Genomic DNA, 144,179 nt, shown 5'->3' on the forward strand with positions numbered 1-144,179 from the left:
ATCCTCAGGCACGACAAATTTGTCATTGTCGAGGCTTGCCTCGTCTTCGGAGGGAGGCATGTAATTATCGTCCTCTACCTCTCTTCCTGCCGCTCTCTCATGAGGGCTGGCTTCTCCATCCTCCTGCACTGAATCTTGCTGGAGGGGGTTGTCTTTGGCACTGTCCGAGGTGTTATTATCTCCCATGCCGGAATCATCGTTTTTGCTATGGCGGGATTTAGAGCGGCGCCGCTGACGCCGACGCTTAGGGTGTTTCTTGGAGGGTCATCCTCAGTTGTTCCATCGCCATTCCCATCTTTTGGGATGTCCACCATGTAAATGTCGTATGACGAGGTGGCCTTCTAGCGCCCTGTAGGCGCTGGTTCTTGGTCGTCTCCTGCATCGTGGTCCATGCCGTCGATGTCTTCGGAGTCGAAGTCGAGCATGTCGGTTAAATCATCGACTGTGGCTACGAAGTGGGTGGTGGGTGGGCTTTGAATTTCTTCGTCGTCCGCATCCCAACCTTCCTGACCATAGTCCGGCCCTGGCTCTCCTGATAAAGAGAGAGATTTTAGTGAATTCAGGATGTCGCCAAAGGGCGAGTGCCGAAAGATGTCCACGGCGGTGAACTCCATGCTCGGCGCCCAATCGGCGATTGGCAGGGGCGCGGAAGGTTTGGAGTCCGGAGAGGAGTCCGGCGCCTTGGAGTCACGAGCTTCGCAAAGGACAGGGTTGGTGTTCGGCTCAATCTCCATAGAGATAGCAGCCCCCGAGGCGGTGTCCAGCCACCCGTCCTCGATCGGCGCAGTCGGCTCTGAGCTAAGGGTCGGAGCGGACACTTGTGCGGCCTCCAGGGCACTGTCCGACGACAGAGCTAGATCATGCCCATCGTGGCAGTGCGGCGCGCTTGGCTGCGGCTCTGACCCGTCAAAAATCAAGTCTCCGCGGACGTCTGCCATATAGTTCAAACTTCCAAATCTGACCTAATGGCCAGGGGCGTAGCTTTCAATCTGCTCCAGATGGCCAAGCGAATTGGCCCACAATGCAAAGCCGCCGAATACGAAGATCTGTCCGGGGAGAAAAGTCTCACCCTAGACCGCATCGTTATTGATGATCGGAGGAGCCATCGGGCCTAAAGATGACGACACAGAGGAACTCTCAATGAAAGCACCAATGTCGGTGTCAAAACCGGTGGATCTCGGGTAGGGGGTCCCGAACTGTGCATCTAAGGCTAATGGTAATAGGAGGCGGGGGACACAATGCTTACCCAGGTTCGGGCCCTCTCGATGGAGGTAAAACCCTACTCCTGCTTGATTGATATTGATGATATGGGTAGTACAAGAGTAGATCTACCACGAGATCAGAGAGGCGAAACCCTAGAAGCTAGCCTATGGTATGATTGTTGTTCTGTCCTACGGACTAAAACCCTTCGGTTTATATAGGCACCCAAGAGGGTTAGGGTTACACAGAGTCGGTTACAATGGTAAGAGATCTACATATCCGTATTGCCAAGCTTGCCTTCCATGCCAAGGAAAGTCCCATCCAGACATGGGACAAAGTCTTCAATCTTGTATCTTCATAGTCCAGGAGTCCCTCAGTGGGGTTTAACTACAGCAAGCCAGCTTTGACTCGGTGGCTATCCTGAACACGACTGCAAGTAACTCTTTTGAGGTAGCGCACACGAGTCCCCATATTCACCATATCAATACACCACTATGGATCCGCTCCCGTCTCCCTATGAGAACGCCATCCATAGCACTCACGCATATCTTGTGTATTTTAGAGTATCCACTTTCACTTGTCTATGAACTGTATAGGGAACCCAGAGGTCCTTTACCATGGACGCGGCTATTCAAATAGATCATATTGACCCTGCAGGGGTGTACTTCTTCACACACGCTCTTGCCACTTACCGCCATGTACACGTCATGTATCTCGGCAACCTTCAAGCGGAAGCCTGGCAAGGGTGTCGGCCACGGCCTGACTAACCACACAAGTCTCTAGTCCAGGTTTATCGCCTATTCGGGTTCCATCCGCAAGGAGATCCAGCCGGGGAGTCGCTCACGGCCCCAAACAATGTGTACAGGGTTACAAGCCCACCAAATGGGCGGCCCTTGCCATACCCGACCACGGTGCCTAGTCTGACCCAAGCCCACCTGTACCGGGTGCCACTTGGTAGACTACTAACACAACCTACAAACACCAGAAACTAGTTGCAACTCCTAGACAAAGATCAGGCTGATTAATAAGTCGAGAGGGGTCGAGTTACCGGAACCGAATGTGTGGTAGTAACTATTCATGGATCACAAACACAGAGCTCAGTTCCTGAGGACGGCTTCAGTGAGACAGCCCACCATGTACTCCTACATGGCCTCTTACCGCTACCTTTACCAAATCGTGTTCACACACTTAGCTCTCAACAGTAGGACATGTTCACAACACTCCAATTCATCCCCGATGAATCAGACCTGACTCAACTCTAAGCAGTAGCAGGCATGACAACAAGCATGAATGAGTAGGCACATCAGGGCTCAAACAACTCCTACTCATGCTCGTGGATTTCATCTATTTACTGTGGAAATGACAGGTCATGCAGAGGAAAGTGGTTCAGCTACTGCAGCATGTAACAGTTGAAACATTGTTGTCCTAATGCGGTAAAAGAGAGCAGGAGCGAGAGAGTGGGATTGTACCGGAATGAACAAGGGGTTTTGCTTGCCTGGCACTTCTGAAGATAGTAATAGCTCTTCATTGGTGTCATCGAACTCATCGTCGGAACAAGTCTACTGAGAGGGGACAAACACCGACAAACAAAGAAGAAAGACAATCAATGCAATGCAATAATATGATGCATGATCATGACATGGCAATATGCTACGATTTGGGCTAATGCAACAGCAAGTCATTTTGATTGAAGTGGAATTCGAAACTACATCAAATTCCAACTCCAGAACTATTATCAAAGTTGTCCTATTCATGTTTCATCCTAAACTGCGAAGTTAACCTACTCAAACATTCATGAAAACAATACAGATGGATAGATTGGATTTTTCTGATCATTTCTCATATATAAATTATTTCATTCTGAGTTATGGTTGAATTTAAATGAATTTTAGAAGTTTATACTATTTTCTGGAATTTCTGAATTATTTTAAATCCAGAAATCAAATACTGTGTCAGCATTGCGTCAGGGTGACGTCAGCAGGTCAACTGACCCGGTCCAGGTCAAACCTGACCAGTGGGGTCCACAGGTCAGTTACACAGTGTTGTTTGGGTCACAGACATGTGGACCCAGTCAACAACCACGTCAGCTTGGTCAAAGCTGACGCGTGGGCCCACCAGGGTTAGGTTAAAACTAAACAGGGGTTACCCCGTGGTTAATTAGAGTGATGGGGCTGGTCTATCTGTGACACTGGGCAAGGTTCATGCGGTCATTAGCCTCAGGCTAATGATGCCACGTCACCTCACCAGAGTTGGACGCCGGCGAGCACATCCGACGAAGAATGTTCATCGGAATCGAACTACGGGCAACCATTGGCCTTGCGTTTGTTTCTACGGGTTCCTTGAGTTCGCGCGCATCCAGAGGTGCAGGTGAGAAGAGCTGGGGTGAGCTGGGGCATTGGCGGTGGCGAGCGAGGCGGAGGCCGGAGTTTGGACACGCGCGGGGATGCGGCTGCGTGCGCCCGGGGAGGAGCTGATGGGCTAGGTGGCATCCTCGGGCCACTAGAAGCACGCTGGTGCCACGGGTTCGAGCAGAGGGGCTTGGGTCGAGGGGGCTAGGCATCCTTGGCGGACGGCGGTGCTCGGGCATGTGGGCGAGGGTGCTACTGCACGGGAATGAGCAAAATAAGGGAGGGGGAACAGAGTGGAGCTCCCAGTGAGGTCGTTGACTGTCTCATTGGGCTCGGGGAGGCACAGACGGCATCGTGGCGTTGCCGGCGATCTCAGCGGCCGAAGGGAGAAGAAGGCGATGCAGACAGTGATGCAGGGCGGCCGAGCTCACATGACTCATCGAGGTGGAAGAGCTGGTCGTGGGGGATGTTCTGGAGGCAGAGAGAGGTTCGGGGGGAGGCGGTGGCTATGGTGAACGAAGTCGGTGGTGACCAGCGCATTCCGGTCTGCTCAGGAGAGGGGGCTAGAGGCCAGGGGGAGAGCGCAGAGAGCAAGGGGAGTGGGCGAGGGGGTGCTGGCCATCTCCCAGGCACGAGAGAGCCATGTAGGGAGTCCAGGCAGGCAGGAAGGAGGTGGAGGCCTTGGGCACGCTGGCGTCGACATGCCTCTGCCTACTGGTAGTGGTTGAAGACGACCGCTTCGCCCTGGTGGGCTGGGCCTCAACTACAGTGTTGGGCCAGCTGGGCTGCGAGGTATGCTCCAGGTAAGGTTGCTCTGTTTTATTTTTTTGTTATGTTTTCTTTTGTTTAATATTTTGCCACTGTTCAAAATTCAAAACAATTTCAAAATAGTGACAAAACCCTTTGAATAATTTTATGTTGCAGAATGGACATTTCCAAATGCACATAAAATGTTTCAAGATATTTGAAACTATATTCTAGTTTTATAAATATAACTCAAATTCAAATAGCTATTGATTTCAATTCAAAGTCCCAAAAATAATTCCTTAAAAATGTTCCTAAATTTTGGTTTGATATATAGCTCTAGCCAAAATTCTCAAACATTGCAAAAGGACATCCTGGAAATAGAGAATGAGATTTCAAGGGTTCTTTGCCCTTCTTTTATTTCAGTTTTTGAGGCTTCCACTTTCCTCAATTCCAAGTTTTCAGAAATTTAGACATGATGCATGAGTGCTCTATGATGCAAATAATACAAGCAATAATCTAGGGCTGTGACAACTCACCCCCACTAAACAAGAATCTCGTCCCGAGATTCAAGACGTGAGGTAAGAAGAGAGAAGGGACACAAAGCTAGCACAATCTTCAAGAACCAAAAGCTCTTCTTAGAGATGTTGATTCACTGCATCATCTTGATCTTGACATCTTGCATTGAGAACTTCGTCCAACATGGCAACAAGAAGAAAGGAAAAACTATATAAGGATCGATTTCCTCGAAGATCGAACAACTTAGGACCAACTCACGGGATGAGTCATTGGAACATCTCTTGAGCTGAGACACGAAGCATACATCTAGAGGGAGGGAGTGAAACATATGACGGAGGGTGCACAAGGTGGTCAACAATTCCACACTTAAGAGGGTGGTGAACGGTTGTCAACGTAGCGAGGATTTGAGTTGCCGAGATACCATAATGAGACACCTCAAGGAAGGTGACTCGTAGAATTATTACCTTAAGTGGCAAAAAGAATTACTTTTGATTCAGAGATCATTGAACTCTTTACACCAGCCTAAGGAAAAACACAATCGATCATTTGAAGGAGTCCGAAAGAATGACATACTCGGACCAGAATGGATGATGTGGATCACCTTGTTGAAGACAACACAAGGGGTGATTTTGCTTATCACCGGAAATGAATGAGACCCATGGTAGGCTAGCACAACGGCGGTTCTAGCTGGGAACAAAATGCAAATACTGGGAATGAAACTAGTAACTGGGTGAAACCCAACAGTAGATAGTGAGTCCACTATTGAAAAGTTATAGCATAACCAAGGAAACTGGGAGCAATCCCGGTTAGTGCTGGTGAAAACACCTAGCGCTTGTGCGTGCTCTCAAGAACTTGAGCATTTCCATGTTCATCAAGGCTTTACCAATATGTGTGTCAAGGATCCTAGCAACACAATATTCTACCATGATGAGTAGTGATGGACGATGCAGATGCAAAGGAAGACAACACTTTCTCAAATTTCACCTTAGCGAGGCCAAGGCCACAAAATCTGGAGAATCGACCAAGAGACATTTATCACTCTGCTTCTAATGTTCTCCTTGATGTAGTAGCATAACCCATTTATAGATATGGTTTGATATCTAGAACATCAAGTAAAAGGTCGGACTTCAGAAGCACAAGAATCCGTAAGGAATAACTACTAGAGTAAAACTTATGAAATCCTTATGGGGAGGTGGCCAACTTCCTCAATCAAAGTACTACAATAACAGGTCTTCCGGCTGGGTGTGTTGGCCACAACATCCACTTTACCGGTTACGGTGAGACTAGTATTATAGTTCTTGGGAAAGGTTCCAACCATCACATCTGCCTGAGATTCATATCTGGTTGGTGTCAGAATAATCCGGACTCATCGAGTCTAGAAAGAAAGGTTAAAGTTTGCAACACAAATCGATGAGATGGCGTTGCGAGATTCTCGAGGAAGGAACTACGGTAGTAAGCTCCAAAACATGAGTTGGTTCTGCTACAAGCATGTGAACACGCTGTCTCAGACAAGCATCACCACGTAGTAGTCTTATAATAAAACACTACCGAGTTCAGGTGGGGAATCCATCATCGAGGATATCGAAGTCCTTACATAAGGTATAATCTTAAGAAGGAACTTCTTCTCCATGAACAAGTCAATCAGTGGCTTGGTGTGCTAGTAACACATATATAATGGAGGTAGCGAGCCTATCAAACCGTAGCATACTTCGCACATGCATTACTGACTTGAGATGGTTCCAGAGGAGGCAACATTGACTTTCTCGAATTCACGGCGGCCACTTGCATCAAATGCACATGAATTATAGGAGGTCACTTCTTTCATCCAAACATATGCTTCATGAACGGGACATGAAGACATTGCTTATAAAGTTTCCAACACTAGCTTAATGTTCAACAAAATCATGGAGGAGATAAGGATGTTGTCGATGGGCTCAACAACAATTCATCCTGGTTTTCCATGAAGATGGAATTCCATAATTATGAGAACAAGTGATAGCACTGGTCAGACCAATGGATATAATGGTGTATGCTCGAGGGATCAACCATGAGTAAGACAACATTAAGAACACCGTTGGTTCTGATTTGATTTGACGATAGCCCATACTCAAATCAAAGATCGGGTAAGATGATAGGTCCATAAACTAATCACGGGGGTCAATAGATGAACAGACCATCTTTCTTCAATACACATACAAGATATCCCTTAAAACGAACTAAGCTAGGAAAGCTTTTATCATCCAACTCTCCAAGTTGCTGTTTGGCTTGACCAACTAGCTCAGGGGTATCCAACATGGATTCTTGGAGAAGGAGTGGTTACAAGAAACCAACTTGATCACGAGCTCAACATAACAGTAAGGGGACAACCTGGTGATACTTTCGAGAAGATATTCGGAAAATCATGAACCACCGATATGTTATTAAGCTCGAGAACAAACTTTCTTTCTAGGGCAAGACTATATGATTGGAAGAGCAAGCGATTGGCACAAGACTAACTCATTGATCGAAGAGTGCACCGGAAATAAGGACTAGGTAGCACGATCAATCTTAGACTGATAATTCAATAATCAACACACTTAGAATGAGATTATTGTCAATTTAAATACCAAGCAACTGAGTTGCTAGAAATATTGATTTTACACATCATAGTTCACCTATCGGCATTCTAGTTGCAACAACACGGGAACCGAGAAATTAATAATGACGGTGAGAAGTATCACTGTATCGAGAGTTCATAGGATGGTGTGCAATTCGCATGACATTCTTGATATAAATATGGTAATACTCCAAGGTAGTACAGAAGAAAAGCTGGATTGGCATTTTGATCTGCGAAGAACAACTACTTTGACCCAAGCCTAGAAATGTATAAGGTACTAGGGTTCGTTTCTCCTAGTCATTCCAAAATAGAATGGCTTGACAGATCACAAGAATAGTAGGCATCGATGAACACGAGTGCATAACTACTCCTGACTATCAATTAATAGACGGGGCCAAAATACAACTAAAGAGGGACAACTCAAGAAACATATAACTGTCTGAGCTGTGGATGCATAGATTAGTCTGTCGATCCAAGTTCAACGTATTTCTTCCGGATAACCCATGCAGAGAGGTAGAACTGGCAGATTACAACATAGAATCGAGAACCTGTCAAGAGCACTCTGGTTGTGATCTTTTGGTTCAAAGAACTTCTGCCATAAGCAGTTCATGGTATTGGAAGAAGGAAATACCACATACCTCGAGGACTATCACAAAGGTTGCTAATAACCTAAAGAAACTAGCAAACACTATCAACATGAAGTAGGTAGGGTGATTCTTGGGTTCAAAACCCATGAGTAGAATACCTACTAACTAAATTGCATCACGGGATGCTTTTGAGGATGACGGCCAGAATCATCACACTGGGTACACAAATCATGGCTAGCTTACTACGTGGTACTCTAGGGTCATAATACTAGCTCCAACCTATATACCGAGACAATGAAGTACCTCAACACACTAGTTAGTGTGGTTAATCTGGCCAAAGGAACATCGGAATGGTAAGAAGGGATTTGCAAATGCATCAGACTGTTTAGAAACCTGGGATGACTCGGATGGCATAACGGCTATAAATGCTCAAAATGATTTGAGACATCCTACAAAATGGTGGCATAACCACTCGATCATCACAATATCAAGATTCTGAGGCTAGCTATGAATACACGGGAGTAGTAGGAACCGAACTGAAGCTTAGAACCATCAATCCTATAAGTCTACAGATTAGAAACACGTGATCCTGATAAAAAGAAGAGGAAGCCTAGTTCCTTAACCCCGTAGGAAGGATAAGATGACTCGGATCAAAAGGGAATAAGGTAAAGGAGTAAAAAGATCCTTACGTTCCATCCCACAATCAATTCCCTTATATAACTAAAGCATTTCTAGACTCAACTTCGACCATTTTGGCTTGGTAGTCCTACAGGCAGTCAGGCTCTGATACCAAAGCTGTCAGGACCCCAATCCTAAGTCACACCAATCTAGCATGTAACACATCATATCACTTTGCGGCCTCACGCACGGTATTCTCATGGGTGCCACCTTACCTAGCCCGGGACCATTTGCGCCTTTTCGCTCACGTATATGATAGTGTCGCTAGCATCCATATGATAGAGAACCCGGGCTGACATGGCTAGTCGTGAACCCAAAGTGGCAATAACTTACAGGAACATGCATACATGACCCAACAACGAACGTGTCGGTCATCAGCGAGTGAATCCGGGCTGTAGCAGCTAGGCTAGCAGGACTCCGGAGAATCCGGGCTGTAGCAGGCCAACAGGACTCCGGTAGACACCGCGTGACATTTCCCCAAAGGGACAGACACATGAACGAAGAAGGACACATGTCAGCCAGAATAAGTGTTCCGGAGCAGTAGCATGCTACCATGGATCAGTGGAAGCACTAGGAGACATTTCCCGGTAAGAGAGGCTACTAAGGATAAACAACTAGATAGTCAGACCCCACACATACCAAGCATTTCAATAACATACACACAATATGCTCGATATGTGCAAATACAACATGGCATCACAACATGACTCTACAACTCAAGTTTTATTCAATAGGCTCCGAGGAGCGAGATATTACAAACATGGGTCTCACGACCCAACATTCAGAGCATACAAGTCAAGCACATGCGGAAGCTTGACATATCTGAGTATAGACATCTACAAATGAAAAAGGCTGAGAAGCCTGACTATCTACCAGGTCCTGCCAGGGCACAAGACCGTAGCAGAGGTAACAAGCTAAACGTCGAGGTACACACGGAACTACTAGCGAGACTGAAGTCTCTCTGCAAAAGCATAAATTAAGCAAATGTGAGTACAAATGTACCCACAAAACTTACATCAAAACTAATTACATATGCATCATTATCAACAAAGGGGATGGTGGGGTTTAACTGCAGCAAGCCAGCTTTGACTCGGTGGCTATCCTGAACTACGACTGCAGGTAACTCTTTTGAGGTGGGGCACACGAGTCCACATATTCACCATATCAATACACCACTATGGATCCGCTCCCGTCTCCCTACGAGAATGCCATCCATAGCACTGACGCTTATCTTGCGTATTTTAGAGTATCCACTTTCACTAGTCTATGAACTGTATAGGGAACCCAGAGGTCCTTTACCATGGATGCGGCTATTCGAATAGATCATATTGACCCTGCAGGGGTGTACTTCTTCACACACTCTCTCGCCACTTATCACCGTGTACACGTCGTGTATCTCGGCAACCTTCAAGTGGAAGCCTGGCAAGGGTGTCGGCCATGACCTGACTAACCACACAAGTCTCTAGTCCAGGTTTATCGCCTATTCGGGTTCTATCCGCGAGATCCGGCAGGGGTGTCGCTCACGGCCACAAACGATGTGTACAGGGTTCCAAACCCACCAAACTTGCAGCGCTTGGCATACCCGGCCACGGTGCCTAGTCTGACCCAAGCCCACCTGTACCGGGTGCCACTTGGTAGACTACTAACACAACCTATAAACACCAGAAACTAGTTGCAACTCCTGGATAGAGATCAGGCTGATTAATAAGTCGAGAGGGGTCGAGTTACCGGAACCCAATGTGTGGTAATAACTGTTCATGGATCATAAACACAGAGCTCAGTTCCTAAGGACGGCTTCAATGAGACAACCCACCATCCTACATGGCCTCTCACTGCTACCTTTACCAAATCATGTTCTCACTTAGCTCTCAACAGTAGTACATGTTCACAACACTCCAATTCATCCCCAATGAATCAGACCTGACTCAACTTTAAGCAGTAGCAGGCATGACAAAAAGCATGAATGAGTAGGCACATCAGGGCTCAAACAACTCCTACTCATGCTAGTGGTTTTCATCTATTTACCGTGGAAATGACAGGTCATGCAGAGGAAAGGGGTTCAGCTACCGCAGCATGTAACAGTTGAAACATTGTTGTCCTATTGCAGTAAAAGAGAGCAGGGGCGAGAGAGTGTGATTGTATCAGAATGAACAAGGGGTTTTGCTTGCCTGGCACTTCTGAAGATAGCAATAGCTCTTCACCGGCGTCATCAAACTCATCATCGGAACACGTCTACTGAGAGGGGACAAACACCGACAAACAAAGAAGAAGCACAACCAATGCAATGCAACAATATGATGCATGATCATGACATGGCAATATGCTGTGATTTGGGCTAATGCAACAGTAAGTCATTTTGATTGAAGTGGAATTGAAAAATACATCAAATTCCAACTCCAGAACTATTATCAAAGTTGCCCTATTCATGTTTCATCCTAAACAGTGAGATTAACTTGTTCAAACTTGCGTGAAAATGTTACATATGGATAGATTGGATTTTTCTAATAATTTTTCATATATAAATTATTTCATTCTGAGTTACGGTTGAATTTATATGAATTTTAGAAGTTTATACTATTTTCTGGAATTTCTGAATTATTTTAAATCCAGAAATCAAATACTGCGTCAGCATTGTGTCAGGGTGACGTCAGCAGGTCAACTGAACCGGTCTAGGTCAAACCTGACCAGTGGGGTACACTAGTTAGTGACACAGTGCTGTGTGGGTCACAGACATGTGGACCCAGTCAACATCCACGTCAGCTTGGTCAAAGCTGACGCGTGGGCCCATCGGGGTTAGGTTAAAAATAAACAGGTGTTACCCCGTGGTTAACTAGAGTGGTGGGGGTGGTTTGTCTGTGACACATGACGAGGTTAACGTGGTAATTAGCCTCAGGCTAATGATGCCACGTCACCTCACCAGAGTTGGACGCCGGTGAGCACATCCAACGACGGATGTTCATCGAAATTGAACTACGGGCAACCATTTGCCACGCCGTTTATTTCTACGAGTTCCTTGAGTTCGCGCGCATCTAGAGGAGCAGGTGAGAGGAGCTGGGGTGAGCTGGAGCGTCAGCGATGGCGAGCGAGATGGTGGCCGGAGTTCGGACACGCGCGGGGATGCGGCTGCGTGCGCCAGGGGAGGAGCTGATGGGCTAGGTGGCATCCTTGGGCCACCAGAAGTATGCTGGTGCCACGGGTTCGAGCGGAGGGGCTCAAGTCGAGGGGGCTAGGTAGCCATGGCGGACGGCGGTGCTCGGGCATGTGGGCGAGGGTGCTACGGCACGGGAACGCGCAAAACAAGGGACGGGGAACGGAGTGGAGCTCACAACAAGGTCGTCGGCGGTCTCATTGGGCTCGGGGAGGCACGGACGATGTCATGGCATTGCCAGCAATCTCGGCAGCCGGAGGGAGAAGAAGGCGATGCAGACGGTGATGCACGGCGGCCGAGCTCACATGACTCATCAAGGAGGAAGAGGTGGTCGTGGGGGATCTTCTGGAGGCGGAGAGAGGTTCAGGGGAAGGCAGTGGCTACGGTGAACGACATCGGTGGCGACGAGCGCGTTTGAGTCTGCTTAGGAGAGGGGGCTAGAGGCCGGGGGTGAGAGCAAAGAGCGAGGGGAGTGGGCGAGGGGGTGCTGGCCATCTCCCAGGCGCGAGAGAGCGGTGTAGGGAGGCTAGGCAGGCAGGGAGGAGGTGGAGGCCTCGGGCGCGCTGGCTTCGACACGCCTCTGCCTAGTAGCAGAGGTTGAAGACGACCGCTTCTCCCTGGTGGGCTGGGCCTCAGCTATAGTGTTGGGCCAGCTCGGCTGCCAGGTATGCTCCAGGTAAGGTTGCTCTGTTTTATTTTTCTGTTATGTTTCCTTTTGTTTAATATTCTGCCACTGTTCAAAATTCAAAACAATTTCAAAACAGTGACAAAACCCTTTGTATAATTTTATGTTGCAGAATGGACATTTCCAAATGCACATAAAGTGTTTCAAGATATTTGAAACTATATTCTAGTTTTATAAATATAACTCAAATTCAAATAGCTATTGATTTAAATTCAAAGTCCCAAAAATAATTCCTTAAAAATGTTCCTAAATTTTGGTTTGATATATAGCTCTAGCCAAAATTATCAAACATTGCAAAAGGACATCTTGGAAACAAAGAATGAGATTTCAAGGGTTCTTTGCCCTTCTTTTATTTAAGTTTTTCAGGCTTCCACTTTCCTTAATTCCAAGTTTTCAGGAATTTAGACATGATGCATGAGTGCTCTATGATGCAACTAATACAAGCAATAATCTAGGGCTGTGACAATGATGAAGCATGTCCTAATAAACGGAACGGTGGAATGTTGCATGGCAATATATCTCCGAATGGCTATGGAAATGCCATAATAGGTATGTATGGTCGCTGTTTTCAGGAAGATATATGGTGGGTGTATGGTACCGACGAGAGTTGCGCGGTACAAGAGAGGCTAGCAATGGTGGAAGGGTGTGAGAGTGTGTATAATCCATGGACTCAACATTAGTCATAAAGAACTCACATACTTATTGCAAAAATCTATTAGTCATCGAAACCAAGCACTACAGGCATGCTCCTAGGGGAAGGGTTGGTAGGAGTTAACCATCGCGCAATCCCGACCTCCACACAAAGGATGACAATCAAAAAATACTTCATGCTTCGACTTCATCACATAACGGTTCGCCATACGTGCATGCTACGGGAATCACAAACCTCAACACAAGTATTTCTCAAATTCACAATTACTCTCTAACATTTAAGAATTTCAAATCTTGGGATATTATTCAAACAGCAAGCAAGGCAAAATAAAATAAAATGACGCTCCAAGCAAAACACATATCATGTGGTGAATAAAAATATAGCTCCAAGTAAAGTTACCGATGAACGAACTCGAAAGAGGGGATGTGTCACAGCCCTAGAATAATGCTTTCAGTTAGTGGTATTGCATCCATGCATCATGTCTAATTTCTGAAAGTTGAACTGAGGAAATTTGAAAGCCTCAAAACATTTAAATAAAAGAAGGGCAAATAATCCTGGAAAATGCATCCAAAGTTTCCAAAATGGTCTTCAATGGTGTTTGATAATTTTGGGAAGGGTTTTGATCCAAACCAAAAATATGGAACATTTTTGAGGAATTATTTTGGCCATCTGGATTTAAATTAATAAATATTTGAATTGGATTTAATTCTTCTATAAAAGAATTACAGGTCCAATAATTCTGGACACCTATGGGTGGCTCTAAATATATCCTAACAGACCACATAGGGATTTCCAGAAGGATATAAAATAGTTTGGTTTTGAAAACCAAATTCAAACAAATTGCAAACAGAACAGAAAACAGAAATAAATAGAAAGACAAAAACTTACCTGAGCCCACTTACCTGGCCTTCTACTGTAGCAGCCCAGCCCACCATTGCAGTCATCCCTGTCGTCTTCCTCCTCGGACAGTAGGATGTAGGCGCGTGGCCGGAGCACGCGGGCACACGCCCAGGCCACCTCCTACCTCTCTGCCTGTCTCCCCGTCGCCCTGAGGATGCCACGCGCCCCCCCTGGACCGCTCTCACTCTCTTCCGTGCTTCTCCCCTTCTGTGCTCTCTCTCCCTCTCACTCCTGAGCGGCCCCGTCGCCTCCGTCCACCGCTCGCATAGCCACCGGCCTCCCCTATGCCCCTAGACATGCCCCTGTGATCCGCGAAGACTCCCTCATCCTCTCTACCGAGTCACGCAACGCCGGGTGCCCGGGAACGCCGCCACCAACGTCGTCTTCAACTCCGGTCTCCGAGATCGCCGGCAATGCCCCGACGTCGTACGACCTTCCCCGAGCCCACTGAGACGCGTGCTGCAACCGCTGTGAGCTCACGGACCGATCCCCCGTCCTCCCTTGCTCGCGCTCATACTCTAGCTCCGTTCCCCACCTCCGCCGAAACTTGTCGCCGCCGCGAATGTCGCCATCGTCGTTATGGTGGGCCAACGCCACGTATGAGCACCTGGTCGAGTTCCTGCTGCCCCGTAGCCTCTGCCCGTGCTCTTCGTTCGCTCTAAATCGAGCTGCAGCCCCGCGCCCGTGCTGGCCCGAACTCCGGCCACCACCATGAGCTTGCCTCCGGTGATCTTGGGACACCTCAGCCCCTGCCGCTTGCACAGATGGATGCGAGCGAGTCCCAGCTCCGCGTAGATGCCCTCATCCGCCCCTTTGGTCACCAGAGATGCAAACCCGAACATCTCCGCCGTCTCTGGCTTCGCCGGTAATGAGCCGCGGGTCAACTCTGGTGGGTTGACCCCGGTTGACCTGGGTTTGACTGGCCTGAGCCTTTGACAGGTGGGCCCATGCCCCTGTTTGTTTAGCATTAGCATTTAATTAGTGTTAACTAATTTAGTTAGTTAGATGTGACACTGACATGCAGGCCCCACGTGTCAGGTTTGACCTGGATCCGCCCCAGTTGACTTGTGACGTCACACCGACGTCATGCTGATGCAGTAAAGTTTTCTGGAATTAAAATAAATCAGAAATGATTTATAAATTTCAGAAAATACCCCAAACTTCTAAAAATCATAGAAATTAAACCGTAACTCCAAATGAATTAATTTATATACGAAAAATTATCAGAAAAATCCAATCTATCTATCTGTACATTTTTCATGCATGTTTGAACAACTTATAGCTGCTGATTAGCACAAATCATATAAATGGCATTTTAATATCCACATATGGAGTTTGAATTTGAATCTGGTTTCTATATGCATTAGCTCAAACTACAGCATATTGCCATGTCACACTCATGCATAATATTGTTGCATTGCATTGATTGTGTTCTTTCTCTATTGCCGGTGGTTGTCCCCTCCCGGTAGACGTTGCTTCGACGATGTGATCGATAACACCGATGAAGAGCTATACTATCTTCGGAAGTGTCACGCAAGCAAAACCCCCTTGTTCATTCCGATACAAACCCACTCTCTCGCTCCGCTCTCTTTTACTGCATTAGGACAACAGCGATTCAACTGTTACATGCTGCGGTAGTTGAACCTCTTATCCTCTGCATGACCTGTCATTGCCACAGTAAATAGATGAAACCCACTAGCATGAGTAGGAGTTGTTTGAGCCCTGATGTGCCTACTCATTCATGCTTGTTTGTCATGACTGCTACTGCTTAGAGTTGAGTCAGGTCTGATTCATCGGGGATAAATCGGAGGTGTGTGAACATGTCCTACTGTTGAGAGCTAAGTGTGTGAACACGATTTGGTAAAGGTAGCGGTGAGAGGCCATGTAGGAGTACATGGTGGGTTGTCTCATTGCAGTCATCCTCGGAAACTGAGTTCTGTGTTTGTGATCCATGAACAGTTACTACCACGCATTGGAATACTTAAGTGCCCCCTCTCGACTTATTAACCAACCCGATCTCTGTCCAGGAGTTGCAACTAGTTTCTGGTGTTTGTAGGTAGTGTTAGTAGTCTACCAAGTGGCACCAGGTATAGGTGGGCTTGGGACAGACTAGGCACAGTGGCCCGGTGTACCAAGTGGCACCCGGATGGTGGGCTTGGGAACCCTACACACATTGTTTGGGTCCGTGAGCGACACCCCGGCCGGATCTCCTTGCGGATGGAACCCGAATAGGCGATAAACCTGGACGAGAGACTTGTGTGGTTAGTCAGGTCGTGGCCGACTCCCTCACCAGGCTTCCGCTTGAAGGTTGCTGAGATACACGTGGTGTACATGGTGGTAAGTGGCGAGAGCGTGTGTGAAGAAGTACACCCCTGCAGGGTTAACATTATCTATTTGAATAGCCGTGTCCACGGAAAAGGACTTCTGGGTTGCCTGTACAGTTCATAGACAAGTGAAAGTGGATACTCTAAAATACGCAAGATAAGCGTGAGTGCTATGGATGGTGTTCTCGTAGGGAGATGGGAGCGGATCCATAGTGGTGTACTGATATGGTTAATATGTGGACTCGCGTGCGCCACCTTAAAGAGTTACATTGCAGTCGTAGTTCAGGATAGCCACTGAGTCAAAGCTGGCTTGCAGTAGTTAAACCCCACCATCCCCTTTGTTGATAATGATGCATATGTAGTTAGTTCTGATGTAAGTCTTGCTGGGTACATTTGTACTCACGTTTGCCTATTTTACGTTTTTGTAGAGACTTCCGCCTCACTAGTAGTTCCACGTGGACTTCGACGTTTAGCTTGATACCTCAGCTACGATCTTGTGCCCTCGGTAGGATCTAGTAGACAGTCAGGATCCTCAGCCTTTTTCATTTGTAGATGTCTGTACTCAGACATGTTAAGCTTCCGCATGTGCTTTGACTTGTATTCTCTAAATGTTGGGTCATTAGACCCATGTTTGTAATATTTCGCTCCTCGGAGCCTATTGAATAAAATACTTGAGTTGTAGAGTCATGTTGTGATGCCATGTTGTATTTGCACATATCGAGCATATTGTGTGTATGTTTTGAAATGCTTGGTATGTGTGGGATCTGACTATCTAGTTGTTTATCCTTGGTAGCCTCTCTTACCGGGAAATGTGTCCTAGTGCTTCCACCGAGCCCTCGTAGCTTGCTACTGCTCCGAAACTCTTAGGCTGGCCGGCATGTGTCCTTCTTCGTTCCTGTGTCTGTCCCTTCAGGGAAATGTCACGCGGTGTCTACCGGAGTCCTGTTAGCCTGCTACAGCCCAGATTCTCTGGAGTCCTGCTAGCCCAGTTGCTACAGCCCAGATTCTCTCGCTGATGACCGACACTTTCGTTGCTGGGTCATGTATGCCTGTCCCTGTAAGTTAGTGCCACTTTGGGTTCACGACTAGCCATATCAGCCCGGGCTCCTTGTCATATGGATGCTAGCGACACTGCCATATACGTGTGCCAAAAGGCGCAAACGGTCCCGGGCCTGGTAAGGTGACACCCGTGGGAATACCGTGCGTGAGGCCGCAAAGCGATATGAGGTGTTACATGCTAGATCTGTGTGCCATTGAGTCGGGTTCCTGACAGTTTTGGTATCTGAGGTTGACTGCCTGTAGGATTACCAAGCCAAACTGGTCGAAGTTGAGTCTAGAAATTCTTTAGTTATATAAGGGAATTGATTGTGGGATGGAACGTAAGGCTCTTTTTATTCCTTTACCTCATGCCCTTCTGATCTGAGTCATCATATCTTTCCTACGGGGTTAAGGAACTAGGCTTTCTCTTCCTTCCATCAGGATCACGTGTTACTAATCAGTAGATTCATAAGATTGTTGGATTCAAGCATCAGTCCAGTTCCTACTATCTCCGTGTATTCATAGTTGATCTCAGAACCTTGTTATTATGATGATTGAGTGGTTATGCCACCATTTTTGTAGCTTGTCTCAAATATTTTCGAGCCTTTACAACCGTTATGCTATCCGAGTCATCCTAGGTTTCTAGACAATCTGATGCATTTGCAAATCCCTTCTTACCGTTCTGAAGTTCCTTTGTGCCAGATCAACCACACTAACTAGTGTATTGAGGTACTTCGTTGCCTCGGCATTTATGTTGGAGCTGTTATTATGACCCTAGGTGTCTGGAGTATCACCTAGTAACCTAGCCATGCTTTGTGTTCCCAGTGTGATGATTCTGGCCATCATTCTTGAAAGCATCCTGTGCTGCTACCTAGTAGTAGGTATTCTACTCCTGGTTTCTTGAACCCGAGATTCACCCTACTTACTTCATGTTGATAGCGTTTGCTAGTTCCTTTAGGATATTAGTAACCTTTGCGATAGTCCTCGAGGTCCGTGGTATTTCCTTCTTCCAATACCATGAACTATTTATGGCAAAAGTTCCTCGTTGAACCAAAAGATCACAACCAAAGTTCTCTTGATGAGTTCTCGATTCTATGTTGATACTCTGCTAGCTCTACCTTTCTGCATGGGTTATACGGAAGAAACCTATTGAACTTCATTCGACATGCTAATCCATGCATCCACAACTCAGAAAATCATATGTTCTTTGGAGTTGTCCCATTTTAGTTGTCTTCCGACCCTCGTCTATCAATTGATAGTCAAGAGTATGCGTGCATTCGTTCATCGATGTCTATTACTCTTGTGGTCCGTCAAGCCATTCTATTCCGGAATGACTAGGAGAAACAAACTCCAGTACCTCATCCACATCCAGGATTGGGTCAAAGTAGTTGTACCTCGCAGATCAAAATGCCAACCCAGCTTTTGTTTTGTTCTACCTTGTAGTATTACCATCTTTATATCGAGAATGCCATGGGAATTGCACACCATCCTATGAACTCTTGATACAGTGATACTCTCTCCATCATTAATCATTTCTCTGTCCCCATGTTGTTGCAACAGGAACACCGACAAGTGAATCGTGATGTATGAAATCTATACTCGTAGCAACTCCGTTGCTAGGTAGTTAAAGGACAGTAATTTCCTCCTTAGCATGTTGGTTATTGAATCAACATCCTAAGGTTGATGGTGCTACCTAGTCCCTATTTCCGGTGCACACTTCGACCAATGAGTTAGGATTGTGTCAATCCCTCACTCTTTTAATCATATCATCTTGCCCTGAAAAGCAAGATTGTTCTCGATCTTAGTAACTTATCGGTGGTTCGTGATTTTCCGAATATCTTCTCGGAAGTATTACTAGGTTGTCCCCTGACCCATATGTTGAGCTCGTGATCAAGTTGGTTTTCTTATAGACCACCCCTTCTCCAAGAATTTGTGTTGGATGAACATCTCGAAAGCAGAGATGTCAATATCAAGATGATGCAGTGAATCAACATCTTCGAGAAGAGCTTTAGGATCTTGAAGATCATGTTAGCTTGTGTTCCCATGTCCTTTTACCTCACATTTGAATCTCAGGACGAGATTCCTATTTAGTGGGGGTGAGTTGTCACAGCCCTAGAATAATGCTTGCAATTGGTGGCATTGCATCCATGCATCATGTCTAATTTCTGAAAGTTCAACTGAGTAAATTTGAAAGCCTCAAAACATTTAAATAAAAGAAGGGCAAATAACCCTGGAAAATGCATCCAAAGTTTCCAAAATGGTCTTCAATGGTGTTTGATAATTTTGGGAAGGGTTTTGATCCGAACCAAAAATATGGAACATTTTTGAGGAATTATTTTGGCCATTTGGATTTAAATTAATAAATATTTGAATTGGATTTAATTCTTCTATAAAAGAATTACAAGTCCAATAATTCTGGAAACCTATGGGTGGCTCTAAATATATCCTAACAGAACACATAGGGATTTCCAGAAGGATATAAAATAGTTTGGTTTTGAAAACCAAATTCAAACAAATTGCAAACAGAACAGAAAACTGAAATAAATAGAAAGACAGAAACTTACCTGAGCCCACTTACCTGGCCTTCTACTGTAGCAGCCCGGCCCACCATCGCAGCCATCCCTGTCGTCTTCCTCCTCGGACAGTAGGATGCAGGCGCGTGGCCGGAGCGCACGGGCACACGTCCAGGCCACCTCCTGCCTCTCTGCCTGTCTCCCCGTTGCCCTGAGGATGCCACGCACCCCCCCTGGACCGCTCTCACTCTCCCCGTGCTTCTCCCCTTCTCTGCTCTCTCTCCCTCTCGCTCCCGAGCGGCCCCGTCGCCGCCGTCCACCTCTCGCATAGCCACCGGCCTCCCCTATGCCCCTAGACACGCCCTGTGATCCACGAAGACTCCCTCGTCCTCTCCACCGAGTCACGCAACGCCGGGTACCCGGGAACGCCGCCACCACTGTCGTCTTCAACACCGGTCTCCGAGATCGCCGGCAATGCCCCGACGTCGTACGACCTTCCCGAGCCCACTGAGACGTGTGCTGCAACCGCTGTGAGCTCACGGACCAATCCCCACTCCTCCCCAGCTCGAACTCATACTCTAGCTCCGTTCCCCACCTCCGCCGAAACTTGCCGCCGCCGCGAATGTCGCCGTTGTCGTTACGGTGGGCCAACGCCGCGTATGAGCACCTGGTCGAGTTCCTGCTGCCCCATAGCCTATGGCCGTGCTCTTCGTTCGCTCTAAATCAAGATGCAGCCCCGCGCCCGTGCTGGCCCGAACTCCAGCCACCACCGTGAGCTTGCCTCCGACAATCTCGGGCCACCTCCGCCCCTGCCGCTTGCACAGATGGATGCGGGCGAGTCCCAGCTCCGCGTAGATGCCCTCATCCGCCCCTTTGGTCGCCGGAGATGCAAACCCGAACAGCTCCGCCATCTTTGGCTTCACCGGCGACGAGCCGCGGGTCAACTCCGGTGGGTTGACCCCGGTTGACCTGGGTTTGACTGGCCTGAGCCTTTGACAGGTGGCCCCATGCCCCTGTTTGTTTAGCATTAGCATTTAATTAGTGTTAACTAATTTAGTTAGTTAGATGTGACACTGACATGCAGGCCCCACGTGTCAGGTTTGACCTGGATCCGCCCCAGTTGACTTGTGATGTCACACCGACATCATGTTGATGCAGTAAAGTTTTCTGGAATTAAAATAAATCTGAAATGATTTCTAAATTTCAGAAAACACCCCAAACTTCTAAAAATCATAGAAATTAAACCGTAACTATGAAAAATTTAAATACGAAAAATTATTAGAAAAATCTAATCTATGCATCTGTACCTTTTTCATGCATGTTAGAACAACTTATAGCTGCTGATTAGCACAAATCATATAAATGGCATTTTAATATCCACATATGGAGTTTGAATTTGAATCTTGGATTCAAACCAACTTCATTTAATCTGGTTGCTAGTTGCGTTAGCTCAAACTAAAGCATATTCCCATGTCACACTCATGCATCATATTGTTGCATTGCATTGATTGTGTTCTTTCTCTGTTGCCGGTGGTTGTCCCCTCCCGGTAGACGTTGCTTCGACGATGTGATCGATAATACTGATGAAGAGTTATACTATCTTCGGAAGTGTCAGGCAAGCAAAACCCCCTTGTTCATTCCGATACAAACCCACTCTCTCGCTCCGCTCTCTTTTACTGCATTAGGACAACAATGATTCAACTGTTACATGTTGCGGTAGTTGAACCCCTTATCCTCTGCATGACCTATCATTGCCATAGTAAATAGATGAAACCCACTAGCATGAGTAGGAGTTGTTTGAGCCCTGATGTGCCGACTCATTCATGCTTGTTTGTCATGCCTGCTACTGCTTAGAGTTGAGTCAGGTCTGATTCATCAAGGATGAATCGGAGGTGTGTGAACATGTCCTACTGTTGAGAGCTAAGTGTGTGAACATGATTTGGTAAAGGTAGCGGTGAGAGGGCATGTAGGAGTACATGGTGGGTTGTCTCATTGCAGCCGTCCTCAGGAACTGAGTTCTGTGTTTGTGATCCATGAACAGTTACTACCACGCATTGGAATGCTTAAGTGCCGCTCTCGACTTATTAACCAACCCGATCTCTGTCCAGGATTTGCAACTAGTTTTTGGTGTTTGTAGGTAGTGTTAGTAGTCTACCAAGTGGCATCCGGTACAGGTGGGCTTGGGACAGACTAGGCACAGTGTCCCGGTGTACCAAGTGGCACCCGGATGGTGGGCTTGGGAATCCTGCACACATTGTTTGGGGCCGTGAGCGACACCCCAGCCGGATCTCCTTGCGGATGGAACCTGAATAGGCGATAAACCTGGATGAGAGACTTGTGTGGTTAGTCAGGTCATGGATGACTCCCTCACCAGGCTTCCGCTTGAAGGTTGCCGAGATACACGTGGTGTACATGGTGGTAAGTGGCGAGAGCGCGTGTGAAGAAGTACACCCCTGCAGGGTTAACATTATCTATTCGAATAGCCGTGTCCGCGGAAAAGGACTTCTGGGTTGCCTATACAGTTCATAGACAAGTGAAAGTGGATACTCTAAAATACGCAAGATAGGTGTGAGTGCTATGGATGGCGTTCTCGTAGGGAGACGGGAGCGGATCCATAGTGGTGTATTGATACGGTGAATATGTGGACTCGTCGCCACCTTAAAGAGTTACATTGCAGTCGTAGTTCAGGATAGCCACTGAGTCGAAGCTGGCTTGCTCCAGTTAAACCCCACCATCCCCTTTGTCGATAATGATGCATATGTAGTTAGTTCTGATGTAAGTCTTGCTGGGTACATTCGTAGTCACGTTTGCCTATTTTACGTTTTTGCAGAGACTTCCGCCTCACTAGTAGTTCCGCGTGGACTTTGACGTTTAGCTTGATACCTCAGCTACGATCTTGTGCACTCGGTAGGATCTAGTAGACAGTCAGGCTTCTCAGCCTTTTTCATTTGTAGATATCTGTACTCAGACATGTTAAGCTTCCGCATGTGCTTTGACTTGTATGCTCTGAATGTTGGGTCATGAGACCCATGTTTGTAATATCTCGCTCCTCGGAGCCTATTGAATAAAATACTTGAGTTGTAGAGTCATGTTGTGATGCCATGTTGTATTTGCACATATCGAGCATATTGTGTGTATGTTTTGAAATGCTTGGTATGTGTGGGATCTGACTATCTAGTTGTTTATCCTTGGTAGCCTCTCTTACCGGGAAATGTCTCCTAGTGCTTCCACCGAGCCTTGGTAGCTTGCTACTGCTCCGAAACACTTAGGCTGGCCGGCATGTGTCCTTCTTCGTTCTTGTGTTTGTCCCTTCGGGGAAATGTCATGCGGTGTCTACCAGAGTCCTGTTAGCCTGCTACAGCCCAGATTCTCTGGAGTCCTACTAGCCTAGTTTCTACAGCCCGGATTCTCTCGCTGATGACCGAGACGTTCGTTGCTGGGTCATGTATGCATATCCCTGTAAGTTAGTGCCACTTTGGGTTCACGACTAGCCATGTCAGCCCGGGTTCCTTGTCATATGGATGCTAGCGACACTGTCTTATACGTGTGCCAAAAGGCGCAAACGGTCCCGGGCCTGGTAAGGTGACACCCGTGGGAATACCGTGCGTGAGGCCGCAAAGCGATATGAGGTGTTACATGCTAGATCGGTGTACCATTGAGTCGGGGTCCTGACAGGATCCCATCCAGGGCATCCCCAAGCTTAGGCTCTTCCACTCCTTATTCCATAATCCATCGAATCTTTACCCAAAACTTGAAAACTTCACAACACAAAACTCAACAGAAAACTCGTAAGCTCTGTTAGTATAAGAAAATAAATTTCCACTTTTGGTACTGTTGTGAACACATTATAAATTCATATTGGTGTAATATCTACTGTATTCCAACTTCTCTATGGTTCATACCCTCCGATACTACTCATAGATTAATCAAAATAAGCAAACAACACAAAGAAAACAAAATCTCTCAAAAACAGAACAGTCTGTAGTAATCTGTAATTCTCAAATACTTCTGTAACTCCAAAAATTCTGAAACAATTATTTCCACCTTAGAAATTTCTGCACTAATCCATATCAAAAAGAATCAGGTCAAAATCACGTTTCAATAATATTCTGGAAATTATTTACTGAGCACAAAGTTTCTGATTGTCAGCAGGATCAACACGACTATCACCACAAGCTATCCTAAAGGCTTTACTTTGCATTTTATTGAAACAAAATCTATAAAACATGATTACTACAGTATCATAACCATGTGAACATAAAAAAAAGAGTAAGAGTAAATAGTGGGTTGTCTCCCAACAAGCGCTTTTCTTTAATGCCTTTTTAGCTAGGCATGATGATTTCAATGACGCTCACATAAAAGATAAGAATGAAACATAATGGGAGCATCATGAAGAATATGACTAGCACATTTAAGTCTAACCCACTTCCTATGCCTAGGGATTTTACGAGCAAAACACTTATGGGAACAAGAATCAACTAGTATAGGAAGGCAAAAGAAGCATAACTTCAAGATTTTTCAACACATAGAGAGGAAACTTGATATTATTGAAATTCCTACAAGCATATACTCCTCCCTCATAATAATTTTCAGTAGCATCATAAATTAATTCAACAATATAGCTATCACATAACTAATTCTTTTCATGATCTACAAGCATATAAATTTTACTACTCTCCACATAAGCAAAATTCTTCTCATTCGGAATAGTGGGAGCAAACTCAACAAAATAACTATCATGTGAGGCATAATCCAATTGAAAATTAAAATCATGATGACAAGTGTCACGGTTATCATTATTCTTTATAGCATACATGTCATCACAATAGTCAACTGGAACCTCTTCCGAAATAGTGGATTCATCACTAAATAAAGTCATGACCTCTCCAAATCCACTTTCATAATTATCACAATATGATTCAACACCCTCCAAAATAGTGGGATCATTACTTCCTAAAGTTGAAACTCTTCCAAACCCACTTCCATCAATATAATCATCATAAATAGGAGGCATTCTATCATCAAAATAATTTTGCTCATAAAAACTTGGGGGACTAAAAATATCTTCTTCATTAATCATAGCATCCACAAGCTTGGGACAAATATTAATTGCAGCAAATAAATTCTCAAACATGTCATTCTCACCAAACACAGCATCCCAAGATTGGGCCTTTGCATATCATTAATATTATCGATAGCACCAATAGTGTAACAATTATTATCATCACAATGAGTAATAGGCATAACAATAATAGGAGCAACATCATTTGGGAGGGATACCTTTTTACCTTTGCTTCTCCGTCTTTTCTTTTTCTTCTCCACATTATGTGTGGGTTTAATCCTCTTTTTGGAGCTCCTTATTAATGAGATTGATTGAATAGAAAGCTCCTCCTCATTACCTGATTCATCATAAGAAAGAATAGGAGGATATTGGAAAGTCTCTTCCCTTTAATTTGTATTCTCTTCATCTTCTATTTGTTTTATTGTCTTTATGTAATTGGCAATATAAGGATTTTCAATGCAATTCACCTCACAATACATATAAATTTCCTCTAGATCAATATCAAGAAATTTCCCAAGGTTATATTTCGGAATATCCTTCGTGATACATTTCATTTCTTCATAACCCAAAAGCACACAAGTTCATTATGATGTGCAAGGGAAATCAAGTCATCACAATTTTTGGACATGATTTGATCATTAAACAATTTGCATTGGAGATTTAAATGACCACGTTGATTGCAAAGTTCACAAGTATGGAGAAGAAATATTAAATTTTCAGCACAAACATCTAGCCTCTCTTGCAACCATTTAGTTTCTAAATACTGACGCCTCTTGCACAATCTATCTTCCCTATTTGGTGTGTACTTGAGAACTCTATGCACTCCACAAAAGTTGACATGCTTATAAGATACATTTTTATCATGACTAGTGCAATCATCATTAGTACTATGGATATTCAAAGAGTTCATACTAACAACATTGCAATCATGCTCATCATTCAAAGATCTAGTGCGAAACATTTTAATGCATTCTTATTGTAATACTTGGGCACTATTTTCCTTTCCATCATTTTCATGAAAGACATTAAAAAGATGAAACATATGAGGCAACTTCAATTCCATTTTTTGTTTTCTCTTATAAACAAAACTAGTGATAAAACAAGAAACAAAAAGATTCAGTTGCAAGATCTAAAGATATACCTTCAAGCACTAACGTCCTCGGCAACGGCGCTAGAAAAGATCTTGATGTCTACTGCGCAACCTTCTTCTTGTAGACATTGTTGGGCCTCCAAGTGCAGAGGTTTGTAGGACAGTAGCAAATTTCCCTCAAGTGGATGACCAAAGGTTTATCAATCTGTGAGAGGTGTAGGATGAAGATGGTCTCTCTCAAACAACCCTGCAACCAAATAACAAAGAGTCTCTTGTGTTCCCAACACACCCAATACAATGGTAAATTGTATAGGTGCACTAGTTTGGCGAAGAGATGGTGATACAAGTGCAATATGGATGGTAGATATAGGATTTTGTAATATGAAATTATAAAAACAGCAAGGTAGCAAGTAACAAAAGTGAGTGTAACTAGTATTGCAATGCTTCGAAACATGGCCTAGGGTTCATACTTTCACTAGTGCAAGTTCTCTCAACAATAATAACATAATTGGATCATATAACTAACCCTCAACATGCAATAATGAGTCACTCCACAGTCACTAATAGCGAGAACAAATGAAGAGATTATTGTAGGGTACGAAACCACCTCAAAGTTATTCTTTTCGATCAATCCATTGGGCTATTCCTATAAGTGTCACAAACAACCCTAGAGTTTGTAGTAAAATAGCACCTTAAGACACACATCAACCAAAACCCTAATGTCACCTAGATACTCCTATATCACCTCAAGTATCTGCGGGTTTGATTATATGATATGCATCACACAATCTCAGATTCATCTATTCAAACCAACACAAAGAACTTCATAGAGTGCCCCAAAGTTTCTAACGAAGAGTCAAGACAAAAACGTGTGCCACTATGCATAAGTTCACAAGGTCATTGAACCCGCAAGTTGATCACCAAAACATACATCAAGTAGATCATGAGAATATCCCATTGTCACCATAGATAAGCACATGCAAGACATACATCAAGTGTTCTCAAATCCTCAAAGACTCAATCCGATAAGATAACTTCAAAGGGAAAACTCAATCCATTACAAGAAGATAGAGGGGGAGAAACATCATAAAATCCAACTATAATAGCAAAGCTGGCGGTACATCAAGATCGTGCCATATCAAGAACACGAGAGAGAGAGAGAGAGAGAGAGAGAGAGAAAGAAAGAGATCAAACACATAGCTACTGGTACATACCCTCAGCCCCGAGGGTGAACTACTCCCTCCTCGTCATGGAGAGCGCCGGGATGATGAAAATGGCCACCGGTGATGAATTCCCCCTCCGGCAGGGTGCCAAAACAGGGCCCCGATTGGTTTTTGATGGCTATAGAGGCTTGCGGCGGCGGAACACATGATCTAGGTTTCTTTTCAGGGGTTTCTGTATTTATAGGAATTTTTGGCGTCGGGAGCAAGTTAGGGGGGTCTCCGAGTCAGCCACGAGGTAGGGGGCGCGCCCAGGGGGGTAGGGCGCACCCTCCACCCTCGTGGATGACTCGGGACTCTTCTGGCCCAACTCTTTTGCTTCAGGGGCTTCTTCTGGTCCATAAAAATCCACAAAAATTGGCATGTCAATTGGACACCGTTTGGTATTCCTTTTCTATAAAACTCAAAAACAAGGAAAAAACTGAAGCTGGCACTGGGCTCTAGGTTAATAGGTTAGTCCCAAAAATCATAAATAGCATATAAATACATATAAAACATCCAAGATGGATAATATAATAGCATGGAACAATCAAAATTTATAGATACGTTGGAGACGTATCACCCACCTCCCCATCAAATATTGTGTGCGGACCACTGTCCTATTGCAGCGGTGGCACCCCCTCATCGACCATGAGTTCTGCAGCAGGGAGCAGCAATGCCTGGACGCATTGTCCCACGTCCTCGACACGCACCCTCGGCCGGTCAGATGCCTTGCCATTGGCAAGCTCAATCCCCACAACAAGACAGAACCCAGGTTGCACTACTGGTTCCTATCCCCAGCCCTGGATCGGCTCGATGAGCTCAGCCTTCATGCTAGACGTCCTTGCTCGCTGCCGCTATCCGTGTTCCCCCTCGCGCCCATGCTACGCCGCACTACATTCAGGCAGTGCATTTTCCCCTGGATCGATGCCACACATGCTCTTCATCTCCCTAAATTTAAGCACCTCGAGCTCATTGTCGTCCACATCTTGAAGGAGGATTTGGAGTGCCTGCTCATCGGCTGTACAGCGCTTGAGTACCTTCGTCTTCATGTGATGGATGTGTTCAGTAGCCTCCACATCACCTCGACGAATGTCCGTGCAATTTATGTGCATTGCTCGCGCCGCCCAAGGCTCTCAGTTGAGGTGTTTCACGATATTGTCATTAAGAATGTGGCCTTCCTCGAGAGATTGTATGTACATGATAAAGTAGGTCCAGCAAGAATCAGGGTCATTCAGGCATCGAAATTGATAGTGTTGGGCTATTCGTGTGCTGAATTCAACGAACTTGTTAATGGATCATTATCTGTTCAGGTACAACAGTCTTCTTCTTCTCCTTCTTATATATTATCGGACAACACATTTTATCTAATTGTTGTTGATCTATATATTCGCCTGTCATCCAGAAAATGATTCCCACAAGCTTGACTCGGACTCTGCACAGAGTGAAGATCTTAGCACTACAATCTGTCGGCCCCGATCCGAATGAAGTTGTTAGATTCCTTAGATGCTTTCCTTGCACGGAGAAGCTATACATTGAGGTCATGCTCCTTTCATGTTAATTGTGTGACGCCCCTGATTAAATCATACATTAATCATACACACAAATGTGTATGATCAAGACCAGGGACTCACGGGAAGATATCAAACACAAGTCTAGACAGAAATTAAAATAATACCAGCTTTATATTACAAGCCAGAGGCCTCGAGGGCTCATATACACAAGAGTCAGTGGACACAATAATGACAAAGTGCAAACATAAGTTAAACTAGATTGCCTTAAGAAGGCTAGCACAAAAGTAGCAATAGTCGAAAAGGCAAGGCCTCCTGCCTCAGACCTCCTAACTACTCCTCGAAGCCGAACTCCACATAAAAACATCCTCGGGATCCTCTGGCTCCTGGACTCCAACATCTGGTTCGACGTCCAAAAAGGAAAAGGAAAGGGGGGAAGAGGGAGCAAAGCAACCGTGATTACTCTCCAAAGTACTCGCAAGCAAGGATCTACACTACATATGTATTGGTATCCGTATAAAGGGGTAATATCTATGGACTGAACTGCAGAATGCCAGAATAAGAGGGGGATAGGTAGTCCTATCAAAGACTATGCTTCTGGCAGCCTCCATCTTGAAGCATGTAGAAGAGAGTTGCAAGTGAAACATCAAGTAACATAGCATGGCATAATCCTACCCGGCAATCCTCCCCCCGTCGCCCTGTGGGAAAGAGAACACCAGGTTGTATTTGGAACTTGTAAGAGGTGTGTTTTATTAAGTATTCGGTTCCTGTTTTCATAAGGTTGAAGTACAACTCCGGGTCATCCTTTTACTGAGGGACACGGCTATTCGAATAGATAAACTTCCCTACAGGGGTGCACCACATTTCCCAACACGCTCGATCCCTCAGGTCGGGCACACTTTCCTGGGTCATACCCAGCCTAGGAAGATCAACACGTCGCAACCCTACCTAGGCTCAACAGAGAGGTCAGCACGGCGGTCTAGACCCTAAGCACGTAGGGTCTGGGCCCAGTGCCCATTGCACTCCTGCACGTTGCGAGGGCGGTCGGTGAGCAGACCTAGCAATCTCCATTACAAAGGAAGTTGCGTTACGCGGTCCAACCCGGCGCACGCCGCTTAGTCGCTGACGTCAAGAAGGCTTCGGCTGATATCATGACATGGAGTGCCCATAACTGATCCAGCGTAGTTGGTTACTGTCTATAGGCTCGTAGCCAGATGATAACCCACAAGTATAGGGGATCGCAACAGTTTTCGAGGGTAGAGTATTCAACCCAAATTTATTGATTCGACACAAGGGGAGCCAAAAAATATTCTCAAGTATTAGCAGTTGAGTTGTCAATTCAACCACACCTGGTTAACTTAGTATCTGCAGCAAAGTATTAAGTAGCAAAGTAGTATGATAGTAATGGTAATAGTGGTAATAGTAACGGTAGCAGTTTTGTAGTAATTGTAACAGTAGCAACAGTAAAGTAAATAAGCAAAGCACAATATGTGAAAAGCTCATAGGTATTGGATCAGTGATGGATAATTATGTCGGATGCGATTCCTCGTGTAATAGTATAACATAGGGTGACACAGATCTAGCTCCAGTTCATCAATGTAATGTAGGCATGTATTCCGAATATAGTCATACGTGCTTATGTAAAAGAACTTGCATGACATCTTTTGTCCTACCCTCCCGTGGCAGCGGCGTCCTAATGGAAACTAAGGGATATTAAGGCCTCCTTTTAATAGAGTACCAGACCAAAGCATTAGCACTTAGTGAATACATGAACTCCTCAAACTACGGTCATCGCCAAGAAGTATCCCGATTATTGTCACTTTGGGGTTGTCAGATCATAACACATATTAGGTGACTATAGACTTGCAAGATAGGATCAAGAACTCACATATATTCATGAAAACATAATAGGTTCAGATCTGAAATCATGGCACTAGGGCCCTAGTGATAAGCATCAAGCATAGCAAAGTCATAGCAACATCAATCTCTGAACATAGTGGATACTAAGGATCAAACCCAAACAAAACTAACTTGATTACATGGTAAATCTCATCCAACCCATCACCGTCCAGCAAGCCTACAATGGAATTACTCACGCACGGCGGTGAGCATCATGAAATTGGTTATGGAGGATGGTTGATGATGACGACGTCGATGAATCCCCCTCTTCGGAGCCCCGAATGGACTCCAAATCAGCTCTCCCGAGAGAGATTAGGGCTTGGCGGTGGCTCTGTATCGTAAAATGCGATGAAACTTTCTCTCTGATTTTTTCTCCGAAAGCTAATATATAGAGTTGGAGTTGAGGTCGGTGGACATCCAGGGGGCCCACGAGGATGGGGGGCGCGCACAGGGGGAGGGGGCGCGCCCCCCACCCTTGTGGACAGGGTGTGGGCCCCCTGGCCTTGATTCTTTTGCCAATATTTTTTTTATTTTCTAAAAGTAATCTCCGTGGATTTTCAGGTCATGCCAAGAACTTTTTATTTCCGCAGAAAAATAACATCATGGCAGTTCTGCTGAAAACAACGTCAGTCCAGGTTAGTTTCATTCCAATCATGCAAGTTAGAGTCCAAATCAAATACCAAGATCTCGTTAAGCGTGTTATTTTGAAGTAACCGCGGACGCCGACCAGGACCAGGTCCTCCTAGGTGGTAACAGCCTGCCCTGTCGCTCCGCCACAAAGATCCACACAGAAGTCCATCGAGAAACATGTCCATTCAGCCCCCAGTTCGTGAATAACTCGCGGGTACTCTACGAGCCAACCCGACTTTAGTCACATCATGTAACCTGTATAGTATGTATGTATGTATGTATGTATATATATACCCGTTGAGGGAGTCTGGGATTAAGGGGTCCTCGGACAGCCGGACTATATACTTTGGCCGGACTGTTGGACTATGAAGATACAAGATTGAAGACTTCATCCCGTGTCCGGATGGGATTCTCCTTTGCGTGGAAGGCAAGCTTGGCAATTCGGATATGTAGATCTCATTCTCTGTAACCGACTCTGTGTAACCCTAGCCCCCTCCGGTGTCTATATAAATCGGAGGGTTTAGTCCGTAGGACAACAACAATCATAATCATAGGCTAGCTTCTAGGGTTTAGCCTCTATGATCTCATGGTAGATCAACTCTTGTAATACTCATATCATCAAGATCAATCAAGCAGGAAGTAGGGTATTACCTCCATCGAAAAGGCCCAAACCTGGGTAAACATCGTGTCCCCCGCCTCCTGTTACCATTAGCCTTAGACGCACAGTTCGGGACCCCCTACCTGAGATCCGCCAGTTTTGACACCGACATTGGTGCTTTCATTGAGAGTTCCACTTTTCGTCGTGATAAGGCTTGATGGCTCCTTCAATCGTCTTCAACGACACGGTCCAGGGGGAGGTTTTCCTTCCCGGACAGACCTTCGTATTCATCGTCTTCGTACTACAGGCCAACTTGCTTGGTCACGTGGAGCAGATCGATAGCTACGCCCCTGGCCATCAGGTCGGGTTTGGAAGCTTGAACTATACTGCCGACATCCGCGGAGACTTGATCTTTGACATATTCGAGCCCGACTCGGGTGCGCCAAATAGTCACAATGAGCATGACTTAGATCTGTCATCAGATAGTATTCGAGAGATCGCGCCTACGACGGCCCCGGGAATCAATCTGGAGCAGATTGTGCCATCCGAGGACGGGTGGATGGACCCCTCCACGGAGGCCACATACTCATCGGCCTTGGAGCCGAACACTGACCCCACCTCCTACGAGGTCGGTATCGTCGAACTCCCGGACTTGTCTCCGGCTACAGGATCCGAACCGCGTACATCCGTGCCTATCGAATCCGATTGGGCACCGGTCATGGAGTTCACCTCCGCGGATATTTTTCAGCACTCGCCCTTGGGTGATGTGCTAAATTCATTAAGGTCTCTTTCCTTGTCGGGAGATTCTGGGCCGAACTATGTCCGGCTCGAGTGGGAAGCGGACGACGAAGAAATTCGTTCCCCACCCACCACCCACTTAATAGCCACTATCGATGACTTAACCGACGTGCTTGACTTCAACTCCGAAGACATCAACGGTATGGACGACGATGCAGGAGAAGAACAGGAACCACTGCCTATAGGGCGCCGGACAGCCACCTCATCATATGATATATATATATATATATATATATATATATATACATATATAAGGTGGACACCCCCAAAGAAAGCAATGGTTGTCGGTGTCAAAACCGGCGGATCTCAGGTAGGGGGTCCCGGTCTGTGCATCAAGGCTGATGGTAACAAGAAGTAAGGGACACAGGTGTTTACCCAGGTTCGGGCCCTCTCGATGGAGGTAAAACCCTACTTCCAGCTTGATTAATATTGATGATATGGGTAGTACAAGAGTAGATCTACCATGAGATCGTAGAGGCTAAACCCTAGGAGCTAGCCTATGATGGTATGAATGTAATTGTGATCGGCCTTCTAAGGACTAACCTCTCCAGTTTATATAGACACCGGAGAGGGCTAGGGTTTACATGGAGTCGGTTACAAGGAAGGAAATATAATATCCGAATCGCCAAGCTTGCCTTCGACGCCAAGGAAAGTCCCATCCGGACACGGGCCGAAGTCTTGAGTCTTGTATCTTCACGCTTCAATAGTCCGGACGTTGTACACAGTCCGGCTGTCCGGATACCCCCTAATCCAGGACTGCCTCAGTAGCCCATGAACCAGGCTTCAATGACGATGAGTCCGGCACGCAGTATTGTCTTCGGCATTGCAAGGCGGGTTCCTCCTCCGAATACTCTAAAGTATCTGTTACGATGAATAGTGTCCGGTCTCCAATCGATGTTGTGCTCCTCGGCTTTAGTGCCTTAATAATGACCATCTCCACGTGTCGAGCAAATGCGAGGAGTCGAGGTATTTTTTCATTTGCCACCCTCGATCCTTCGATCCAACCGTCTATTTGAAGGGACAGGGGTTCTCAGATCCAGACCTCACTCTCCTTCCTTGAGCTAGCATCCTAGAGGGCTTCTCCAAAAGCCATTCCAGCATGGCCGGCCATCGCAGCTCTTCATCTTGCCATCCTCGCTCTAAGTCGGGGGATTGGGGAGAGTGCTCAGTTCCCCATAGCCGTTTGGTGAAGTTACAAACTCAAGGGTTTCTTCCACCGGCATTCATGGTCTCCGTCCGAGCTGGAATAGCTACTTACGACAGAGGGGAACACGCGGAGGGATTTCCTAACCCATCTCCAGAGGAACGAATATGCCTCATCTCGCATCTGCTGAGGGGCGTCGGGTTCCCTATCCACCCGTTTCTCCGCGGGCTCCTGGAGTTCTATGGCCTCCAGCTACACCATCTTACCACAGCCTCCATTCCGCACATAGCGGGGTATGTCGCCCTTTGCGAGCTATTTTTAGGCTGCGAACCACACTTCGGATTGTGGAGGAAGCTGTTTTGCCTTGTCCCCCGCGCCTAGGGGGAGTCCCTATATCAAGTGGGCGGGGCCGAAGTATGGCGCATTGCCGAGACCGGATACCTATCCGGTACTCATGAGAATGCACCAGAAAACTGGCCTTCAGAGTGGTTCTACATAAATGACGTTGCCCTTCCGGATCCAGTCCGGAGGGGTCTTCCCAAGTTCAGCAATGCCCCACCAAGGGCATGCCTAAGCTGGCGTCCCCGGGGCCCTCAAGAAGAGGACACAAGGGAGATATTCCTCCTGATGAACAGGATAAAGCTGCTGGCCAAGTCCGGACTGACGATTGTTGAGGTCATGGCAATATGCATAAAGCAAGGAGTGCAGCCGCCACCCACTGCGGTTGCAAGGGTCCGAACTCCGCTGCCGCTTTGGCAAGGATACTGTCCGATTTGTACAAAGGGGAAGAAGAGGAATTCCTTCGCATAAAAACGTAGGACGGATTATCCATGCACATCCCCCCCCCCGGCGTGGGTAAGTTGCTATTCTTCTCCCAGCTTCACTTACTCCAGCATGCTCCTGCTAAGATTACTTGCATCGATGCTTCTGAGCAGGAACTGAGGAGGGCCGTAGAAGGAATCTTCTGCCCCTCCCCGCAACCAGAGGACCCTGGAAGGGCCCTAGATCCGGGACTCAAAGTAGATCCGAATATTACTGTGGAGTTTGTCAACGGAGTATTTTATCAGGCGAGCTGGGACGACGCCCTGGTGGCCATTACGGCCGACTCGGACTGCTTCCCACGTTGCATGTAAGCTGAGCTAAAAAAATCCTATCCTCCGAAGAGGACTTTCCCCAGGTATTGTAATTTACCTTTGAGGCATCGCTCTATTTGCAGAAACGATGGCCGGAGCAAGGGGCCGAGCCCCTAGGGACTCGTCAACCACGGGCGTTCGGATCGGGCAGGCTCAAGAGGAAGCCAGTGAGGGCTAACACACTGCTGCAGAGGTAAAGTCATAACCCGTCATGTTGTCATAGAATTCGAAACCTGACAGCGCCCTTTGTGTCTGGAAGGAAGAGGAATAACCGGGCTATATCCGGAAACCCCACCAACCACGCCTCCACCAGCCGGGTTCCAGAACCGGCTTCAATGGCGGAGGCGGACATGGGGCCAGCACCGCATAGCTCCCCGACGGAGGATGGGGGTATGTTTTCGGCCACGAACCCCGGGGTGGAGAGCGCCATGAACCACCGGCGCCGGAGGGCCATGCTCTGGCACAACATCTTTTCCGAAGAGGCTTTTAATGCCTTCAATTCGGCCCACACATATGTCCGAGTCGCTCGAGGTGGGCTTGCCCAAGCGACAAGCCAGTATACCAAAGACATACGGGTAAGAGATTTCGATAAGTATGCCTAGCAGTATCCCCTGAGACTTAAAATAGTTGGGGCAACTATTTGAAGGAACCGTATATCCGCAGGTCCTTGTGGACAAGAATGAACAATTGGCGCGGGAGCTGGAGGCCTGCAAGGCCCAATTATCTGATGCGGTAGCCAAGTTAGAGGGATCCCAAAAGGCCCCTACTGGTAATATTTGTCTTTATTATTCACAAATGTGCTAGTTAATAGATGGCTGGTGCGGTTGGTCTAACAGTAAGTTCTGCAGACAATCCTGGAGTGAATCCGGATGGCGCAGTGGGTGACGACTCGCATCTCCAACGGCAACTAAAGGCCGGCGAGCGCATCCTTACGTAGGTGACGCAAGAGAAGAACAAGCTTCATGATGCCAATATTCATTTGGACGTGGAATTAAAGGACGTCCGCGCACAACTAGCGGACTCCGTGAAGGAGAACAAAAAACTTTGTCGCGGCATTTATGGTAAGAACGCAAGCGAACTATTTGATAGTTTGGCGAGGAAGTTTATTAAAAAGATTTTTCCTTGCAGGAATGTTAACAGGTCGCCCTGAAGAGGAGATGCCCTCGTCTGCAGGTGATTTGCTGCAAGAGCTGTCGCAGATGCACGAGCGTGCCCTGCAGGTGATGCACGGCGTTGCACAGGCCTTGTGGCCATCAAGCCTACTACCAAATGGCATGGGGGAGCTTGCGGACCTGCTCCAAGGAGCCCGACGGTGCTTCCATCTGTGGAAGATATCAGCCTGCCGGCAAGGAGCGAGAGAAGCCTAGGTGATGGTGAAGACGCGCTACACCAAGCTGGACCCTAACCATATGGCCGAAGTGGGACCGGCGGGGCCCGATGGGCAAGAAATTCCCATTAGCCTGGTGTATGACCAGGTAGCATTAGCCGCTAAGTATTCTCAGCAGGATTGTAGGCTAGATAACCTGTTAGATGGTATAGAGGAGGAATATAGTCATTCTGAGTGACTCTATAAATTAATTGGTAGAAGTAGCCTCTAGTCGGATTGAAATCATTTGTCATGGCGGACCCTTTCGCTTCAGCCCCCGGACCCTATAGTTCGGGGTGTGTCCGAATACCTGCTCGGTTATGCGAAAACTGGGGCATGCTTGGAGACCAGGCGTAGGTGTCATTGGTGCTTGAACAGCCAAGTACCCAACTAGTTATGTTATATTGCATGGATGGCAAGAAACATCTTCTAGGGAGAATAGTTCCATTAGGGGTTCCTTTCCCTAGGTATCCATGTGTTGATGCACATGCCTGGACTATGCTCGATGGCGCAGGATACAAAGCTTCTGGGGTTCTTTGTTGTAACCAACGAATACATCCTTTGTTCACCGATCGAATATTCTCTTAAAGAAACTAGCTTTCGGCTTCACCCAGTCTGAGGTACACATCCGGCTCAACCGGCAGTAACAATCGCAGAGGTGCTCCCCTTATGCCGTAGCTGAATTAACGGGAACATAGGGCATAAACACAAGAGCCAGGCAACCCAGCTTGGCCACATCTTAAGTCATATCGATGCATATAATGGTGAAGAAAAGGCACATATGGAGAAAGGACGCATATGTGATGGGCAAAAAGCCATTAAAGTAATTATATCTAGCTTCCGAATAGGAAGCCCCCTGATACAGCTTGCACACATGGTATGGCCGGGATAATCCGGGAGTCTGCACTGTATTAAATACTTTGTGTGGATGGAAAGAGGGTCGAGAAAGGAGAGAAATAGTGGCGGGGCATAATTAAAAAGGAGGGGTGAGGAGATGAACACTTCGTTCGACGTTAGGCATAGAATCTCCGGAGTCTAGCCGCGTTCCATGGGTTCGGCTCGAGTCTGTTGTCAGATGCATTACGTAGGCGGTACGCTCCTCCGGTGAGAACTTTGTCGATGACGAAGGGACCTTCCCATCTGGGTTTGAGTTTGTCCTTCTTCTTCTCCGTTAGGGTATAACGAGCTCGCCAATACTGTAAGTTTTTGCCCACACTTCTCTGCTTTGATATCGCCGAGCGTGCTGCTGATAGAATGCGAAACAAGCTTTTGCGACATCGCGCTCCTCCTCCAGGGCGTCCAAGTTATCCTGCCGATCTAACTCGGCTTCCTTCTCTTCGTACATGCGTACGCGTGGCGAATCATGTATTATGTCGCAGGGTAGTACTGCTTCCGCACCATACACCATAAAATGGTGTGTATCCGGTGGTTCGATTCGGTGTGGTCCGCAGCCCCCAGAGTACGAAGTCGAGCTCCTCTACCCAGTGTGTATCCGACTCTGTTAAAGATCGCACTAATCTGGGTTTTATGCCACTCATGATAAGACCATTTGCCCGTTCGACCTGGCCGTTTGTTTGAGGGTGGTAGACGAAAGCGTAGTCGAGCTTAATGCCCATTTTGCTGCACCAAGTTTTCACTTCATCGGCTGTGAAATTTGAGCCATTATCAGTGATGATGCTATGGGGGACACCGTACCGGTGTACAACCCCGAATATGAAGTCTATTACTGGTCCGGATTCGGCTGTTTTAACTGGTTTGGCTTCGATCCATTTGGTGAAATTGTCCACCATGACCAATACGTATTTTTTCTTATGGCTTCCCCCTTTAAGGGGGCCGACTATATCTAGCCCCCACACCGCGAAGGCCAAGTTATGGGGATTGTTTGGAGAGTGGTAGGGGGCATATGACTCTGATTGGCGAAGAGCTGGCAGCCGATGCAATGTTGGACATGGTCATGTGCGTCTGCTCGGGCCGTCGGCCAATAGAAGCCTATACAGAAGGCTTTGCTGACTAGCGATCGAGCTGCGGCGTGGTGTCCGCCCAGTCCAGTGTGAATTTCAGCCAGGTGTTGTCGCCCTTCCTCTTCGGAGATGCACCTTTGGAGCACTCCAGTCACGGTTTTGTTGTAGAGTTCCCCTTCGTGGACCTTGTAAGATTTAGAACACCGGACTATGCAGCATGCTTCATTTTGGTCTTCGGGGAGCTCCTGCCTATTTAGGTAAGCCAAGAATGGCTCGGTCCACGGGGCGATTACGACCATTATTTTGTGGGCCGATAGTGTTATTTCGGTGGCAGAGCCTCCGATTGTGTCGGATGGTTCGGAATCTGGGGGTGTATTCGGATCCGTGCTGGTATTGCCGGACTCCCCTTCCCATACTACCGATGGCTTGAACAGCCTTTCCAGGAATATATTAGGTGGGACAGGGTCGCGTTTGGCGCCGATGTGGGCAAGGACGTCCGCCGCTTGACTGTTTTCTCGAGCCACGTGGTGGAATTCGAGCCCCTCGAACCGAGCTGACATTTTGAGGACGGCGTTATGATAGGCCGCCATTTTCGGATCCTTGGCGTCAAAGTCTCTGTTTATTTGTGATATTGCGAGGTTCGAATCCCCGGGCACTTCCAGGCTTTGGATGCCCATAGAGACTGCCATCCGAAGACCATGTAACATGGCCTCATATTCGGCCGCATTGTTGGAGTCTGTGTATAATATTTCTAGGACGTACTGGAACGTGTCCCCAGTGGGAGACGTCAGGACTACCCCTGCTCCCAGTCCGGCCAGCATTTTGGAGCCGTCAAAGTGCATGATCCAGTTGGAATATGCGCCGTACTCTTTAGGGAGTTCGGCTTCTGTCCATTCGGTGACAAAGTCAGCCAATACTTGCGACTTAATGGCCCGCCCTGGTTTGTATGTTATGTCGAACGACAGGAGCTCGATAGCCCATTTAGCAATCCGGCCCGTAGCATCGTGGTTATTAATTATGTCATTGAGTGGTACTTCGAAGGCGACGGTAATCGAACACTCTTGGAAGTAGTGTCTTAGCTTCCGAGATGCCATGAAGACTGCGTATGCTATTTTTTGGTAGTGCGGGTATCGGGATTAACATGGGGTGAGGACCGTTGATACGTAGTAAACCAGCTTTTGAAGCGGGAATTTGTATCCGTCCACCTCTCATTCGACGACGAGCACTGCGCTTACCACTTGATTTGTTGCAGCTATGTATAGTAGCGTAGGTTCGCCGATGTTTGGCCCTGTTAGGACCGGATTACTGGCTAATAAGGTCTTTATCTCATCGAGTCCGGCCGCGGCTGCATCCGTCCATGGAAAGTGTTCGGTGCGCCGAAGGAGGCAGTAAAGAGGCAATGCCTTTTCTCCTAGCCTTGATATAAAGCAGCTCAAAGCGGCCACGCATCCTGCTAGCTTCTGGATGTGCTTGAGGTTTGTTGGTATGGCCAACTGCGACAGGGCTTGGATTTTTGCTGGATTCGCTTCTATTCCTGTATTAGAAACAATGAAGCCCAGGAGCTTCCCCGAAGGGACACCGAAAACACATTTTTCCGGATTCAACTTGATGTCGTATGTCCGGAGGTTATCGAATGTGAGCCTCAAGTCATCTATTAGGGTTTCGACGTGTCTGGTTTTTATGAAAACGTCGTCCACATATGCTTCCACTGTTTTGCCGATTTGTTTCTCTAGGCATGTTTGGATCATGCGTTGATAGGTTGCGCCGGCATTCTTGAGCCGGAAGGGCATAGTGTTGAAGCAAAAAGGGCCATATGGCGTTATAAAAGATGTTGTAGCTTGGTCAGACTCTACCATCTTTATTTGATGGTATCCAGAGTATGCTTCAAGAAAATACAGCGAGTCGTGTCCAGCTATGGCATCAATGATTTGATCGATGCGAGGGAGGGGAAAGGGATCCTTGGGGCAAGCATAGTTTAGGTCTTTGAAGTCGACGCAAAGGCGCCAGGATTTGTCCTTCTTTGGCACCATTACCAAATTCGCCAGCCAATCCGGATGTTTAATATCTCTGATGAATCCGGCCTCAAGTAGCATGGCTAGCTCTTCCCCCATGGCCTGCCGTTTGGGTTCTGAAAACCGCCTCAGGGTCTATTTGACCAGTTTGTATCCCTTTAGTATGTTTAGGCAGTGTTCGGCCAGCCGGCGTGGGATGCCTGGTATGTCCTAAGGGTGCCAGGCAAAAATGTCCCAATTCCCGCGTAAGAAATCTCGTAGTGCGGCATCCATCGCGGGGCTCAATTGTGTTCCGATGGATGCTGTCTTCGTGGGATCCGTTGGGTGGACCTGGAATTTGGCTATCTCGTCTGCAGGTTTAAATGAGGTGGACTTGGGTCATTTGTCGAGTATCACGTCATCCCTGTCCACGGTGGCCTGTGGTGTTGTTAATTCTTCGGCTGCCAGGGCTTCAGATAATGCTTCCAGGGCTAGTGCTGCGGTTTTATTTTCGGCGCGGAGTGTGACGTTCGGATCACTGGCTAGAGTGATGATTCCGTTGGGCCCGGGCATTTTAAGCTTCATGTACCCGTAATGGGGTACAGCTTGAAAGCTTGTAAACGCGTCCCGCCCTAGAAGGGCATGGTATCCGCTGCTGAAGGGAGCCACTTGGAATTAGATTTCTTCGGACCTATAATTTTCCGAAGTGTCGAATACCACATCGAGTGTGATTTTTCCCGTGCACCATGCTTCCCGAGTGGGGAGGATTCCCCTGAAGGTGGTGCTGCTTTGCTCAATGCAGCCTTTATCAATCTCCATTTTGTTGAGCGTTTCTTCATAGATCAAGTTTAACCCGCTTCCGCCGTCCATGAGTACTTTGGTTAGCCGGAAGCCGTACACGATTGGGCTAAGGACCAGAGCGGGCGGTGCCCGGACAGTATGGAATCGAGGTTCGTCACTGGCGTTGAAAGTTATAGCCGTGTCGTTCCAGGGGTTCATCTTTGCCACATAGCAAATTTCCGCAGAGGTTCGGTGAGCCCGCTTGCGCCTGTTGTTTGAGGCGAAATTCTCGAAGACTGTTAGTACCATATTGTGTCCGTGGGCAGGATATTGTTCTGCTTCATGGCTCGCAAGAAGATCCTCGCCACTTTTTGCCATCTGCCGGAGTATCCAACATGCCCTAAGGCTATGAGTTGGCATTATATCCGGCGTACTGTGGAGCTTACATGGCCCGTCGAGCCATTCTTCCAATACGGATCCCCGCCCTAGGGTGGGCTTCGGTTTCTTCGGGATTGGATTGGACGTCTAACGAGAGTTCGTCCGTTTGGTTCGGACAAAGGTCTTAGTGAGAGTGGTACTATCCCAAAATTCTGTTTGGGTCTTACAAGCGCTCTCCATTGCACAGTACTTATGTACTATGGTTGCCAAGTTCACGAAACGTATTACCTTGTGGCGGCTTATAGCAATGACGAGCCCTTCGTCCGTGCAGTTTTTGCTGAAGAGTGAGACCATGTTCTCCTCGCGGCAGTCCTTAACCTTGTTGAGTAAAAGGAGGAATCTGGCCCAGTAATGATGTACCGTCTCCTGGGGCTCTTACCTGATGCAGGAGAGACAGTTTAAGTCCAAATAAGTGTTGTTAGCAGAATTCGGATTATGATCCGATCTAACGCCCAGGGGCGCGGGCGGTTCCGAGCCCAACAACTTGGAATCCGGGATGCTACCATATTTCTTCGGCCCAATGCCCGATCCTAAGTCCGGGACCTGGGGCAAGTTGTCCTCTGAGAAGATTTTCAGCTCAAGGAGTTCGGCGATCCGAACATAATTCGTCCTCAAAGCTGGGGGACGATCCGCGTGTGGTTCTTCCACAATCGCTATCTCATGGGTGGCCGGCGGGGATCTGATGTCCCTTCGATCGGGTTTAAGCCCAATCCGGTCGTAGTTCGTAGCGACTCCCAGCGCGGCGATGCGATCCAAGAGTTCATTAAAGGAGGAGAGCTCCATTGGATCCATCTATTTGGCAAGCTCCGAACAGACCCGAAGGTTATGATTGATGACCCGAGAGGCCGTTGTCGACTCTATCGCCGACGGGGCGGCCATGATAAAGCCGCCGAGCCGGAGCGTCTGGTCTACAGCCAGAGCTCCCTCTGAAATAATGTCGTCCTTGAAGACGAGTCGAGCCATCAAGCCTTGTGGTGACGTCACAGAGGAACTCTCAATGAAAGCACCAATGTCGGTGTCAAAACTGGCGGATCTCGGGTAGGGGGTCCCGATCTGTGCGTCAAGGCTGATGGTAACAAGAAGTAAGGGACACAGGTGTTTACCCAGGTTCGGGCCCTCTCGATGGAGGTAAAACCCTACTTCCTGCTTGATCAATATTGATGATATGGGTAGTACAAGAGTAGATCTACCACGAGATCGTAGAGGCTAAACCCTAGGAGCTAGCCTATGATGGTATGAATGTAATTGTGATCGGCCTTCTAAGGACCAACCTGTCCGGTTTATATAGACACCGGAGTGGGATAGGGTTTACATGGAGTCGGTTATAAGGAAGGAAATATAATATCCGGATCGCCAAGCTTGCTTTCCACGCCAAGGAAAGTCCCATCCGGACACGGGCCGAAGTCTTGAGTCTTGTATCTTCACCCTTCAATAGTCCGGACGTTGTACATAGTCCGGCTGTCCGGATACCCCCTAATCCAGGACTCCCTCAATGGCGATGAGGCAACGGAAGATAACCCCTTGGAGAAGCAATCTAGGCACCGGCGTCATAGGCGCCGCTCCAAGCCCCGCCATAGCAAAAATAGTGATACCGACACAAGAGATAACAATCCAGATGGTGCCGAAGATGAAAATAATCCTGCCCAGTCAGGCTTCGAGCAGGCCGAGCAAGAGGATGGGCACGCTAGCCCTAACAAACAGACAACAGATGGAGAATCAGAGGATGATAATTACATGCCTCTCTCCGAAGATGAAGTGAGCCTCGGCAACGAAGAATTCATCATGCCTGAGGATCCTGTCGGGCAAGAGCGCTTCAAGCGCCGGCTTATAGCCACTGCAAAAAGCCTGAAGAAAAAGCAGCAACAGCTTCAAGCTGATCAAGATCTGCTAACTGATAGATGGACCGAGGTCCTGGCTGCCAAGGAATACGGACTCGAGCGCCCTACCAAAAGTTACCCAAAGTGCAGGTTCCTACCTCGACTCGAGCAGGAGGCGTTAAAGCCCACACTACCAGCGCATGATGCGGCTAACCAGCCACACTGTGGCCGAGACAAAGCGGCGTACCAGCCCGAAGTCCAGACCACACCTTGTCGCCAATCAAACAACAATACAAAGGCCCGGGGCTACATGAAGGACCTGTGAGACGTATTGGAAAACAAAGTAGGACAGTCAAGATCGATCTATGGATCACGGGGGCACGCCACAACGCGTGACGATGACCGTCATGCCGGATCAATAAACAAAAGACCTGACGGACCAAATACAACGTAGCCCGGCACAACGGTGTCGCACACCCCCAGTGCTTCACTAATGAACTAATGGATCATGAATTCCAGAAGGGTTTAAACCCGTGAACATGGAATCATACGATGGTACTACAGACCCCGCCATATGGCTAGAAGATTTACATGGCCCGCGGAGATGATCTACACGCTATCAAGTACCTCCCACTTAAACTCAGGGGACCGGCTCGGCATTGGCTAAATAGCTTGCCGGCAAACTCCATCGGGAGTTGGGAGAACCTAGAAGACGCATTCCTTGACAACTTCCAAGGCACTTATGTGCGACCACTGGATGCTGATGACTTAAGTCACATAACCCAACAGCCCGGAGAGTCAGCCAAGAAATTTTGGACCCGGTTCCTAACTAAAAAGAACCAAATTGTCGACTGTCCGGATGCCGAAGCCCTAGCGGCCTTTATGCATAACATCCGTGACGAGTAGCTTGCCAGACATCTCGGCCAAGAAAAGCCAAAGTCCATGGCAGCCCTCACAACACTCATGACCCGCTTTTGTGCGGGCGAGGATAGCTGGTTGGCTCGTAGCAACAACACAGCAAGCAAGCCTGGCACATCAAAAACCAGGGATAGCAACAAAAAACCACGGCAAGAAACACAAGCGTCGTAAAAACGGTGATAGTGCCGAGGACACGGCAGTCAATGCTGGATTCAATGGCTCCAAGTCTGATCAGCGGAAAAAGACATTCAACAAAAACAATTCAGGCCCATCCAGTTTGGATCGCATACTCGACCATCCATGCCAAATTCATGGCACCCCAGGAACACCAGCCAATCATACCAATAGAGAATGCTGGGTCTTCAGACAAGCCGGCAGGTCAGGTGACGAAAACAAGAGGTAGGGGTCCCAAAGAGACAATGATGACAAAGAGCCCCGATCACCGAATATAGGAGGACAAAAGAAATTCCCTCCCCAGGTGAAAACGATGAATATGATATATGCAACCAATATTCCTAAGCATAAGCGTGAACCAAGGGACGTCTACGCAATGGAGCTAGTCGCCCCAAAGCTCAATACATGGTCCTCTTGTCCGATCACTTTCGATCGCAGGGACCATCCTACCAGTATCTGTCATGGCGGTTCGACCGCATTGGTCCTCGACCCCGTCATTGACGGATTCCACCTTACACGAGTCCTCATGGATGGTGGTAGCAGCTTGAACCTGCTCTATCAGGATACAATCCGCAAAATGGCCATTGACCCCTCAAGGATCAAGCCCATAAAAACCACCTTCAAGGGTGTCATACCAGGTGCAGAGGTCTGTTGCACGGGCTCGATCACACTGAAAGTGGTCTTCGGATCTCCGGATAGTTACCTTACCGAAGAGTTAGTCTTAGACATCGTCCCCTTTCACAGTGACTATCAGGCATTGCTCGGACGAACCGCATTCGCTCAGTTCAATGCGGTGCCACATTACGCCTACCGTAAACTCAAGATGCCCGGTCCGCGTGGCGTCATCACGGTTAATGGCAAGGCCCAGCTCCCGGACACCGCCAAAGGAGTCTGAACTACTGCGCCACAGGACAGCCCGGCTCGCCCAGAGGTTAACTAAAAACACTCTGGCAAAAAGTTAAGACAAGCCACATACCGCGGCTCAACCGCTCTGTGGCACTAAACCATTTCTTACATTTTCTTTGCAGGTTCACCTCTGCGTAGGCCAGGATGGATGGCGTGAAGACAGTTCAAGCGCGTAAGGGAATCTCTAGATATTCCCCTGTACGATCATCTGGCCACACTCCGGATCCGCATACAACTTCCTCCCGTCTGTTATCAGCAGGTTCTGCAGTCATATTTGTTTTTATCACATTACCTGTACTCATACGCATTGACGTATTATTGAAATACAACATGTGAGTTTATATGATGCTCGTCTGCTGCTTTTTCTTATAAAAACTATTTTGTCAAAAGGCAGCGGCATTTCGCGTTATGCCTCAATATGCCAGGGGCTTCTTTATACCCATAATATGGCAATAAAGTCCGAACACCTTCACGGCAGTTCGGCACCCCAAACTTTTAGCATTATATGCATCAGCTCCGAATCATGTCTTGGGTCAATAGTTGGGTTTGCCCGGCTCCTATGTTTTAGTACCTTACGGTCCGCTATATCGGCTAAGGTAGCACAAGGAGAACTACTGCGATTGTGTCCCGGTTCTTCCGGACCAGCACCTCAGTAGAGAAAGCCGAAAACTGACTGTCATGATGAAGTGAGAGCTGGTCAGCTGTTCGAGAGGTTGTAAAATCTTTAAGGATTTCTTCCGCATAATGCCATAACCAATGCAGCGTGCAAGGGATCGGCTTTTCTTTCGATCAAGCACCTGAAAAGCCCCTCGTGCGATCTTCCGAACCCTAGGGGCTGCGCCTACCTTCCTTTTAAAACGCCTATGGCTAAGTGAGAGTGATAAAGCCCTATAGTCTAATTGCCTGGTTCGCTGTGCTGAACACCTCCCTCAGTGACCCAAAACTGGGATAAAGAGTGTTCAGGTTTATCCCGAACACCCCCGTACTTACTACATGGGGGCAGAAGCCGACTACTGGCCAACGCTCAGGATTAATATATAAAACAGCCACACAAGAGGAAAAACTTTCAAACGACAAGCAATAAATGATAAAAATGATCTTGTTCAAATATAACAAAGGACAAACTTGACCGTATTCATGGAAATATAATGTCCTTGGTGCATTGCGGGCTCCTTTCATGACACCTTCATAATACAGCTCGGGCTTGCGGGGCTCCTTTCCATCCGGTGGTCCCTCGGTCATCAGCTTTTCCGCATCCATCTTCCCCAAATGCACCTTTGCGTAGGCAATGGCCATTCGTGAACCTTCTATGCAGACCGACCACTTGATGACTTCGGGTCGAGGGTAGGCACTCACAAGCCGCTTCACAAGCCCAAAGTAACTGCTCGGAATCGGCTCGGCGGGCCACAGCCGGATAATCAAATCCTTCATTGCAAGCTCAGCCGCCTTATGCAGTTCGACCAACTGCTTCAGTTGATTAGAAAATGGCACCGGATAATTCGGCGCCAGATACTACATCTAGAAGAGCTTATCCGCAGTATTCCTCTCTTCAGCTCGGTAGAATTGGGCGGCATAAGATATGCTGCATGGCAGCTCCGCAAATACCCCTGGAGAAATCAGAATTTAATCTCTCAACTTGATTTTCTCCTTTCAAATACCCGCTTTGTATAGAAAAAACCTTACCAGCCGCAATATTCCTGGCCTCCTGGATTTCCTTTAGGGCACCTTGGGCTTCCCCCGGGCATCACTTGCGGCTTGGCAAGCCGGGGAGAGTTCGGATTCTTTCCCTGCGAAACTCTGCTCCAAGGTCTCGCATTTCTTCACGGCCTCTTGAAGCTCTCGCTCAGCCTCAATAACTTTGGCCTCGTGTTTCTCACGGAGAGCCTGCTCTGCGGCTGCCTTCGTCTCGGCTTTGGCCACAACCTTTTTAAGAGCCTCAATTTCGGCCGTCGCCCCTAGAGCACACTAAAAAAATATTTTCATCATGCACACTTATTCATTTGTGCTAAATAAACAAGGTTTCTGCATACCTTGGTTATCCTCAAGCTGTTTCTTCACTTGGTCAAGTTCTCCTTCGGCCCGCTCTAGACTATGCCTCAGTCCGTATACTTTCATAGCATGAGAGGCGGCAGTCACTACAGACACCTGCTTATTAAAAAGACTGATAGATGTCATCAAGTGAGTCTCCTGCAAACATAAATTTGATCCTTTGTCTGGTTCTTTCTTTCACCGAACAGTGTATCAGGGGCTGCTATCTATACCATGACATTCTTCCACACCTCATAAAACATACCTCAAAGCCTCTTATGAGGCTGATACGAGATTCATTCAGTCCACTCTCAGCAGACTGAATCTTCTCAATCACCGCACCCATAAGGGCACGGTGTTCATCAACGATGGAGGCACCCTTCAGCACCGCCAATAAAGCATCCGGCACCTCTGGTTGGACAGAGGTTGCCGGTGTAACAGACACACCTCCTTCAGCTGACGAAGGCCGCCTGCCTGACCCTGGGGCCTTATGGGTCTCCAGAATCATGTCCGGCTGGGGGCCGGATTCAAGATAACCCCTACCGTCGACGTCCACGGGAGCCTTCTCTCCCGTGTGTCCGGACCCTGAAGTCTGGCCTCCTGGTGCCGCCATTGCGATCCCCCCCCCTCCGTGACCTGGGTCCTTCTGGGACGAAACCTCGGTTTCATTCATATGTTTGGGGGAGGGGGCCTTCAGGGGTGTCCCGCTCTCCATTGCATCCGAACCCAGCAAATCCTCTGACGAGGATTGTTCGGCCCGGGACCTCGCTGGACTGAAAAAAGTACAGCTCGGATTAAAATATCATGCCATGACAAGTCTGGACACATGAGCGTGTTTGGATTTTATACTCACAGGTTCACCAGGGGCTTGGCCCCTGGGATCGCACTCCGAGCTGCTATCGGCGGCAGTGGTGGACTCCTCTTGAAGAGGAGTTTTTCCCCTCTTAGGCGACTCGGCCTCCAAGGATGTGGAGGCCGTCCTTTTCTTTCTTCCCCCCGCGGGGGATTCGTCTCCTAATGGGCATTGGAGTCTTCGGATTTTGTGTCCGAAGCGCCACGACGACGGTGGCCGCCCCTGGTCTTCTTGGCCTCCTTTTCGGCCTTCTTCTTTGGTGCCTTGTAAGGCACCGGGACCAGCATCTTCATCAAAAGTGTGCCGGCCGGTTCTTCTGGCAGTGGGGCCGGACAGTAGATCCGCCCCGCCTTCTTCGCCTAGCCCTAGGGAATTTGGGGGAAACACATCAAGCATTTTCCTAAGGATACATGAATAAAACATATGAATTGTCAACAAACAATCACTTACCGAACTTGTAGGGCGGGACAGTTGGTACCCGCGGTCCTCGGCAGAGTATGGCCATGATTTGCCGAAATTGAAAAGCACCTTCCAGATGTCTTTATGCGACAAGCCGAAGAGCCCTAGCAAGGTTTGTGCTTGGCCGGGTCGAACTCCCATAAATTGCAAGCTCGGTGTTGACAAGGTAGAATCCGGCGAACTAACATCACCTGGACTACATTGACGAGCTTGATGTTCTTGTCTTCCAAGTCTTGGACGCGCGTCTGGAGCTCCGATAGCTCGTCAGACGAACCCCAGTTCAGGCCCTTCTTGGGCCAGGACGTAAGTCGCAGCGGGGCTCCGGATCTGAACTCTAGAGCAGTGGCCCATTCCTTGCCACGCGGCTCGGTGATGTAAAACCACTGCTGCTGCCAATTCTTGATGGATTCATTGAAAGTACATGTTGGCCATGTAATGTGGGCATCTTGCTCACCATGGCGCCTCCGCATTCAGCATGCTCGTCGCTCACTACCTTGGGCTTCTCATTAAAAACCTTCAGCCATAAGCCAAAGTGCGGCGGGACGCGGAGAAAGGCCTCGCACATTGTGGGGACCCCGACTCATAAGTCGAGATCACCGAATGCACGTGTACAGTGATCCCAGAGATCAATGCTCACTGGACACACAGAAGCTGAATAACAAGAGTCTTACATCCATACATACCGATTTACACAAGTAGGACCATTATGGTCAAGTCTTGAGTGTATCATCGCAGCGGAAATCTTCAATAACAACTTGGAGCCATGCCATCTGCCTTAACCCTACAGGCATTCTGACTAGGAAGCGTCCTAGCTCGCATGTTCGTCACCAAGGTACTCTTCATTATATCCTGTTCTTTCATGCCTGGCCAATAAAATAACTAGTGGCAAGCCAATGAGTACTTTGAATGTACTCGCAAGCAACCCATGTTTTGGTCCAAGATGTAACAATGCATGATATAGGTAAGTTTTTGCAGAAAGCTAGTTTTGAGTGCAATGACATGTTCAAAAACTTGTAATACATGCATCAGGAGAATTCAAGTAACCATGAGGACAGGTTACAGACATCAACATAAATAGAGTGGGCATCAACCCAACTCAATCATGTCCAGTCCCTTCACTTGACCCAAGTAGTTTTATCAACACACACATATAGTTTGTAAAACTCTGGACGTAGTCTAAGCAGCACCGCCCAACTGTCCTTGACCATGGACACGGCTATTCGAATAGTTTTACACTCTGCAGAGGTTGCACACTTTACCCACAAGATCCGGGGAACTTCCGTGTCTTCCACGACCCGTAGTACCTCAAGTACCCGTGGTAAGCACCCGATCACTATCTTTCCCTAGACGACACTAACAAGGAGTCCACTCGTTGTTCCGTATCCTCATGATGTACATCATACGAGACTCACTTGAGATCGTAACATCTGAGAGGGGACGCAACGATGTATCCGGTGCCCTGAAAAACAGTCATGGCCGCCCCACCTGGCACGGCCCCGTCCCGAGAGAGAGCACCAACTCTCCCCCGTCACTAGTAATGCGGGCTCCAAGCTAGTATCGGCCTAGGTAATCAATAATGCCCTTTCCCCTAGAAGGGTAGAGTGGTTGCGCATGTAAGGTTGGGACAGTCGACAAATCTTAAATCTAATCCGTTTTCCAAAACAACACACACACACACTTGCCTCGGTACACCACTTCGTCATCAAGTAGTTACCCATCTCATCATCTCCCTCGGGCATGAGTGGCACCCGACGGGGTTTTCGAAAAGTCTTTTGAAAATACTTTGTCTCCTTCACCATGCATATACCCGTCCCTTTTTGCGTAGCATCTACTTTAGAATCCTATCTACTCCCACCGGCATAACCCTCATAGGAAGGTAGGGTCATGCACAATGCAAGTATCAACGAGGAAGTAATGGTGGCAAACCACCCCATGTGGTTACCACAGTATCATGTCTCTGATGCAAGCAATAAAAGTGGTCAAAGGGCTGCTTGCCTGTTTTAACAAAGTCTTCGAGGTCTTCAAATATCTCTGGTCCAACTCCGAGCATTTCGTCTACTTCGTCAACTATCATCGAAAACAACCATAATAAGCAACATGACAAGGCAAAAAAAATAAAAGTGCTCTAAAAATGTGAGTTGGACTTTTCTAGGATACCTTTGGTCATATGAGTAATGAGCAAGGTGATTTCATTGGAAGTGGATCAATGGATATTTATAAACATTTCGATATGATGGAATCAAGGGGTTTATGGATTTGCACAGAAACATTATATTGAAAAATTAGCAAAGGCACCCATTTAACAAAGCATGATTTTAGAAGCCTCTTGGAGTTGGTTTTACTGGATTTGGAGTTCAAATGATTATCCTATGAATTGGCAAAGTTGAAAAATATGAAGAAATGGCTCCTTATTTTGTGGGGTACAGAAAGTATTAATAAAAATGTTCATAAACTAAGTTATGAACTTATAAGCATCTAGGAATTTGAATCATGGCATATGGATCAATTTTGAGCTCTCTGTGATTTTCTAAAGTTTATCACAGAAATGGAAAAACAAGATTTGATAAATGTTTGTGAAGAAAAGTTTCTGGAAAAATGTGCAAATTTCTCCATGAGATAGATCATGATTTTACGAGCTACTAGAAATTTGAATCATCAAATTTGGAGGTAATATGATTATTTGGGAGATTTTACAAGTTTTAGGAAAAAGAAAAAGACAAAGGAGGGGGGAATTTATACCCATACTGCGCACTTGGCGCAGTTTAGCAGTGGGCCGGCCTAGTGGCTTAGCCGCACGGGTGGCGAGAGGTGACGTCGGAGGCGCATTTCTCCCGGCCCGTCTGCACTTAAGCGGCGAGCCCCAGCCGCTGGGTCGCTGACGCGCGGGGCCCACCTGTCGGGTTCATCCCCAACCTCCCGCTCGTACAGAGCAGAGGCAAGGGGCAACGTCAGCGGCGACTTGTCGATGCCACAAGGCGTCTCCAGTGATGCTCTGCCCACCGGCATGCCCAGGGGACCTGGCCGCGTCCAACCGTGGGTGGCACGATCGCCCAGGGGCACCGGGCAGAGCAGGGTGTTGGCCGCGGCGGATGAGGCCGGCGGTGATGGTGGGCACGACACTACAGCCACAGGGAGAAGTAACCGGAGTGCGGAAGAGCTTCGGGGGGTCGGGGAAGATGGATTGGGACGCATAGGTGGAGGGGACGGTGCTCGGGCGTCGCCAATTTAGGCGATGGATGGCGGCTCGGCTTCGGCCTTGGAGGTGGATGGGGGCACGGCAGGAAGAATGGCGCTGTCTGGGTGGTCCAGGGGAGGGACAGAGGGCAGTTGGAGACGAGATAGGGTCGGGGGTGGCCTTTAAATAGGTGGGCGATGGTCCACCAAGGGCTCGTGTGCCAGCGAGCTCGTTGCCGTCGCCACGGGTCACTGGAGCTCGTCGTGTCGTGTCTGGGGCGTTCTTGGATTCGGTCCAAAGCTAGGGGAGAGAATATAGAGAGCAGGGGGGCCAGGGGCACCGCGCGTGTGAGTTTGCTCATTGGAGCTCTCAGGCGGCCGGCGCGCGTACGAGCTATTGTGAGAGGAGGGAGAAGCAGGAGGGGGACAGAGGCGGGGCGTGTCACAGACATTGAGGCGCATCGTCGGGCGCACTGGGGAGGCCCGAGGTGGCCGGAGGCGGTTGGAAGGTTGCGGCTACAGTGCGGGAGCGCACTGTAGCGCGCTCCAGAGCGCCCAAATGGCCAGCATGGCCATTTTCTATGCAATGTGGTCACGGCCAAAGGTGTCTGGTAGCTCTAGGGGGAAGTAAAGAAGTGGGATATGGCCTTGGACGCCCTAGGGAGCCACTGGAGTGAGGAGGGAAGTTGAGGGAGAGAGGGAAGTTGCTGTCCAGGGAGGTAAATGGGGGTGTTTCACCTCTTAATCGTTGATCAATGGCCAGGGGAGAGTTACTGGAGGTAGGAGAGGGTCAGGAGCATCTGCGGTACAAAGTTGAGCCCATGGAGATTAGTGGAAGAGGTCAAAAATGGGATTTTGGTAAAGTGGCAGAAGGTGTTTGATAATGGTTTGGGCAAGTAGATGATCTCCATTTGCCATGAGACTCCAGAGGGTGAAATGACACATATAATTAGGGCCTTCCACCAATTTGGAGCTTATTTGGGCAAAGTTGCCAATGCAACTTTTGTAAACCCTAGAAATTAGAGAAATGAATTTGTGTAGATCTAGTTAAGCCAATCACTTCCCCTTGATGAACCACATGGTGTAGTGCCCTCATTTGGTCATGTGAACGTGCTCACAAAAGTTTGGGTCAAGGAGAGAAAGTTGGTAGTACAAAGTTGTTCAAATTTGATTCTGGCCAGAGAGGGTTTTGGGGCATTTTGGTGAACCAAAATGACTTTAATTGACATGAGGCTTTGCAAGGTGATCAAAATATGCATTTGTGACTTGCTGGATTTTCCTTGGATTTTTATGAAAATATTTCTAGTAGAAATATTTCAAATCCTTGAAATGGGCAGAAATGGTTTTGGGAGGTTTTGTCCAATATTTTGAACATGACCATGTGTAGAAACTCTTATATATGGGAAATATATGCCCACTGAGGTTCCCTGATTTTTGTCAAATATTTTTAAAACAATAAAATAATTTTTCCCTATTAAAGACCATTTCTGGCCTTAAGAAAAAGCTTTTAAATAAAATAGGAAAATAACTTTTAAAATTATATTTTTGTGGCTTATGGAAGTCCTATATCTAATAGGTTTCAAATATACTCTTTGAAATAATTTTCATACCACAAATGAAGTACTTGCAGTGCAAACCTCAATTCAGGGGTTTTTTGAATACTAATTTTTCAAAATACTGTTTGGCCAAATTATTTTTGTAAGAAAATTCCATATTGCTCTATACACATGGCATGATCATTGGGTAGAAGTTTGGGGCAAGGAGATGAGGTATAGAAGGTGGAGTTGTGTTGACTTTAAAGAGCACTTGAAAAACACAAAGAGAAAACCAACTCCAAATAAAAGCCAATTGTTACAAAAGTTTTTGTCAAACCACACTTTATCATGATTTATTAGCTCAAGTGTTGTGCCATGAAAATCAGGGTGTGACAGACCTACCCCCCTTACAAGAATCTCGTCCCCGAGATTCCCAAACTAGGCGCGGAAAGGGATACAGAAACTTGGATCCGGGGTAGTCTTCAAGTCCTCATGTTGCTTCTGCTTCCGTGTAGTGCTCCATTGAGCTTGAAGTACTTGATGGTGTGGCTTCGTGTATGACACTGTTCTTGATCCAGGTTGCTAATGGGTGGCTCGCGGTAGGTTAGATTGGGCTAGGGGTCGATGGCTCGGTGGTCAATGCCCTCGTAGAGATCGGGCAAGTTAGGAAGTTGGAAACACTTCCGGGGTTGTGATGCATGGAAAGCGTTGTGCACATCAGGTAACTTTGGTGGCAACTCTAGCTGGTAACTGTCTTCTCTTTGTCTTGTAGTGATCTCATAGGGGGTTGTTAAATCTTGGAGTGATCTCGAAGGGAGCCGATGAATCTTGGTGTGGGTCTCCTTGTCAAGGAAATGCTTGGTTCCTTAGAGAGGAGTGGCTTGCAGATACACCTGGTCTTCAACACGGAGGTTTACTTCTTGACGACGGTGGTTGGTACAGTCCTTCCTCCTTGGCATGGCGGTCTTCAAATGTTTCCTAACCAGCTGAATGATTCTTCTTCCATCTTCAGTTAGACGAGTAGGTCACCAAGTAAAAGTGACAAGCAATGTGACCAAGTACTCCATGAAGTTTCTCTTCACGGGGTACATAAGGTAGGCTGGGGCATTGGTGGTGGTAACGTTGAGTGTGGGACAAGGTGTTCTTGACCTAGAGTCAGGACCCCAATGTCATGATCCAACCGGGTTGTGGCTTGGTAAGGCTTAAGGGTTTCAAGGATTCTAGGGTGCGAGTGAATGTTTATCCTTGGGCACAATTCCTGAGATGCCAATTCTTCTACCTAGTCCTCCAAACAGATCACCTTATACTGTTGAAAGCATCATTTCGTATAGGTCAACTCCAATCATCACTCATGCTATTCATATCCTCATGACTCCCAAGAGGAGGTCTAACAAAATCATATATGTCTACGATCCCCAAACTCATGTGTGTGGCTACCCCTAAAAATCCATGGGTAGAGCATACAAGCTTCCAAGATGGAATAAAACAGGACAATCCAAGTGCTCGTTTCTTCCAAGGTCCATGCTAGTGCATCTCTATCCTAAGGAAACACGTCGTATGCCACTCCAAAATCTTGTTTCCTTTTCTACGAATCAACTCCAACAACCTGTTAACCTCCATTAATCACTACATAAACCATTAATTCTACAAATCCAACGCCTATGCTGGTGTTCCACATGATCTCCTAAAGTCCTTATAATCCCCAATACTTGAAAGGGCTGCCTTACTATAGCCAGTCCACCAATTCTCGTTATTGTGATCTAGTAATAATCCAAGGTCAAGCTCACAAAGATGCCTAAATAAACTCCGACAATTAGTCCAATCTCCTAGTTTATCGTCCACCGAGAAACATGGTATCATGATCGAGATCATCAGTTAAATCCAATTTACTCCGAACCATGTAGACATACTCAGCATCTATATTCAACTAGAATAACCTACTTAAATCCAAATCTCTTGTCCAACGAGAATTCCTACATGTTCCCCCAAGTTATTTACGTAATATCAACTGTATCATTTCAATATCCCATGGCTAAGTTAAATCCAAACACTTCCAAGAATTCCAGCTTGCGAACACAATTAACCTACTAAATCTAATTTACTCAGGGGTAATGAAAGCTATACTAATCTATACTCATGATCCCACCAAGTTCATCTACCAACATCAAAGCCTCATAATCCACCAAATAGTCTCATATAATTCCTCAAGTCATTGATATAAACTCATCAAGTCATTTGTCCTCTATTCCTATATCCTCAGATTGGTCCTCCCTATGGCATCGTCAGTTCTGGTGCTATCTTAGGAAGATAATGTGCTCGTTCACTATGCCCATTAGTTCCATAATGAACCCAGTGATAAGCAAGGCTTACTACAGCTTAACTTGTTCTCTTGTGATTCCGTAGGTTAAGCTCATGGTTAAGGTTTCGAGCTGGGGAATCTCGTGAATTCCTATAGGGTCTAGGGATAGGGTTCTAGTCTTGAGGTGTAAACATACGGGGTTGTACTTGGTCGAGGAGGTTGTAGCAAAAGTCTTCAGTGCTTGTTGGTCGCCGAGGTGGAATCCTTGGTGCATATTGTCTTGCTTGTCTTCAGTTGAGGAAAGAGATGAGAGGGAAAAGTAGCAGGGAAGAGGGGAATGCCTAAAGGGGGTTCTATAGTGCAAGTGCAAACAAACAGGTGCAAAAAGGGCCAAATAGAAGAAGCAAGGTAAGGAAGGTGATATAGTCGCATACTTGTCGCCTAGGGAAAAAGTGCGACCTATATCAAAACACAAACAAATAAAAACAAGCAGCACACAGTCATGGTTCTATTCGAACCATCATACGGATTCGACTGCGCATAGGGGGTACACGACTCATCCTACCCTATGGGTTCTCGGACTAAGTAGTCGTGCTTTACTTCGTGCCTCATGCAGTCTTTTGGGTTTTCCTCAGGTGTTGCTACGTCTCTTGTAGTTGTTCGATGAAACAATTCCGGGTTGAGCCTAAAGATTCTTCAACAACTTCTCACATGTTGAAGTGATGGGGTGAAGGTGGCTCCTCGTAGCAGGCATTGACTCGGTCTTCTGTTGTCTTCTTAATCATGACGACCCCTTTTGCCTTCTAAGGCGTCGATGGTACCAGGTAGGTAATCCCTTATGCAATGATATTAACAAGGCATAGTAGAGGTCCAACATGTCGGTTACGTTGATGAAAACATCGACACCAAGAGCGGGGGATGAAAAGAACCGTTTTCCTACGCACTATAGTGAGGCGGGCCAAATGGCGAGGTTCTCATCCACCGATGGTTGCCGATACAACAACGGTAAGGACATGATTGCTCTATTAGTGATGTCTATCATGGTATTGCATATCTTACACCCTGATCGTCATAGGACAAGGTTTCATCATCCTGGGGCAAATTCAAAGGTGTCACCATCCTCTGGGTCTTCATGTCCTCATTCTTCAAAGGCGTATCTTCTGTTGGCATCGTCTTGTTGTGGTGTCATGAATCTGTTGGGGAACATAGAAATAATTCAAAATTTTCTACGCATCACCAAGATCAATCTATGGAGAGACTAGCAACAAGAGAGAGGGGAGTGCATCTTCATACCATTGAAGATCGCGATGCGGAAGCGTTACAAGAACGCGGATGAGGGAGTCATACTCGCGGCGATTCAAATCGCGGAAGATCTGATCTAACGCCGAACGGACGGCACCTCCGCGTTCAACACACATACAGCCCGGGGACATCTCCTCCTTCTTGATCCAACAAGGGGAAAGGAGAAGTTGAGGGAGAGCTCCGGCAGCACGACGGCGTGGTGGTGGAGCTTGTAGTTCTCTGGCAGGGCTTCGCCAAGCACTACTGAGGAGGACGTGGAGTTGGAGAGGGGGAGGGCTGCGCCCGGGGCAGGGTGAAGCTCCCATGCGCCTCCCCACTATATATAGGGGCGGAGGGGGCTGGTTTCTTGCCCTATAAGTCCATTGGGGCGTTGGCAAAGGTGGGAGGAAAGAAATCCCATCATTTCCTTCCCCACCGATTGTTATCCCCCTTTTTTTAGGGATCTTGATCTTATCCCTTCGGGATATGATCTTATTCCTTCTAAGGGGTGGTCCGCCATGACCAGTGGTGTGGGGCCTTGCCCCCACTACCCACGTTCATGTGGGTCCCCCCATGCAGGTGGGCCCCACTCCAGAACCTTCTAGAACCTCCCGGTACAATACCGAAAAATCCCGAACATTTTCCGGTGGCCAAAATAGGACTTCCCATATATAAATCTTTACCTCGGGACCATTCCAGAACTCCTCGTGACGTCCGGGATCTCATCAGGGACTCCGAACAACATTCGGTAACTGCACACTAATTCCCATAACAACTCTACCGTCACCGAACCTTAAGTGTGTAGACCCTATGGGTTCGGGAATCAAGCAGACATGACTGAGACAACTCTCTGGCCAATAACCAACAGTGGGATCTGGATACCCATGTTGGCTCCCACATGTTCCACGATGATCTCATCAGATGAACCACGATGTCAAGGATTCAAGCAATCCCCTATACAATTCCCTTTGTCAATCGGTACGTTACTTGCCCGAGATTCGATCGTTGGTATCCCAATACCTCATTCAATCTCGTTACCAGCAAGTCACTTTACTCGTTCCATAATGCATGATCCCGTGACTAACTACTTAGTCACATTGAGCTCATTATGATGATGCATTACCGAGTGGGCCCAGAGATACCTCTCCGTCACATGGAGTGACAAATCCTAGTCTCGGTTCGTGCAAACCCAACAGACACTTTCGGAGATACCGTAGTGCACCTTTATAGCCACGCAGTTACGTTGTGACGTTTGGCACACCCAATGCATTCCTACGGTATCCGGGAGTTGCACAATCTCATGGTCTAAGGAAATGATACTTGACATTAGAAAAGATTTTAGCAAACGAACTACACAATCTTGTGCTATGCTTAGGATTGGGTCTTGTACATCACATCATTCTCCTAATGATGTGATCCTGTTATCAATGACATCCAATGTCCATGGTCAGGAAACCATAACCATCTATTGATCAACGAGCTAGTTAAGTAGAGGCTCACTAGGGACATGTTGTGGTCTATGTATTCACACATGTATTACGTTTTCAAGTTAATACAATTATAGCATGAACAATAGACAATTATCATGAACAAGGAAATATAATAATAACCATTTTATTATTGCCTCTAGGGCATATTTCCAACAGTATCCCACTTGCACTAGAGTCAATAATCTAGTTCACATCACTATGTGATTGTAATGAATCCAACACCCATTGGGTTTGATCATATCTCGCTTGTGAGAGAGGTTATTAGTCAACGGGTCTGAATCTTTCAGATCCGTGTGTGCTTTACAAATCTCTATGTCATCTCCCAGATGCAGCTACCACGCACTATTTGGAACTATTCCAAATAACTGTTCTACTATATGAATCCGGTTTACTATTCAGAGTCATCCAGATTAGTGTCAAAGTTTGCATCGACGTAACCCTTTACAACGAACTATTTTTACCACCTCCATAATCGAGAAAAATTCCTTAGTCCACTAGTCACTAAGGATAACTTTGACCGCTGTCCTGTGATCCATTTCTGGATCACTCTTGTACCCCTTGACTGACTCATGGCAAGGCACACTTCAGGTGCAGTACACAGCATAACATACTGTAGAGCCTACATCTAAAGCATAGGGGACAACCTTCGTCCTTTCTCTCTCTTCAGCCGTTGTCAGGTCTTGAGTCTTACTCAATACTCACACCTTATAACACAGCCAAGAACTCCTTCTGTGCCGATCTATTTTGAACTCCTTCAAAATCTTTTCATGGTGTGTATTCATTTGAAAGTACTATCAAGCGATGTTTGATCTATCCTTATAGATCTTGATGCTCAATGTTCAAGTATCTTAATCCAGGTTTTCCATTGAAAAACACTTTTCAAATAACCCTATATGATTTCCAGAAATTCTACATCATTTCCAATCAACAATATGTCAACAACATATACTCATCAGAAATGCTATAGTGCTCCCACTCACTTCTTTGGAAATACAAGTTTCCAATAAACTTCGTATAAACCCGAAATCTTTGATCATCTCATCAAAGAATATATTCCAACTCCGAGATGCTTACTCCACTCCTTAGAAGGATTGCCGGAGCTTTGCATACTTGTTAGCATCTTTTAGGATTGACAAAACCTTCTGGTTGTATCACATACAACCTTTCCTCAAGAAAATCGTTGAGGAAACAATGTTTTGACATCCTATCTGCAAGATTTCATAAATAATGCAGGAACTGCTAATATAATTTCAACAGAGTCTTAGCATCACTACAAGTGAGAAAGTCTCATCATAGTCAACTCCTTGAACTTGTCGGAAAACATCTTAATGATAGGTCGAGCTTTCTTAATGGTGATACTTACCATCATTGTCCGTCTTCCTTTTAAAATCCATCTGTACCCAACAGCCTTACGACCATCAAGTAGTTCTTCCAAAGTCTATACTTTGGTTTCATACATGGATCCTCTCTCGGATTTTATGGCCTCGAGCCATTCGTTGGAATCCGGGCCCACCATCGCTTCTCCATAGATCTTAGGTTCATTGTTGTCTAGTAACATGACCTTCAAGACAGGATTACCGCACCACTCTGAAGCAGTACGCGTCCTTGTAGACCTACGAGGTTTGGTAGTGACTTGATCCGATGTTTCATGATCACTATCATTAGCTTCCACTTCAACTAGTGTAGGCGCCACAAGAACAACTTCCTATGCCCTGCTACACACTAGTTGAAGTGACGGTTCAATAACCTCATCAAGTCTCCACCATCCTCCCACTCAATTCTTTCGAGAGAAACATTTCCTTGAGAAAGGACCCGATTCTAGAAACAATCCCTTTTGCTTCCGAATCTGAGACAGGAGGTATACCCAACTATTTTTGGGCGTCCTATGAAGATGCATTTATCTGCTTTGGGTTCGAGCTTATCAGCCTGAAACTTTTTCACATAAGCGTCGCAACCCCAAACTTTATAAGAAATGACAGCTTAGGTTTCTCTAAACCATAGTTCATACGGTGTCATCTTAATGGAATTGTGTGGTGCCCTATTAAAGTGAATGCGGTTGTGTCTAATGCCTAACCCATAAATGATAGTGTTAATTCGATAAGAGACATCATGGTATGCACCATATCCAATAGGGTGCAGTTAGGATGTTCGGACACACCATCACACTATGGTGTTCCAGACGGTATTAGTTGTGAAACAATTTCCACAATGTCTTAATTGTGTGCCAAACTCGTAACTCAGATATTTATTTCTATGATCATATCATAGACATTTTATCCTCTTGTCATGACGATCTTCAACTTCACTCTGAAATTACTTGAACCTTTCAATAATTCAGATTTGTGTTTCATCAAGTAAATATACTAAGAATCTACTCAAATGATCTGTGAAGTAAGAGCCTGACGATATTCACTGCGTGCCTCAGCACTCGTTGGATTGCACACATCAAATGTATTACTTCCAACAAGTTGCTCTCTTGTTCCATCTCACTGAAAACGAGGCCTTTCAGTCATCTTGCCCATGTGGTATGATTTGCATGTCTCAAGTGATTCAAAAACAAGTGAGTCCAAATGATCCATCTGCATGGAGTTTCTTCATGCGTATATACCAATAGACGTGGTTCACATGTCTCAATCTTTTCAAAAACGAGTGAGTCCAAAGATCCATCAATATGGAGCTTCTTCATTTGTTTTATACCAATATGACTTAAGTGGCAGTGCCACAAGTATGTGGTACTATCATTACTATCTTATATCTTTTGGCACGAACATGTGTATCACTACGATCGGGATTCAATAAACCATTCATTTTAGGTGCAAGACCGTTGAAGGTATTATTCAAATAAATAGAGTAACCATTATTCTCCTTAAATGAATAATTGTATTGCAATAAACATAATCCAATCATGTTTATGCTCAATGCAAACACCAAATAACAATTATTTAGGTTTAACACCAATCTCGATGGTAGAGGGAGCAGGCGATGCTTGATCACATCAACCTTGGAAACACTTCCAACACACATCGTCATCTCACCTTTAGCTAGTCTCCGTTTATTCCGTAGCTCTTTTATTTCGAGTTACTAACACTTAGCAACCGAAACGGTATCTTAATACCTTGGTGCTACTAGGAGTACTAGTAAAGTACACATTTAATACAATGTATATCCAATATACTTCTGTCAACCTTGCTAGCCTTCTCATCTACCAAGTACCTAGGGTAGTTCTGCTTCAGTGACCGTTCCCTCATTACAAAAGCACTTAGTCTCGGGTTTGGGTTCAACCCTAGGATTCTTCACTAGAGCAGCAACTGATTTGTGGTCTCATGAAGTATCCCTTATTGCCCTTGCCCTTCTTGAAACTAGTGGTTTTACAAACCATCAACAATTGATGCTCCTACTCGATTTTACTTTCGCGGTGTCAAACATCGCGAATTGCTCAAGGATCATCACGTCTATCCCTAATATGTTATAGTTGATCACGAAGCTCTAATAGCTTGGTGGCAGTGACTATGGAGAACCATCACTATCTCATCTGGAAGATTAACTCCCACTCGATACAAGTGATTGTAGTACTCAGACAATCTGAGCACATGCTCAATGATTGAGCTTTTCTCCCTTAGTTTGCAGGTTAAGAAACTTGTCGGAGGTCTCATACCTCTTGACGTGGGCACAAGCCTGAAATCCTAATTTCAGCTCTTGAAACATCTCATATGTTCTGCGACGTTTCAAAAAATGTCTTCGCTGCCTCAATTCTAAACCATTTAACATTACGCACTGAACTATCATGTAGTCATAAAAACGTGTATGTCAGATGTTCGCAACATCTACAAATGACGCTCGAGGTTCAGCACACCGAGCGGTGCATTAAGGACATAAGCCTTCTGTGCAGACAATCCTCAGTATACGGACCCAGTCCACATAATTGCTACTATCAACTTTCAACTAAAATTTTCTCTAGGAACATATCTTAAACAGTAGAACTAAAGCGCAAGCTATGACATAATTTGCAAAGTCCTTTTGACTATGTTCATGATAATTAAGTTCATCTAATGATCTCCCACTCAGATAGACATCCCTCTAGTCATCTAAGTGATACATGATTCGAGTCAACTAGGTTGTGTCCGATCATCACGTGAGATGGACTAGTCATCATCGGTGAACATCTTCATGTTGATCATATATGCTATACGACTCATGTTCGACCTTTCGGTCTCTTGTGTTCCGAGGCCATGTCTGTGCATGCTAGGCTCGTCAAGTCAACCTAAGTGTTTTGCGTGTGCAAATCTGGCTTACACCCGTTGTATGTGAATGTTAGAATCTGTCACACCCGATCATCACATGGTGCTTCGAAACAACGAACTTTCGCAACGGTGCACATTTAGGGGGGACACATTCTTGAAATATTAATGAGGGATCATCTTATTTATGCTACCGTCGTTCTAAGCAAATAAGATGTAAACATGACAAACATCACATGCAAATCATAAAGTGACATGATATGGCCAATATCATCTTGCGCCTTTGATCTCCATCTTGAGGCACGACATGATCACCTTCATCACTGGCATGACACCATGATCTCCATCATCATGCTCTCCATCATCGTGTCTTCATGAAGTTGTCTCGCCGACTATTACTTCTACTACTATGGCTAACGGTTTAGCAATAAACTAAAGTAATTACATGGCGTTTTCAATGACACGCATCGACATGCAAGTCATGATTCCTATTATAAATTAAGACAACTCCTATGGCTCCTGCCGGTTGTCATACTCATCGACATGCAAGTCATGATTCCTATTACAAGAACATGATCAATCTCATACATCACATATATATCATTCATCACATCCTTTTGGCCATATCACATCACACGGCATATGCTACAAGAACAAGTTAGACGTCCTCTAATTGTTGTTGCAAGTTTTTACGTGTCTGCTATAGGTTTCTAGCAAGAACATTTCTTACCTACGCCAAAACCACAACATGATATGACAATTGCTATTTACCCTTCATAAGGACCCTTTTCATCGAATCCGATCCGACTAAAGTGGGAGAGACAGACACCCGCTAGCCACCTTATGCAACTAGTGCATGTCAGTCAGTGGAACCTGTCTCACGTACGCGTACGTGTAAGGTCGGTCCGGTCCGCTTCATCCCATGATGCCGCCGAATCAAGATAAGACTAGTAACGTCAAGTAAATTGACAAAATTGATGCCCACAACAACTTGTGTTCTACTCGTGCATAGAAACTATGCATAGACCTAGCTCATGATGCCACTGTTGGGTAACGTAGCAATAATTCAAAATTTTCTATGCATCACCAAGATCAATCTATGGAGAGACTAGCAATGAGATAGAGGGGAATGCATCTTCATAACCTTGAAGATCGCGATGCGGAAGCGTTACAAGAATGCGGATGAGGGAGTCGTACTCGCGGCAATTCAAATCGCGGAAGATCCGATCTAACGCCGAGCGGACGACGCCTCCGCATTCAACACACATACACCCCGGGGACGTCTCCTCCTTCTTGATCCAGCAAGGGGAGAGGAGAAGTTGAGGGAGAGCTCCGGCAGAACGACGGAGTGGTGGTGGAGCTTGCAGTTCTCCGGCAGGGCTTCGCCAAACACTACTGAGGAGGAGGTGGAGTTGGAGAGGGGGAGGGCTGCGCCAGGGGCAGGGTGAAGCTCCCATGCGCCTTCCCACTATATATAGGGGTGGAGGGGGCTGGTTTCTTGCCCTCCAAGTTCATTGGGGCGTTGTCAAACGTGGGAGGAAATAAATCCCATCATTTCCTTCCCCACCGATTGTTATCCCCCTTTTTTTAGGGATCTTGATCTTATCCCTTCAGGATATGATCTTATTCCTTCTAAGGGGGGATCTTGGTGCGCCTTGACCAGGGGTGTGGGGCCTTGCCCCCACTACCCACGTTCATGTTGGTCCCCCCATGCAGGTGGGCCCCACTCCGGAACCTTCTAGAACCTTCCCGGTTCAATACCGAAAAATCCCGAACATTTTCCGGTGGCCAAAATAGGACTTCCCATATATAAATCTTTACCTCCGGACCATTCCGGAACTCCTCGTGATGTCCAGGATCTCATCCGGGACTCCGAGCAACATTCGGTAACTGCACACTAATTCCCATAACAACTCTAGCGTCACCGAACCTTAAGTGTGTAGACCTTACGGGTTCGGGAATCATGCAGACATGACCGAGACAGCTCTCTGGCCAATAACCAACAGCGGGATCTGGATACCCATGTTGGCTCCCACATGTTCCACGATGATCTCATCGGATGAACCACGATGTCAAGGATTCAAGCAATCTCGTATACAATTCCCTTTGTCAATCGGTACGTTACTTGCCCGAGATTCGATCATTGGTATCCCAATACCTCGTTCAATCTCGTTACCAGCAAGTCACTTTACTCGTTCCGTAATGCATGATCTCGTGACTAACTACTTAGTCACATTGAGTTCATTATGATGATGCATTACCGAGTGGGCCCAGAGATACCTCTCCGTCACACGGAGTGACAAATCCTAGTCTCGATTCGTGCCAACCCAACAGACACTTTCGGAGATACTCGTAGTGCACCTTTATAGCCACCCAGTTACGTTGTGACGTTTGGCACACCCAAAGCATTCCTACGGTATCCGGGAGTTGCACAATCTCATGGTCTAAGGAAATGATACTTGACATTAGAAAAGCTTTTAGCAAACGAACTACACGATCTTGTGCTATGCTTAGGATTGGGTCTTCTCCATCACATCATTCTCCTAATGATGTGATCCCGTTATCAATGACATCCAATGTCCATGGTCAGGAAACCATAACCATTTATTAATCAACGAGCTAGTCAACTAGAGGCTCACTAGGGACATGTTGTGGTCTATGTATTCACACATGTATTACGGTTTCCAGTTAATACAATTATAGCATGAACAATAGACAATTATCATGAACAAGGAAATATAATAATAACCATTTTATTATTGCCTCTAGGGCATATTTCCAACAGAATCTTGGGTTCAAAAGAGGTTGGTGAGTGTTTGGCAAGGTGTACTACTTCTAGGCTATCCGTGAGGATTACAAGGAATCTCGTGGTCAAGGGCTTGAGGGTGCTAGCGACCGTTTGCAATAGTTTTGAAGGGAAGAGATCGATGGGGAAAGTATACCTTAGTTTTTGAAAAACTGAGAAGGGAAGAGAAGTATAGATAGTTTTGAAAACTTGTAGTAGTTTTGGAAATAGTTTTACCCTAACTAACGACCATGCTAACTAAGGCTTCCTACAGTCAGGATGGCTCTGATACCAGCTCTGTGGGGACCCCGACTCATAAGTCGAGATCACCGAATGCACGTGTACAGTGATCCCAGAGATCAATGCTCACTGAACACACAGAAGCTGAATAACAAGAGTCCTACAGCCATACATACCGTTTTACACAAGTAGGACCATTATGGTCGAGTCTTGAATGTATCATCGTAGTGGAAATCTTCAATAACAACTTGGACCCATGCCATCTGCCTTAACCCTACAGGCATTCTGACTGGGAAGCGTCCTAGCTCGCATGTTCGTCACCAAGGTACTCTTCATTATATCCTGTTCTTTCATGCCTGGCCAATAAAATAACCAGTGGCAAGCCAATGAGTACTTTGAATGTACTCGCAAGCAACCCATGTTTTGGTCCAAGATGTAACAATGCATAATATAGGTAAATTTTTGCAGAAAGCTAATTTTGAGTGCAATGACATGTTCAACAGCTTGTAAGACATGCATCAGGAGAATTCAAGTAACCATGAGGACAGGTTACAGATATCAACATAAATAGAGTGGGCATCAACCCAACTCAGTCATGTCAAGTCCCTTGACTTGACCCAAGTAGTTTTATCAACACACACATACGGTTTGTAAAACTCTTGACGTAGTTTAAGCAGCACCGCCCAACTATCCTTGACCGTGGACACGGCTATTCGAATAGTTTTACACTCTGCAGAGGTTGCACACTTTACCCACAAGATCCGGGGAACTTCCGTGTCATCCACGACCCGCAGTACCTCAAGTACCCGGGGTAAGCACCCGATCACTATCTTTCCCTAGACGACACTAACAAGGAGTCCACTCGTTGTTCTGTATCCTCACGATGTACATCATACGAGACTCACTCGAGATCGTAACATCTGAGAGGGGACGCAACGGTGTATCCAGTGCCCTGTAAAAACAGTCATGGCCGCCCTACCTGGCACCAACTCTCCCCCGTCACTATTAATGCGGGCTCCAAGCTAGTATCGGCCTAGGTAATCAATAATGCCATTTCCCATACGAGGGTAGAGTGGTTGCGCATGTAAGGTTGGGACAGTCGACAAATCTTAAATCTAATCTGTTTTTGAAACAACACACACACTTGCCTCGGTACACCACTTCGTCATCAAGTGGTTACCCATCTCATCATCTCCCTCGCGCATAAGTGGCACCCGATGGGGTTTTCGAAAATTCTTTTGAAAATACTTTGTCTCCTTCACCATGCATATACCTGTCCCTTTTTGCGTAGCATCTACTTTAGCATCCTATCTGCTCCCACCGGCATAACCCTCATAGGAAGGTAGGGTCATGCACAATGCAAGTATCAATGAGGAAGTAACGGTGGCAAACCACCCCATGTGGTTACCACAGTATCATGTCTCCGATGCAAGCAATAAAAGTTCTATATGACATGCATAAAAAGGGTTTAATAGACATGGTCAAAGGGCTGCTTGCCTGTTTTAACAAAGTCTTCGAGCTCTTCAAATATCTCTGGTCCAACTCCGAGCATTTCGTCTACTTCGTCAACTATCATCGAAAACAACCATAATAAGCAACACGACAAGGTAAAAAAAATAAAAGTGCTCTAAAATTGTGAGTTGGACTTTTCTAGGATACCTCTGGTCGTATGAGTAATGACCAAGGTGATTTCATTTGAAGTGGATCAATGGATATTTCTAAACATTTCGATATGATGGAATCAAGGGGTTTATGGATTTGCACAGAAACATTATATTGAAAAATGAGCAAAGGCACCCATTAATAGAGCATGATTTTAGAAGCCTCTCGGAGTTGGTTTTACTGGATTTGGAGTTCAAATGATTTTCCTATGAATTGGCAAAGTTGACAAATATGAAGAAATGGCTCATTATTTTGTGGGGTACAGAAAGTATTAATAAAAATGTTCATAAACTAAGTTATGAACTTAGAAGCATCTAGGAATTTGAATCATGGTATTTGGATCAATTTTGAGCTCTGTGTGATTTTCTAAATTTTATCACAGAAATGGAAAAACAAGATTTGATAAATGTTTGTGAAGAAAAAGTTTCTGAAAAAATGTGAAAATTGCTCCTTGATATAGATCATGATTTTATGAGCTACTAGAAATTTGAATCATCAAATTTGGAGGTAATATGATTATTTGGGAGATTTTACAAGTTTCGGGAAAAAGAAAAAGACAAAGGAGGGGGGGAATTTATACCCATACTGCGCACTGGGCGCTGTTTAGCAGTGGGCCGGCCCAGTGGCTCAGCCGCGCGGGTGGGGAGAGGTGACGTCAGAGGCGCATTTCTCCCAGCCCGTCTCCACTTAAGTGGCGCGCCCCAGCCACTAGGTCGCTGACGTGCGGGGCCCACTTGTCGGGTTCATCCCCAACCTCCCGCTTGAACAGAGCAAAGGCAAGGGCCGGCGTCAGCAGTGACTTGCCGGCGCCACAAGCGTCTCCGGCGATGCTCTGCCCACCGGCATGCACAGGGGACCCGACCGCGTCCAACCGTTGGTGGCACGATCGCCCAGGGGCACCGGGCTGAGCAGGGTGTTGGCCGCACTGGACGAGGCCGGCGGTGATGGTGCGCACGGCACTACAGCCACAGGGAGAAGTAACCGGAGTGCGGGGGAGCTTCGGGGGATCGGGGAAGATGTATTGGGACGCATAGGTGGAGGGAACGGTGCTCCGGCGTCGCGAATTTAGGTAATGGGCGGCGGCTTGGCTTCGGCCTTGGAGGTGGATGGGGGGCACAGGAGGAAGAATGGCGCGGTCCGGGGGGTCCAGGGGAGGGAGAGAGTGCAATTGGAGACGAGATAGGGCTCGGGGGTGGCCTTTAAATAGGCGGGCGATGGTCCACCGAGGGCTCGTACGCCAGTGAGCTCGTTGCCGTCGCCACGGGTCACGGGAGCTCGTCGTGGTGTGTCTGGGGCGTTCCTGGATTCGGTCCAAAGCTAGGGGAGAGAATATAGAGAGCAGGGGGGCCAGGGGCACCGCGCGTGTGAGTTTGCTCATTGGAGCTCTTGGGCGGCCGGTGCGCGTGCGAGCTGGGGCAAGAGGAGGGAGAAGCAGGAGGGGGACAGAGGCGTGGCGTGTTGCAGACATCGAGGCGCATCGTCGGGCGCGCTGGGGAGGCCCGAGGTGGCCGGAGGCAGTTGGAAGGTGGCGGCTACAGTGCGGGAGTGCACTGTAGCGTGCTCCAGAGCACCCAAATGGCCGGCATGGCCATTTTCTATGCAATGTGGTCACGGCCAAAGGTGTCTGGTAGCTCTAGGGGGAAGTAAAGAAGTGGGATATGGCCTTGGATGCCCTGGGGAGCCACTGGAGTGAGGTGGGAAGTTGAGGGAAAGAGAGAAGTTGCTGTCCAGGGAGGTAAATGGTGGTGTTTCACCTCTTAATCATTGATCAATGGCCAGGGGAGAGTTACTGGAGGTAGGAGAGGGTCAGGAGCATCTGTGGTACAAAGTTGAGCCCATGGAGATTAGTGGAAGAGGTCAAAAATGGCATTTTGGTAAAGTGTCAGAAGGTGTTTCATAACGGTTTGAGCAAGTAGATGATCTCAATTTGCCATGAGACTCCACAGGGTGAAATGACACATATAATTAGGGCCTTCCACCAATTTGGAGCTTATTTGGGCAAAGTTGCCAATGCAAATTTTGTAAACCCTAGAAATTAGTAGAAATGAATTTGTGTAGATCTAGTTGAGCAAATCACTTCCCCTAGATGAATCACATGGTGTAGTGGCCTCATTTGGTCATGTGAACATGCTCACAAAAGTTAGGGTCAAGGAGAGAAAGTTGGTAGTACAAAGTTGTTCAAATTTGATTCTGGTTAGAGAGGGTTTTGGGGCATTTTGGTGAACCAAAATGACTTTAATTGACATGAGGCTTTGCTAGGTGATCAAAATATGCAGTTGTGACTTGCTAGATTTTCCTTGGATTTTTATGAAAATATTTCCTGTAGAAATATTTTAAATCCTTGAAATGGGCAGAAATGGTTTTGGGAGGTTTTGTCCAATATTTTGAACATGACCATGTGTTGAAACTCTTATATATGGGAAATATATGTCCACTGAGGTTCCCTGATTTTTGTCAAATATTTTTAAAACAATAAAATAATTTTTCCCTATTAAAGAAAAAGCTTTTAAGTAAAATAGGAAAATAACTTTTAAAATTATATTTTTGTGGTTTATGGAAGTCCTATATCTAATAGGTTTCAAATATACTCTTTGAAATATTTTTCATACCCCAAATCAAGTACTTGCAGTGGAAACCTCAATTCAGGGGTTTTTGGAAAACTAATTTTTGAAAATACTTTTTGGCCAAAAATTTTTTGTAATAAAATTCTATATTGCTCTATACACATGGCATGATCATTGGGCAAAAGTTTGGGGCAAGGAGATGAAGTATAGAAGGTGGAGTTGTGTTGACTTTAAAGAGCACTTGAAAAACATAGTGAGAAAACCAACTCCAAATAAAAGCCAATTGATGCAAATGTTTTTGTCAAACCACACTTTATCATGATTTATTAGCTCAAGTGTTGTGGCATGAAAATCAGGGTGTGACACACACGACGATGAATGTCGAGATGTCGAGGAAGGAATTGGGGGATAGATCATGAAAATCAATCCCATAATAATACATAATGTCGCGAACAAATGGGTGGAGGGGAAACCGTAGCCCACAGAAAAAATGAGGGAGGAATACCACCCTCTCGTGGGGTTCTGGGGTGGGGACGATTTGTCCCGCCGTCGGAAGACGATGTCTGATTCTCTTGGCCAAATACCCTGCCCCCGTAGCTTTTTGATATCCTTCTCCCGGACGGTAGAGGCCATCCACTTGCCTCCTGCTCTGGATTTGGACATTTTCAGGAAACCTTTTTGGGCGGAGAAGACGAACGCCTGAGCGCTAGGGCTTGAGCAAGAAGGAATGGATGAGCAGAGGAAGAAGGCGTGGGTGAAAGAGGGAGTTCTTATCCCCTTATAAAGGTAGTAGAGATCCTGCGCCTCCCCACTTGCCCGTTAAAATCGCTTATTCCCCAAGCGCCATGATTGATGGCGCGGTTGGGTTACCCATGCCCGTATTGATGAGAATCCCAGATCTCTGCTTCGACAAGACGTGCCAATAAAACCGCCTCGTGATATGTGCGGTGCCAGGTTGTGAAAAACAGTTCGAATAATGACCGGGCCGTGGCGTGATGTCATGCTATAGAAAGTTGTCAGCATATTAGATTTGTGGAATATCATGCTCTCTACGTTGGTATGTGGAATTTGTTTTGCAGAGCCAGACATGATTCTTGTGTTCAAAATCTTCTATGGAGTATTCGGAGAAGGAACCCGCCTTGCAATGCCAAAGACAATCTGCACGCCGGACTCATCGTCATTGAAGCCTGGTTCAGGGGCTACTGAGGGAGTTCGGGATTAAGGGGTCCTCGGACAACCGGAAAATATACTTTGGCCGGACTGTTGGACTATGAAGATACAAGATGGAAGACTTTGTCCCGTGTCCGGATGGGACTCTGCTTTCCGTGGAAGGCAAGCTTGGCAATTCGGATATGTAGATCTCCTTATCTGTAACCGACTCTGTGTAACCCTAGCCCCCTTTAGTGTCTATATAAACCGGAGGGTTTAGTCCGTAGGAGAACAACAATCATAATCATCGGCTAGCTTCTAGGGTTTAGCCTCTACGATCTCGTGGTAGATCAACTCTTGTAATACTCATATCATCAAGATCAATCAAGCAGGAAGTAGGCTATTACCTCGTCGAGAGGGCCCAAACCTGGGTAAACATCATGTCCCCCGCCTCCTGCTACCATTAGCCTTAGACGCACAGTTCGGGACCCTACCCGAGATCCGCCGGTTTTGACATCGACACCCGTGATCACCTCCCGAGTGATCATGGCCCGATAGTATAGCATGGCAGACGAACAAGAATGTAGGGCCACTGATAATAAACTAGCAACCTATACTAAGAATGTAGGATTGCAGGTAAAGGAATCTACTGTATAAACAAGGAGAGGCTATGCAACAAAATAGGAGCTATCGAATCAACAACAGTAGCAAACCTAATGTAAGAATAAGAGAGAAGAGAGTGGGCGATATCTGGTTGATCAATGGGGTTTTGCTTGCCCAGTTGCTCTGGCAAGTAGGACAGGTCGTCATCGACATAGTCGTACTCAGGGGCATCAACATTGATCTCAGGGTCTACCAGAGAAGAAGAGGGGGAAGAAACAGTAAATGCGGATCAAACAAGGCAACACAAAACATAACATGACAAAATAGGGTGCTACGGGGTGACTGTCGGTGTCAAAACTGGTAGAACTCGGGTAGGGGGGCCAAGCTGTGCGTCTAAGGATCGATGGTAACAATGAACAAATGGACACAATGTTTACCCAGGTTCGGACCCTCTTAAAGGAGGTAAAACCCTACTCCTACTTGATTATATTTGAAGAGTATAGAGGTTACAAGAGTTGATCTACCTCGAGATCATCATGGGGGCTAAAACCCTACATGTCTAGCCTATGAATATTCCGATGATGGTAATGATGATAGCCTCTATGGACTAAACCCTCCGGTTTATATACACACCGGAGGGACCTAGGGTTTGTACAAGGTCGGTTCACAAGGGAAGAAAACAATATACCCAGACTCTAATATTGTCGTTCACGCATGGAGGAGTCCCACCCGGACACGGAGGATGGTCTTTAGCTTGATCTTTACGTCCCACTCAACCCAGCCCATATTCCTGGGCCAGACACTTGAGGACCCCCGAATCCAGGACTCCCTTAGTAGCCCTTGAACTTGCCTTTAATGACGATGTAGTATGCGGATTTAAGTCTTCGGCTTTGCAAGGCGGGTTATCCACCATACTCCAGATTAACGATAGTCCGACATCGGCTTTTGTGTCCAGTCTTTATGATTCCTTCCTGTCATCGCCTCGATTTCCATGCTTTTGAGTGAATGCGAATAATCCTTAGCCTTTTTACATTTTAACCCTTTAATAGGCACGGTGGCATTTATATAAAGAGGTTAGATCCTCAAACGCCATCCCAGATCGCCCAAAGAGCAACGGAGCAAACTACGAAAAAAATTCTCAAACCATGCCTAGCGCCCCTGGCTCCTCCTCGTGTCTGCATGTCCCTCAAGAGTGGGATTGGTGAAGTTGTTCTATATCATATCTTCAGCTTAATCTTCTCTAGACGCAAGAATATCTTCCCCCCGCAGATCTAGTCTCCGTAAAGGCCGGATTGGCTTCTATGGGCAATGGTGCATTGGCAGAGAATTTCCCCAACCCCAGCTAAGGGGATAGGGTGTGCTTCATCGCGTTCCTTCTGAGGGGCGTAGGATTCCCGATCCACCCCTTCCTTAGGGGTCTATTGGAGTACTACGGGATCCAGCACAACCTCACACCAGGTTCCATTTTGCAAATATCTCGTTGTGTTGCTCTGTGCGAATTGTTTTTAGGCTGCGAGGCTCATTTTGAACTATGGAAGAAGTTCTTTTGCCTGGTTCCCCGTCATCAGGGCGGAGGGTCTATATTTGAAGTGGCCGGCGCCGAAGTATGGCACATAGCCGGATCCAGTTACCCAGTCAGGACTCTGAAGAGGGGGTCTGAAGAATGGTCTTCGAAATGGTTCTACATTGAGGATGTGCTACGTCTCGAGCTTACGTTGGTTTTCCCTAAAGAGGAGGGGGTGATGCAACACAGTATCGTAAGTATTTCCCTCAGTTTTTGAGAACCAAGGTATCAATCCAGTAGGAGGTCACGCGCAAGTCCCTCGTACCTGCACAAAACGATAGCAACTCGCAACCAATGCTTAGGGGTTGTCAATCCCTTCACGGTCACTTACGAGAGAGAGATCTGATAGAGATAATATTTTTGGTATTTTTGATAGATAGATGCAAAGTAAAAGGTAAAGGAAAAGTAAAAACAAAGCAAGTAAATAAAGTGATGGAGATTGATATGATGAGAATAGACCCGGGGGCCATAGGTTTCACTAGTGGCTTCTCTTAAGAGCATAAGTATTCTACGGTGGGTGAACAAATTACTGTTGAGAAATTGATTGAATTGAGCATAGTTATGAGTATATCTAGGCAATGATCATGTATATAGGCATCACGTCCGTGACAAGTAGATCGAAACGATTCTGCATCTACTACTATTACTCCACTCATCGACCGCTATCCAGCATGCATCTAGAGTATTAAGTTAAAAACAGAGTAACGCCTTAAGCAAGATGACATGATGTAGAGGGATAAATTCATGCAATATGATAAAAACCCCATCTTGTTATCCTCGATGGCAACAATACAATACGTGTCTTGCAACTATTTCTGTCACTGAGTAAGGACATCGCAAGATTGAACCCAAAGCCATGCACTTCTCCCATTGCAAGAACTACCAATCTAGTTGGCCAAACCAAACGGATAATTCGAAGAGACTTGCAAAGATAACTCAATCATACATAAAATAATTCAGAGAAGAATCAAATATTTTCCGTAGATAATACTGGATCATAAACCCACAATTCATCGGTCTCAACAAACACACTGCAAAAAGAAGATTACATCGAATAGATCTCCACGAGAGAGGGGGAGAACATTGTATTGAGATCCAAAAAGAGAGAAGAAGCCATCTAGCTACTAGCTATGGACCCGAAGGTCTGAAGTAAACTACGCACACTTCATCGGAGGGGCTACGGTGATGATGTAGAAGCCCTCCATGGTGGATGCCCCCTCCAGCGGAGCTCCGGAACAGGCCCCAAGATGGGATCTCGTGGATACAGAAGGTTGCGGTGGTGGAATTAGGTTTTTGGCTCCTGTTCTGATCATACGGGGATACGTAGGTATATATAGGAGGAAGGAGTGTGTCGGTGGAGCTCCGAGGGGCCCACGAGGTAGGGGGCGTGCGCAGGTGGGAGGGCGCGCCCTCCACCCTCGTGACCATCTCGTGGCTTTCTTGACAGAGGGTCCATGTCTCCTGGGTCTTATCTGATGAGAAAATCACGTTCCCGAAGGTTTTATTCCGTTTGGACTCTGTTTGATATTCTGTTTCTTCGAAATACTGTAAAGGCAAAAAACAGCAATTCTGGGCTGGGCCTCCGGTTAATAGGTTAGTCCCAAAAATAATATAAAAGTGGAAAATAAAGCCCAATATAGTCCAAAACAGTAGATAAAGTAGCATGGAGCAATAAATAATTATAGATACGTTGGAGACGTATCAGGATGTTCCTCTTTCGGACCCAGTTCGGCGCGGACTTCCCAGATTATCAAGTGCTCCCTTAAAGAAGCTACTAAGCTGGCGCCCCAAGTCCCCCGAGCAAGAGGATAGAGCGGAGGTGATGAGACTGCTCAGCAAGGTCAGATTGCTGACCCATTCTGGACTCTCCATCGCTTAAGTCATGGCCATTGCGATAAAGCGATGCATCCAGCCTCTCCAATCCAGAGTGGCCCCTTTATGGAACTACAACGGGGAGGATGATGCATCTCGCTATAGGCGAGAGGGTCCAGATAACCAATCTGGTTGGCTGCCATGCTGGCCGACCTTTATAAAGGGGAAGAAGAAGATTTCGCCCATTTAAATTGCCGGGAAGGCTTTTCCATGTACAACCCCATCGAATGGGTAAGTTAGCCATTTATCAACACTTCTTCTTTATCATTGTGATGCATTAACCTGATACTCTGACTGCCTTTTGAAACAGACATGGAGGAAGGTAGTCAAAAACATCCATTGCCCCTCCTCAGCCAGAGGACCATGCTCGCAATGACGACCCCAGATTCTATGAGGATCCGGACATATTTGTACACTCTGAAGACAGAGTTTATTATCAAGGGAGCCTTGACGGCTCAGAGGTAGCCATTGTGGCCGATTACTCCAACCTATACCCTTTAAAGGTAAGTGTTTGGAAATCATTTAAAAAAGAGAGATACTTCTGCTCGCAACTTACCCTCCGCACTGGACCGTGTTCCACAGGATCGGCGCTCAGCGTGCCGTACCCAAGCACGGGCAGCCAAGAAAAAAAACGGCTCCTTCGCGAGGTGAGTGCACGAAAAGAAAGGGGAGCGGGAGCGCTGCTGAGCCTACTCCATCATCAAAGAGGTATATTTGTTACTTCATCTTTAGGCATAAAGCCGAATTATCAGTTTTCCCCTCCTTCTATCATCTCAGGAGAGGTATACGGCAAACCATACAAAAGATCCCAGCAAGTCGACCTGTGACAAATCCGGTGCCGAACTCGTCAACTAGGAAGGGGGCGCATATGGGTGGCGCCGTCTCATCCACCTCATGAAGATCTGGATGAAGTGTCCTCCACTAATTCCGAAGTGGATAGCGCGATGAATCACCGTCGCTTAAAAGAGACCCTGCGCACCTTGGCCTTTTCTGAGAAAGAATTTACCGCTCTCAGCACCGTGGACACATATATCCGAGCTGCCCGGGACGGACTTACTGGAGTTACTCGCCTATTCTCAAAGGTTATACAGGTGAAAATTTATGCAATTATAATATATAGATACTAGTATCCCCAAGACTTAAAGCGGTAGGAACTAACCGATTCAAGGATCGTTTATGACCGCAGGTCCTCAAGAAGAAGAACAACGCATTGTCCCAGGAGCTCGAGACAAGTCAGACACAGCTAAATGCCGCTGTCATAGAGCTTGAAGAAATGAAGAGTGCCCCAATGACCGAGAAAAAAATAAAAAACTAGAAGAGGAAGCGAAGAAGCAAGCCGTAGAGATAAAGAGCTTAAAGGCTCAACTCTTGGATGCGCAACAGGAGAACCAAAAGTTGAAGGGCGGCATATTCGGTATGACTCTTCAACCATCCAGAGTATTGATATAATCATATAATACGGAATGTTATAATACGTTTCATACAGGTCTGTTAACTGGCCGCCACAAAGAGGAAGTGTCTGGGCTTCAAAGCCACGTTCTAAAAGAAATGTCAAAGTTGCATGAGCATGCCCGAAAAGCCATGAAAAATATGGCCAAAGCCTTATGTCCATCCGATGCCCCTCCGTAAAGTACGGAGGGGTTGGCGGACCTGTTCAAGGGTGCTCGGTGTCGCTTCATGCTAGGAAGACGTCCGCATGCCAGGAATGTGCGTGAGAGGCATGGGCCATGATGAAGACACGCTACACAGGACTCGATCTGAATCATATGGCCTGAGTTGGACCTTAGGGACCGAATGGGAAGGAAATTCTTGTAAACCTTGTATATGATCAAGTAATGATAGCGGCGAAATATTCGCAAGAAGATTGTAAGCTAGATAGCCTTATAGATGGCGTAGAAAGAGAGTAGGTGTTCGATTCTATGTATCAATGTACTTTATGACCGAAGATATCTCCTACCGAACTTGTAAAAAAAATTGTCATCGCAGACCTTCGGCTTCCACCTCCGAACCAAGAAGTTGGAGTGTTTCCATATACTATGTTGAATAATATAACATTTAGTATCTTCAGAAACCAGGCGGTCATATTGCTCGAACAAACAAAATGTGTTTGGGGAGTTATGTTATATTAGTGTTTAACGTAAGAAACATCTTCCAAGGAAAATAGTTCCGTTAGGGTTTCCTTTCCTTGGGTTGACATACTAAATTATGCAGTCCTAGGCTTGTATCTAAATTACAGGCAGCCGATTCCGTATTGTTCCAAAAAATAGTCTATCGTTTATTTGCCGACCAATTATTCCCTTAAAAATGCTAGCTTTCGGCTTCACCCGTCTGAGGTATAGATCCAGAAAATCCGGTTGTAACAATCAAAGAGGTAGTCCCTTTACACCCTAGCCGAACAATCGGGAACATAGGGTGTAAACCCAAGAGCGAGACAACCCAGCTTGGCAAAAACTTAAGTCATAGAGGTGCATATAATGGCAAAAGGTGTATAAAAACAACCGACATAGACAATGGAGCTATAAGCTTTCAATAATATTCTTCGTTTAGAGAAGCCTTGTCACACCCAATATGAGACCTATCCTAAAGGAACTCGAAGGTCCCACCAAGGATAGAAGCGCCTACTGGAGACGCTTTTGCAAGGTGGATATCATTACATCGTACCATTACATAATAGTTGGGGGTACATACACAGGGCATAAAAATGCCACATGAATACATCAAACATCATACATGAGAACAACATCCGACTACATATGAAAGACAAACAGAAACTTAGACGACATCCACCCTGCTAGCCCAGGCTACCGACCAAGAACCTATCCCCTGAACGAAGAAGAAGCAGAAGAAGAACTCCAAAACATGCAAACTTTTCTCTCACGTCAGATCATCACATTACCTGTACCTGCAACTATTTTTGTAGTAATATGTGAGCCAAAAGGACTCAGCAATCCCATTACCATGGGTATCAAGACTAGCAAAGCTTAAAGCGTATGGAATGGATAAGTGGTGAGGTTGCAGCAAGTGACTAAGCATTGTATGGTGGCTAACTTACGAGTACAAGAGTAAGATGAGAAGCTACCCAAACGGTCGAAAACTACTAATGATCAAGAAGTGATCCTGAACTACTTACATTCAAACATAACCCCACCGTGTTCTCTTCTCAAACTCACCCGAAAAGAGACCATCACATTTACGCACATGGTTGGTGTATTTTAATTCGAATATATTGGCAACTTCTCTACAGCCGAACATTAACAATTCCCATCTGCCACATAACTGCGTGCACGGCTCTCGAAAGTTTAAACCCTGCAGGGGTGTCCCAACTTAGCCCATGACAAGCTCACGATCCGCGGAGACAATCCTCCATCACGGGACATCCGATGAGACTCGGGATCCCGATGTACAAGATATTTCGACAATGGTAAAACTAATCTAGCAAAGCCTCCCGGCTTGTCGACACCCTGATAGTAGCTGCGCGTATCTAGTCTCACGACACGTCCGGATGGGTCAGCCTATAGGTATATACCAAATACCTCGGGTTTCCCCAAGGTGGCCCCGCAGACTGCCCATTTGGGACCAACACCATCAGCGCTGGCCCCCCTGCTATCTAGAAAATCCTCGGGTTCATGACGCCCTATGCCAATTAAGTATTTAGTTCAAGTATTATTGTGGCAAATGTTAAAACCAATGTTGGGCCTTGCTGGAAGAGTTTTATTCAAAGCGAACTGTCAAGAGGGTCCCATACCCCGCATCATGTTAGGGATGCAAAATCAAGGAACATAACACCAGGATGACGGAAACTAGGGCGGCAAGGGTGGAACAAAACACCAGGCATAAGGCCGAGCCTTCCACCCTTTACCAAGTATATATGTGCATTAATTAAAATAAGAGATATTGTGATATCCCAAGATAACCATGACATCCATGTCCCGACATGGAACAACCTGCAACTAGCAACGCTATAAGAGGGGCTGAGCAAAGCGGTAACATGGCCATACAACAGTTTGCTGGGATGGTGGAAAAAGGTTAGAGGTTGTTTCATGGCATATAGGGAGGCTTGATAAACAAGTGGTAGGAAGCGCGACATAGCGATAGCATCAAGACAATTAGCATAGCAATAATAGTAGTGAGATCTAGGATAATGGTCATCTTGCCTGAAATCCCACTAGGAAGAAGATCGAGTCCATGAAGAATACGAAGCCACGTAGATGAACCAAGCGTCGTCGAACGAATCCTCACGATCGCAACGAAACAGGAACTATCGAGAAGAAGCACACCCGGAAAGAAGCAAACAACATGGTAAACACACAACACATAAACATGGCATGATTCTCAACCAAGTATGATGCATGACAAGGCTATATGATGCTACTCATGGCATGAGATGATGCATACAAGAACATCACGTCAAAGCAAGTTTAAATGAGGCCGGAAACAACATAAAACAATTCCGGTAAGTCCTCATATGCAAATTACGAAATTAGTCCAGATCTGAAACACATTACGTTGAAGTGGTTAAATGGCAAGGAAATATGCACCATGATGATCTACGTGAAAATCTAGTCAAGTTACATATAAAGTTCATTTAACTCGGAGCTACGACCTAGAAGATATGAGCAAAACAAGTTAGACATGACATTGATGCAAAAAGAATACAAACATCAAGCACACATGCTCAAAACAAGGATGCAACAATATAATATGAAACTACATGACATTCTAAGCAAGTTTCACATAGAGCAAACAAGTTACAACAACAATCTGCCCAAAACAGCAACTAGGAACTTCGCAACTATCAAAACAACATGCTACAAGAACTATGCATAGCAACCAAGGGCATGGCATCAACATAAATATAACAAAGAGCAAATAACATCAAGTCATCATATACATATGACTCATGGACTAGTGGGAACCATCAAGACAAGTTTGAATGTTAAAACAGTTTCAGCAAGTGTAAAACAGCAACATTACCATAGCATGTTTACAAGCATGGAATAGAGGTCATATGAAGTCCAAAATTACCGAACATGGATTCAGAACAGAGTACTCATAGTATACTTCAAATCATGTAACTGGATCATCTCCAGAAGAGGAATATATCAATTAATATCAAGCTCACAACATGGCATCATGAAGTTAATAGAAAACTGAAACATTACATAGGCATGTTCATGGCAATGGAAACATATACCACAAGAAATATATAAGGTATTAAAAGGCATGGAATAATAGATCATAACATGGAAATCAAAACATGTCAACTAGGAATCTCCAGATTATGCATGGATTAGATCGTAGCACCAAGCAAACATAGCCACATAATATAACAGTTTCAGACTTGACAGAACATTAACAGCAAGTAGCCCACTTCACAAGCTTGATGCACTCACTACTAGGCATATCAAAATACATGGATTGCACCACAGTAAATATGGCATAATTATGCTCCTAAAACATGTTGACATATTTCCCAAAAGAAAATCACACAAAAAGATATAAGAAAAGACGAATAGGCAAGTTATAACAGTTTTCAGCATTTAACATCAGCAACCACTGTTGCAACAGGGATTAACATGTAAACTGCAATCTAACATGAATGCAAAGCACACCAAAATATAGAGCAAGAAGATCGCAACATTTGCATATCAATATCATCACCACATGATCAACGGCGACAAAGTTACACAACTCACAAGATGCATACATAATGTTGACAGGCAGCAGATTTCAGCATTTTATATCACTTTGCAGTTTTGCTACGAAGATTAAGGCATCAATATGAAGAGTAACATGAATGCAAACTACACTATCATCTGGAGCATCAAGAATGAACTATTTGACATATCATAAACTCAATTTGAATCAACATGCACAAATTTATCATCCTCACAAAATGCATAAATGCTGATGTTCTTTTCAGGAAGTTGGTCAAATTCGCAGACTAACATGAAGTGGGCGATAGATAGCTAAAAGATGTCGCGGGTGTCGGTGTCAAAACCGGTGGATCTCGGGTAGGGGGTCCCGAACTGTGCGTCTAAGGCTAATGGTAACAGGAGGCGGGGGACACAATGCTTACCCAGGTTCGGGCCCTCTCGATGGAGGTAATACCCTACTTCCTGCTTGATTGATCTTGATGATATGAGTATTACAAGAGTTGATCTACCACGAGATCGTAGAGGCTAAACCCTAGAAGTTAGCCTATGATTATGATTTTTATTGTCCTACGGATTAAACCCTCCGGTTTATATAGACACCGGAGGGGGCTAGGGTTACACAGAGTCGGTTACAGAGAAAGGAATCTTCATATCCTAACCGCCAAGCTTGCCTTCCACGCAAAGGAGAGTCCCGTCTGGACACGGGACAAAGTCTTCTATCTTGTACTTTCATACCCCAACAGTCGGGCATATGCATATAGTCCGGTTGTCCGAGGACCCCTTAATCCAGGACTCCCACAGTAGCCCCTGAAGCAGGCTTCAATGACAATGAGTCCAGCGCGCAGATTGTCTTCGGCATGGCAAGGCGGGTTCCTTCTTCGAATACTCCAAAGTAGATCCTGAACTTAAGAATCATGTCCAGATCTGCAAGACAAATTCCATATACCACCATGGAGAGCATAATGTGCTGATAACTTTTGCAACACGACATTACGTCATCGTTCGGCCATCATTTCGAATTGTTTTTCCAACCTACTGCTTCACGCTTCACGAGGCAGTTTTATTGGCACGTCTTGTTGAAGAGGAGCTCATGTCCCCTTATTGCGGGATTCTCATCAACATGGGCGTGGGTAACCCAACTGTCCCATTGGTATGATTCCTTGGGAATAGGCATGTTTTAAGGCCACATAGGGGACATTTGATATTCGTCATCTTTATAAGGAGGCCGAGACCCGCCTTTCCCCTCTACGCTACTCCCCTCCTCCTCCCACCTCAAGTTCCAACACCCAAGGTTTAACCAGCCGCTTCGAACCTCAGGCCATGTCCGGATCCAGCTTTCAAGGCCGGTGGATGGCTTCTTCTGTCACCGAGGAGGATATCACGAAGCTCAGGGAGGCGAGGTATTTAACCGCGGAGATCCTTCACAGGCTTCCTGCAGAAAGGCAGGTTATCCCTACTCCTAGACCTAATGAGAGGGTCGTATTTATCCCTCACTTCCTCCTGGGGCTAGGTTTCTCCCTTCGTCCCTTCATTCGAGGGAGCATGTTTTACTACGGACTAGATTTCCATGATCTAGCTTCGGACTCCTTCCTTTACATCTCATCATTCATTATCGTATGTGAGGCCTTCCTCCGTATCTCTGCACACTTCGGCTTATGGCTCAAGACCTTCAATTTAAATCCGAAGATAATAGACGGGAGACACGCGGAATGCGGAGGTGCTTTAATAAGCAAATTGGTCGATATCGTCTGGCCAAAGGGTTCCTTCTCTGCAGCTTCCGGCTTATGGCAACGGGAGTGGATTTATATCACGGAGCCTCGTGGTACAAAGTGGTTAGCTTCGCCCGCCTTCCGATCCAGCCCTCCAGCACGGCTTGCGTCGTGGATCAACAAGGGGCTGGATTGGGGATCGCTAGATGAAGTTCAAATACTGCAAATCCGCATTCAAGACCTTATTAAGAAGGACATCGATCTCATCAAGGTAATCCAAGTTATGTTAGTCTGTCGGTTCTTGCCATGCCAGTGATGCGTCCATTTTGCATCATGCTTTTATATCGATATTTATTGCATTATGGGTTGTTATTACGCGTTATGTCACAATACTTATGGCTATTCTCTCTTATTTTACAAGGTTTAACATGAAGAGGGAGAATGCTGGTAGCTGGGATTCTGGGCTGGAAAAGGAGAAAATACTGGAGACCTATTCTGCACAGCTCCAAAAGTCCTGAAATTCCACGAAAGTCATTTTTGGAATTAATGATAATTATTCAACGGAAGAGATACCTGAGGGGGGCCACCCACCGTCCACGAGGGTGGGGGGCGAGCCCACCCTTAGAGGCCATGCCCCCTGCCTCGTGGGCCACCTGGCAGCCCTACGGTGCCCATCTTCTGCTATATGAGGTCTTTTACCATGGAAAAAAATCATAATTAAGCTTATGGGACGAAACTCCACTGCCACGAGGCGGAACCTTGGCGGAACCAATCTAGGGCTCCGGCAGAGCTATTCTATCGGGGAAACTTCCCTCTGGGAGGGGGAAATCATCACCAACGATTGTCTCATCGGGAGGGGGTCAATCTCCATCCACATCTTCACCAGCACCATCTCCTCTCAAACCCTAGTTCATCTCTTCTATCCAATCTTTGTACCAAAGCTCATATTGGTACATGCGGGTTGCTAGTAGTGTTGATTACTCCTTGTAGTTGATGCTAGGTTGTTTATTTGGTGGAAGATCATATGTTCAGATCCTTAATGCATATTAATACCCCCCTGATTATGAACATGAATATGCTTCGTGAGTAGTTACGTTTGTTCCTAAGGACATGGGTGAAGTCTTGCTATTCGTAGTCATGTGAATTTTGTATTTGTTCGATATTTTGATGAGATGTATGTAGTCTCTCCTCTAGTGGTCTTATGTGAACGTCGACTACATGGCACTTCACCATTATTTGGGCGTAGAGGAAGGCATTGGGAAGTAATAAGTAGATGATGGGTTGCTAGAGTGACAGAAGCTTAAACCCTATTTTATGCGTTGCTCTGTAAGGGGCTGATTTGGATCCACTTGTTATACGCTATGGTTAGGTTTACCTTAATACTTCTTTTGTAGTTGCGGATGCTTGCAATAGGGGTTAATCATAAGTTGTATGCTTGTCATACCCAAGCACCGGTCCACCCACATATCAAATTATCAAAGTAACGAATGTGAATCATATGAACGTGATGAAAACTAGCTTGACGATAATTCCCATGTGTCCTCGGGAGCGCTTTTCTCTATATAAGAACTTTTCCAGGCTTGTCCTTTGCTACAAAAAGGATTGGTCCACCTTGCTTCACCTTATTTACATTCATTGCTTGTTACCTGTTACAAATTATCTTATCACAAAACTATCTGTTACCTACAATTTCAGTGCTTGTAGAGAATACCTTACTAAAAACCGCTTGTCATTTCCTTCTACTCCTCGTTGGGTTTGACACTCTTACTAATCGAAAGGACTACGATAGATACCCTACACTTGTGGGTCATCAAGACTCTTTTCTGGCGCCATTGCCGGGGAGTGAAGCGCCTTTGGTGAGTTGAACTTGGTAAGGAAACATTTATATAGTGTGCTGAAATTTACTGTCACTTGTTACTATGGAAACTAATCCTTTGAGGGGTTTGTTCGGGGTATCTTCACCCCGACCAGTAGAGCAAAGAGTTGCTCCTCAACCTACTAACCTACTGAAAATGTATACTTTGAGATTCCTTCGGGTATGGTAGAGAAACTGCTAGCTAATCCCTTTGTAGGAGCTGGAACATTGCATCCTGATTTACACCTTATCTATGTGGATGAAGTTTGTGGATTATTTAAGCTTGCAGGTATGCCCGATGATGTTGTTAAGAAGAAGGTGTTCCCTTTATCTTTGAAGGGAGATGCATTGACATGGTATAGGCTATGTGTTGATACGGGATCTTGGGACTATAAACGATTGAAATTGGAATTTCACCAGAAGTTTTATCCTATGCATCTTGTTCATCGTGATCGTAATTACATATATAATTTTTGGCCTCGCGAAGGAGAAAGTATCGCTCAACCTTGGGGGAGGCTTAAGTAAATGTTATATTCATGGCCCAATCATGAGCTCTTAAGAGAAATGATTATTCAAAAAATTTATGCTTGGCTTTCTCTCAATGATCGCACCATGCTCGATACTTCTTGTGCTGGTTCTTGTATGATGAAGACTATTGAATTCAAGTGGGATTTATTGGAAAGAATTAAACGCAACTCTGAAGATTGGGATTCCAGCGATGGTAAGGAGTCAGGTATGACACCTAAGTTTGATTGTGTTAAATCTTTTATGGATATCGATTCTTTTCGTGAATTTAGCACTAAATATGGACTTGACTCTGAGATAGTAGCTTCTTTCTATGAATCATTTGCTACTCACGTTGATCTCCCTAAGGAGAAGTGGTTTAAATATAATCCTCCCACTGAAATAAAACTAGTTGCACCTGTTACGGTTGAAGAAAAGATTATCACTTATAATGATCGTATTGTTCCAGCTACTTATGTTGAGAAACCACCTTTCCCTGTTAGGATAGAGGATCATGCTAAAGCTTCAACTGTGGTTTGTAAGAGCAATACTAGAACATATACACCTCCTGGGCAAATTAAAGTTGAACCTAGTATTGCTATGGTTAAAATCTCTTGGCTGATAATATTGATGGGCATGTTATTTATTTCTGTGAACAGGCTGCTAACATCGCTAGACCCGATGCTAAGATACATAGACCTATTGTAGGCATGCCTGTTATTTCTCTTAAAATAGGAGATCATTGTTATCATGGCTTATGTGATATGGGTGCTAGTGCAATACCTCATTCCTTATATGAAGAAATTATGCATGATATCTCACCCGCTGAAATAGAAGATATTGATGTTACAATTAAGCTTCCAATAGAGATACTATTTCACCAATTGGGATTGTTAGAGATGTTGAAGTCTTGTGTGGGAAAGTTAAATATCCTGCTGATTTTCTTGTTCTTAGTTCCCCACAAGATAGCTTTTGTCCCATTATATTTGGTAGACCCTTCTTGAATACTGTCAATGCTAAGATTGATTTTGAAAAGCATGTTGTTACAATTGGCTTGGGGGATATGACACATGAGTTTAATTTTGCTAAGTTTCATAGACAACCCCATGATAAAGAATTGCGTAGAAAGGATGAAATTATTGGTCTTGCTTCTATTGCCGTGCCTCCTAATGATCCTTTAGAACAATATTTGCTAGACCATGAAAATGATATGTTTATGAATGAAAGAAGGGAGATAGATGAAGTATTCTTTAAACAGGGTCCTATTTTGAAACACAACTTGCCTGTTGAAATCCTAGGGGACCCCCCTCCACCCAAGGGTGATCCCGTGTTTGAGCTTAAACCTTTACCGGATACTCTTAAATATGATTATCTTGATGAAAATAATATATATCCTATTATTATTAGTGCTAACTTTTCAGAGCAGGAAGAGGAAAGATTATTGAAAATTCTGAAGAAGCATCATGCTGCTATTGGATATACTATTGATGATCTTAAGGGCATTAGTCCCACCTTGTGCCAACACAAAATAAAATTGGAAGAAGACGCCAAACTAGTTAGAGATCGTCAACGACGGTTAAATCCTAAGATGAAAGAAGTGGTAAGAAAGGAAATACTAAAGCTCCTCGAAGCAGGTATAATTTATCCCGTTGTTGATAGTCAGTGGGTAAGTCCTGTCCGTTGTGTCCCTAAGAAGGGAGGTATTACTATCGTTCCTAATAATAAATATGAATTGATCCTGCAAAGAATTATCACAGGTTATAGGATGGTACTTGATTTTTGTAAATTAAATAAGGCTACTAAAAAGATCATTACCCTTTACCTTTTATTGATCAAATTCTAGAAAGACTATCCAAACATACACATTTCTGCTTTCTAGATGGTTACTCTGGTTTCTCTCAAATACCTATGTCAGCGGATGATCAAGCAAAGACTACTTTTACTTGCCCTTTCGGTACTTCTGCTTATAGATGTATGCCTTTTGGTTTATGTAATGCACCTGCTACCTTTCAAAGATGCATGATGGCTATATTCTCTGACTTTTGTGAAAAGATTTGTGAGGTATTCATGGATGATTTCTTCGTGTATGGATCCTCTTTTGATGATTGCTTGAGCAACCTTGATCGAGTTTTGCAGAGATGTGAAGATACTAGTCTCGTTTTGAATTGGGAGAAGTGCCACTTTATGGTTAATGAAGGCATTGTCTTGGGGCACAAATTTTTTGAAAAAGGTATTGAAGTGGATAAGGCTAAAGTTGATGCTATTGAAAACATGTCGTGTCCCAAGGACATTAAAGGTATAAGAAGTTTCCTTGGTCATGCCGGTTTTTATAGGAGGTTCATTAAGGACTTTTCTAAAATCTCTAGGCCTCTAAATAATTTATTGCAAAAAGATATTCCTTTTGTCTTCAATGATGATTGTGTAGAAGCATTTGAAATACTTAAGAAAGCTTTGATTTCTGCACCTATTGTTTAGCCACCTGATTGGAATTTACCCTTTGAAATTATGTGTGATGCTAGCAATTATGTTGTAGGTGTTGTTCTAGGAAAAAGAGTTGATAAGAAACTAAATGTTATTCAATATTCTAGTAAAACTCTAGACACTGCACAGATAAATTATGCTACTACTGAAAAATAATTTTTAGCGGTTGTATTTGCTTGTGATAAGTTCAGACCTTATATTGTTGATTCCAAAGTAACTATTCACACTGATCATGCTGCTATTAAATATCTTATGGAAAAGAAAGATGCTAAGCCTAGACTAATTAGATGGGTTCTCTTGCTCCAAGAATTTGATTTGCATATTATTGATAGAAAGGGAGCTGAGAACTCCGTTGCAGACAACTTCTATAGGCTAGAGAATGTTCTTGATGACCCACTTCCTGTTGATGATAACTTTCCTGATGAACAATTAGCGGTCATAAATGCTTCTCGTACTGCTCCATGGTATGCTGATTATCCTAATTATATTGTTGCTAAATTTATACCACCTAGTTTCACATACCAGCAAAAGAAAAAGTTCTTTTATGATTTAAGACATTACTTCTGGGATGACCCACACCTATTATAAAGAAGGAGTAGATGGTGTTATTAGACATTGTGTACCTGAGCATGACCAGGAACAGATCCTACACGAGTGTCACTCCGAGGCATATGGAGGACACCATGCTGGAGATAGAACTGCACATAAGGTATTGCAATCCGGTTTTTATTGGCCTGCTCTCTTCAAGGATGCCAGTAAGTTTGTCTTGTCTTGTGATGGATGTCAAAGATTTGGTAATATTAGTAGACGTCAAGAAATGCCTATGAATTATTCTTTTGTTATTGAACCATTTGATGTTTGGGGCTTTGATTATATGGGACCTTTTCCTGCCTCTAATGAATATACACATATTTTAGTTGTTGTTGATTACGTTACTAAGTGGGTAGAAGCTATTCCAACTAGTAGTACCGATCATAACACCTCTATTAAGATGCTTAAAGAAGTTATTTTCCGTGGTTTGGAGTCCCTAGATATTTAATGATTGGTGGTGGTTCACATTTTATTCATGGTGCTTTTTGTAAAATGCTTGCTAAGTATGATGCTAATCATAGAATTGCATCTCCTTATCACCCACAGTCTAGTGGTCAAGTAGAATTGAGTAATAGAGAGCTCAAACTAATTTTGCAAAAGACTATTAATAGACCTAGAAAGAATTGGTCCAAGAAACTTGATGATGCATTGTGGGCCTATAGAACTGCATATAAAAATCCTATGGGTATGTCTCCACATAAAATGGTTTATGGAAAAGCATGTCACTTACCTCTCAAACTTGAACATAAGGCATATTGGGATATTAAAGAGCTCAATTATGATTTCAAACTTGCTAGTGAGAAGAGGTTATTTGATATTAGCTCACTTGATGAATGGAGAACCCAAGCCTATGAGAATGCCAAGCTGTTTAAAGAAAAAGTTAAATGATGGCATGGCAAAAGGATACAAAAACGTGAGTTTAACGTAGGTGATTATGTGTTGTTATTCAACTCTCGTTTAAGATTTTTTGCAGGAAAACTTCTCTCTAAATGGGAAGGTCCTTACGTTATAGAGGAGGTCTATCGTTCCGGTGCCATAAAAATCAACAACTTCGAAGGCACAAATCCGAAGGTGGTGAACGGTCAAATCATCAAACATTATATCTCAGGTAATCCTATGAATGTTGAAACTAATGTAATTGAAACCGTAACCCCGGAGGATTACATAACGGACACTTTCCAGAATGTTTCAGACTCCGAAAAGGAATAGGTATGTGGTACGGTAAGTAAACCTACTCCAAAACAATTCTAATAGCAATTTTTCTCTATTTTGGAATATTTAAGAAAATAGCTAAATAAGAAGTAGTCCGGGAAGGACACGAGGCGTCCACGAGGGTGGAGGGCGCGCCCTACCCTACTGGGCGTGCCCCCTGCCTCGTGGGCACCTCGTGTGCTCTCCGGACTCCGTTTTTTGCACGATACTTCTTTTGGTTAGTAAAAATTCATTATATAATCTCCCGAAGGTTTTGACCACCGTATCACGCAAATATCCTTTGTCTTTGTTTCGAGCTGTTTCTGTCGCAGATTTAGAGCAAGATGTCTTCTCAAGAGTCAGTCGGGGAGAGTAGGGTGTGTCACCTGACGCCAGGTCCAGGAGCAAACAGCAATTCTTATTACTTTGGGCCATCAACAGAGGATGAGATGGAGGCCGACTTCAAAAGGATAGATTCCATGGAGGAGGATCAAGAAGTTCCCTCTCGTTTCCAAGCTGGATTCACGATGGGGGAACCACAGAGCTTAGCCATTCCAAACTCGGTTGTCCCGTCCAATGTTAAATTTCTTTCTTCTAAAAATATGAAAAAGAGTGTCACTTATTCTCCAGCAGTTATGCAGCATCCATGGGTGAAAGGATCTTTAGCCATCATGGGTAAGCTCCGTAAGGAAAATATGGACCTCACGTAGGAGGTCAATAAGCTCGAGGAGGAGAATCGTATCTTAAGGGGCATCATCGCCAAGAAGATAACACCAACACTTCCGAAGAAGGAGGCAAAATCACATGGGTATGGGCACTCCCCTTGGGAACTACCAATCTTGGGGGAGGTGCCCCGGTATCGTATCACCATCACACTCCTATCTTTACCATTTTACTTAGTTCGGTCCTTTTGGTAATATCTTGATCTAGTAGAATAAAGCTTTGGTACGAATTAGTTTTGAGTTTTGATTTGTGATCCCTCTATGTAATCGAGTCCATGAGTTATATATAATAAATATTAGTGTTGAGTCAAGGGCTTTGCAATCTTGCTATGATATTAAGTGCATAAAAAAATAAAAAGAATAAAAGATTTCATATTGATCTTATGGATAGCAATGACTTCACACATAAAGAGTATGAGGCATAAAATTTGTTGAGAGTTGGCAAACATAGTTTTGGTCATCGTTGCAATTAATAGGAAGTAATAAAGAAAGAGAGGTTCCCACATATAAATATACTATCTTGGACATCTTTTATAATTGTGAGCACTCATTAAAGTATGACATGCTCAAGAGTTGATATTGGACAAGGAAGACAACGTAATGGGTTATGTTTTCTCACATCTCAGTTAAAGTATATTGTCATGGATCGTTCAACATGTTGAGCTTGCCTTTCCCCCTCATGCTAGCAAAATTCCTCGCACCAAGTAGAGATACTACTTGTGCTTCCAAATATCCTTAAACCCAGTTTTTCCATGAGAGTCCACCATACCTACCTATGGATTGAGTAAGATCCTTCAAGTAAGTTGTCATGTTGTATGCAATAAAAATTCCTCTCTAAATATGTATGACTTATTAGTGCGGAGAAAATAAGCTTTATACGATCATGTGATATGGAAGTAATAAAAGCGATGGACTGCATAATAATGGTTCATATCACAAGTGGCTACATAAAGTGATGTTCTTTTGCATTAAGATTTCGTTCATATCACAAGTGACTACATAAAGTGATGTTCTTTGTAAAGTGATTCAGTTTGTGTCTGCATCTCATTTTAGCTTTATTCTTTCTGATTTATAGGAAAATATACTAGAGTGCTTGCAAATCGATGGATTTGGCGGACGAGCTTTCTCTGTTCGTTCGTGTTCGCGTCAGATGCGATTTTTTTTGTGCTCGGATGTTGTTATTTAGTAGGAATTCTTTGATTGCGTTCGTTTTAATCAGTCCATTCACTCTATAATTTGTTAATTTTTAGGAGTTACTTTTCAATTCTTGATATGTTGGTTGTGCGGGCGGGTGAGCTTCATCCGCTCCTCTGTTCTTGTTGATTTTTTTGATTTTTGCCCGTCCACGCATGTTTGAATATTGTAATTACTGTTGCTGTAGGTTTGAATTCCTTGTATTGCAGGTATAATTGTCATTTTTTGAATCACGTTTTTTAAATGAAAGGTGATGCTGTTTGTCAAGTTGCCATATCTTCCATGTAAATTTTTGCGGGTGTATTTTTCGATGGTTTAGTGGCTGTAGAATTTTTAGGCGAGTTATGGAAGTGCGAGTGAAATTGACACCTCTATCAGTCTATCACATTGTCTGTAGTTTTACTGCTTTAATTTTATTTGTTGTAGTCGCGGCATACGTTGTAGTGCACTGCATTTTTTTTGGTAGCGTACTTTGTTGTAGCTTTATTACAGTGGTTATGGCTGTTTATGAGATTTCTCCTTTTCGTAAACTACATTCTGTGTTTACTACATTCTGTGTTCTAGATGACTGCATAATATGCATTTCTGTACTGCATTAGCAGTGTTGTTAATGTTCTATTCTGCTATTAGAAGGGATGGTCCATGATACGCTTGTGTTAGCTGAATAGTTATAATAAGAATTTTTTTGAACTGCATACTATGAGAATTGTTTTTGAACATCATATGTTAACTGCAAAGTTTCGACCATTTGCATTTCCTTGTTACTGTTCGGAGGGCTACCTTTTTTTATTATTAGTACCACACTATGTGTTCGAGAGAACTGCATTACTGCCAACAGCAACTTTGTCTAAAAAGGATGATAAAATGATGTAGTTGAGGTTGCATACTTTAAATAGGCATTGTTCAAATTGTCTGATGGACATAATTTAAAAAGCATACAGCATAAGCAAAGCATTAGAAATATTGGTTGCTTCATATTAGATAGCCTAGATTGCAAATATTGTAAACTTGATGGAGACTTCTTCTTTATAGAAAAAGACCATGGCCACTTCTCCGGCCTCAAAGCCATTGTGGGAGACAAAATCTTTCCAACCAGTAGTTATGTTGATGCAGTCTTCAGAGTCGATGTGGTAGTCAGCTTCCATGTCTCCATAGCCATTCTTGTGTTCTGTCTCCAAAGTAAGCTTCCCTGAACTCGGAGCATGAATTTTATTGTGGATGGCAGTTTCTGCATATTGTAATGGGTGGATAAAGAATTTATAAGTAAACAACAAATGTTTTTGTTTTATACTTAGTATGATTTGTTTATGTTTACTTAAATAGTTACATACATATGATTGTATTTTGTAAAGTAGTTGCAATGTATGAACAAACTTATATACGCAATTGACTCCTAGTTTTACTGGGATATATATTATACTGCAACATGTGTGCACTGCAATGTCAGTAACAGTGTACTTCTCCAGCATGTTAATATAACTGCAACGCTTATCTACTGACCCTTTTTTTTGTACATATGTCGATATATGGTGTGGTACTGAAGAAAGATAGGTGGAAGCATCTAGTCTTAATAGCTAACAGATCTGAACAACAATACAAATTCTGTTTTGTATTTTTGTTGATATTACTGAACAAATTGATTGAAGTATATATCCAGATGTGTATTTGCAGTCTAGATTATGTCCAAAAATTGTGAGTGGAAAACATACCCAACTTTCCTGTAGATCTGTGGTTGTGAGGCGATGAAGAAATGGCGCACGAAACCCCCTGTTGGCTATCATCAGGCAGCCGAGCATGCTGCGCCACTCGGTGTTGGTGAGATGTAGGCCTTCTGCATAGACGCATGTGTCCGCTACCGGCGCCATCCTTGCCAAGCACCCGCACTTGCAGTCCATAGCGGGTTCAGTAGAATTCCATAGAAGAGCTGTGGATGTGATGAACCCTAGATGTACGTTTTGAGGAAAATGAGGAACGGGAGGAGGAGTTGTGTTAGTCTGTAGCACGAATGGATAAGTTTTTATGCAACCAATCGAGCAATGGAAGTAATAAATGTTGTGGTTGGTGTTAGGTGGTGGATTGGGTATGATTCAGTGAACACGAATGCATTCAAGAAGGAACTGTACTGCTTACTTGAGAATAGCGAACTGCATTGTCATATCACGACGAACTGCGAACGCGTGGTTGGGCCTGTGTTTGTGTATGGTCTGTAGCATTTTTTTAATTTTCAGTGGACTCTCTTTTTTTTGTTGGCCCTGTGTTCTGGTAGTGAAGACGCAATTGGGCCCAGGTCGGCCTGTGAGCACACGCCTGGTTCCCAATGCGCTGTGTGCGGTCTAATGTTTAGTCCAACCTCGCCTGCAGAAGGCGCGCCCGACCTGTTTATAAGCGCTGGCAAGGCATACTGGTCGAACTCCTCTGTTTACTTATCTGGGCGCTTATACACGACGCTCGCTGCTATATGCTCTATGACCTGTGGGCCCATGTGCAACCGGCCCCATGCACTCTGACTCAGAATGACTCTCCTTCTGTGGGCGTAGACCTATTACGAGACTGGCTGGGGCCGGTGCCACCCGGGTGGTCAATTTTTTTTTCTTTTTATATTTCTGCCCTGTGTGTTTTTTTTCAATGTTGGAGTGTGCATTGCATTGATCAGTGTTCTGTACTGCATTGTATACGCACTGCGTACTGCATGTACAGTTGTCATTTTTTTTGTTTCCGTCTTTTTGCTATCATTTAATCTTTTTTCCCAATGTATGGGAGTGCACTGCTTAGTAAATCATACGCGTAATGCGTTGATTATGGTTCTGTACTGCAGGTTCATATATTTCTGTACTTCATTGATTATTTACGTGTTTGCGTTTTTCATTTTCTGGTTTTGCTCTTATGTATTCTTTTTTCAAATTTAGGTTCGTGCACCGCTTTGTTGGGTATGTTAATGCTTCGTTGGACAGATTCTATGTTGCATTCTATACTGCATTCGTACACAATTTGCACTGCATGCGTCCTGTTTGTAGACTGCATCTCATTTTTCATTTTCTGCACTACTCGAATCTAGTGATACATTAGTAGACAACAAAAAACAAATTATCACAGGTATTCTGTACGGCAATTTCATCACGAGCAAACTAAGTTGAACAGAAAGCAAACTAACATAATCAGAGTTCATCATTACAAAGCATTTTGCATGGCAAGCAAACTAGGTTCAGCACACAAGCAAACTAACGATAAATAAGCAAACGACACAAAGCAAATTTGATGATAATTCTAAAAGAACGCTGGCATTCTTGGCTCCCGGCCGGCACCATCTTCTTCTTCACCAGTCAGGCTCTCCCCATCCCCAGCTGCTCCTTGCGCGCTTCTTGGGTGGCTCCTCCTTCTCCAGCTTTGCACGGCGAAGGCCGTCCTGGGTGAGGGTGATGCGGTTCCATATCTCGTACGCTGCGTAGGCGTCCTTTGCCGCGTACTCAATGTGCCTCTTGGACAGACGCAGGATGGCCCAGCGCTGGTGCTCGGCGTCGGTGATCTTCTTCTTCATGTTGTTGTAGTAGTTGTCGATGAGCACGCCGGAGAAGTCTCCGAGGGAGTCCAACGGCTTGGTTGCGTCGGGCACCCTCCACTCCTTCTGGATGTCGACGAAGTTGGCGACCTCCAGTTTGACGCGCTCGAGCCTGGTTTTGTCGCCATCGATGGAGAAGCCTGCAAAGGTGTACCTGGGGTCGGCGAGGAAGTTGTCGAAGACGGTGCACCTTTCAGTGTCGCTCATTTGGAAGAGCAGCACCGGGTGATTCTCGCTGATGGAGAGCTGGCAGAGGGGTGGTTTCTGCGTCGCTTCAGGGTCATTGTCGTACTCGAGATCAATGCCGACGATCTTGTGGCGCTGGAGGCTGAGGTGGCGCTCGTACTGCGCGAGGGTGATCGCCATCTGCTTCTTGTCGTAGGTGTGGATGACGTGCAACTTGGTGTTGCCGTGCGCCTCCACAGCGTTGTCGCCCTTGTACTCGTCAGTGAATGTCATCGCCGGTGTGGGAGCGCAATGGATACTTGTGTTGTTGTGGATGAGAAGGCCTTTGGCAGGGGGTCTGAATTTAAGGGGAGAGCGCAGGGTGGGATGGCCTCGTCGGATGAACTGCACGATCGCGCTGATGATGCCGTTGTGCGGATCGTGGGTCGGTTTTGCATCTGTGATCGTGGGCTTGTGGCGATGGAACTGCTCCGGTCGGGTGTATGTATGCGAACGTGGATTTTTTTAAGGTGGGTTCGTTTTTGTTTATCAGCACATTTTTTTAACCACCATTTTTTTCTATGTGAACGGGCATTTTGTTACGTTTTATAGATGCATCCTGTGCGATAATGAACTGCATTAAAATATAGTCCTGCACTGCATCATCTAGAATTCAGTACTGCACTTGTGTATACATGTGCGTACTTCACTGTTTTTTGAGTTTATTTATTCGTGTAGGGGTAATCGGGAACAAGATTGTCATACCGCACTGCATCGTGTAGCGCAGTGCACTGTATTGTTTACAGCTACATACTGCATCTTGTTTTTGCTTGTACCTGCTGCAATCGCTGGTACGGGAGGGGTAGGGAAAGGAGGGTGGGGGCGGGGCCCCCATTTTTTTAACTTATTGTTTTTTCTTAGTCGGCCTTGTTGGGCCTTTGTTCGGCTAGTTTAGATACATACTTGGGTCCAAGTCGGCCTGTGAGCACGGCTTGGTTCCCGTTTCACTGTGTGTGCGTCCTAATGCTTAGTCCCACCTCGCCCGCGGAAGGCGCGCCCGACCTGTTTATAAGCGCTGGCGAGGCATACTGGTCGAACTCCTCCGTATACTTATCTGGGTGCTTATACACGGCGCTCGTAGCTATATGCTCTATGACCTGTGGGCCCACGTGCAACCGGCCCCATGCACTGTGGCTCAGAACGACTCCCCTTCTGTGGGTGCAGACCTATTACGAGACTGGCTGGGGCCGGTAGCACCTGGGTGGTCAATTTTTTTAGTAAATCATGCGTGCACTGCATTGATTTAGTTTTAGTACTGCATGTGCACGCATACCGTACTGCACATTTTCTGGGCTACATTTTTGTGCACTGCATTGTATCATTTTTCTTTATTGTTTTTCATCTTTCGTATCCTTTTTTCTTAGTGTATGGGTGTGCACTACATTCGTCATAGTTCTGTGCTGCAGGTGTACACATCTTGCACTGCATGCATCCTTCTTTGTGCCAAAAAGCATGTACTGCACTTCATGCACACATATAGTGAACTACCTGGTACAAATTTGGAGAACTGCACACATAAAATGGTCCGTGGATTATAATTTTTCAGAGTATTATTTTTTAATGATCTGTGGTTTTGTTCGTGGGAATTTCTGCAGTCAAAGTACACCTTCTTTTTCCGTTCCTCTTTCTTTGGTAACATAAGCTTTCATTGATTGTCCTTTATTCTTGGGAACATAATTTCCATTAAGTCCCCTTTAATTTTCAGTTTTGACCTTTTTGCATTCCTCTTATATAAATGAAGGCTAACTTATACCCTTCGTTTGCATTTCATTTTTCTCCTCCAACCGCAAGTTCTCTCCTTTCTCTAGGTTTTTGTTGCGATGGTTCCAGGCCCCTGTGCGTATCTCCTCTTCTGTGGCCATGGTTGTGGTGTGCCGACGTACTGCAATTGTTTAACTTGCTCGCAGGCCCGTCGTGCTCGTCGTGGTGGGAAGGTATTGTGCCGAACTGGGCGAGCCGAGCAGCTTGCATATAGTACAGTATTCACAGAAGGATTGCATATGGGCTAGATCAATGTATCTGCGTTCTATTCTGTGCTGCTTCGCCGTGGCCTTGGCTGCACGAGTCCTTTTGTCCATCAGCTTACGCCAACAGATGTGGAGACTCACTACAAGATGGTATGTTTCGTTAGATATGATTTTTTTTCTTAGTGTTTTTTGTATAATTCCATTGTATCCTGAACTTGTAGTATTTTAGGAACGCACTTTTTTCTTTGTGTTTTTTGAAGTGTACTGCAATGTGTTCTTATTTTCTTGTTTTTTTCCTCGTGTGCATGTAGCTTATGTTTTAGTTTACAGGTTAGAATATGTGAACTGCTTATATATTAGCTGAGCACTTCATATTTCTACATTTTTTCCAATTTTGTATGGTGTGTACTACATGTAGCTAGTCTATAGCACTGTATGATTGTTCGAAGAGAACTGCATATTTGTAAGTTCCATACTGCATATTGAAAACATTTTATATGTACTACTTGTTGGACTGTTGTGCACTTCATCTATCTCTGTTCAAAACATGAGAATTGTACTGCTAGTTTCGTTCTCAAACAGTTTTATTATTTTTTACAGAAAATATCTCAGCGAGCTGTTAGGTATGTGCGGCTCAAGAAGAAAGGAATTCTTGAAGTTGTTCTTGGTAATGGATACCTTAAACCAGCCAAGTACAGTGTAAGCGTTGACGGGCGGCTGTGTCTGCACAAAGGGTGGAAGGAATTTGTCATTGATAGCGGCCTGAAGTCTGAGCAAGTTGTTGTCCTCAACTTCTTTGAACTCGAGGATCGTACTGTTAGAATAACGTTTGACGTGATTGGCTAAGGTTATGAGGTTGATTTGTAATAAGTACGTCTGCGTGTTGAACGCTTTCATCTTTGTGATGTGCTTTGTAATAAGCATTTTTGTGATCTGAACCGCTTCAATTATTATTCAACGGTAAATTTGTGTTTGCATGGTTACAATATGTGAACTGCTTATATGTCAGCTGAGCATTACATGTTTCCACATTTTTTCCCAATTTGCATGGTGTGTACTACATGTAGTTAGTCTATAGTACTGCATGATAGTTCGAAGCGTACTGCATTTTTGCAAGTTCCATACTACATATTGAAATGCTTTTTATATGTACTACTTGTTGGATTGCAATGAGCTAACATCATTTTTTACATGGTTTTTGAATCAAAATGTGTCAATGTTTTACTCAAGACTGCTATATATATATGGTATACTCTATATACCATTTACTTCTTGCATGGTTTACACAAAATTTAAACTGATACATAAGTCATAGAGTTAAGCAAATTGCTATGCATACGATAAATTTATTGTTTGTTCATCTATTTGGTCGTTAGCCTGCTGCTTCTGCGCGGTGACTGGAGCATGTCTAATGTTGCACTTTGTTTTGTTTTCCATGGCGGCGTTGCTGGTTCTTGTCTCTGCACCTTTGTGTTTGTAGCCCCTCGCATGCTGGTTGATGGCTGCTTTCGTTTTTCAGCGCTGTGAACTGCATCCTTCTTTGCTCCCCGCGCGCTGGTTGATGGTTGCTTTTGTTTTTCAGCGATGTGGACTGCATCCTTCTTTGCTCCCGGCGCGCTGGTTGATGGCTGCTTTTGTTTTCTAGTGTTGTGAACTGCATCCTTCTTTGCTCCCCGCGTGCTGGTTGTTGGCTGCTTTCGTTTTCCAATGGTGAGAACTGCATCCTTCTTTGATCCCCGCGTGCTGTTTGATGGTGGTTTTCGTTTTCCAATGTTGTAAACTACATCCTTCTTTGATCCCCGCGTGCTGGTTGAAGCATTTCCTGGTGGTGGTCTTGTTGATATTGTTTCTTCATGTTCTTCGTCCTCTTCACTCTCTTCAGTCTGTTCACTCTCTTCTTCCTCTTCATCATCTTCATCATATGTTTCTTCATAAGCCACTATTTCTTCAGTTTCTTCATGTTCTTCGTCCTCTTCACTCTCTTCTTCTTCCTCCTCTTCTCCATCTGCTTCTTCATAAGCCATTTCTTCTTCAGTTGTGTCATCATATTCTTCTTTGATCTCACCTTCTTCGTCTTCCTCATTTTCTGATCTTTTTCTTTTTCTTTTGAGGCAGGTTCTTGAATTGTGTCTCTTCCTCTTTTTGCAGATGCTACAACGTCTCGGTTTCGTCCATTTCTTAGTGTTGTGAGTGGAATTTCTGTTTTGTTGTGCATCTCCGTGTCCTCGTTTTTCTTGTTCATTTCTTTTTTTACACGTCCTGGAATTGTGGCTGCTGACTTCATTACATGTTCTGCACATTCTTACTCCCAGTGGGCGACCATCACTGTCCAGCTCAGGCTGTGGCTTACTGTTTTTGTCATCATTTTTCTCCTTGCATGCCACCTTTTTCTGGTTTGCGTCTCCCCCTTTCTTTCTTCCTCTTGTGTTTGAAACAGGAGGTGGAAGAATTGTTTCTTTTTTGATAGCACCAGTTCCAATGTGTTAAGTTTTTTCTTCTTGCTCGGCTTTATTGTCATGTTGGTATTTCTCTGCTTGCTTTAGTTTTGCTGCTTCTTCTTCTTCTTCGTTGAGCACGTCAACTTCCTCTATCAGTGCCCTCATACTAGACAACACTCTGTGGCACCCAGCGTCTGACCTTGTCGCTCTGTTTGCAAGGTCCATTGCTGTTTCTGTCAGCAATTTTCTACGGCAAAAAAGCAAGGTTCCATCTGGTGCTGTTTGTTCATAGTCTCTTCTGTCAAACGTTGCATCTGATCTTGCGTTACGGGTGTATATCTTCATGATGTACACCTCAGGAATGTTTAGTACTCTCAAATGAGAAAGCATGCATAAGACATGGACGCAGAAGAGGCCTGCAGACAAACACATTTTTTGTGTTCTATAAGTGAACTGCATGAAATTAGTAAACATATTTTTTTTTCATTATTTGTTCATTTTTTAAAGAAGTGAACTTCATTTGGTTTCGTGAATTACACATGCGTATGTACTTTTAAATTTCAGTAAGTTAGCTTTCGTGCATGACTATGAGAATCTAGAAAAAAAATTGCTAGGAGTCTCACCTGTGTGTGTCCACAGTTTGCACTCACATTCGTAGACACCTTTCTCTTCATCGACGACCACTTGGAAATTATGCCTTGCCCAGTCAAATGCACCCGATCTGTTGTAGTGGTGTACTAGATACTTTGTCGGGTTCTCAGGGCACCGTTCTGCTCTAAATGCAGTGCTACTGTAGAGTGTTTCTTTGAAATCTGCAAACACTGCTCTTGTATACACTTTTGATAGCTGAACTTCGAAGCCAAACTTTGTTGTTGTTTTTTACCTCTGACCGCATGATCACAAATGCACTGTTACGACCAAGAGAAATGAAAAAATTGTTTTTTTTATTCATATTTTTTAAGCAGTTTTTGATTGACATTTTGTTTTCCTCATTTGCTACTGTCTCTGCGTGCTCGACGGCCTTCCTGGTCTGAATGCACTTGTCCACCTGCTGAGCAAACAGATGGAGATCATGCTTCTCCCTGACAAAAAATTTCTTCAGTATGCGGTTCATGCTCTCGCTTCTCTGTGTGGAAGTCATCCGAGCACAGAAAATTTCCTTGTAGTAAGCTGAGATCCACTCGTGCCTGTCATCCCACAGTGAATTCATCACTTCGTCGTCTTGCAAGTTGTACCTCTGAATGAGGTTCTTCCATGCTCGTTCAAATTCTGACGGCATTAGTGGGTGGTTCAACACTGCATTGAGTTCGTCCTTGAGCTTCTCGTGCGCCTTATACAGCAAGGCGAGGTGGTCCTTGTACTTCTTCATGATATGCCACCGACACAACTTATGCAGAATTTGTGGGCGGATAGTTTTTAATGCTGCCTTCATCGAAGAACACTGGTCTGAGAAGAGACAAACAGTGTTTTTTTATTAAGTTGTTTGTGTGTTTGCAAGATAGATGGAAGAAATATAAGTGCACAAAACAAAACAAAACGTAAGTATGCAGGTGTTTTTTATTCTTTGTACCTGTGAGCATGCAGATTGGCGGCTTGTTGTTCATATACCTCAGAAAGGTTTTGAAAACCCACTCAAATGATGGTATTGTTTCATCTCGCACGAGTGCAACAGCAAATACGGTGCTTTGTAGATGATGGTTCACCCCCACAAACACTCCCAGGGGCATGTGGAATTTGTTAGTTTTATAAGTCGTGTCAAATGTAACGCAGTCTCCAAAATCTTCATACGATCCTCTGCAACTTGCGTTCGCCCAAAAGACGTTTCTTACACGGTTATCTGCATCAACGTCATAATCATAAAAGAACTCTGGGTTTATCTTTTGCATTTTCTCGAAGAAATTCAGAAGTTTCTTGACATCATCTTCAGACTCTTCTCTGACAAACTTCTGTTTCCTGCATTTTCATAGACAATTCAAACTTATCTCACCAAACAGGGAATAATTACAGACAGAATGCTCAAGAGATATGCTCTGTTACGTGCTTACCTGTTTACCCAGTCGCGGCTAGTATGTCCCATGTACTGCAGACCACCGGACATACGCGACAGCGTCGACATCATCTGAGCATGTGTGTGGTTGTCCAGTTGCATGTCTTTCACTAACTGGTTTATCAAAGGATCGTCTTTTTTGTGCAGTCGCATGTGCAAAAGCATCCCGGGGCTTTCCAGCATCTTGTGATTGTGGTTGAGTTGAACCATTACTATCACAAATTTGCCATCCTTCCTTTTTTTGACTCTAATCTTTGCATTGCAGCCAATCCTTTTTGATGTCTTCTGACGTACCCGGTGATAATCTGACACAGCCTGCTTGTGGACCCTTCTCTTGAGCAGACAATGTAGGCATTTGTCCTGTGTTTTGCCCTCTTGCGTATACCAAACCTGCACATCTTGCATAATTGTTGTAAAAGTCTCATGCCTTTTCGTACGTAGTGAACTTCATTCCAGCAGCAGGTACGAGGTTCAGCGGCATGTTTTTATCCTGCATTAATTGAAATGCTATATGAGAAAATTTGTTCTGTTCTGTTTTTTGAATACGAGGAGTGCATACGAGTTTAATAAAGCATTTGCAATGTTCCTAGCCAAAGCTCACAAGAAATATCAGTGTGCACTACAATGTTATCTGAATGGACTGCATCTATTTTTTTCAGACCATAAACTTACATGTGTGTAGAGTCGTTCGCCTGATGGTGTTTGTAGCTCGCCGGGTTGTGTTGGACATGGCGGGGTTATAGCAGATGTGTGTAGTTGAGGATCTCGCGGCGGTAACAGTGAGGAGGATTTGTACCTGCTGTTTACTTTTGACCGAGGCACCGTTGGTGGTCGCAGCATCGATGTTGATGCAGCAGGTCTGGTTGGAGCTCTGTTTTTCGGTGCAGCAGGTGGACGTTGAGCTCTGTTTTGGGGTGCGGCAGGTGGACGTGGTGGTAATCCAGTGTGGTGACGATGTATCGGTGGATTGGTTTGAAAATTTTGGAGCAGTGGCGCATCATCATAGACATAATCATCATCTGCTGCAACATCGTGTTCAACTGCGTCATCATTATCTGTTCGGACATGTTGTACAAACGTAGTGAACTCGTGCTTATACTCTGGGTTGAGAACTGTTATTGGCTCATCTTCATCGTCATCGTCTTCATCATCGCGTTGGTGAGTGCCTTCCTAGATGAATGTGACATCATCGTCATCTTCAACTACATCTTCTTCCTGGAAAAAATCTTCTTGTGGAGAGTACTGCACCCTATTTGTCGTCGTGAAGAATCCACGAGGAATCTCAGGGGTAACCCAGCCAGTATCTCTTTCATAAGAATATCCACTCTTCTGAAAGTTGTTGTTCTCAGTGCTGTCAATCATGCGTGGCATTTTGTATCTGCTGAACGTCATCTCCTGCACACAAAATGACCGAGCTGCATTGTCAGGTTAAATGAACTGAATCATGCGAACTGCAATGTGTTCAAAATGGTACTGCTGAAGCATTGCATGGTGACTGCATCATCCCGCAAGGTGAACTGAAGCAACTGCACTGCATCGTTATCCGTAATGAACCTATACAAGCGTACTGCATTTCCCCCCACAACAAACTGAAGCAACCGCACTGCATAGGTTTTGTACTGCATAATCACACGATGTACTGCTTGTACTGATTTGTCTATGATAACTACACTGAGATGGTATAGGAAGTGTACTGCTTACCTCGTGATGTAGTGATTTCTTGCGTTTACAAGAGGAAGTTCCCTTCTAGTCCGCCTGCACAACTTTCACGTTCGCCCGTGCAGTCCACTTGCCCTTTAGAAGTTCATGGGCGGTCTGGACGTTGCTCAATGTGAACGGGGAAGGAGGATTTGCTCTGAAGGTTGATGCAGACTTATTCCAAGAAGCTACAGTGGATGAAGCAACCTTGCGCACATCCTCCTTGCTCGAATTGGTTTGATGTCGAGGCAGCACCAATCCACATCTAATGAATTACAGCTAATTGCAGGCCCTGAGGAGTTCGGTGGCGGCGCTACCGAGCTGCTGCCGTGGAAGAAGGCCGATAGGCTGGTGTTGCTCGGTGCCTGCCGCGGAAGAAGGCCGAGAGGCGACGGGCGGCGTCGTTGCCTGGCCGCCGCCGCAGAAGAAGGCCGGGAGGGGAGGGGCAGCGTCACTGCCGGCCGCTGCCGCGGAAGAAGGCCGGGAGGGGAGGGGCGGCGTCGCTCCCAGGCCGCCGCCGCGGGAGAAAGCGGGGAGGGGAGGGGCGGCATCTCTGTCAGGCCGCCGCCGCGGAAGAAGGCCGGGAGGGGAGGGGCGGCGGCTAGCCCAGGCCGCTGCCGCGGTAGAAGGTCGGGAGGGGAGGGGCGGCGGCGCGATCTGGGTGGTGTGCAAAATAAGGTGTTTTGGTGTGCAGAATAAGGTCTTAAGGGGTGTTATCATAATAGACCCACCCTATATATATATATATATATATATATATATATATATAAACACTATTCTGATCACGGGATCAGAATAATATTCCGATCACAACCTGACCTGCCCCACTAGTAGTACGTTGAACTTCCCTGTGAACTAGGTTGAACTTCCGCCAACATTGCTCAAATGGGGCTCGCGATATACCGTTGGAAAGCTATGGACACCAATATCATGCCCCAACTTAAATTTTTGGCAAAATATAAGCGGTTTAAGAGCAGTTTTAAAAACCGTTTTTTCTTCACACAAAAAACATGAATCGTATTTTTGATCAACTTTCTAAATCGTTTCTCGGAATGAGGCATATAATATGGCGTTGGAAAACTGATGCAAAACCGCTCCTTCCACATGTTGAAAGTTTTCTCTAATTCCCTATGATTAGAGAGTAATTTGAAAAAAAACGTAAAATTTCGTAAACCGAACAACCGAGTTCCTATTTTCGACGTCATTTGTAAACGGCTAATCTAATTGAGGCATATGATATGGCGTTGGAAAGTTTATGAAAATGCGCTACTTTTTCATGTTAAAAGGTTTTTCTAATTTTGAACGGTTTAAAAGTAATTTAGAAAACGATACAAGTTCCACCGAGTTCATATTTTCGAGCTAATTTTTGAACTGTGCGTCCGAATGTAGCAAATGATATGGCGTTGGAAAGCTTGAACAAATGCGAAACTTTTTTCTATGTATTATTTCTCCCAATTCCTTACGGTTTTAAGTCGGTTTTGAAAATGGATAAAAACGTATTTTCCCCGTAGTTTCTATAAACTTTAACGGAAAGGCGCAAATAATATACCGTTGAAAAGCTACGAAAAATGTGGTTTTCTCTGATTGCTAGCTGTTTAAAAGTAATTGCGAAAATGGCGAGATCATTCGTTCTGCCTTTATCGCGAAACTGATTCTTCGAAAATGCACCGCATGAAGAACCTGAACTTCTCGGCACGTGTACCTGAACTTCACTCTGTTTTTTCACGTGCTTTTTTTGCTCGTACCTCTTCATCCACTGCTCGTAGCACTCCATCCACTCACCGGAATTGACCAAGTGATATACCAGTGGAAAGCTGCTGTGAACACGCAACTTTCCCGTGTTGATCGTTTTTTCATACTCGCGACGAATTTAAAAGTTTTTCATCTCAAATTCATTCACTATAGTAGTTGAACTTCATTCTGTTTTCACGTTGAACTTCTATGACGTTTTTTCGTTTGTAATTTTCTCATCTATTCGTCAGTGTTAGACAAATGTTATTGCTTTTGTACAAATCACTCTCACAATAATCTTTTTAACTTTCTCACACGAAGGACTTGAACTTATAACAACAAAAGATTTAACCTTTGCTTTTTTATTACTTAATACAAAATGCACACGGTGAAGTACATAAACATCTATCAGTTATCAACCTGAACTTCTCCCGGTTACGTGAAAATATTTGAGTTTTTTAATGAATTTTTACTCTATTTTCTTAATCCTTTTTTATGAATTTTGAAGAGCTCTATTTTTAATAGTTGAACTTCTTGTTATTTTATTTTTGAACTTCTTGTTTCCATTCTTTAAGAACGAGAAAAATCTGAGTTTTCTATAATCATCGAACTTCTCCATCTTTTTAATATGGACTTCCTGGTTTTTTTCTTAATCTTTTTTATGAAATTTTGAAGCGCTCTATTTTTAAAAGTTGAACCTCTTGTTATTTAATTTTTAAACTTCTTTTTCCCATTCTTTAATAATGAGGAAAATCTGAGTTTTCTATAATCATCGAACTTCTCCATCTTTTTAAATTGGACTTCCTGGTTTATTTCTTTTAGTAACGGAAAAAGTCCTACTTTTTGATAGACATCGAGCCGCTCCATTTTTGAACTTTAACTTCTAGGTTTATTTTAAGAGAGAAAATCTTTTGTTATAAAATTGTTTGAGATGCTTTTTTAATGACCTTCTTTGGGTTCGTAACAAGCATTCAACGAGTTGTGCCGCACCAATGACATTAAAACTCAGATTTTAGTGACGATTTTAAAAGTTTGTCAACTAAAATTCATTCAGTGTAGTACTTGAACTTCCTGTTGTTTTCACGTTGAACTTCTGTGATGTATTTTCGTTTGTAATTTTATAATCCATCCATTAGTGTTGCACAAATGATATTTCTTTTGTACAAACCTCTCTCACAATAATTTTTTTAACTTTCTCCGAATGAGGACTTAAACTTATAAAAATAAAAGTTTTAGTCTTTGCCTTTTTATTCTTTTTTGTCATACAAAATGCACACTATGTAGTACGTGAACTCCTAGCAGTTATCAATCTGAACCCTTCTCAGTTACGTGAAAATATTTGAGTTTTTTATAGACATTGAACCTCTACACTTTTTATTTGAACTTCATTGTGTATTTTCATAAATGTGAAAACTAGAGGTTTTTTACAAACATCAAACTTCAATTTGAACTTCTTTTTTTAAATGAGAAAAAAATTAAAACTTTTTCAGTTTTTCCTTTTTAAAATTCGATCTTCTTCATTTTATTATTTAGTTATGAGAAAACATCTAAGTTTTTTTAACCTTCAAACTTCTCTCTTTTTTTACCCTCAACTTCTTTGAAAAATATGGTTTTAAATAAGAAAACGATTTTCTAGGTTTTTAAAATTTGACCTTCTATGTTTTTTGACCTTCTCGGTTATTTTCAAATTGAACTTCTAGGGTTTTAAAATTTGAACTTCTACGTTTTTTTGACATTCTTGGTTACTTCAAATTTTCTAGTTTTTCTTAAATCCATTTCTTATAAACTTTTTTTGAACCGCTTTCTTATGTTGAGTTGGCCTTCTCTCGTATTTCTTAGAAACGAGGAAAATCGAACTTTTATTAAAATTGGTTATTTTTTAGAAACGAGGAAAGTCCAAAATTTTAATGAGCATCGAACTGCTCTGTTATTTTAATTTGACCTTCTTGATTTACTCTTTAGAAATAGGGAAACTATTTTTTCTTTTATGACATCAAACTAATGTGTTATTTAAATCTGAACTTCTTAGATTTTTAATTTGACCTTCTTGGGTTTGTAATAAGCATTGAACTTCTTCATATTTTAAATTTGAACCCCTATTTTTAAAACGAAATAGCCAAAATTAATAAAAATCATGAATAAGCTCACTTCATTTTCTACTTGGCACTAATTTTACTATATGTGAACTTTCCTTGTTTTTATTTTTTAAACTTCTCACATGATTCCCATGTGAGAACTAGAGAAAAAAAGTGATCGTAAAGCACTAGAAAAATTGTGAACATCTTCTCCCTTCGAACTCACTAGGTTTTAATATGTGAAATAATTTTGGCTATTTTTTCACGCACTTCACCATTTTGAATGAACGAACCCTTTGAATTCCTCGGACGTCCGCCTTTGAAATATCACAGAAGATGAAGTGGAACTTCTTGACCATATTCTTTTTTTTCTACTCTATAATGATTTTCTTGATTTTTTTTGTAATTAATTGCAGCCATGCTATGACCGAATTGAGATGTACAAAATTAATAGGTTACATAGGCATAAAAACAAACAGGTGATGTGCACTGCATAAATGACCAGATCAAAAGTAAATTCCTTTCATATTGAGTCCTAAAGCAAAACATTTGAACCAAAGTGATTCGGTATAGAAATGGCGAAGAACACAACTTGGACAGTGCCATTTCTCTATTTTTTTCGCATGCAGTGACGCGTCAGGCTGTGCCTAGATGTCCCTGGAGCAGTGGAGGCCCCACTAGAGTCGGCCCTAGTCATTGACGGTAGCTGGGTGTGATGTTCCCGCCGTCGGGTCGGGACATAGCTCGCGTCAGCGGGGCACAACGATGAAGGCCACCACTGGCACCCCCTGAAGGTCAGGTATCGGGATGGTACAGAATCAATGATGCTGCAGTTGGGGAGGTGCGCGAGCTCCATCCAGGAGGCTCGCCATGATGGCTAAGCAGGGAGAATGCACCACCACCGAGGAGAAGCAGCAGGTGATGAGGACGAGGAAGGACAGAATGCTGCAGGGGAGCCATGATGGATCTCGACGTTCATGGCTTGATCTGCGAGTGGGGACGTCGCCACGGCGCCAGAAACAGGGTAGAGGGCAGGCCGCGTCGGAGGGTAGTGAAGGACGCCGTGGGGTGCGGGGAAGGTCATGCCGGAGGGGAAGTTGGGGGCGGGTGGAAGGGAGGTTGTCGGTGCAGAGGGCGGTGGTGGAGGTGGTCGGGGCGGTGGTTGGAGGCGAGGGCGGAGGTGGCTGGAGCGAAGAGTGGACACGGGGGTGGGGCGGAGAGCGGTGCTGGAGGTTATTGGGGTCAGGACAGAGGTGACCGAGCTGGTCGGGGGGAGGACAGCGATGGAGGTCGTCGGCGGGAGGACGACGACAGCGGAGGTGGTCGAGGCAGATGGTGCAGCGCGCTGGACGGGCTGGGAGGGGCGGCGCGGTGCCGACGGGGAGGGGGGCGGGGGGCGGGGGGCGGGGGGCGGCGGCGGGGCTAGGGGCTCGTGTCTGCGAGGGGAATCGGGGGAGACGAGACTGAGCTGTGGGAGGTGCCTGGTTGGGCTTTTTTATCTCGGGGATGTGTTTTCTGGATATCGGGAGCAGCTGATCGGGCCCTTACAGGGTGGATCGTGATCCAAATAACTATTCTAATCCTGGGATTAGAATAGTGTTGTCCTATATATATATATATATATATATATATATATATATATATATATATATATATATATATCCAATTGGATGTAAGTTAGCATGAACTATTGTTGTCGACATTACCCTTGAGGTAAAACATTGGGAGGCAACACTATAAGCCCCTATCTTTCTCTATGTCCGATTAAAACTCCATAACCATAAGTATTGTGTGAGTGTTAGCAATTGTGAAATACTAAATGATAGTTGAGTATGTGGACTTGCTGAAAAGCTCTATTATTGACTCTTTCCGATGTTATGATAAATTGCAATTGCTTCAATGACTGATATTATAGTTTGTTAGTTGTCCATGAAGTTTCTAAACCATACTTGACATTGTGAATAGATTGTTACTTGAGCATAAGAAATCATATGCCGAAATCTATATATGTTGCTATTATAAGAATGACCATGATGCCCTCATGTCCGTAGTTTATTTTTATCGACACCTCTATCTCTAAACATGTGGACATATTTTTTGCTATCAGCTTCTGCTTGAGGACAAGCGAGGTCTAAGCTTGGGGGAGTTGATACGTCCATTTTGCATCATGCTTTTATATCGATATTTATTGCATTATGGGCTGTTATTACGCATTATGTCACAATACTTATGGCTATTCTCTCTTATTTTACAAGGTTTAACATGAAGAGGGAGAATGTTGGCAGCTGGGATTCTGGGCTGGAAAAGGAGCAAATATTGGACACCTATTCTGCACAGCTCCAAAAGTCCTGAAACTCCACGAAAGATAATTATTTGGTGGAAGAGATACCTGAGGGGGGCCACCCACCGTCCACGAGGGTGGGGGATCACCCCCGTGCCTCGTGGGCCACCGGGCAGCCCTCCGGTGCCCATCTTCGGCTATATGAGGTCTTTTACCCTGGAAAAAATCATAAGCAAGCTTACGGGACGAAACTCCGCCGCCACGAGGCGGAACCAATCTAGGGCTCCGGCGGAGCTGTTCTGTCGGGGAAACTTCCCTCGGGGAGGGGGAAATCATCACCATCATCATCACCAATGATCCTCTCATCGGGAGGGGGTCAATCTCCATCAACATCTTCACCAGCACCATCTCCTCTCAAACCCTAGTTCATCTCTTGTATCCAATCTTTGTACCAAAACCTCAGATTGGTACCTGTGGGTGGCTAGTAGTGTTGATTACTCCGTATAGTTGATGCTAGTTGGTTTATTTGGTGGAAGATCATATGTTCAGATCCTTAATGCATATTAATACCCCTCTGATTATGAACATCAACATGCTTTGTGAGTAGGTATGTTTGTTCCTGAGGACATGGGTGAAGTCTTGCTACTAGTAGTCATGTGAATTTGGTATTCGTTTGATATTTTGATGAAAGATGTATGTTGTCTCTCCTCTAGTGGTGTTATGTGAACGTCGACTACATGACACTTCGCCATTATTTGGGCCTAGAGGAAGGCATTGAGAAGTAATAAGTAGATGATGGGTTGCTAGAGTGACAGAAGCTTAAACCCTAGTTTATGCGTTGCTTCGTAAGGGGCTGATTTGGATCCACTTGTTTCACGCTATGGTTAGGTTTACCTTAATACTTCTTTTGTAGTTGCGGGTGCTTGCAATAGGGGTTAATCATAAGTGGGATGCTTGTCCAAGAAAGGGTAGTACACAAGCACCGGTCCACCCACATATCAATTTATCAAAGTAACGAATGCGAATCGTATGAATGTGATGAAAACTAGCTTGATGATAATTCCCATGTGTCCTCGGGAGTGCTTTTCTCTATATAAGAACTTGTCCAGGCTTGTCCTTTGCTACAAAAAGGATTGGGCCACCTTGCTGCACCTTATTTATTTTCATTGCTTGTTACCCGTTACAAATTATCTTATCACAAAACTATCTGTTACCTACAATTTCAGTGCTTGCAGAGAATACCTTACTGAAAACCGCTTGTCATTTCCTTCTGCTCCTCGTTGGGTTCGACACTCTTACTTATTGAAAGTACTAAGATAGATCCCGTACACTTGTGGGTCATCAGCCAGCGCCGATCTCTCCGGATGTGGGAGTTCAATCCAGAAGTACCGCGAACCATTCAGCGCTTCTTTGGCACAACGCTCGAAGGGATGTATGAATTATTCTTCGAATCACGAAGAAGGTGTCCTGTCACCACTGAGGACGCAGGCCTCGACTGCAACCATCCGAATTCTCCGGTAAGTTTCCCATAACAAAACTAGGAAAACCATACTCGGCCAGGGCTGTGTAAAGAAGGCGGAGAGGATCGGCCCCAGTGTTAACCAGGATGCTGGCTCTGGCACCTTATCAAGTGTTGTTGAGGGAAGAAAAGGAGAGTAGTGGTGAAGCCCAAAGTGGCCTTGATACAGGAGGTGCGTCACGCACTGTATCTGCGGAAATCAGAACTCCCGTGTCGGGGGATGAATGGGGAGAGAATCTAACATTCCCTCCCCCCATGGTATGAAGGAGCCGCCCCCGAAGACCTTAAGGTCGAGGCCTCCAAGCGAGGGAAGAGATCCCTATTAGGGGCCCCGGATTCGGGAGGCGATATTGCTGCACAGTGACCGCAAGGGGGCCAGCCTTTAGCCAAACCATAAGTGAACAAAGGTGCTTTAATAAGCATACCCCGTTCTTTTCTTGTTTGTGAGGGTAATACCTGAAACGTATATTTTGCAGTTCGGCCTATAGCCTCCCTCAACAATCTTCGTCCTCGGGGGATCTTCTTTCGGAGATGATGGAGAGTGAAACGTCGCCTCATACTTCCCCGCCACATAAGGCGGATGACCTCGAGGTGTCGTCCCAGAGGATCTCTCCCGTTCCACGAAGAAGGACAAGGCCAGAAGATGACTCTTCGGCCGCCCGAGGTCCGGGGTGTTCGGCTCCTAAAGAGACCAACAACAAAAGCCTCGGACTATCCGATATCCAGCCGGACATATGGACGGGTCTTCTGCGGCAAGCGCCTATCTCGAAGGAACATCGTACCTTAATGGGTACGGTGATTGAGAGAATTTCGTCCGCAAAAAGCGGATTGAATGAAGCCTTTACGAGCCTGCTAAGAGGCTTTGAGGTACGCAATGTGACAAACTGTACCATAAACGCAAGGTGTACTATGTATATATAGTAGCCCCTGAGACTCTGTTTTCCCTCCGAACGGGGCGATCAGAGGATTAAAAGATAAATAAGCTTAGGTAATAATTTTGCTAATTTGTACACAGGCGGCTGCAGCCCCAACCACTGCTCGGGCTGCCGAATTTGCCGAACTAAAGCGACAACTTGATGTAGCGGATGATGACATCACACTCATGAACAAGCGGCTTAACGAGGCGCAAGGTATGTCTTTTGGGTGGTCAGTGAGTATAAATAGGAGCATGATGCTGGAATTTATAATATGCTTGACTCCAGATGGTGCTGCCGCCATGGAGACCCTTCGGGCTGAGCTTGCCCGGGCCAAGGAGAAAGCCAAGATAAGCAACGCGGTTGCCGAGAAAGCAGTTGGTGAATAAAAGCCGAACAGGCTGCTCATCGCCTAAGTGAGGAGAGAATATCCAACATGGCGCTTGAGCTAAGGGATGCCGCTAGCCAATATGCACTTCTCGAGAAAGAGACCAAAGAAAAAACGGCTTACCTTGAGAAGGCCTTACAAGTGTCAAAGGAAACCCGGTCCGAGGCCAGAGCAGCACAGGAGGAGATCCGGCAAGCCGGGGTTATCACGGCTGGCAAGCCCTTTTTATTACGAACTAAGTTCGGCGATCCGAAGTGTGCCCCGCTTGATTAAATGTGGAGTTCTCCGGACGCATACTTGGACTTGTCAAAGAGTGCTGCTGATGCGACGCAGTTTTTCTAGGCCCAAGAAGGCCATGAAGCGGAACGTCTTTTCTGGTCGCAGTTTAGCATGCCAAGGCGTCTGCTGCTGTTGAATGAGCAGATGGCCGAATGACCGAGCTCCATAGGATATCCGGACTTGCCATGATGGCTGTCATGGACCTGCTGTGGCCTGAGGGACCAACTGCAAATAGTTATTTTGGTTCAGTGCAACAACTTGTTTGTGCAGTGTCGCATATCGGTGATGTCAAGCGGTCAACGTGCATAGAAGCTGCACGGATGGCCCTTGCCCGTGTGAAGACGTATTGGGCGAAGATGAAGGCCACCGATATTGCAACAGGGGGTCCGCCCGAGGGTCAGTACACACCAGATCACTATTTTGAAGAAGTCTTAGAGGGTCAGGACACACCAGATCACTTGATAGAGGGTCAGTGCTCAAAAGATATTATGTTCGAGTAACATGTATCTGGATTGTAAAAACAATGCTTATGATAATGAAGGTTGTGTTTATACTTTTGCCCATAAAGTATTTTAGTGCCTCCTGTGCGGCCATTTATGTATATATGTATATAACCTGAAAGTTTGCAGTCATTGGCTTCAGCCCCCTTGCGTATAACGTGGGGGTGTTCGGAAAAGCACTTCATGACACTTGACCCAACGTCTTGGTCTGTTAAGCAGGTGTTAGTGCGGCAAACTAGGCAATCGGACTATAGAGCTTTAACACTTTCACTTAGCTGTAGGAGTTTGACGGTGGGGCTAATATATAGCCCCTGGTATGTCCGCGTTTATCCGAATATGGTGCGTTTACATACGTGACCGGGAAACCGGTCCTTCGTTAATGAGGAGGAATCGCGAAGATTCCGCTGAGTCATCAAGTGGTTGACCAGCTCTCGCCATATCATGACAGTCAGTTTTCGGCTTTCTCTACTCAGGTGCTCATCCGGATGAACCAGGGCCCAATCGTAGTAGTTCTCCCTTTACTGTCGGCATTCTGAGAACGGGGGTTCGCAGACTTGCCTGCCTCCGGCCTGCGGCGTGGCTCAAGTGGTGGCCCAGTATGGCCCGTCTTCATCAGCACAAGACTCAAGACCCTCGTGAGGGGCCAAGCCTCGTGGGGCGGACGATGCAAGGCTTCCTCAGGGACGGCCTCGCTAGGCAGGATCACGAGGAGGCGGAGAGATCATGGCAGGGTACCTCGTGAGGTGCTCATGACGCAAGCCATGACGATCAAGACCAGGCAGGCGCCAGCCTGCGTAGTGTCCTTGTTTCCTCTTTGGTGCAAAAGGGGCAACCGCAGACATGGAGTACCGAGGCATCAGGAAAAGGTTGTCATTTCGGTGCAACGAGACCAAGTCCAGCGGAGCGGCAGGATGGAGGTCACTGTGGAGCCCAAGACGGCGTCATCACCAGTGCTTTTGGCAGCCGGAGACCAACTTTAGTCAGGATAACTTGTACTAGATGTTCCCCTTCAAAATGGCCGTTGTTGGCGCCCTTCCCGCTCAATTTTTGGGAAGAGGCCCAGGGCCTCTATAAATAGGACTAGCCACCACATTAGAGAGGATCGAGCTTTTGGGGAGAAAGAGAGAGAGAGAGAGAGAGAGAGAGAGAGAGAGAGAGAGAGAGAGAGAGGCGATCGAACTCGCCCAAGCAGTTCATCGCACCGGCTCAAGAACACCTCTCGCGAGGCTGTTCTTCCCTTGTAATGTTCATCATCAGCCCCAGAGGCAATCCACCCCACCACACACTAGATTACGGTATTACACCACAACGGTGGCCCGAACCAGTATAAATCTTGTGTCCCTCGCGTTGTTCATCGTTTTCAGCTTAGATCTCACGAGGCGATCGGACGTAGATCGGTAGGGGAGAGATCTTCGTGCGCACCCCAGAGTTCAAACCTTAAGGGTCTGCCGGAACCCAACATATGACATTTGGCACGCCAGGTAGGGGTGCGCTGGAATATTTCTTCCGCTGCTTCGCGTTCGATCTTCCGTCGTGTCCATGGCTGACGCTCGTCGGGCTCGCGCCGAGCGTCGGGCTGCTCTTGCCGCACGCGTCGCCCAGACGGCTCCTGTCGGTGGGTGTCCCCATCGTTCCGTGTTTCTTGCCACCAACGCCGCCACCGGCCAGGCGGGGAGCGAGCAGCAGGCCTCGTTGCTGCATCCTTCGGTGCGGCTGGATGGCCGCACCGCCACCCCGTCACTGACTTGAACCGGTTCATCGTCCCACGCCCGTCGCGCCCCCACGGACGCGCACGCCGCGTTGCTCCTGGCGAGTGAGCTCCTGCACTACCGTCCCGTCGATGACCTCTACGAGGATTGGCTCACTCGCATCACCGAGCTCGTAGCGCTACAGGGGGCTCTCCTATGTCGTCCCTCTCGCTGCCTCGCGCCTCCATCCTGCGCAGGAGGCGGAGATCAGGAGGTGCCCCCGCCACCTCCTCCCCAAGAAGGCGCCCTAGCTCCAAGGCGGACGGCCCCAGGACGAGATCCACCACGTCTGGCGCCCGCGCGGCCAGAGAAGAGCTGCCAAGAAATCCCTCATCCCCAAGACGGTGCTCGCGTACTCCCGGCACCAGTGCGCCATGACCGCATCCCTGCGCCACCCCGTCAAGACCCCGTGCTGCTCCAGGAAGCGGCGCGTGGGAATCCCCAGGAGCAAGCCCCGAGCTACGTAGGCTGCCGTGCCTTCACCCCCAAGCTACACAGTGTCGCCTGGCCAGGCAAGTTCAAGCCTGACCTACCTCCTCGCAACGACGGCACTCCAGACCCCGCGGAGTTCCTACAGCTCTACGAGCTGGGCATCGAAGCCGCCAACGGGGACGAGAAGGTCATGGCGAACTGGTTTCCCATGGCACTCGAGGACGGCGTCCGCACCTAGCTCCTGAACCTAGCTCCTGGCACGATCTCCTCCTGGGATGAAATGCGCACCTGCTTCATCGCCAACTTCCAGGGCACTCGCGCCCGCCCGCCGGCCATGGGTGACCTACGCCGCATTAAGCAGCAGGCTGGAGAGACCCTGCAGAAGTATATCCAGCGCTTCAACAATGCTTGCCTCAAGATTCCCAGGGTGACTGTCACATCCCTAGTTCTGGCCTGTCCTATGCTTGCTTCCATCTGAGCATCATGTTTAAATTTTTGAAACCTGAACTGAGGAATTCAGAAGCCTCAAAACCCTAAATAAAAGAAGGGCAAAAACCCTAAAATCTCATTCATTGTTCCAAAATGCTCTTCTTAGATGTTTAATATTTTTGGCAAGGGTTTTGATCCAAACCAAAAATAATGAACATTTTAAAAGGATTTATTTTGGGACTTTGACTTTAAATCAATACTATTTTGAATTTGAACTTATATCCAAATATTACTGAATTTATGTTCAAATAACTGAAACATTTTATGTGCTTTGGTATAATTCCATTGTGCTAAATAAAATGTTCAGGGGAATTTTGTCACTGTCTTTGAATTTGTTTTATTTCAAAACAATGGCAAAAGATTAAATAAAAACAAAACAGAAGAAAAATATGAAACAGAACAGAACTTACCTGGCGCCCACTTACCTGGCCCAGCTCCTCCAGCGGCCCAGCCCAACCCATCTACCTCGCCGCTCGTCGTCTTCCTCTGCCAGTAGGCAGAGGCGAGGCGTGGCGCGCGCCCGAGAGCCCCGGCCACCTCCTGCTTCGCGCTGGAGGCCGCCCTTCATCCTAATCCACGCCACGGAGCGCCACGCAGCCCCTGGCTCTCTCTCACTCTCTCCCTCGCCTCATCCTCTCCTCTGCTCTCTCTCCCTCTCTGCCCGAGCGGAGCTCGTCGCCACCGACGCCGTTCGCCGCGGCCACAGCCACCCCCTCGCTCCCTCCTCGCATCCCTGAGCTCCGTCCCGACCCCATGAAGCTCTACCATGACGCATGCGACGCCGGGTGCCCTGTAGCCACGCCATCACCGCCATCTTCATCGCCACGGCCGGCGATCGCCGCCGTTCGATTCGCAGCACCGAAGACGCCCCCGAGCTCGCTGACCACCTCATCGTTCTCCCTATGAGCTCCTGCTGCCTCCTCTTTGCTCGCTCCCTCTGTTCCCGTCCCCTAGCTCCATTTTCCACCATGTCCGAAGCTCGCCACCGCCGTGCCTCGTCGCCGTCGTGGCCAGAGCCACTGTGGCTCGAAGCTGGGCACACCACCGTGCTCCACACCTCACCAGGAGCACGTAGCACGCACCAACGCCTCCCCTAGCGCCCTGCATCGCCTAACTTGCCGTTGGCCGAACTCCGGCCGCCGCCTCCCTCGCCGCTACCGACGCCACAGCTAACCCCAACTCCTCTGGCTTGCTCCATTGGATGCGCACGAGCTCGAGCTCCCTGTAGAACCCCTCCGCGCGTCGAATGGGCGCCGGAGCAGCCATCCCGGCGAGCCACCGCCGCGTCTGGTCGTTGCCGGCGGCTAGACGCCGGTGGATTAGCCCGGTTGACCAGGGATTTGACCCCCCTGGGTCACTGACGTGTGGGCCAGTCCCCTGCTAACTCTTGGTTAAGTTAATAACTAAGTTTAATTAAGCCACTGACTCACTGACATGCGGGCCCGGCCCGACTAATTAAACTAGGTTAGGTTTAAGTTATATTAGGATTAGCCGTAGTCACTGACCAGTGGGCCCCACTGGTCAGGTTTGACCCGGACCGGCCCCTGTTGACTTGCTGAAGTCATGCCAACGTCATCCTGACGCAGTAATGTTTTCTGGATTTAATTTAATTCTGAAATTCCAGAAAATTGTATAAAACTTCAATAAATCATAGAAAATTAACCGTAACTCCAAATCAAATAATTTATATATGAAAAATTATCAGAAAAATTCAAATAATTCATGCTTGTTTGAACAATGTTTGTCCTCTGTTTTGGACAAAACAAATAAAGGGCATTTAAATAATCACATATGGGGTTTGAATTGGAATCTTGTATTCAATCCAACCCCATTTAACTTGTTGCTAGATGCATTAGCCCAAAACACATTCATTTCCCATGTCATGATCATGCATCATATTGTGCATTGCATTGATTGTGTTTCTTCTGTGTTGCCGGAACTTGCCCCCTCTCGATAGACGTGATACCGATGATGAGTTCGATGACACCGATGAAGAGCTATATTATCTTCAGAAGTGCCAGGCAAGCAAAACCCCCTTGTTCATTCCGATAAAATCCCACTCTCTCGCTCCTGCTCTCTTTTACTGCATTAGGACAACAACGATTCATCTGTTACTTGCTGCGGTAGTTGAACCCCTTTATCCTCTGCATGACCTGTCATTGCCACAGTAAATAGATGAAACCCACTAGCATGAGTAGGAGTTGTTTGAGCCCTGTTGTGCCTACTCATTCTTGCTTGTTTGTCATGCCTGCTACTGCTTAGAGTTGAGTCAGGTCTGATTCATCGGGGATGAATCAGAGGCGTGTGAACATGTCCTACCATTGAGAGCTAAGTGTGTGAACACGATTTGGTAAAGGTAGCGGTGAGAGGCCATGTAGGAGTACATGGTGGGTTGTCTCATTGCAGTCGTCCTCAGGAACTGAGTTCTGTGTTTGTGATCCATGACCAGCTACTACCACACATTGGAATGCTTAAGTGCCCCTCTCGGCTTCTTAATCACCCTTGTTCTCTGTCCAGGAGTTGCAACTAGTTTCTGGTGTTTGTAGGTAGTGTTAGTAGTCTACCAAGTGGCACCCGGTACAGGTGGGCTTGGGACAGACTATGCACAGTGGCCCGGTGTACCAAGTGGCACCCGGATGGTGGACTTGGGAACCCTGCACACATCGTTTGGGGCCGTGAGCGACACCCCGGCCGGATCTCCTTGCGGATGGAACCCGAATAGGCGATAAACCTGGACAAGAGACTTGAGTGTTTAGGTAGGCCGTGGCCGACTCCCTCGCCCGGCTTCCGCTTGAAGGTTGCCGAGATACATGACGTGTACAGGGCGATAAGTGGCGAGAGCGTGTGTGAAGAAGTACACCCCTGCAGGGTTATCATTATCTATTCGAATAGCCGAATTCCTCGGATATGGAAACTTGGACCCCATTGCATAGTTCATAGACAAGTGAAAGTGGATACTCTAAAATACGCAAGATAAGCGTGAGTGCTATGGATGGCGTTCTCGTAGGGAGACGGGAGCGGATCCATAGTGGTGTATTGATATGGTGAATATGTGGACTCGTGTGCGCCACCTCAAAAGAGTTACCTGCGGTCGTAGTTCAGGTTAGCCACCGAGTCAAAGCTGGCTTGCTGCAGTTAAACTCCACCACCCCCTTTGTTGATAATGAGGCATATGTAAATAGATCTGATGTAAGTCTTGCTGGGTACATTTGTACTCACGTTTGCCTATTTTATGTTTTTGCAGAGAGACTTCCGTCTCACTAGTAGTTCCGCGTGGACTTCGACGTTTAGCTTGTTACCTCAGCTACGATCTTGTGCCCTCGGCAGGATCTGGTAGATAGTCAGGCTTCCCAGCCTTTTTCATTTATAGTTGTCTGTACTCAGACATGTTAAGCTTCCGCTTGTGCTTTGACTTGTATGCTCTGATTGTTGGGTCATGAGACCCATGTTTGTAATATCTCGCTCCTCGGAGCCTAATAAAATACTTGAGTTGTAGAGTCATGTTGTGATGCCATGTTGTATTTGCACATATCGAGCATATTGTGTGTATGTTATTGAAATGCTTGGTATGTGTGGGATCTGACAACCTAGTTGTTTATCCTTGGTAGCCTCTCTTACCGGGAAATGTCTCCTAGTGTTTCCACCGAGCCAGGGTAGCTTGCTACTGCTCCGGAACACTTAGGCTGGCCGGCATGTGTCCTTCTTCGTTCCTGTGTCTGTCCCTTCGGGGAAATGTCACGCGATGAATACCGGAGTCCTGTTAGCCCGCTACAGCCCGGTTCACCGGAGTCCTGCTAGCCCAGTGCTACAGCCTGGATTCACTCGCTGATGACCGACACGTTCGATGTTGGGTCATGGATGCCTGTCCCTGTAAGTTTGTGCCACTTTGGGTTCACGACTAGCCATGTCAGCCCGGGCTCCTTATCATATGGATGCTAGCGACACTATCATATACGTGTGCCAAAAGACGCAAACGGTCCCGGGCAAAGGTAAGGCGACACCCGTGGGAATACCGTGCGTGAGGCCGCAAAGTGATATGAGGTGTTACATGCTAGATCGATGTGGCATTGAGTCGGGGTCCTGACAGCATTCGTATCAGAGCTTGACTGCCTGTAGGATTACCAAGCCAAACTGGTCGAAGTTGAGTCTAGGAATTCTTTAGTTATATAAGGGAATTGATTGTGGGATGGAACGTAAGGCTCTTTTTACTCCTTATACCTCATGGCCTTCTGATCTGAGTCATCTTATCTTTCCTACGGGATTAAGGAACTAGGTCTTCTCATCTTTCTATCGGGATCACGTGTTACTAATCCGTAGACTTACAAGATTGTTGGATTTAAACTTGAGCTCAGTTCCTACGACTTCTGTATGTTAACAGTTGATCTCCAAACCTGGGTATTATGATGATCAAGTGGTTATGCCACCATTTTTGTAGCATGTTTCAAATCTTTTTGAGCATTTACAGCCGTTATGCTGTCCGAGTCATCTCAGGTCTCTAAACAGTCTGATGCACTTGCAAATTCCTTCCTCCCGTTTCAATGTTCCTTTGGGCCAGATTAACCACACTAATCAGTGAGTTGAGGTACTCTGTTACCTTGACATATATGTTGGAGCTGGTATTATGACCCTAGGTGTCTTAGGGGATCATCTAGTAATTTAGCCATGATTTGTGTCCCAGTGTGATGATTCTGTCCATCATTCTCGTAAGCATCATGTGATGCCAACTAGTTAGTAGGTATTCCATTCCTGGGTTTTCGAACCAAGATTCACCCTACTTACTTCATGTTGATAGTGTTGCTAGTTCCTTTAGATTATTAGTAACCTTTGCATTAGTCCTCGAGGTCCGTGGTATATCCTTCTTCCAAATACCATGAACCACTTACGGCAAAAGTTTGTTGGATCAAAAGATCACAACAGGAGTGCTCTCGATGGGTTCTCCATTCATAATTGTGACTCCGCCAGTTCTACCTTTCCGCATGGATTGTCCAGAAGAAATATGTCGAACTCGTTCCACATGCTAATCCATGCATCCACAACTCAGAAAATCTTATGTTCTTTTGAGTTGTCCCTCTTTAGTTGTCTTCTGACCCTCGTCTATCAATTGATAGTTAAGAGTATGTGTGCAATCGTTCATCGATGCCTATTATTCTTGTGGCCCGTCAAGCCATTCTATTCCAGAATGACTAGGAGAAACAAACTCCAGTACCTTATCCATTTCCAGGATTGGGTCAAAGAAGTTGTGCTCCGCAGATCAAATTGCTAATCCAGCTTTTGTTCTGTTCTACCTTGGAGTATTGCAATCTTTTATATCGGGATTGTTATAGGAATTGCACACCATCCTATGAACTCTTGGTACAGTGATACTTATTGCCATCATTGTTCATTCCTCGGTTCCTGTGTTATTGTAACCGGAATGCCGACAAATGAATCATGGCGTGTGAAATCAATACTGCTAGCAACTCCGTTGCTTGGTAGTTAAATGGACGATGACCTCATTCTTAACGTGTTGATTATCGCATCGTCACCCTAAGGTTGATTGTGCTACCTAGTATCTATTTCCGGTGCCCTCCTTCGGTCATTGAGTAAGGATTTTCTTTCAATCCCTCGCTCATTTGATCATATCGTCTTGCCCTGAAAGGCAAGATTGTTCTCGAGCTTAGTAACATACCGGTGGTTTGTGATTTTCCGTATATCTTCTCGGAAGTATTACCAGGTTGTCACCTGACCGCTATGTTGAGTTCGTGATCAAGTTGGTTTATTCTTGTAAACCACCCCCTTCTCCAAGAATCCGTGTTGGATACCTCTGAGCTAGTTGGTTAAGCTAAACGACAACTTGGAGAGTTGGAAGATAAAAGCTTACCTAACTTAGTTCATTTCAAAGGGATATCCTGGTGTTGGTGTGTTAGTTGAAGAAAGATGATATCTTCATCGATTGGTCCCTGTGATCAGTTATTGGACCTATTGTCTTATAAAAACTTTGATTTAAGTATGGGCTATCGTCAAATCAAATCAGAACCAACGATATTCGTAATATTGTCTTAGTCGTGGTTTTTCCTCGAGCATACACCATTATATTTTTGGTCTGACCAATACTATCACCGTGTCCACATGATGGTGGAAGTCCAGTGATATGGAAATTCCGATGAGTTGTTGTTGAGCCCATCAGCAGCATTTTGTCTCCCCCATGATTCATGTTGAACATTAAGCTAGTGTTGGAAACTTTGTAAACAATGCCTTCGAGTTCCGTCTCTGAGGTATATGTTTGGATGAAAGAAGTGACTTCCTTTGATTCACGTGCATTTGATGAAAGTTGCCGCCGTGAATTCGAGAAAGATTGTTTTTGTTTCCTTTGGAATCATCCCAAGTCAGTCATGCATGTGCGAAGTATACATTGGACTGTGAGATTAGCTACCTCCATTCCATATGTGTCCCTAGCACGCCAAGCCACTGATTGACTTGCTCAAGGATAAGAAGTTCATCGATAAGTGCACAAGGACTTCGATATCCTCGATGCTGGTTCCCCACCGGAACTCGGTAGTGTTTTATTGTAAGACTACCATGTGATCATGTTTTTTCTGGGACAACATGTTCACATGTGTGCAGCAGAACCAGCTCATGTTTTGGAGCTTACTACCGTAGTCCATTTCCCGAGAATCTCGCAACGTCATCTCGTCGATTGTGTTGCAAACTTTCATTTTCTTCCTAGACTCGATGAGTCTGGATATCCTGACACCAACCAGATCTGAATCTCAGGCAGATATGATGGTTGGAACATTTCCCAAGAACTATAATACTGGTCCCCTCAATAACCGGTAAAGTGGATGTCGTGGCCAACACACCCAGCCGGAAGACCCATTATTGTAGTATCTTGATTGAGGAAGTTGGCCACCTTCCCATAAGGACTTCGTAGGATTTACTCCCTAGTTGTGCCTTATGATTTTTGTGTTCCGAAGTCCGACCTTTTACTTGATGTCTAGATACCAGACCATTTCTATGAATGGGTTACACTAGCACATCAAGGAGAACATTAGAAGCGGAGTGCTAAATGTCTCTCGGTCGATCATCCAGATTTTATTTCCTTGGCCCCGCCAAGGGTGAAATCTGAGAAAGTGTTATCTTCCTTTGCATCTGCATCATCCATCATCACTCATCATGGTAGTAAGTTGTGTTGCCAGGATCCTTGACACGGATGTTGGTAAAACCTTGATGAATATGTAAATGCTCAAGTTCTTGAGAGCACGCACAAGCGCTACGTGTTATCATTGGCACTAACTAGGATTCCTCTCAGTTTCCTCGGCAATGCTATGACCTCTTCAAACAGTGAATTCACTCTCTATTGTTGGGTTCTTCCCCAGTTACCAGAATCATTCCCAGTATTTGCATTTTGTTCCCAGCTTGCACCGTCAATGTGCCATTCTACCATGGGTCTCATCCATTTCCAGTGGTAAGCAAATTCATCCATTATGTTGTCTTCAACAAGGTAATCCACATCATCCAAGTCCGAGTATGCCATTCTACCGACCCCCTCCAAACGATCGGTCGAGAATTGCCTTAGGTTGGTTTAAAGAGTTTCAATGATCTTTGAATCAAAAGTAATTCTTTTTGCCACTTAAGGGGATATATCTACAAGTCACCTTCCCTAAGGTGCATCGTTATGGTATCATGGCAATTCAACTCCTCGCTACGTTGACAACCGATCACCACATTCTTAAGTCTGGGATTGTTGTCTACCTAGTGAACCTTTGTCATCTGCTTCACTCCATTCCTATGGATGTGTGCTTCGTCTCTCAGCCCGAGAGAGGTTGCTATGTCTCATTCCGTGAGTTAATCCTGAGTTGTTCGATCTTCGAGAAGATCGACCCTTCTAGAGTCTCCTTCTTCCCTCCATGTCATGTTGGCAGGATTTCTCAGAGCTAGACGACAAGACAAAGATGGTGATTGAATCAACGTTCATTTGAAGTGCAACCTGGATCATGAAGATTATACTAGTTTGCGTTTCCCCTTCATCTTACCCTACGCTTGAATCTCGAGACGAGATTCTTGTTTAGTGGGGGTGAGTTGTCACATCCCTAGTTCTGGCCTGTCCTATGCTTGCTTCCATCTGAGCATCATGTTTAAATTTTTGAAACCTGAACTGAGGAATTCAGAAGCCTCAAAACCCTAAATAAAAGAAGGGCAAAAACCCTAAAATCTCATTCATTGTTCCAAAATGCTCTTCTTAGATGTTTAATATTTTTGGCAAGGGTTTTGATCCAAACCAAAAATAATGAACATTTTAAAAGGATTTATTTTGGGACTTTGAATTTAAATCAATACTATTTTGAATTTGAACTTATATCCAAATATTACTGAATATATGTTCAAATAACTGAAACATTTTATGTGCTTTGGTATAATTCCATTGTGCTAAATAAAATGTTCAGGGGAATTTTGTCACTGTCTTTGAATTTGTTTTATTTCAAAACAGTGGCAAAAGATTAAATAAAAACAAAACAGAAGAAAAATATGAAACAGAACAGAACTTACCTGGCGCCCACTTACCTGGCCCAGCTCCTCCAGCGGCCCAGCCCAGCCCATCTACCTCGCCGCTCGTCGTCTTCCTCTGCCAGTAGGCAGAGGCGAGGCGTGGCGCGCGCCCGAGAGCCCCGGCCACCTCCTGCTTCGCGCTGGAGGCCGCCCTTCGTCCTAATCCACGCCACGGAGCGCCACGCAGCCCCTGGCTCTCTCTCACTCTCTCCCTCGCCTCATCCTCTCCTCTGCTCTCTCTCCCTCTCTGCCCGAGCGGAGCTCGTCGCCACCGACGCCGTTCGCCGCGGCCACAGCCACCCCCTCGCTCCCTCCTCGCATCCCTGAGCTCCGTCCCGACCCCACGAAGCTCTACCACGACGCATGCGACGCCGGGTGCCCTGTAGCCATGCCATCACCGCCATCTTCATCGCCACGGCCGGCGATCGCCGCCGTTCGATTCGCAGCACCGAAGACGCCCCCGAGCTCGCTGACCACCTCATCGTTCTCCCTGTGAGCTCCTGCTGCCTCCTCTTTGCTCGCTCCCTCTGTTCCCGTCCCCTAGCTCCATCTTCCACCACGGCCGAAGCTCGCCGCCGCCGTGCCTCGTCACCGTCGTGGCCAGAGCCACTGTGGCTCGAAGCCGGGCACACCACCGTGCTCCACACCTCACCAGGAGCACGTAGCACGCACCAACGCCTCCCCTAGCGCCCTGCATCGCCTAACTCGCCGTTGGCCGAACTCCGGCCGACGCCTCCCTCGACGCTGCCGATGCCACAGCTAACCCCAACTCCTCTGGCTTGCTCTGTTGGATGCGCACGAGCTCAAGCTCCCTGTAGAACCCCTCCGCGCGTCGAATGGGCGCCGGAGCAGCCATCCCGGCGAGCCACCGCCGCGTTTGGTCGTTGCCGGTGGCTAGACGCCGGTGGATTAGCCCAGTTGACCAGGGATTTGACCCCCCTGGGTCACTGACGTGTGGGCCCGTCCCCTGCTAACTCTTGGTTAAGTTAATAACTAAGTTTAATTAAGCCACTGACTCACTGACATGCGGGCCCGGCCCGACTAATTAAACTAGGTTAGGTTTAAGTTATATTAGGATTAGCCGTAGTCACTGACCAGTGGGCCCCACTGGTCAGGTTTGACCCGGACCGGCCCCTGTTGACTTGCTGACGTCATGCCAACGTCATGCTGACGCAGTAATGTTTTCTGGATTTCATTTAATTCTGAAATTCCAGAAAATTGTATAAAACTTCAATAAATCATAGAAAATTAACCGTAACTCCAAATCAAATAATTTATATACGAAAAATTATCAGAAAAATTCAAGGAATCCATCTGTGCCATTTTCATGCATGTTTGAACAATGTGTGTCCTCTGTTTTGGACAAAACAAATAAAGGGCATCTAAATAATCACATATGGGCTTTGAATTGGAATCTTGTATTCAAACCAACCCCATTTAACTTGTTGCTAGATGCATTAGCCCAAAACACATTCATTTTGCCATGTCATGATCATGCATCATATTGTGCATTGCATTGATTGTGTTTCTTCTGTGTTGCCGAAACTTGCCCCCTCTCGATAGACGTGATACCGATTATGAGTTCGATGACACCGATGAAGAGCTATATTATCTTCAGAAGTGCCAGGCAAGCAAAACCCCCTTGTTCATTCCGATAAAATCCCACTCTCTCGCTCCTGCTCTCTTTTACTGCATTAGGACAACAACGATTCATCTGTTACTTGCTGCGGTAGTTGAACCCCTTTATCCTCTGCATGACCTGTCATTGCCACAGTAAATAGATGAAACCCACTAGCATGAGTAGGAGTTGTTTGAGCCCTGTTGTGTCTACTCATTCTTGCTTGTTTGTCATGCCTGCTACTGCTTAGAGTTGAGTCAGGTCTGATTCATCGGGGATGAATCAGAGGCGTGTGAAAATGTCGTACCATTGAGAGCTAAGTGTGTGAACACGATTTGGTAAAGGTAGCGGTGAGAGGCCATGTAGGAGTACATGGTGGGTTGTCTCATTGCAACCGTCCTCAGGAACTGAGTTCTGTGTTTGTGATCCATGACCAGCTACTACCACACATTGGAATGCTTAAGTGCCCCTCTCGGCTTCTTAATCACCCTTGTTCTCTGTCCAGGAGTTGCAACTAGTTTCTGGTGTTTGTAGGTAGTGTTAGTAGTCTACCAAGTGGCACCCGGTACAGGTGGGCTTGGGACAGACTAGGCACAGTGGCCCGGTGTACCAAGTGGCACCCGGATGGTGGACTTGGGAACCCTGCACACATCGTTTGGGGCCGTGAGCGACACCCCGGCCGGATCTCCTTGCGGATGGAACCCGAATAGGCGATAAACCTGGACAAGAGACTTGAGTGTTTAGGTAGGCCGTGGCCGACTCCCTCGCCCGGCTTCCGCTTGAAGGTTGCCGAGATACATGACGTGTACAGGGCGATAAGTGGCGAGAGCGTGTGTGAAGAAGTACACCCCTGCAGGGTTATCATTATCTATTTGAATAGCCGGATTCCTCGGATATGGAAACTTGGACCCCATTGCATAGTTCATAGACAAGTGAAAGTGGATACTCTAAAATACGCAAGATAAGCGTGAGTGCTATGGATGGCGTTCTCGTAGGGAGACGGGAGCGGATCCATAGTGGTGTATTGATATGGTGAATATGTGGACTTGTGTGCGCCACCTCAAAAGAGTTACCTGCGGTCGTAGTTCAGGTTAGCCACCGAGTCAAAGCTGGCTTGCTGCAGTTAAACTCCACCACCCCCTTTGTTGATAATGAGGCATATGTAAATAGATCTGATGTAAGTCTTGCTGGGTACATTTGTACTCACGTTTGCCTATTTTATGTTTTTGCAGAGAGACTTCAGTCTCACTAGTAGTTCCGCGTGGACTTCGACATTTAGCTTGTTACCTCAGCTACAATCTTGTGCCCTCGGCAGGATCTGGTAGATAGTCAGGCTTCCCAGCCTTTTTCATTTATAGTTGTCTATACTCAGACATGTCAAGCTTCCGCTTGTGCTTTGACTTGTATGCTCTGATTGTTGGGTCATGAGACCCATGTTTGTAATATCTCGCTCCTCGGAGCCTATAATAAATACTTGAGTTGTAGAGTCATGTTGTGATGCCATGTTGTATTTGCACATATCGAGCATATTGTGTGTATGTTATTGAAATGCTTGGTATGTGTGGGATCTGACAACCTAGTTGTTTATCCTTGGTAGCCTCTCTTACCGGGAAATGTCTCCTAGTGTTTCCACCGAGCCAGGGTAGCTGGCTACTGCTCCGGAACACTTAGGCTGGCCGGCATGTGTCCTTCTTCGTTCCTGTGTCTGTCCCTTCGGGGAAATGTCACACGATGAATACCGGAGTCCTGTTAGCCCGCTACAGCCCGGTTCTCCGGAGTCCTGCTAGCCCAGTGCTACAGCCTGGATTCACTCACTGATGACCGACACGTTCGATGTTGGGTCATGGATGCCTGTCCCTGTAAGTTTGTGCCACTTTGGGTTTACGACTAGCCATGTCAGCCCAGGCTCCTTATCATATGGATGCTAGCGACACTATCATATACGTGTGCCAAAAGACGCAAACGGTCCCGGGCAAAGGTAAGGCGACACCCGTGGGAATACCGTGCGTGAGGCCGCAAAGTGATATGAGGTGTTACATGCTAGATCGATGTGGCATTGAGTCGGGGTCCTGACAGCATTGGTATCAGAGCTTGACTGCCTGTAGGATTACCAAGCCAAACTGGTCGAAGTTGAGTCTAGGAATTCTTTAGTTATATAAGGGAATTGATTGTGGGATGGAACGTAAGGCTCTTTTTACTCCTTATACCTCATGGCCTTCTGATCTGAGTCATCTTATCTTTCCTACGAGATTAAGGAACTAGGTCTTCTCATCTTTCTATCAGGATCACGTGTTACTAATCCGTAGACTGACAAGATTGTTGGATTTAAACTTACTAAGCCGAGGAAGGACGCCTCTCCCTTCTCGAGCTCCCGACAGCAGACCCAGAAGAGAAGAAAGCCAAGGCCAAGGATGTGAAGCGCAAGGGAGTAGCTGTGCTCGTAGCAGAGCCGGACACAAAGCATGGCAGGGACCAGCCGGAGTCGTCCAAAGGCAGCTGGTACTGCATGTACCATGATCTCCATACTCACAACACCAACGAATGCCAAGAGCTCAGGGCTGTGCGAGAAGGCCGTGTCGGTCGGCGCCCCGAGCACAACGATCGGGGCTACGGCCGAGGCGGAGCACGAGGTGGAGGACGATGGGACGACCGTGGCCCTCGCTAAGGGTGGCGTGACCGACCTCGCGAGGACCGCTGGCAGGACCAACCTCGCGAGGGAGCTTGGAGAGATTAGCCTCGTGAGGATCGCCCGCAAGGCAACGCAGGCCTTCCTCCTCTACCACCACCACCAAGAAGAAATGAAGACCATCATCAGGACGAGGGGGCTGGGGGCTTCCACGAGCCACGTGCAATCGCTTGCATCCTGGGCGGAGCTCAGGCCCCAGCCTCATAGTGCATCTTCAAGCAGTTTGCTCGCGAGGTGAAGGCAGTCCTCCCCAAGCTTGAGGCCATGCGCCCTCTCAGGTGGTCCGCGTGCGCCCTCACGTTCAGCTCAGCGGATCAACTCAAGTGCGCGGCGACGGCCGGCGTTCTCCCAATGCTCTGCTCCCCAGTCATCAGCAATGTGCAAGTCACCAGGACCCTCATCAATGGCGGAGCAGGACTCAACGTTTTGTCCATCAAAACATTCAACAATCTCCAAGTGCCGTACGATCAGCTTCAGCCAACCAAGCCTTTCTGAGGAGTCACTAAAGGTTCCACTGTCCCGATAGGGCAGGTGCGCCTTCCTGTTACCTTTGGACGGTGCAACAACTACCGTAGTGAGCTCATTGACTTCGACGTCGCTCACATTCTCCTACCATACAATGCCATCCTCGGGTACCCAGCCCTGGCTAAGTTCATGGCAGTGACCCACCATGGTTACAACGTCCTCAAGATGCCAGGAAGTGGCGGGGTCATCACGGTCCCCTGTGAAGAGAAGGATGCGGTGTGCTCCCTCGAGCGTGCCTTCCAAGCCACGTCAATCGAGGACCCAGACAACAAGAGTGGAAACCTCCCTGGAGCAGCTCCCAAGAAGAAGAAGACATCACCTGGCTCAAGGCCTCAAGAGACAGGCACCTCCGAAGGCGCCAGACCCGGACATGCGCCCGTCCAAGGGGCGCCACCCTCCATCGCATAGGAAGGCGCACCCGGCGCCCTCCTCGGGCAGGGCTTGGGGGCTCTCTCCTGGGGAGCTAACGACTTCGCCAAGACCACGAGGGAGGCGCTTGGACACTACTTGAAGGCGTGCTTTGCGGCACGCTTCCCTCAGAAAGGCATAAGGAAAGAAGGACCCGACCCTCACAAGTTCATCACCAAGGCCGCTCAGGAGTTGCAGGAATCAAGAGTCATGCGCGGCAACCGCCGCTTGCCCAGGGTAGCTCCCCATCCAGGTGAGGATGGCGGGCTGCGCATCTGCATCGACTACCCAGGGCTCAATCGAGTCGCTTCTCAGGAGTGCTTCTGGCCCTCATGCGTGGGGCGTTGCGCGGGTCCACCGCACAGCTACGTTCACATGCCCTTCGGCCTGCCGAACGCAGCTGCAGCCCACCAGCGCCTGATGAGGAGCATTCTGGAAGCTCAAGTGGCCAAGCATCGCACATTCTTGGAGGAGATGGAGATGGACCTTAGCGAGCCGCCCGGACATCCTGAGCCTCCCGAGGCTTGGTGTCTCGAGGGCTCGTGAGGATCAGCTTCTTCACCCCGCACTGCCAACTACTCCGACACTCATTCTGCAACGGTATCAGATGACTTCTTTGAAGTTTTGTTTCAGCTGGGAGCGCCCTCAGGGCTGCATCATTCCCAGGTCGCGTGGATCCGTCCCCGCGGCCTGTACCCATTTTGCTTATGTCTTGTGCTTACCTTGTTGGGGCGCCCCTCGGGCTGCATCATCCCCAAGCTGCTTGGGCCTGACCCAGTGGCGTTTTCTTTCTCCGCATCTATATAAGTGGATTTTCTTCTTCATGATTAACTTGCTTGAGATAATCGCCTGCTCGATTGACACCTACCTTTGGAGCAGCTCGCTCTGGCACGGCGCTTGCGCATGGGTCCGTCCCTGCAAGACCGACAAATCTGAGTGGTTGAGCTCTGGCCACGGCAGCCCCGCATAGCGCCACCTCGCCAGGCCCTCAGTGCCCCAATCACTCCCTCGGAGCAACCAATGGCTGGCTGGCAACCGTAACGGCAAACCTTGTTTCCCCTCATGCTTGGTGTGCAAGATCCGCTTAAGGAATAAGGTGGGGGGCATCGTGAGCTCCCTCTCCCTCTCTCTCGCACGATCCGCTCGCACGTTAAAAGGGGGGCGCTTGAGCATTGCGGCTCATGAGCTCTTACTGGCTCTGCAGCCCTCACCCCCTAGCCTTGACCCACGGCATCGCGACCTGTCATACCAGCAGCGGCTGAGCTCGCTCGAGGGCCGGGACCTAAGGATGTAGAGCACGAAGGAAAGTGCGGGAAAGAGGGGAGAAGCTCACGAGGGCCTGACCCAGCAACACCTCAGCTGCCGACACGCAAGCCCGGCACCTCACCGAAGAGCTACTCCAAACTTATGAGATAAGTCACGCAAGGGCTAAATCCACTTAACGCTGAACCCTCGCCTAGTGTAGTTCAGTCATGGCAATGTGGCCTACCTTTCTCGCCCAGCGGAGGCTGCTTGAGCGCTAAAGGGGACCTCCTGAGCATCGCGACTCAGGGGCTCTTACTGGACCTCGGGCCGCTCACCTCCTGGCCTTGACCACGGCATCGCGACCTGGCATACTAGCGATGGTTGAAGCCTGGCTAGGGACCGGGACCTGTGAGTGTAGAGCACCAAGCCCTCGTGAGGAAAGAAAGGGGGAGCTGGGCCAGAACAGAACACGCATCTCACATCAATTCATGATAAGGATGTATGATTCACAAAAGACATGGCAGGCGTCTTACATACCCCCGCGGGGTGCTACTGTGATTCCTCGCAGGGAACAAAAGGTGTCAATCCTAAGGATCGTTAACTACGCGCGCCTCCATAGGTGACGCCATCATCAACAGTGGGCCGCCAGGCACCGGCGCCAACCCCATCTAGATCAGTGGTGCTGACGGCCTAATGCAGCTACCCTGCTCCGGGCGCGACGCGAGCTTGGGGGCTCGTAGCTGTCGTCGCTTGTCTCCGGAGTCGCATGAAGCTTGGGGGAGTCGCTGGACTCTCCGGCTCCTCCGCTGCTGCCTGAGGAGCTGCTGGGGAGGCGATTGGCCGGCCTGGCCCTCGCCACGTCGGTACCCCGGCCGCTTTCCTTGGGGCAGCACTCCAGCCGGCATCCTTCCACGTCGAAGACCTTGAAGAACATCAAGGAGGCGCCATCGTATTCCAGATGGATTACGAGGGCACCCCCTGTCCGGCAGACCCGGGCGATCTCACCCCAGCCCCGGGTCATGAAGACCTTGCTCGGAGCGACAACCGCACCCTCCGCTCTGGTTGCAAGGGTGCGGCAGTCAGCGTGCTGCAGCCAAAGCTCCATACACCCACTCGGCGGCATCTCAAAGGCGAAGGAGGGAGGAAGGCGAATCCAGGAGCGTGGAGGCATAGCGGCGTGAAGCAAGAACTCGCGGGAAGAGCCCTCGGCGTGGACGCATGGGGTGACGATGCGCACCGCCGTGACTCGTCGGCGTCACCGTCGGCATCGTCGGTGTTGCTCAGCATCTCCTCCACCTAGGCCCTCGATTCGGGCGTACAAGGGCAGCGGAAACCCAGGTGGCGGCCGCTCATACCAGGGCCACGATATCTCCTGCCATGCAGCCGCGCCGCAGTGGCCAGGGACAGGGCGCTTCTTCGGCAGGAGAGGATCGGGAACCTCTCGAGGAGCCTTCCCCTTCTCTTCCGTAGAAAACCGCCGGATCGGCGCCATTGGCGTAAGGTGAAGCAAGGGCGAGGAAGAAGAAGAGGGAGAGAAGCACGAAGAGATGGACTGCGGGGGCTCTCGCCCGTCCGTACTTATAGTCCGGAGGAGGCCAACCGTCAGCCTCTACGATCGCAGGTAATCATGACACATTTTCAGCATGCAGGGACTTGTCAAGTCGAGCGGTTGCCGAGGTAGCGTGGGGAATCGTTGACGCCCACGTCCAATCGACCGACACGCAGTGCCCAAGGCCGCAGGCTGATGGGGCCCACGGCACTCCGCACTTGCCCCTTCCCTTCTCCGCTAAACCAAGTCCGAGAGCGCCATGGGCCCGGGGGCTACTGTCGGCGTTCTGGGAACAGGGGTCCCCAGACTTTCCTGCCTGTGGCCTGTGGCGTGGCTCAAGTGGTGGCCCAGTACAACCCATCTTCATCAGCACAAGACTCAAGACCATCGCGAGGGGCGAAGCCTCGCGAGGCGGACGATGCAAGGCTTCCTCAGGGACAGCCTCGCCAGGCAGGCTCGCGAGGAGGCAGAGAGATCAAGGCAGGGTACCTCGCGAGGTGCTCATGACGCAAGCCATGATGATCGAGACTAGGCGGGCGCCGGCCTGCGCAGTGTCCTTGTTTCCTCTTTGGTGCAAAAGGGGCAAGCACAGACGTGGAGTACCGAGGCATCAGGCAAAGGTTGCCATTTTGGTGCAACGAGACCAAGACCAACGGAGCGGCAGGATGGAGGTCACCGTGGAGCCCAAGACGGCCTCATCGCCAGTGCTTTTGGTAGCCGGAGACCAACTTTAGTCAGGATAACTTGTACCAGACGTTCCCCTTCAAAATGGCCGTTGTTGGCGCCCTTCCCGCTCAATTTTTGGGAAGAGGCTCAGGGTCTCTATAAATAGGACTAGCCACCACATTAGAGAGGATTGAGCTTTTGGGGGGCAAGAGAGAGAGAGAGAGAGAGAGAGAGAGAGGTGATCGAACTTGCCCAAGCAGTTCATCGCACCAGCTCAAGAACACCTCTCGCGAGGCTATTCTTCCCTTGTACTGTTCATCATCAGCCCTAGAGTCAATCCACCACACCACACACTGGAGTAGGGTATTACACCACAACGGTGGCCCGAACCAGTATAAATCTTGTGTCCCTCATGTTGTTCATCATTTTCAGCTTAGATCTCACGAGGCGATCGGACGTAGATCGGTAGGGGAGAGATCTTCATGTCCACCCCAGAGTTCAAACCTTTAGGGTCTGCCGGAACCCAACATCCGACATTTACCACCTTAGCCGATATAGCGGAATGTAAGGTAGCAAGCACAGGAGCCGGGCAAACCCAACTATTGACCAAAGACATGATTCGGAGCTGATGCATATAAGGTCAAAACTCGCGAGGCCGAACACTCCCAAAGGTATTTGGACTTTTCAATATATACCGGGCTAGATACAACCCTTGGTTATGTACCCTAAATTCAAGGCATGTATTACGACCCAGCGTTAGGAGAGAGCGCCTGTGGTGAGAGCATAGTTCTCAAAGCACACTGGTGGCTGCTTCTAGAACATCCGGTTTAGTACGACGAATAGTAGGTTCGCAAATACAGCCGATATCTTTTCGGGGCGTTTTATATGCCAGGTGGGTATGAGACAACAAGAGATAATAATAAGAAAAAAGGTTTACACAGGGTCTTAATCTAGACAGAAACCTTGAAACGGGGCCCTGCTGCACGTCTGGGCCTTTATCTCCATTGTGTCGTGTGCTTGAAGGGTATATCATGATGGCCTATCTGAAAAAAAGAATGAACCAGGTGAAAGAATCTGGTATGGCCGTGGGTATAGTTTGTTGGTTTTGATGAACCGTGAACTGTAGCTTCTTGAGTCCAAATAGGGTCAAGCCGGACTATAGACTTCTAACGTCCAGGGTGCCCCAGCGCCACCCAAGGGGATTTGAGTGTATATTTATGTATACAAGTAAAAATGTATAGTCTTCTTATGGGGCGATCTATGGGGGCAGGGCCGCTAAACAAGCTCAGGTTTATCTGAGCTGTTACACGTAGGTGTGCGCCGAACATGTTTGGCTGTGTTCGCAGTCTTGAGGACCGATGAGCTACTTGGCTTGAAAAGGCTGCTTCGTGCTTCAGCTACTAGAGCCGTCGCGTACTCTTCTGTACAAAGAGAATGCTCTGTATTTCCACTCACCGTGATAACGCCATGTGGTACAGTCATCTTGAGTTTAAGATAAGCGTAATGCGGGACTACATTGAAACGAGGGAAGGCCGTCCGTCCGAGTAGTGCATGATAGCCACTTCGGAACGGAGCAATGTCGAAGATTAGCTCTTCGCTTCAAAAGTTATCGGGATAGCCGAAGAAGACGTCCAATGTTAGAGTGCCCGTGCAGGGGGCCTCTACGCCTGGTATTACTCCTTTAAAAGTAGTGCTGCTTTGCTTGATTCTTGACGTGTCTATCTCCATCTCATGGACAGTGTCCTAATATATCAAATTGAGACTACTGCCGCCGTCTATGAGGACTCGGGTGAGGTGGTATCCGTCAATTATTGGGTCGAGCACTAAGGCAGTCGAGCCCCCGTGACGGATACTAGTCGGATGATCCTTGCGATCGAAGGTGATCGGGCAGGCCGACCATGGGTTGAATTTGGGGGTGACAGGCTCTATAGCATACACGTCTTGGAGTGCGTGTTTGTGCTTCCTCTTTGGGATATGAGTGGCATAAATCATGCTCACTGTTTTGACCTCCGATGGAAATTTCTTCTTTCCCTTTGTGTTCGGCGTTGAGCTTGCCGGCCTGGTTGAAGACCCAACATTCTCTGTTGGTATGATTGGCTGGTTTGTCGGGTGTCGGTGTCAAAACTGGCGGATCTTGGGTAGGGGGTCCGGAACTGTGCATCAAGGCGGATGGTAACAGGAGACAAGGGACATGATGTTTTTACCTAGGTTCGGGCCCTCTCAATGGAGGTAAAACCCTACTCCTGCTTGATTGATATTGATGATATGGGTAGTACAAGAGTGGATCTACCACGAGATCAAGGAGGCTAAACCCTAGAAGCTAGCCTATGGTATGATTGTTGTAATGGTTGTCTGTCCTATGGACTAAAACCCTCCGGTTTATATAGACACCGGAGAGGGTTAGGGTTACACAGAGTCGGTTACAATGGTAGGAAATCTACATATCCGTATCGCCAAGCTTGCCTTCCACACCAAGGAAAGTCCCATCCGGACACGGGATGAAGTCTTCAATCTTGTATCTTCATAGTCTTGGAGTCTGGTCGATGATGATAGTCCGGCTATCCAGACACCCCCTAGTCCAGGACTCCCTCAGTAGCCCCTGAACCAGGCTTCAATGACGATGAGTCCGGCGCGCATATTGTTCGTTATTGCAAGGTGGGTTCCTCCCTCCGAATAATTCATAGAAGATTGTGAACACCAGGATAGTGTCCAGCTCTGCAAAATAAATACCACATTCCACCGTAGAGAGAATAATATGTACACAAGTTCAATATGCTAACGTATTTTGTGGCATGACATCATACCACCACCAAGCATTTACTTGAATCTTTTTTTATTATACCACATCAGCGCGTTTAGCGAAGCGGTTTCCTTAGCACGTCTTGTCGAAGCAGAGATCGTGTTCCCCTTACCCTTATTCTGGGATTCCCATCAATACGGACATGGGTAACCCAACCATGCCCGTTGCCACGCCCCCTCTATCGGAGGCGAGTCCCGAACGGTCACGGGGACGGCTCTTGGTATTCTGCCTCTTTATAATGGGACCAAGGCTCGTTTCTTTTCTTCAATCCTCAATCGAATCTACTCCTCGCCCCGAGTTCCAACACCCAGAGCCCCAAATTCGAGCGCTTCGGACCTTCAACAATGTCCGGCTCCGACCTACAGGGCCGGTGGATGCCCTCCTCCGTCACGGAAGAGGACGTTCTAAAGCTGCAAGAAGCCAAGTACCTGACTTACGAGATTTCGCATAGGTTGCCCGCCAAAGGGCAAGTCATTCCCACCCCCGAGCCCGGCGAAAACGTCATGTTTGTGTCCCACCTCCGTCGGGGTTTAGGCTTCCCGATGGATCCTTTTGTGAGAGGGCTCATGTTCTACTACGGGTTGGAATTCCATGACTTGGCTCCGGAGTCCATCCTCCATATCTCATCATTCATTGTCGTCTGTGAAGCCTTCCTCCGCATTACCCCTCACTTCGGCTTGTGGCTTAAGACCTTCGACGTGGAGCCGAAGATGATCGAGGGGCGTCAAGCAGAGTGCGGCAGGGCGGTTGTAAGCAAAAGGGCCGACGCTCCATGGCCCGAGGGATCTTTCCAGGAGGAGCTCGGCTTGTGGCAGCAGGAGTGGTTTTATATAACCGCTCCCAGGGGCAGCAGGCAGAAGCCGCCGCCCATCTTCCGCTCGGGCCCTCCACAGTGGCTGATGTCATGGGTCAGCCAAAGGCTCAATTGGGGGCCGTCAAAGAATGTACCCCTATTGCAGGGCCGGATTCAAGACCTCCAGGAGAGGGAGATCAATCTGGTCGTAGTGATGCAGGTTATGCTGATTCGGCGCCTCCTGCCCTGCAAGCGTCGCCCCCTCCGTCTGTGGGAGTTCAATCCCGAGGGGCCGCGAGCTCTCCAACACTTCATGGGTACGACACCCGTGGAGATGTACAAATTGTTCTTCGGATCACAAGAGATGTGTCCGGAATTGATCGAGGATTCCGGCCTAAGCTGTAATCGCCCGGATACTCAGGTAAGTGGCCCTGTGTCTGAACACACCGTTTGCTTACGCCTTCTTGAATTTGCCTTTTAACCCATCGTCTCTTGAATAGGAGTGGATAGCACAAGCGAAACTGATACGGTGTTCAGCCCCCCTCCCGGAGACCGTGCCGGATCCCGTGCTGGTCAGGATGCTGAAGGTTGCGCCTTCAAAGGAAGGCGAAGGGGAGAACAGGGACACCACCGCCTCTACCAAGGAGGCTTTGGAGAAAGGGGGAATTGAGAATCCCTCCTTCCAAGGGGAGAAGAGGACCACTTCCGAAAACCCGGAGGCGAAGGCCTCGAAGCGGGGGAAGAGATCTTCGCCAGAGGGTCCTGCGTCCGGGGAGGCCCCGGCCGCACTATCTCCCCTAAGGAATCAGACCTCCAGCGAGCCGTAAGTAGAAAAGGGGGGTTCTATAATAAGAGACATCCCTATGTTTGCTTCTAAGGATAACCAAAGTTTTTACCTTGTAGTTCGGATCTCCGCCCTTCTCAGATGAGCTCGTCTTCTGGGGACCTTCGTCCGGAGATGGTGGAGAGCGAGACGCCTCCATCCGCCGCACCATCAGGCAGGGCGGACATACCTGAGGTGTCATCGCTGAGGGTATCCCCGAGTCCGGTGGGGCCGGAGAGTTCGGCACCGGCTGATGTGCGGCCGGGGGAGCTGAAGGATCTACTTGAGAGGGCGTCTATCTCAGAAGGTCACCGTGCATTGATGAGTATGGTGATTGGAAGAATTTTGTCCGCCGAAGGCGGGTTGCATGATGCCGTCAGAAGCTTGCTGGCGGGGTTTGAGGTACGTAAAAATGACATACCTTTTCATAGTTTTGCACATAAAGTGCGCCCTCTGTAGATAGTAGCCCCTGGGACTCGGTAGGTTGTCGAGAGTGACAGTGTGCCGAGGATCAAAATCGCAGGTATTGATTTTCGCCTTTCCAGACTGATCAAAATCGAGAGCGACAGCGTGCCGAGGATAGTCCGGTGGCCAGCCGGACTGATGGGGTTGCCGAACTAAAGCGGCAACTCGACCTTGCGGATGCGGACATCGCGCTGGTCAATAAGCGACTTGACGAGTCACAAGGTAGGTTTTTTCTCCGTGGTCACCTAGTAAGGGAGCCAAAGCCCACTTCTTACAACATGTGTTCTTCATGCAGATGGTGCCGCTGCTGTGGAGAGCCTTCGGGCAGAACTTGCTCGAGCTAAGGAGCAGGCCTGAAGGAGTGATGTGGCTGCCTCGAGGGCGGCCGAAGAGCTTGAAGCCGAAAGGGCTTCTCACTGCTGAAGCAGGCAGGAGATGGCCGAAATGGCCGTGAAGTTGAAAGATGTTACTGACCGCCATGAGGTTCTTGAAAAAGAACACCGAGCGGAGCAAGAAGGCCTGAGGAAGGCCACCGCCGAAGCCAAGGATGCCCGTTCTGCAATGAGGGCTATAAAGGAGGAGCTGCGCAGGCCGGAGATATTGTGGCTGGCAAGCCCTTTCTGCTGCGCAGGCGGTTTACAGATCCGAAGTACGCTCAGCTTGGCCAGTTGTGGGGTCCGGAAGATCCGTATATGGACTTAGTGGCGAGTGCGGCAGATGCTGTTGTGCACTTCCGAAGTCAGAAGGATCATGAGACGGAAGAGCTTTTTTGGTCTCAATTCCATAGTCCGGAGCGTTCACTTCCGCTGACCGATCGGTTGGCCGAGTGGGCTGAGCTGAATAGACTGTCCGGACTTGCCATGACGGATATCGTGGCTCATGTCTGGCCGGATAGGCCAAAGCCGAAGAGTTCTTTTGGCTTATTGCAGCAATTCCTTGGGGCGGTGCCGCATATCAAGGCGATGAAGCGGTCGGCCTGCATAGAGGGTGCAAGGATAGACCTCGCCCGTGTGAAGACACACTGGACGGAGATGGATGCCACCTCTGTTGCGACCCAGGGTTCGGACGAGAGCCGGTTACCCGCCGAGCACTATTTTGGGGAAGTTCTGCGTGGTGCTCGTGTAATAGAGTTGCAGTGCTCAAAAAATGTCATGTTCAAATGAACTTTATGGTTTGTAAAACGATGTTTATAATATAAGCGCTTTTTGTACTTGTGTGTTCAAGTATTGAAATATCTCCTGTGTGGCCGTTAATGTATACTTGTGTATAACCTGAAAGATGGCAGTCTTCAGCTTCAGCCCCCACGCACATAGTGCGGGGGTGTTTGCGAAATAGCGCATTTTCACACTTAATCCAACGTCTTGGTCCTGTGAAGGAGGTGGTAGCGTAGCAAACGAGGCAACCGGACTATAATGCTTTATCACTTTCACTTAGCCACAGGAGTTCGAAGGTGGGGCTACGATATAGCCCCTAGGGGCACCGCACTCTCCGCATTTGGGGTGCGTGTGTGCCTGACCGGGAAGCGGTCCTTCGTCAAAGCGGAGGAATTGTAAACATTCCAGAGGTCGATCGAGTGGTTGCCCAGTCTCTCGCTACATCATGACAGTCAGTTTTCGGCTTTCTCTACTGAGGTGCTCACCCGGCCGAACCGGGGCACAATCGCAGTAGTTCTCCTGGTGCCGCGTTAGTCGATGATACGGAACGTAAGGAAGCAAAACACAGGAGCCGGGCAAACCCAACATTTGACCAAAGACATGATTCGGAGCTGATGCATATAAGGCCTAACTCGAGACGTCGAACACTCCCTGAGGTGTTCGGTCTTTATGATGACGGGCAGATCAATGCCCTAAGCCCCTAGTGTCCAGGTACACGCAAGGTCCTCTAACGCGGCCGATGCCAAACGTTAGCCTCCTCTCTAGTTATGATGAGAAACCAGGGGATGTATAGCAACAAGAGACAGTAAAAAAGGTTTACGTAGGGTCTTAATCTGAAAAGAATCCTTGCAGCGGATCCCTACTGCACGTCTGCGCATGTGTCTCCGTTGTGCTGTATCCTGGACGGGTGTAACACGCTGTTCATCTGTAAAAGAGAGGAACTTAGTTTGAAAAGGAATCGTGTTAAGAATGTATTTAAAACAAAGCATGAATAAATGAATGAAGTTGAGCTTTTATTGGCTCCTTATTGCTCATACGCACAGACCCTTGTAAAGGGGTGTGCGGCTAGGGAGCCCCTAGCTTATTTATGCTGGACTCGTCTAGCCGTGACCGGTGTCTTGAATGACCTTTTAATGAGATAATGCCGCGTGGACCGGGCATTTTAAGTGTAAGAGACGCGTAGTGTGGTATTGCGTTAAAGCGGACAAAAGCTTCACGTCCCAATAGTGCTTGATGGCTACTTTTAAATGGGGCAATATGAAAGATTAGCTTTTCGCGTCGGAAGTTGTCGGGTGACCCGAACACAACTTCTAGTAGTAAGGAGCCCGTGCACTTGGCGTAAGGGCCTGGCATCACTCCTTTGAAGCAAGTGCGGCTATGGCGAATTTTAGTACGGTCTATCCCCAGCTTGCGGATTGTATCCGGATATAGCAGGTTTAAATCGCTGCCGCCATCCATTAGGACTTGTGTAAATTGTAGTCCGTCAATTATAGGATCCAATATTAGAGCAGTCCATCCTGCATTTCGGATACTTCTGGAATAGTCCAGGTGGTCAAAAGTAATTGGTTTTGACATCCAATCTCGAGGTTCCGCTGGGGTGGACCATGCGACACGTAGTTTGGCGGGTGCCGCACTGTTGTTCTATATTATCACATGAAGTGAATTTACTATTTTGACTTCTTGTGGGAAAGTCTTTTGTTTTCCGGTGCTCTGCTGGTGGGGTTCGTCATCATCCTCGCTTGGCGCGTTGAGCCCCTTGTGTTCGGCGTTGAGTCGGCCGGACTGTTTGAAAACCCAACAATCCCGGTGGGTGTGGTTTGCAGGCTTCCCAGAAGTATTGCGGATTTGACATATCCGATCCAAAATTTTGTTCAGGTTGGATAGCTCGTCACTGTTGTCCTTAAGAGGCAGTGTTTTATTGTTCGGCCGCGAACTTTTGAATCCGGCGTTGACCGCCGTGTTCTTTGGGCTTTTTTCTTTATTTCTGCGCTGGTCCTTTCTGCGCCGTGATTTTCCGTTTCCATCTCTGATCTCGGATGTACTCGGGTCGCTGGTGCTACATCTTGCTAGCCAGCTGTCTTCCCCCGCGCAAAAGCGGGTCATCAGGCTTGTTAGCGCGGCCATTGTTCTCGGCTTCTCTTGGCCGAGGTGTCTGGTGAGCCACTCGTCTCGGACATTATGTTTAAAAGCTGCTAAGGCTTCGGCGTCCGGACAGTCGACTATTTGGTTCTTTTTGGTAAGGAACCTGTTCCAGAATTTGCACGCTGACTCTCCGGGCTGTTGAGTTATGTGGCTTAAATCGTCTGCATCCGGAGGGCGGACATAAGTCCCCTGAAAATTTGCTCTAAACGCGTCCTCGAGCTCTTCCCAACTTCCAATGGTATTTTCTGGGAGGCTTTTGAGCCAATGTCGAGCTGGCCCTTTGAGATTGAGGGGTAGATATTTTATGGCATGGAGATCGCCCCCTCTAGCCATGTGTATGTGCAGGATGTAATCCTCAATCCAGACTCCAGGGTCTGTTGTTCCGTCGTATGCCTCTATGTTTACGGGCTTGAACCCCACTGGGAATTCGTGATCCAGCACCTCATCGGTGAAACATAGTGGGTGTGCGGTGCCCCTGTATTTAGGTGTGCTGCTATCTTCGAACACTCTGCGTGTTGTGTTACTTCCTGGGGCCCTCTTCTTTGGCCCATAAATGCACCTGACCGGGCCATCCGTTTTGCGAGGGTCTTTATGCATGTCATGTGTCGGCTTATGTGCGGCGCCGCTTGCCGCTCTTGGCCTGTCATCTTGTCGCCTATCCGGCCAGGCGGCCTCTTTGCTTTTTGATTGTGGGGGCTCTATGGCCTCCTCGTCGAATTCTGGCAACAGCTTGCGCTTTGGGTAGCTCTTTGTTTGGTGGCTATTGCCATATTTGTCCGCGGTCTTAAGTACTTTGCTCCACCTCATTTTGAGTATGTCTTCTGCTGTTTTGAGCTTCCGTTTCTCCTTCTTCAAACTTCTTGCAGTGGCGACAAGCCTTTTTCGAAGATTCTTGTGCTCCGGTGGTGTGTCCGGCGTGAGATCGTCTGGACTGTTGTTTTCGCCGGGGATGGATTGATTATCCGATTCCTCCTGCTCGGATGGTTGCTTGGTTGCATGTTCGTCGCCCACTGGTTTGCCCTGCTCTATGGCTGGGTCATTATGGGTGCTGTTGTTATCATGGCGGGACTTGGGGCGGCGCTTGCGTCGCCATTTTGGTTGTTTTTCGGGGGAATTATCCTTTGCTGTGTCCCATTGTTCCTTGTTATCGCTCCCTTTTGGAGTGTCCACCATATATACATCATGAGTTGAGGTGGCCTTCCAGTGCCCCGTAGGCGCTAGTTCTTGATCGTCTCCGGCGTCGTCGTCCATACCGCCGATGTCTTTGGAGTCGTAGTCTAGAATGTCGGTTAGATCGTCGACATTGGCTACAAAGTGGGTGGTGGGTGGGTTTTGAATTTCTTTGTCGTCCACATGCCAACCATCCTGACCGCAGTACGGCCAGGGCTCACCTAATAACGAGAGATACTTTAACGAGTTCAGGATGTCGCCAAAGGGCGAGTGCTGAAAGATGTCCGCAGCGGTGAACTCCATGACCGGCGCCCAATCGGATTCGATTGGCAGGGGCGCAGGAGGTTCGGAGTCCGGCAAGGAGTCCGGCACCTCGGAGTCACGAGCTTTGCAAAGGACAAGATCGGTATTTGGCTCCATCACCGTAGAAGTTGCAGCTCCCGAGGCGGTGTCCAGCCACCTGTCCTCGATCTGCGCGGTCGGCTCCGAACTATGGGTCGGAGCGGATTCGTGTGCGGCCTCCAAGGTACTGTCCGGCGGCAGAACTAAATCATGCCCATCGTGACAGTGCGGCACGCTCGGCTGTGGCTCGAATCCATCGAAGATCAAGTCTCCGCAGATGTCAGCCGTGAAGTTTAGGCTTCCAAATCTGACCTGATGGCCAGGGGCGTAGCTTTCAATCTGCTCCAGATGGCCGAGTGAATTGGCCCGCAGTGCAAAGCCGCCGAACACGAAGATCTGTCCGGGGAGAACAGGCTCACCCTGGACGGCGTTGTTGTTGATTGAAGAAGCCATCAAGCCTATCGGTGACGACACAGAGGAACTCTCAATGAAAGCACCAATGTCGGTGTCAAAACCGGCGGATCTCGGGTAGGGGCTCCCGAACTGTGCGTCAAGGAGGATGGTAACAGGAGACAAGGGACACGATGTTTTTACCCAGGTTCGGGCCCTCTCGATGGAGGTAAAACCCTACTCCTGCTTGATTGATATTGATGATATGGGTAGTACAAGAGTGGATCTACCACGAGATCAAGGAGGCTAAACACTAGAAGCTAGCCTATGGTATGATTGTCGTAATGGTTGTCTGTCCTATGGACTAAAACCCTCCGGTTTATATAGACACCGGAGAGGGTTAGGGTTACACAGAGTCGGTTACAATGGTAGGAAATCTACATATCTGTATCGCCAAGTTTCCTTCCACGCCAAGGAAAGTCCCATCCGGACACGAGACGAAGTCTTCAATCTTGTATCTTCATAGTCTTGGAGTCCGGTTGATGATGATAGTCCGGCTATCCAGACACCCCCTAGTCCAGGACTCCCTCATCGGGGGTGCCATGAATCTGACAGGACCTTTCTAGAATTTTATCTAGGCTAGATGGACCATCTCTACTGCCTTTAAGTGACTTTTTCCGTTGACTGGGTCTAGAGCCCCTAAATCCAGCGTTTACCGCTGTATTGTCTGGGCTTTCTTCATTGTTTTGATGTCTGCTTTTATTGCCTCATGGCTTTCCATTGCCATCCCTGACTTCGAATGTGCCAGGATCGCTGCTGCTGCTACGGGCCAACCAGTTTTCCTCTCCCGCGCAACAGTGGGTCATGAGTGTAGTTAGGTCTACCATTGTCTAGGTGTCTGGCTAGCCATTCGTCCCGGACACTATGTTTGAAAGCTGCTAAGGCTACAGCATCCGGACAGTCGATGATTTGGTTCTTCTTAGTGAGAAATCGGTTCCAAAGCTTACGGGCTGACTCTCCAGGTTGTTAGGTTATGTGACTTAGATCGTCTGCATCTGGAGGTCGGACATAGGTCTATTGGAAATTAGCCCTGAAAGCATCCTCAAGTTCTTCCCAGCTTCCAATGGAATTTTCGGGGAGGCTTTTTAGCTAGTGCCGAGCTGGTCCTTTTAGCTTGAGGGGTAGGTATTTGATGGCATGGAGATCGTCTTCGCGAGCCATGTGGATGTGAAGAATAAAGTCTTCTATCTAGACCGCAGGGTCTGTCGTTTCATCGTATGCCTCGATATTTACGGGTATAAACCCTTCTGGAAATTCATGATCCAGCGCCTCATCATTGAAGCATAGGGGGTGTGCAGCACCCCTGTATTTGGCTGTGTCACGGCGTGGGTCCGACGGTTGCAGTGCTCGGTGTTGGTTCCGAACTGGTAAGTGACCGGCATATTTGGTTTGATAGCCCTGATCCTATGCGGGGACATGTCCCCTGGATCCATAAATGGACCTGATTCTGCCAGCCTTTTTGTCTAGGTCTTAACGAAAATCG

The 144,179-nt window shown here is 46.6% G+C and overlaps 1 protein-coding gene across 1 annotated transcript; it reads right to left on the reverse strand.

Annotated features, from left to right (window-relative positions):
* Nucleotides 1-139,657: 139,657 nt before the first annotated feature.
* LOC123090496 (uncharacterized) lies at nt 139,658-140,158 on the reverse strand (the record flags this gene model as incomplete). The annotated part of the gene is made up of 1 exon (XM_044511801.1): nt 139,658-140,158. A coding segment is annotated over one exon (501 nt), but the record flags the coding sequence as incomplete, so codon positions are not given.
* Nucleotides 140,159-144,179: the final 4,021 nt, after the last annotated feature.

The sequence above is a fragment of the Triticum aestivum genome, chromosome 1B (assembly GCF_018294505.1).
Source record: "Triticum aestivum cultivar Chinese Spring chromosome 1B, IWGSC CS RefSeq v2.1, whole genome shotgun sequence".
Lineage (NCBI taxonomy): Eukaryota > Viridiplantae > Streptophyta > Magnoliopsida > Poales > Poaceae > Triticum > Triticum aestivum.